General features: G+C 43.0%; 3 protein-coding genes across 3 annotated transcripts; 1 reads left to right on the top strand and 2 right to left on the bottom strand.

Annotated features, from left to right (window-relative positions):
* Positions 1-35,235: 35,235 nt before the first annotated feature.
* Mblac2 (metallo-beta-lactamase domain containing 2) lies at positions 35,236-62,888 on the bottom strand. The gene is made up of 2 exons (XM_059276311.1): positions 62,260-62,888; positions 35,236-35,777 (listed from the first exon to the last, which is right to left on the bottom strand). Exons 1-2 carry the CDS (start codon positions 62,711-62,713, stop codon positions 35,392-35,394), a joined length of 840 nt encoding a protein of 279 aa, XP_059132294.1. The 5' UTR covers positions 62,714-62,888; the 3' UTR covers positions 35,236-35,391.
* A 418-nt stretch (positions 62,889-63,306) lies between these two features.
* Polr3g (RNA polymerase III subunit G) lies at positions 63,307-96,511 on the top strand. Its single transcript, XM_059276238.1, has 8 exons — positions 63,307-63,445; positions 74,208-74,357; positions 77,135-77,264; positions 84,451-84,510; positions 87,084-87,134; positions 87,975-88,057; positions 93,166-93,315; positions 96,341-96,511. Exons 2-8 carry the CDS (start codon positions 74,241-74,243, stop codon positions 96,425-96,427), a joined length of 678 nt encoding a protein of 225 aa, XP_059132221.1. The 5' UTR covers positions 63,307-63,445; positions 74,208-74,240; the 3' UTR covers positions 96,428-96,511.
* Positions 96,512-103,708: 7,197 nt separating this feature from the next.
* On the bottom strand, positions 103,709-108,542 carry Lysmd3 (LysM domain containing 3). Its single transcript, XM_059276544.1, has 2 exons — positions 107,280-108,542; positions 103,709-104,638 (listed from the first exon to the last, which is right to left on the bottom strand). The coding sequence occupies exons 1-2, from the start codon at positions 107,532-107,534 to the stop codon at positions 103,979-103,981; spliced, it is 915 nt and encodes a 304-aa protein (XP_059132527.1). The 5' UTR covers positions 107,535-108,542; the 3' UTR covers positions 103,709-103,978.
* Between the last annotated feature and the right edge of the window lie 35,637 nt (positions 108,543-144,179).

Below are 144,179 nucleotides of genomic sequence, written 5' to 3' on the forward strand. Positions count from 1 at the left end.
AAAAGAAACCTAAAATATCTACAAGACATGTAATATATATTTTACCTGCTCAAACATAAAACAAAAAAATTATCTTTAACTGACTTGTACACACCACATATTTCATACTTGTAATGTATGTTACCTTTAAAAGTTTATTTTCAGAACAAGGGGACCAAACACCAATGAAAATGGATGGCCCTCGTGATCCAGCATCTCAAAGTGCCTCTCTGTTACAGTCTCCTCAGAATTCTGCATTCAGAACAGCTTCAAGGATGCTTGCTGAGATGATCCAGCCTCACAGAATACTGCAGTCAGTACTTGACCATAATCTTAAATTTTCTTAGGGTCCCCCAAAGATTACCAGGGGGACTACTTCAACAGGAAGCAGTCTAGAGAACTATACCCAACATTCTTCAAAACTGGGTTATGGACATTTATTATCATTTAAGCGGGGTTGGTTACAAGTTATTATTGGTAATGATCAGGGAAAAAAAAAGCTGAACAAAGGAGATTAGGTTCAGGGATCTCGTCCTAAAAAAGAAAAGGGGAATATAGAAATTATAGGATAAAAGGGTAGATTATTGAATCTACTTTAATCCAAAAATAACTATTAATCTTAAATATTTTACATTGGTATGGATTTTGGTTTATTGATACAAATTTAAAGTTAATTTTGTTATTCTGTATGTATGTTTCTACTCTTGTTTAAGGTATTGTGTTTATGTAGCTCATTTAAAAATATTATATATAATTAAGAAATACAGATTAATAGTCATCTATAATAGTCAAACTTATAGTCATGTTAGGTACATTTTTCAATATACTATTGAGAGCATGATGGTTTTCTCCACCAGAACCTTTGGTTCTGATAGGTTGACCTTCTGAACACTAGTTGTCACCTGCTGTATACTCCCATGGCCTTTTGCTACCAGCAGTTCTCAATAATATACTTAGATGGTCTTCAAACACATAAAAAACCTACAGAATATGGCATTTAATATGTTTAATATTAAAAAGCTTTTCATGACAGTGAGACAAGTCTGCTCCTGGCAGCACCAATCTACTTCAGAGAAGATGATGGGCATCAAAGAAACTCCATATGCTGTTTGTTTTCTTTATGGCAAAAGCTAGCCATTTGGGGAAAAAAAACTGCCCTTGCCTCACTTGCTGACAGTTACTGTCGAAACTGACCAGCAGGACACGAGAAAGACAACTGCCAAGCTTTGCCAAGACAAGGTAGGACAGTCCTTCAGAATTCCCTGCTTCACAGGAAAGTCTGTCAGACATGCTAGGCCTGTAGGTCAGAGCTGGATACCCCAATGTCACAGAAAAACTTTGGGTGACTGTCCAGGCAACCTGATATCCCTGTCACTAAGTAACATTTCATCCTTCTGGGGTTTTTGATAGAGTTAAAGATGAAATAGTTAAACTTATAGTTTTCCTTAGTTGTGATAGAAAGCAAATTAGGTATAAAACTTTAGACTCACCAAGATAAGATAAATAATAGAGTATTCTCTGTAATTTTGCCAAATACAAATAGACTGGATATTGTAACTGTAATTCTTACTTGATCACTGTTTTGTTGTACATAATTTTACTATGTTAAAGTTAAAACTTTCCTTTTTAATTAGACAAAGAAGAGGAAATGCTATGAAATGATCCTTCTGTACACTGTGTGAATATATGTCACTATGATTGGTTCAATAAACAAGCTGATTGGTCAATAGCTGAACAGGATAAAGTTAGGCAGGGAAGTCAAACTGAGAATGGTGGGATGAGTAAGGGTGGAGAAGGGTGGGAAGAGTTGCCAGCCAAATGCAGAGGGAGCAGGAGATGAACGTGCCATGCTAATAAAGGTGTCACCATGTGGCAGATTGTAAATAAGGAATGTCGGTTAACTTAAAATGTAAGAGCTAGTTAGTAATAAGCCTGAGCTATTGGCCAGCATTTGTAATTAATATAAGTGTTTATTTGAGAGTGGCTGCCGGACAGGAAAACTCTGCCTACACTCTTCTGACCTTCTCAGGCACAGACATACACATGGTACACATAATACATGTATGCAAAATAGTCATACACATAAAATAAATCTTCAAACTTCTTTTAAAAAGAGAAAGAAAAGTAGAGTCAAAATGCTCAGGAAGTGAGGGAAAGATCTTCTACTGAGTTAATGATAATTTTTGGCTTTCAAGGGGAGTCTGAGAACATCTCCTTCATGTATTATGTCTCTGTGCCTCCATCTGTAGGAAATTTTGTCCTTATCTCCACTCTCCATTAGAAATGAACTAGATCTATAGTAGAATACAATGATTCTCTTTAATAGAGGGAAAATGCTTATATCCATAAGAAAGTAAATAATATTATCGGTGATTTAGCTAGACTTACATATTAGAATTTTATGGATATATTCTATATATACATATATATAGTTTGTTTGTTTGTTTGTTTGTTTGTTTGTTTTTTCGAGACAGGGTTTCTCTGTGTAACAGTCCTGGCTGTCCTGGAACTCACTGAGGTCCACCTGCCTCTGCCTGTCAAGTACTGGGATTAAAGGCATGCGCCACCACTGCCCAGCTATATGCATTATTTTTAAAGGCTTGCATGTCAAGCTTCTTAGTTACAGAGTACCTCAGAAGTATTTTATAATACAAGTCAATAATAATATAATATTCAATGGAATAGCATTTTATATTCACTCTTTTTTTTTTTTTTGACAGGGTTTCTCTGTGTAGTTTTGGAGCCTGTCCTGGATCTCACTCTGTAAAACAGCCTGCCTCTCGAGTGCTGGGATTAAAGGTGTGTACCACCACCACCTGGCTTTATATTCACTCTTGTTGCAATGAAGAATTTTAAAAATGTTTGTGTATTTCTGTGTATATGAGTGCATGTGTACATGCATACATTCATGCCGTGGCACTTACATGGAGGACAAGATGTGGGGATCTGTAATTTCCTACTATTATGTAGGTCCTGGGGATTGAACTCAGGGCATCAAGTTTTGCAGCAAAGTGCCCTTACTACCTGAGCCATATTGCCAGCCCTAAGGAAGGTATTTAATAAAAATCAAAGTACCTTAACTGTGCAATTTCAGGATATATATATATATATATATATATATATATATATATATATATGTTTGTATATCATATTTTTATGTAATTGTTTTAAAATTCTGTAACTATCCATTTGACCAGTTTAATTTTTGTTTAATTTCCATCTTAGAATTTCTTCGGTTAAACATTATATTTTGTTAATATTTTCAATTGTGAAGACTTTGTATGTTCTGAATCATATCCTACTGAATTTAATAGGGAGTAAGGCCTGGAAATGAAATGAATGGTGGTCGTGTCTGAAGTACTGATTTAAGAGCTGTATTGATACTTGCTTCTACAAACATATGCTTTCACATTTAAGTCCACATTGAGGAAAATAAACCAAATTTGTGGGTGAAATAAAAATTGATTAACTGAATTTCTTCACTTAAGCCACTAGGTGGCGATATCCTCGTTTCTTTTGTAAATGCACTCGCTAAATGGCTCCTAAGGAAAAGCTGTCAAATGACTTTGGTTCGAGCTAAGAAAGAAAGCTACAGTAGAGGAATTTCAAGTACTACGAAGAGAATTTTATTGTGTTCAGGCTGTGGCACATTAACATCCTTTCTGATTGACAGAGAAGTCACTGGGGTCACTGTGATGTAAAGAAAGCCTTCTATCTCCCCAGAGCAGTGAAGCATCTGATGCCCAAGGCCTGCCAGAGACTCTCCCAAAAAGACACGGATGATCATTGCTCCCGGGTCTGTCATTTCTTTACTGCCAAATCTCACCATCTCGAAAACCTCAATCAGGACTTGGCATGGTGGGGAACGCCTGTAATTTCAGCCCTCAAGAAGATGGGCAGGGAGTTCAAAGGCAGACTGGGTGACTTGGGAAGTCCCGGTCTCACAGAAGCAAAGTTAACACACTGTAATGGAGATTTTCTCACCTTAGAAGATTTTACACGCTACGCATTTCAAAATTGCACACAAAAGCTATGAGTGCTCCTTCTATCCCAGGTCATGCCACTCATTTTTGTCTAATCTAAACTTAAACATTTGATAGCCTATTTGACTTGCTTTTGAAATGAAAAGAATTTAAATATGAAAATAAAAGTATCAAACATTGTATTGTTGAACTACAATTTTTTAATGTGTATGAGATTTTACCTGCATGTAGTCTACGCACCATGTTCGCATCTATGGCCCTCAGAGCCCAGAAAACGGCATCAGATCCCTTTGGACTAGAGTTCCAGACGATTGTGAGCTGTCGTATGGGTCCTGGTGATCGAACCCAGGTGCTCTGGGAGAGCAGCTAGTCTCTCTAGCCCTAAATTGCAATATTGTAAAAGTGAAAACAGTATGTAATCTTTATTTTCATGTGAATATAAAATGAACACAGGTGAAAGATTTTATTCACCTCATTCATTAATTAGAATCTGCTTAAAGGCACCCACCCCACCTTGCACAGGGCAGATGGCGTGGGCCACTACAAATCAATGAATGAGTGATGGAGAGAGGGAAAGACGGAAGAGGGGAATGCACCGTGGAAAGAGGCAGAACTGGAGACAAGGCAGTGATGGGTGTGGGAGAGGGCTGAGGTCGACGGTGGAACGCCTTGTTGCCCGTTGGGATACACGGGGTGGTGTGCAACAGCCTGGAGCTCATGCAGATGCAGACCAGGCCTGACCCCCCAGACACACTGCCTGGCTCTGGGCAACGACCGAGGCCCCAAGATGAGGAACGGTTCCCTTTCTGGATTGGACCTCCTCAAGGGACCACCATGGTCCTCGGTGCCACTGAGGATACGTTAGCGTCTGTGGTCCATGCCGCTGCTCCGGCTGTGATGAAGCCTGAGATCCAAAGTGGATGGTCATGGTCTGTGCCACTGACATGTGTCCTCGGATTTTTGCAGCCTTGGGAGGCCATCCTGATGTGAGTGTCCTGTGTAGCCACCTGAGGCCACATGGAGGCCTGTGATCAGTGCTGCTGCTGAGGACCATAAGTGGTCTCCGGTTTTGATACGATGGGTGCATGTTGATGTCTGGGGCCCGTTTGGGTGCATGTTGATGTCTGTGGCCCGTTTGGGTGCATGTTGATATCTGGGGCTCTTGTTACCATGCGGACATGTGTGGTCTGTACTGTAACCTGAAGCCATGTTAATATCTGTGGGCCATGTTGCCGCCAAGGGGCCATACTGATCTGGGTGGCCTGCCCTGCCACCTGAATCCATGGTGATGTCTGGACCCGTACTGCCACCGAGGGCCATGTCTGTGGTCTGTGCAGTCGCCAGAAACCATGTGGAAGCTCGTGATTCGTGCTCCCACTGATTGTAAAGAGCAAGGAAGCTACTTTTGCTGTGATATCGATGACTGAGATGCACAGCCGAGAAAAAGGGACGTGGAAGTCTTCTGTGACAACCCCACACACACACACAAAAAAAGGTGGGAGCCTAAACAGGAAGCCATTTAAGAGAACTCTTAAAACGTGTGATAAGGCTGCTGAAGTGTGGCTCTCTGCGTTTGATGGCTTCTGGCAGGGGATGTGGGAGGGGAAGGACCCGGTTCTGTTTAAGGGGCAGGACATTGAAACTTTGACCTCACTCCAGTGAGTATATAGATAACGCAAACTGGGCTTGTTCATTTTTTTTTTATTTTGTTGAGGGGGAGGTCACAAGGGGGGAAACTTCAAAAACATATACATGTAAACACAACTAAAGATGCTGAAACAACTTTACTGATGAATGCCAAACTGTTTACTATCCTACAAAGCAATCTGAGTGGAATGTGTGGCAACCTCTTCTCAAGTGTATCTCTCGTAGATAAAATTAACTGATTTGTAACACGATGTATAAATTTTGGGCAAATTAATTCCTACCCATATTGAACAGCAAAGTAGCCGTTTCTTCAAGTCCATGAGGTCAGAACTAAACAATAATCTTCTTCAGTCAGACAATCTCCAGAAAGTCTACTAAACTCGATCGCCTCTCTCTTCCCAATTTCCAAATGGAAGACAAGGTTCCTTAAAATGTTTTTTGTTGGTTTTTGTTGTTGTTGTTGTTGTTGTTTTGTTTTTTTAAATAATAGCCACCTTGCTGGGAGGAACGGCATCCCTGGAAAGAGCCTCCTTCTATTTGCTGCCAAGCTAGGTCACACCACAGGGAGGCACTGTTTGTGATCGATTTTCACCATGTGCGTGAGTAGGCTCTGTCATTAAATCGAGGATGTTGTCCTAAAGTTTGGTCACAAAACATGCTAACAGTAGATTTCCTTAACTCTGGCAGTAGCTGTCACAGAAAATACACAAGGAAATTCAAAGAAAACTAAAAATGGCTCCCTTCTGACTTGGCTTGCAATTTAAGCACAATATGGCATCACTCAATAGTCTCAAACCAGGGTGGGGGGAGTGTGGGGGTGCTCAATGTGACAATATTTGCCTAGCATATATAAGACTCGGGGGTTTTATCCCCATTTTTAGGTCAGGTCATTGAATTCAGGGGTCACAAAGAAACTTGCAGCACTACAAGGTTTCTGAGCACACAACAACAACAACAAAAAAGAAGTTCAAGATCAAATGCATAATGAACCCAAGGTGTTTCTGACAGCATAGCCTTGCACATCCATGTAGCACTGCACGCACCATCAAGCCATGCAAGCAGTGTGCCTGAAACTCCTCAGCTCAGGTTCAGGACTATTGTGATGATGAGACCAGGAGATGGAAACGGCCAGGCAGCTGAAGGTGAGGAAGACCTGAGAGCAACTGTTTTCAAAGTGTTCTGGCTGGAGACCAGGAATGCCAGAAGGGAGCTCTGGTTTCTTTCTTTTACAAATCGATTTTCAAATGTATCTATTTTTTTTTTGGTTTTTCGAGACAGGGTTTCTCTGTGTAGCTTTGCGCCTTTCCTGGAACTCACTTGGTAGTCCAGGCTGGCCTCGAACTCACAGAGATCCACCTGGCTCTGCCTCCCGAGTGCTGGGATTAAAGGCGTGAGCCACCACCGCCCGGCTATTTTTTAATTTTTAGAGACTATAATATATCATTCCTCTTTCCTCCCTCCCACCCATTCTTTCAATGACGTTGGTCTCAATCACCACTAATTTCTCTGCTCCAGCTAACCACCATCAATTGTCCCGGCAAAGCCAAGGTTTCACTTCAACGGTGCAGGCCTCTTGTTAATCTTCAGCCCCTGACCCAAACCACAGAATCTTGATTAAAAATAGCAAATACGCAATGGCCCCCAGAGTGGATAAGTAATTCTGAAATTTCCCTCTGGAACTTCACAAGTTAAACTTCAATCATCAACATTTCTCTCAACACTCCTTTCTTCCAAGCTCCCACAGAACAGCTCATCAAGCTTTGAACACTCAATAGCTTTTCTCGATCAAAGTTCCAAAGTCCTTCCACAATCCTCCCCAAACCACACAGTGAGGTCTATCACAGAAGTACCCCACTAACATGGTACTAGTTCCCTACTGTTGTGATAAACACCATGACCAAAGCAATTCGAGAGGAAAAGGTTTATTTGGTTTACACTTCCACATAGTAGTCTGTCTTAGGGTTTCTATTGCTGTGGTGATGAAACACCATGACCATGAAGGAAGTTGGGGAAGGAAGGGTTTATTTGGCCTACACTTCTACATCACTCTTCATCATTGGAGGAAGTCAGGACAGGAACTCAAACAGGGCAGGATCCTGGAAGCAGAAGCTGATGCAGAGGCAATGGAGGGATTCTGCTTATTGGCTTGTTCCTCACGGCTTGTTCAGCCTGCTTTCTTATAGAACCCAGGACCACAAACCCAGGGGTGGTACCACCCACAATGAGTTAAACCCTCCCACATCACTTACTAATTAAGAAAATTCTCTACAGGCTTGCCTATGGCCCGATCTTATGGAGACATTTTCTCAATTATGGTTCCTTCCTCTCAGATGACTATGACTTGTGTCAAGTTGACATAAAACTGTCCAGAAAATCTACCAATGAAGATAACTTGAGTTCTTCTTTTTCTATTTATATTCCTTTCATGTCCTTCTGTTGTCTTCTTCCTCTAGCTAAGACTTCCAAGTACTATATTGAATAGGCATGGGAAGAGTGGACATTCTTTCTTGTTCCTGATTTTGTAGAATTGCTTTGAGTTTCTTTCATTTAGGTTGATGTTGACTGTGCGCTTGCAGTAAATCACCTTTATTCATTTGAAGTATGTCCCTTATATCCCTAATCTCTCCACGACTTTTACCATGAAAGGATGTTGGATTTTGTCAAAGGCCATTTCTGAATCTAATGAGGTGATCATATGGGTTTTGCCTTTCAGTCTGTTTATGTGGCAAATTACATTGATTAATTTGTGTATGTTGAATCATCCATGCCTCTCTGGGATGAAGCCAACCTGATCAGAGTGAATAGTATTTTTGATGTTGTCTTAGGGTTTCCATTGCTGTGAAGAGAAACCATGACCACAGCAGCTCTTATAAAGGAAAACATTTAATTGGGGCTAGCTTACAGCTTCAGAGATTTAGTCCATTATGAACATAGTGGGAAACATGATAGCATGCAGGCAGACATAGTGGTGGAGCAGGAGCTGAGTGTTCCTCATATTGATCTCTAGGCAACAGGAAGTAAACTGTGTTCCACACTGACTGTAGCTTGAGTAAAGGAGACCTCACAGCCCACCCCCACAGTGACACACTTCCTCCAACAAGGCCACACCTACTCCAATAAGGCCAGTTTCTCTAATAGTGCCACCTCCTTTGGGGGCCAGTTTCTTTCAAACTACCACAGATACGGTCTTGAATTTAGTTTTCTAGTATTTTATTGAGAATTTTCATTTATGTTATATAAGGGATATTGATTTATAATTTTTGGTGGGCTTTTGTGTGGTTTTAATATCAGGGTAATAGTGTCTTTATTAAAAAATAAATAGGAAATGCTCTTCCAGTTTCTAGTTTGTGGAATAATTTGAGGACTATTGGCATTAATCTGTTTTTTTTTTTAAAGTAGAAGAATTCTGTGCTAAAGCCATCTGGCCCTGGGTTTGAATTATTATTATTATTATTATTATTATTATTATTATTATTAATCAGCTACAGCAGCATTCCTCTTCTTTTGGCTTGGAGATTTTTAAGTACTGCTTCTGTTTCATTAGGGATTGTGGGTCTATTTAAATTGCTTATCTGGTCTTAATTTAACTTTGGTAAGTGGTATGTATCAGGAAATTCATCCGTTCACTTTAGATTTTCCAGTTTAGTGGAGTATAGACTTTTGAAGTATGTTGTTATTCTGGATTTCCTTGTTATTTGTTCTAATGTTCCCCCTTCTCACCTCTAATTTTACTAGTTTGAATCTTCTCTCTCAGTGGTTTGGTTAATTTTGCTACGGCTTTGTCAATCTTGTTGATTTTCTCAAAGAACCAACCCTGAGTTTGATTATTTCTTCCCATCTACTCTTTTTGGGAATTATTTTGTTTGTTTATTTTCTAGAGTTTTCAGGTGTATAATTAAGCTGCTAATACAAGATCTCTCCATTTTTTTTTTTTAATGTAGGTACTTAAGTGATGTGAACTTGCCTCTGAGAACTGCTTTCAATATGTCCTATAGGTTTTGGGTATGTTGTGTGTCTAAAGAGGTTTTAATTTCCTTGTTGTTTTCTCTCTTGACTAATTTTTCATTCAGCAGTGAATTATTCAGTTTCCATGAGGCTATAGGATTTCTGTTGTTTCTATTGTTGATATCTAGCTTTAAGCCATGGTGGGTCAATAGGATGTGGATGCTATTTCAGTTTTCTTATCTGTTGGGAATTGCTTTGTGTCCTAAAATGTGCTTAATTTTGGAGAAAGTTCCATAAGCTACTGTGAAGAAAGTATCCTCTAGTGTTTGGGTACAATGCTCTGTAGATAGTAGAGGTCCATTTGATTCATGATTAGTCTTTGTCTGGATGTCATGTCTCTTGGTGAGAGTAGGGTACTGAAGTCGCCCACGATGACTGTGTGAGAGTAAATATGTGGTTTTAGCTGTAGTAGTGTTTCTTTTTATAAACCTGAGTGACCTTGTGTTTGTTGCACAAATGTTTAGAATTTGAATGTCCTCTTGGTGGATTTTTCTTTTGACAAGTTTGTGGTGTCCTTTCTTACTTCCTCTGATTAGCTTTGGTTTGAAGTCTATTTTCTCAGATATTAAAATAGCTACACCTGAGAAGCCCAGGAAGACTGCCTACAGACTTTCCCCACTCTATTACCCCAGACCCAATTCTCAGGGTCGCCCCTAGAACTGCGACAGAATACCAGCTGCATCTTCCCCTACCCCCTGTGCACGAATCCTATGGATCCACAGATCATCTTCCACTGCCCTTCCTTCCCACCTCATCACTATGTCCCAGCACCCAACCTGGGTGGACACCCCTTGCTCAACCATAGACCACACAGGCTCCAGAGGACCTCCTGGGGGTCACCCCTAGTATTGCAACAGAACACTAGGGGGAGTTTCCCCTCCCTGATGCCCATGCCAAGTGTGAATCTCTCAGACCATCTTCCCCTGACCTACCCTTCCCTCAGTCTTCAACACCAGCAGGTATTCCCCTGTGAACACACCAGCTGAGAAGACCAGTAAAACAGGCAACACTCAGCCAACACATCTCTAAAAATCCAGAGAGGAAACAGAACACTCACCCAACCAAGATGAATAAATACATAGACCTATAATCCCCCAAAACCTAGATGCCTAGATGCCAGCATAAGAACACAACCAACAGCCAGGGCAGTATGTCACCACCAGAGTCCAGCTATCCTGCCACAGCAGGTCCTGAATATTCCAACACAATTGAAACACAAGAAAAAGACCTTAAAACCAACTATATGAAGATGATAGAGGTCCTCAAAGAAGAAATGAACAAATTTCTTAAAGAAACCCAGGAAAGCCTTAAAGCTTACCAGCAATCTCAGACTGTACTCCCTCCCTGGGGCTCCAAACAGTTCTGATGCCAGAGTGGTCCTAGGTACCCCAGAGAAGACACTGTCCACTATTAGGGTCTTTGAGAAGTTCCACAAAAGACCACCAGACAGGTATGCAATCAACAAGAGCATTTAATTCTTGAGAATACAAAGTACCAGCATGCTGGGGCTGTACATCTGACACAAAGGCAAAATGGTGACCCCAAGAGAAGCTTGCAGGCTCCTTTCATACACAGCTAAAGGAATTCTAGAAGCATTTAGGTCATCCTGTCTATGATTAGCTTAAGCAAGTGGCAACCACGTTAGTAGACTTCTAATTGACTAGTGCTAGCAGGGGCTGGCTAGGGCTTCAGTTTTACCATCTTTGGGCAAGTTTAGTCAACTTCCTGGAGGTAGAGGGTAGATGATTTGTCCCAATTTGGTCATTGCCTTGAGATACTGTAGGAGATGGTCCAGGCTTGGTGCGTGCTATCTCCCTTATCCCTGGTGTTGGGGGCATTGAAGATTGATTGTCCATTGTTTGTGGTTCTTTCAGAAACTGTTTGCTTAAGTCTCAGGAAACTGAAACTGAGACCTGATCTCTGAAAGAAGACTGAGCAGCCTGTTATAGCATCTGCTCAGCTCTCTCACCCACTGCCTGCTAAAACCCTTTAAAGCCTGTCCAACCACCTCAGACTGCACATCCCCTGCATCACCCCCACCCCACCTCCATCCAGCAAAACTGTCACACATAGAACACACATAGAACCCCACACAATAATAGTGGGAGACTTTAACACCCCACTCTCACCAATGGACAGATCATCCAGACAGAAACTAAACAGAGAAATAATGGAACTAACAGAAGATATGACTCAAATAGACCTAACAAATATCTATAGAACATTTCACTCAAACAAAAGATGAACTTTCTTCTCAGCACTACATGAAACTGTCTCCAAAACTGACCCATATATTCTGCCACAAAGGAAGTCTCAACAGATAAAAAAAAAAAAAAAAAAAAAAAAAAAAAAAACTGAAATAACCCCCTGTGTCTTATCAGACCACCATGGATTAAAGCTGGATTTCAACAACAACAGAAAGTCTATAAACTCATGGAAACTGAAAAACTCTCTACTGAATTACGACTGGGTCAAGGAAGAAATAGAAATAAGTTAAAGACTTGCTAGAATTCAATGAAAATGAATGTACAACATGCCCAAACTTATGGGACACAATGAAAGCAGGGCTAAGAGGAAAGTTCATAGCTGTAGTGATATATTGTATACCCCCAATAAAGGTTGCCTGAGGATCAGAGGACAGAGCCAGCCACTAAATTAGACATAGAGGCCAGACAGGGGTGGCACACACCCATAATCCTATCACTCTGGATCAGAAATTCATCTGGATCTCTGTGAGTTCAAGGCCACACTGGAAACAGAGCCAGGCAGTGGTGTTATACACCTTTAATAGCAGTACTGGAAAGCACACATGCCTTTAATCCCAGGAAGTGACAGCAGGTGGAGAAAGGTATATAAGGCATGAGGGAACAGGAACTAAAGCAGTTCAGCTGAGAACCTTTTGGGTGAGGACTCAGAGGCTTTCAGTCTGAGGATCCATGAAAACAGGATAGGCTGAGGAGTTGGCGAGGTGAGGTTGGCTGTGGCTTGTTCTGCTTCTGTGATCTTTCAGCATTCACCCCAATATCTGGCCCCGAGTTTTTTATTATAAGAACATTTAACATTTGAACAACACAGAGCACTAAGTGCCTTCATGCAGTATTTGGAGAGACCCCCAGACAAGTGACTTAACAGCACACCTGAGAGCTCTAGAACAAACAGAAGCAAACACACCTAAGAGGAGTAGACAGCAGGAAATAATCAAACTGAGGCTGAAAACAATAAAACAGAAACAGAGAACAATACAAAGAATCAGTGATGCAAAGAGTTGGTTCTTCGAGAAAATCAACAAAATATATAAACCCTCATTCAAATTAAAAGACAGAGAGAGAATATCCAAATCAACAAAATCAGAAATGGAAAGGGGGACATAACTGTTGTTGTTTGTTTGGTACTCTTTTGGGGGGCCTGCCACCCAGGTCCCAAATAAATCACACACAGAGACTTATTTTTAATTATGAATGACCAGCCTTAGCTTGGCTTATTTCTTGCTAGCTTCCCTTAAATTAAATTATCCCATCTACCTTTTGCCTCTGGGATTTTCCTGTTCTCTTCTGTAAATTTTACTCTTATTCCGTGGCTTGCTGTGTAGCTGGGTGGCTGGCCCCTGGTGTTTTCCTTCTCTGGCTACTTCATTTGATCTTCCTCCTCTCAAATGTTTCCTGCTATATATTCTCTCTTCCTGCCAGCCCCACCAATTCTTTCTCCTCCCTTGTTATTGACTGTTCAGTTCTTTATTAGACCATCAGGTATTTTAGACAGGCATAGTAACACAGCTTCACAGAGTTAAACAAATGCAACATAAACAAAAGTAACATACCTTAAAATAATATTCTACAACACATAACAACAGAATCTGAGGAAATACAGAGACTCATTAGGTCATACTTCAAAAACCAGTACTCCATAAAATTAGGAAATCTAAAAGAAATGCACAAATTTCTTGACAGATACCACTTATCAAAGTTAAATCAAGATCAGTTAAACAATTTAAATAGACTGACAATCTCCAAGGAAATAAAGGCAGTCATTAAAAGTCTCCCGACCAAAAAAAAAAAGTTCAGGGCCAGCTGATTTTAACACAGAATTCTACCAGACTTTCAAAGAAGAGCTAATACCAACACTCTCCAAATTATTCCACAAAGCAGAAACAGAAGGAAAGTTGCCAAATTCTTTCTATGAGGCCACAGTCAACCTGATACCCGAACCACACAAAGGCTCAACAAAGAAAGAGAATTACAAACCAACTTCACTCATGAAAACTGATGAAAAATTGCCGGGCGGTGGTGGCGCACGCCTTTAATCCCAGCACTCGGGAGGCAGAGCCAGGCGGATCTCTGTGAGTTCAAGGCCAGCCTGGGCTACCAAGTGAGTTCCAGGAAAGGCGCAAAGCTACACAGAGAAACCCTGTCTCGAAAAACCAAAAAAAAAAAAAAAAAAAAACTGATGAAAAATAATCTATAAAATACTCAAAAACTGAATCCAACAACACATCAAAAAGATCATCCACCATGACTAAGTAGGTTTTATCCCAGAGATTCAGGGATGGTTCAAAATATGAAAATCTGTCAATGTAATCCACCCTATAAACAAACCGTAAGGGAAAAAAAATCCCATGATCATCTCATTAGATGCAGAAAAAAAGCCTTTGATAAAATCCAACACCCCTTCCTGATAAAAGTCCTAGAGAGATTAGGGATACAAGGAACATACCTAAACATAATAAAGGCAATTTACAGCAAGCCTATAGCCAACATCAAATATAATGGAGAGAAACTCAAAGTAATTCTGCTAAAGTCAGGATCAAGACAGGGTTGTCCACTCTCCCCATATTTATTCAATTTTACTACTTGAATTTTTAGCTATAGCACTAAGACAACTGAAGGAGACTGAGGGGATACAAATTGGAAAGGAAGAAATCAAAGTATCTTTATTTGCAAATGATATGATAGTATTCATAAGTGACCCTGACCCTTAAAATTCCACCAGGGAACTCCTACAGCTGATAAATACTTCCAGACCAGTTAATGTTGCTGGACACAAGATTAACTAAAAAAAAAAAAAAAAGAAAAGAAAAGAAAAATCAGTAGCCCTCCAATATACAAATAACAAATGGACTGAGAAAGAAATCAGGAAACAAAACCTTTCACAATTCAAATAATCCAAAATACCTTGGAGTAACTCTAACCAACCAAGCAAAAGATTTATATGATAAAAAACTTTAAGTCTTTGAAGAAATAAACTGAAGATATCAGAAGATGGCAAGAACTCCCATGCTTATACATCAGTAGGATTAATTTAGTAAAAATGGCCATCTTATCAAAAGCAATCTAAAGATTCAACTCAATCCCCATCAAACTTCCAACACAATTCTTTACAAACCTTGAAAGGACAATTCTCAACTTCAAATGGAAAAACAAAAAACCCAGGATAGCTAAAACAATCTTAAGTAACAAAAGAACTGTTGGAGGTATCACCAGCCTTAATTTCAAGTTATCCAACAGTCCTAAAGTAACAACCATTGCATAGTATTGGCATAAAAACAGACATGCTAATCAATGGAATTGAACTGAAGACCCAGACACAAATTCACACACCTATGGTCATCTGATTTTTGGATTTTTAAAAAAGCCAGAAACACACTCTGGAAAAAAGAAAGCATCTTCAATAAGTGATATTGGTCAAACTGGATGGCTGCATGTAGAAGAATGCAAATAGATCCATATCTGTCACCCTGCACAAAACTCAAGTCCAAGTGGTCAAAGACCTCAACATAAAACCAAACACACTAAACCCGATAGAAGAGAAAGTAGGAAATAGCTTTAACACTCTGTTGTAGATGTAACCAACCATCTTATTAAATAAGAAACACAGAGCCGATTCAGAGAAGAAAGCCAAGAGGTCAGAACTAAGAGCCTTATCCTTCCTGCTTCAGCCAAGAGAGCTCTCTGAAAAGGGGCCTACTTCCTGTCTGTTCATCTGTTCTGCCTTCTTATTGGTTGTAAACCCAAACACATGACTGCTTCGTCACTGCCTGTATGTACAGCCCTCCAGGTCCTCTATGGTATTGAGATTAAAGGCGTATGTCTCCAATGTTGGCTGTATCCTTGAACACACAGCGATCTACCTAGGTCTGTCTACCAAGTGCTGGGATTAAAGGCATGCGCCACCACCGCCACGTTCTTGCTATGGCTCTAATAGCTCTGACCCCCGGGCAACTTTATTTGTTAACATACAATTAAAATCACATTTCAGTACAAGTAAAATACCACCACAGGAGACAACTTTCTGAAAAGAGCATTGGTAGCACAGCCACTAGGATCAACAGTTAATAAATGGGTCCTCATGAAACTGAAAAGCTTCTGTAAGGCAAAAGACACCGTGAACTGGACAAAGAGGCAGCCTACAGAGTGGGAAAAAACTTTTACCAACTCCACATCTGATAGAGGTCTACTATCAAAAATACATAAAGAACTCAAGAAACTAGATTTAAAAACCAAATAATCCACTTATAAAGTGGGGACCAGATTAAACAGAATTGTTAACAGAGGAACCTCAAATGGCTGACAAACACTTGAAGAAATGTTCAATATACTTAGCCATCAGGGAAAGGGCTAAGGAAATAAAAACGACTCTGAGATTCCATCTTACACTTGCCAGGATGACTAAGATCAATAACACAAGTGATAGCTCATGCTGGCGAGGATGTTGAGCAAAGGCAACACTCCTCCATTGCTGGTGGGAATATAAACCTGTACAGCTACTATTGAAAGCAATATAGCAGTTCCTCACAAAATTAGGAACTGATCTACCTCAAGACCTAGCTACACCACTCTTGAGCATATACCCAAAGGGTGCTCCATCCCACTACAAGGACACTTGCTCAACTCTGTTTGTTAAGGCTTTATTCATAATATCCAGAAACTAGAAAAAAACCTAGATGGCCCTAAACTGAAGAATGGATAAAGGAAATGTGGTATATTTACACATGAGTATTACTCAGCTGTTTAAAAAAAAATGAGATCATAAAATTTGCAGACAAATGGATAGAATTAGAAAAAAATTATCCTGAGTGAGGTAACCCAGACCTAGAAAGACAAATATGATATGTATTCATTTATAAGTGAATATTAACTGTTAAGTAAAGGATAACCATACTATATATAGTACACAGACCCAGAGAACCTAGGTAAAGAAGAGGGATGTGGGACAGAGGCATGGATCTCATTGGGAAGGGGGAATAGAATAGATTCTGTGGGTGGATTGCCAGTGGATAAAAATGGGAGCAAGAGGGATGAGATTGTAGGGGGGATGGAGGGAGAGAGTGTAGGGAAAGACAGCTGGAATTGAGGGCATTTAGGGGATGGTGTGGAAACCTAGTGCTGTGGAAATTCCCAGGACTCTGTGAGGGTGACCCTAGTGAGGACTCCTAGTAATGGGGGATAAAGTGTGAACTGGCCATCTTCTGTAGCCAGGCAAAGCTTCCAATGGTGTGACTGGGTTACATTCAATTGAGTTGTTGGCCAAGGAGGTCCTGTGGAGTTCCTTAAACAACCCAGACTAATGCTAGGACAGAAATTCACCCTCTGAAAACTGATAGTGGGCCCTATTGCAAAGGACAATGTCCTCTCAGCTCATTGAAAGTAAAGAGGTCAAGTTGGTGGGGGCATGGAGCTTTCACCCTTACGTTCTAGTTTCTTTAACATGAGAAGGTATTTTGCAGGCTATAGAAAGTGAAACCTGACTATAAACCCAGCCACAAAATCCTCCACCTACAATCTATCCTGAATGATGTGCTAGGACAATGGTGGCACAGAATATATAGGAGTGGCCAAACATTGTTTGGTTTAACTTGAGGCCCATACCATCCGTGTCCTATACTGACTGGGTGGTCAGAAACTGGAGAATGGATACTCCAGAGACCTAGAATAGAACCAAACACAGCTGGCTAGAAAGGAGAGAGAGAGAGAGAGAGAGAGAGAGAGAGAGAGAGAGAGAGAGAGAGAATAAAATTAATGAAATGACTCCTAATGATATTCTGCTATACACATAGATCAGTGCCCTGTCCAGTCATCATCAGAGAGGCTTCCTCTGGCAGCATACGGGAGCTGGTGCAGAGACCCACAGCCAGACATTATATAGAGAGCCTAAATTGGAGGTTTCTCTCAGGTCCCTCCCCTCAGAGATCAGGGAACCCTGCAGAATAGGGGATGGAAGTCTTTGGGAATCAGAGAGGATGGAGAACACCAGGAGAACGTGGCCCACTGAATCAACTAGGCAGGGCTCACATGAGCTCACAGAGACAGAACTGGCAAGCAAGGGGCCTGTGTGGGTCTGCACCAGTTCCTCTGTGTTGTGTTATGGCTGTTAACTTGGAGTTCTTGTGGGACTCCTAAGAGTGGGAATGGGTGTAACTTTGACTCTTTTGCTTGCTCTTGAGACTCTTTTCCTCCTAACGGGTTGCCTTGTCCAGCCTCAATATGAAGGCTTTTGCCTTGTCTTATTTATCTTGTTTTGTCTTGTTTGGCTGTCGTCTCTTGGGACCCTGCTCTTTTCTGCAGAAGAAATGGAAGGGAAGTGGATCTGGGGGAGAATGGAGATGGGGGGAGGCTAGAAGGAGTGGAGGGAGGGCAAACAGTGTTTGGGATATATTATATAAGAGAAGAATCTACTTCTCTTTTCAGGATCTGGTCCCAGTTTTTAAAATAATTTATTTTGCTTTGTGTATGTACACGTGTGTATGTACATATGGTTCCCACAGAGGTCTGAAGAGGGCATTGGGTCCTCTGGGACTGCAGTTACAAGAGCCACCACCTAACGTGAGTGCTGAAACCCAAACTCAGGTCCTCCAGAGAGCAGCAAGCTCTCTTAATCCCTGAGCCCTCCTTCTCTCCAGGTCTGGTCCCTCCCCATCTTAATTATACTTCTTTTTTTCCCCTTTTTTCTTCTTTTTCTTTTTTCATTTTTTTCTTAAGAAAATTTTCTATTCACCCTACATACCACCCACAGATCCCACCTCCTTCCTCCTCCCACCCTCTAGCCCTCCCTCCCAAGCCACCCCACATCCCCACATCCCCACATCCTCCAAATCAAGGTCTCCCATTGGGAGTCAGAAGAGCCCAGCACACCAAGCCAAGGCAGGTCCAAGCCCCTCCCCGCTGCACCAAGGCTGTACAAGGTGCCACACCGCAGGCACCAGGCTTCCAAAAGCCTAACATGCACCAGGGATGGATCCCGATCCCCCCGCCCAGGTGTCCCCAAACAGTTTGGGCTAAACAACTGTCTCCCATATCCAGAGGACCCAGTCCAGTCCCATGGGGGCTCCACAGTCATTAGTCCACAGTTCATGGGTCTCCACTAGTGTGGCCTGTCATCTCTGCACGTCTTCCCATCATGATCTTGACATCCTCCACCTGCAGAATCCCTCTTCTCTCCCATCAACTGGGTTCCCAGAGCTTAGCCTAGTACCCAGCTACAGATCCTTGCATCTGCCTCCATCAGTCACTGGATAAAGGCTCTATGATGACAGTTAGGGTATTCACTAGACTGGTCACCAGAGTAGATCAGTCCAGGCACCCCCTCGATCAATGCTAGCAGTCCAAGGTGGGGTCATCCCTGTGGATTCCTGAGAGCTTCTCCAGCACCCTGCCTCTTCCCACTCCCATGATGTCTTCATCTGTCACAGTATCTCCTTCCCTGCTCTCCCACTCCGTCCCAGCTCCAGCTGGACCCTCCCATTTCCCTATGTTCTCACCCCCCATTCCTTGCCCTCTGCCACCCCCCTACCCCCAGCCCACTCATGCAGATCCCATTTACTTCTACTTCACTGGGCTATCCATATGTCCCTCCCAGGGTCCCTCCCTGTCAGCTAGCCTCTCCAGAGCCATGGGCTGCAGTCTGGCCATCCCTTGCCCTACATCTAGTATCCACTTATGAGTGAGTACATACTCAGTTTGTATTTCTGAGTCTGAGTTACCTCACTCAGGATATTTTCTAGTTCCACTCATTTGCCTGCAAATTTCATGATATCGTTGTTTTTTTACCGCTGAGTAGTACTCCATTGTGTACATGTGCCAAATTTTCTTTATCCATTCTTCAGTTAAGGGGCATCTAGGTTGTTTCCAGGTTCTGACTATTATGAATAATGCTCATATGAACATATTTGAGCATGTATCCTTGTGGTATGATTGAGCATTCCTTGGGTATATGCCCAAGGGTGGTATAGCTGGGTCTTGAGGAAGATTGATTCCCAATTTTCTGAGAAACCACCATACTGATTTCCAGAGTGGCTGTACAAGTTTGCATTCCCACCAACAGTGGAGGAGTGTTCCCCTTGCTCCACATCCTCTCCAACATAGGCTGTGAGAAGAATCTATTTTTAATTTAAAAAAATTAGCTATACCTGCTTGCTTCTTGGGTCCATTTGCTTGGAAATCTCTTTTCTATCCTTTTACCCTGAAGTAATGTCTATCCTTGATAGTGAGATATGTTTTTTAGATGCAGCAGAAAGTTAGACCCTGTTTTCTAGTACAATCTGTTACTCTGTCTTTTTATTGGGGGATTGAGAGAATTAATATGGTTATCAATTGACAGTTTTTATTGATTCCTGTTATTTTGTGGTTGTGCTGTATTTCCCCACCTCTTTTGATTTACTATTCTTGAATTATTTATTCCGCCGGGCGGTGGTGGCGCACGCCTTTAATCCCAGCACTCGGGAGGCAGAGCCAGGCGGATCTCTGTGAGTTCGAGGCCAGCCTGGGCTACAAAGCGAGTCCCAGAAAGGCGCAAAGCTACACAGAGAAACCCTGTCTCGAAAAACCAAAAATAAAATAAAATAAAATAGAATTATTTATTCCTTGTGTCCTTTTGGGTGTGGTTAACCTGCTCAGACTAAAGTTTTCCTTCTAGTGTTACCTGTAAAGCTGGATTGGCATAGAAATTGCTTAAATTTGGTATTAGAGTGGAATACTTTTTTTCTCCATTGATTGTGATGGGCTGTTTTGTTGAGTATGGTAGTCTGGGCTGGCATTTGTGGTCTCTCAGAGCCTGTATGACATCTGCCGAGGCCCTTCTGGCTTTCAGAGTATTCACTGAGAAGTCAGATGTTATTCTGACGGGCCTAGATTTATGTGTGACCTGGTTTTTCCCCCTCCCCCGCAATTTTTTTCATTTCCTTTATTTGTTCCATATATTTAGTGTTTTGATTGTTACTGTGGAAAATTTCTTTTCTAATCCTGTCTATTTGCTGTTCTGTATGCTTCTTGTACCTTCATGAGCATCATTTTTTTTTTTTTTAGAATGGAGAAATTTTCTTCAATGATTTTGTTAAAAAATATTTTCTGTGCCTTTATACCTACTATTCATAAGTTTTGTCTTTTCATACTGTCCCAGATTTTCTTGATATTTTATCCCTGGAGACTTTTTCTAGATTTAACACATTCTTTGCCTGAGGTATTGATTTGTATTACTTTGTCTTCAAAGCCTGAAATTCTCTCTTCCATGTGTTTGAGTCTGCTGGTGAGGCTCACTTCTGAAGTTTTTGTTTGCATCCTAAGTTTTTTATTTCAAGTTTTATTTCGGTTTGGATTCTTTTTTTTAGTAATTCTATTTATTTTTTAAATTCTATTTTCAGATCTTTTAAAGTTTTCATTACTTCTTTTTTTCCAAGCTTTATTTATTTGATTTTATGTGAATGGGTATTTTGCCTACATGCACAAATATGTGCACCACATGCATGCCTGGTCATATGGATCACCTGGAACTGAAGTTACAGACAATTGTAAGCTGCCATGTGAGTGCTGGAGATTGAATACTGGTCCGCTAAAGGAGCAGCCAGTACTCTCAATCACTGGGCCACTGCTCCAGCCCACTCTGGTTATTTTATTAAATTGTTTTATGTTTTCACAGTCTTCATTAAGGCATTCATTCATATCTGCTTTAAGGTCTGTCTTAGGGTGTCTATTGCTGTGGTAACTCTTATAAAGGAAAAGATTTAATTGAAGTGGCAGTTCACAGTTCCAGAGGTTTAGTCCATTATCATCATGGCAGGGAGCATGGCAGCAGGCAGGCAGATGTGGTGCTAGAGAAGGAGCTACTGCATCTTGATCTTGCAGGTAACAGGAAGTGATCCATTCCTGGGAGTAGCTTGAGCATATATTAAACCTCAAAGCCCGCCTCCACAGTGACACACTTCCTCCAACAAGGCCACACCTCCTAATTGTGCCACTCCTTATGAACTTATCGGGGCCAATTACATTCCAACTACCACAATATCCTTGAACACATTCACATTTGTTATTTTGAAGTCCTCTCATGCTTCAGCTAAATAGCTTTTCTCAGGACCTACTGTAATACAGGTGGTGGCTTCCGGAGGAAACATTGTCTTGACTGTTCATGTTTTTCTTTTTGCACTGGGATCTAGGCGTCTGGAGTTATGTTTGTATTGTTTCTTTGTGTACATATCTGGTCTTGTCTTTGTTGAGTGGGTGTTCTGTTCTTTTGCTGCTGTTGCCCACTCTGGATCCTAAGTAAGTGTGGTGGCTGTGGGGTTCCTGGCAGATAGTGTTTCTGCATGTCAGTAACACAAAGAATGGAGATAAGCTAGTATTAGGAAAGGCTCAGAGGGGCAGCAGGAAAGAGGAGGACCCTGAGTCTGCACCAAGAGGCAAAGTTCCCAAGGAAAGGAAGTATGTTAGGAGGAGAGGCTCCTACAGGCAGAGAGCATCTTTTTAGTTGCTAGTGTATTTTGTGTCTATCCCAATATTCTAGAGTAAATTAGCAGGTTCTCCTTTGAGAAGACACTTCCTATCTGCTTCTGGGCCAGGTCTGCATCTTCAGTCTTCATTTCCAACAGTGCAGAATGTCTGTTTTATAGATTGGCTGCCTTCAAGTCAGAATTGATTTGACAAACTCTGCTTCACTGACAAACACTATCGTTCATAATGGACTTTCATTAGTTTACTGAGTAGTGCCTGCCTCTCAATCTTAAAGAGCCCCACACAAACATCCTGCCCTGATACTTTCAAATAAATAGCATTTGTGTTCTCAGGCTCCACAGCTCCCATGTGTTTTCCCTCACCACAGGGAGTAGCGGTGGGTCCCTAGCTGCTGGTTTACCAAAGATGTACCTGTTCTGCTAGGAATGCTCACACAGGCAGGGCCAGGTGCCAAAGGAGGAGGTGGCAGCAGTGGACTAGACAGAGGCCACACACACAACTTGGAGCATCTCCTTCATTCTTTGATCAATGATTTACTTGTCCTTTCCCTTTCTTCAGTGTCTAATTTTTCTAAACAACTTTCTAGGATCTCACTATAATTATTAATACAAAGCACACTTCCAACTGTTCTTTATAAAAATTCATTACTTTATTTTATTTATTTATTTATTTATTTATTTATTTATTTATCTATTTATTTTGGTTTTTCAAGACAGGGTTTCTCTGTGTAGTTTTGGTGCCTGTCCTGGATCTTGCTCTATAGATCAGGCTGGCTTCGAACTCATGGAGATCCACCTGGCTCTGCCTCCTGAGTGTTTGGATTAAAGGCATGTGTCACCACCACCTGGCTCATTACTTTATTGTTTCATTCAATACTGGGTAGCTTGCAAGTTTTAAATCAATAGGAAATGAAATTATAGAAGATATATGTATAAATGTAAGACAATTTTTAAAAGTTTTTCTAGGAAAGTCTTATACTGGCAAGGAGTTATAATTACATCCAACTATGGCAATTGTGAACAGTTACATTATAGACAACTGAAATTTAGTATTGTTTTTCTATTAAATTATGAGTACAGCCATCAGAACAGCTTCAGTTTCTCCAACTGTAGTAAAAAAAATGTAGTAAAACTGTAGTAAAAACATTTCTTTGCGCATGAGCCTTTACTATGTATCGGTTTTTACTATATACACAAACACTGAAGTATACTGAGCTGCATAGTATCTATTGAAGCCTATTGTCACACTTACTTTTCTATTTGTTTGACCAAACACCATGGCCAAAGCAACTTGAGAAAGAAAACATTTAATTTGGGACTTGTAGTTCTAGAGAGTGAGTTCATGATCATCATGACAGAAATCAGGGCAACAGGCAGACAGGTAGTCTTGGTGCTGGGGCAGTAGCTGAGAGCTTACACCTTCATCTACAAGCAGAGGCAGAGCGAGCTAAGTGGGAAATGGTGTGGGCTTTTGAAACCTCAAAGCTGTAGCCCAGTGACACATCTCCTCTAGCAAGTCCACATCTCCTAATCCTTCTCAAACCAACTGGGGACCAAGTATTCAAACATATTAGCCTATGGGATCATTCCATTTCCTCATGCCCCATAGATCATAATTCAAAAATGCATTTAGTTCAACTTCATAAGCTCCCATTGTAAGGTTTTTATATATGTGTAGCTCCTTATTACGTCATCAGCTTGTGACTGCATCCCCAGCCTAAAAAGCAGACGTGCACTCCCACGCCTTCTCTCTCTGTACTCTCCCTCCACGCGGTCTCTCTGTCCCTGTCTCTGTCTCTCTCTGCATCTCTTTGGTGCTCTCTCTCTCTCTCCTTCTCCTAATAAAGCTCTAAAAAGTAACCATGGCTCGTGATTCCTCCACTCTCTTCCCCTGCCAGCCAAACCACGGCTGCCGCAGTATCTAGCCACAGCCAGCCACAAGCGCCGCCCTATCCCCTTTCAGTGGTGCCCTTCAGACTTGGGGGGATTCACCGAGGGTTTGCGACACTGCCCACCGCTGGTGCGATCGCCGCCCTCCAGCGACTGCAAGTGCAGTGTCCCCCACCCTGGAGCATCCACTGGACCTGCACACCACTTCTGCCGCTGCTGCTACCGCCATGTTTCTTCACCACAGTGAGTCCTCCCCTGTTCTCACGGCTGCAGTCTGACCTATATTCTTTGCAACCCCGGGGGTTGTCTTCTGTCTGTGCCGGCAACAACACATTTTTGCTCCTGACCGAGGGGGGTCAATGCTGTCTTGGTCCACCGAGTGGTCCACCTGCGGTGCACGCCTCAGCCCTTAGCTCTCCCTTGACGAAGCGGAGGGTTAACTTGAGCTGATTCATAGATCTTTCTCCTTGCCCTGGGAAAGCCTAGGATTGGAGTCTGATCCCAGTTTGTTATTTTAATTTTTTACTTTTTTCTCGGCTGCAGCCATGGTACAAAGGGGCAAATACCACTTAAATTGGTGGATACTGGTAAATCTGGCCGCATATCAGCTTAGCGGGAACTTCTGCCAGCAAATAAAAGAGTTACTTTATCCCCAAGCTTTCTGCTAAAGCTCTGAACCCTTTTCCCTCCCCATTTCTGATGTTTTCTTTTCCTTTGCCATGCGCAACCTTTTCTGTCTGACTTCCACTCTCTGGCAGTGGGTGGGCTCTGTACTGTTTTTTGGGCCGCTACTGCTGACTCTCACTTTAACGCTCCTCCCACTCACTTTCAAGCTTCCGTTGGAGAGGCACAGATGGGTCTGGAAGTGGCTAAGATCCATGCAAGTAAGTTTACAGTAGTCAGGATGGCTCTTAAGCCAGAAATCAGCTTATAGCTTCAGGCAAGTCTTCCAAAAGGATTGGTTTATTGTCTGCCCCCTGGCAGATCTTCCAAAAGCTTAAACCAACAATCATCATTTAAAAAAAAAAATTCAGGACATGGAGCAAAATCCATCTCTTGTTCTCCAGACCTCCCTGACTAAAACTTAAGCATCTGGAGAGCAAGGCTCCTGACCCTACAGGCAAAAGGGTCATCTATGGCATTTAAGGTGTGCCAGGGAAGAGATCAAAAGCCCAAAAACAAAACTGCCAAGTGCTGGCACTCGCTGACTCCCGAAAGCTGTTGGGTTCCTGTTTTAAGTGAGGAAAAAGGCCACGGGCTAGCAAATGCCCTGCCAGGCCATCAACAGCCTTGTTAAAAGTGCCGCCTAGAAAGACAAAGAGTCAGCTGACTGCCCCCAGGTGCCAAGATGCATGGAAACATCAAGCTAAGACCTCCAGCAGACCTAGGCTTGGCTACAGACTCTCAGGGAACCCAGAACGCAGCATGGGAGCAATCCATTTCTTTACTTCTGGACACCAGAGCCACTGACTCGGTCCTGGGAGTTGTGGGATGTCACCTCTCCTCATTTCCCTATTGTCGGGTAAGGAGGACAGCCTTACCCACCTCACCAGATTTAATTGCACTTTCAGAGTTACTTAACAGGAAAAGATTTACAGCTAAGATAGGAGCTCATTGTCTCACTCCAGATCCACGGCCTGTGGTTCTCATATGCACACAGACAGGGCCCTGATCTTTGCCTTGTCCCTAATTCCAAAAAATAAATTCTCATGAACCACAAGCTTTTCTCTTCCCAGTTCCCTGTTCTAACTCACTGTTCAGCTAATGGTACAGGACCACCATAGAAGCAGAGTCCAGAGATCATCAAGTAAGAAACTGTAATAGCTAAAAGGTATTTACACCCCCAGACCCAAAAGTGTCTGGGCTCTACAAAAACAGACTTTATTTTATTTTTATTTAATGCTGAATGCTGTTTATTGAAGGAGTGAAGAGGTCTTAAATACAGGTTTACAGCACAATGGGAGAACCCCAGAGTGCAGAAGTTCACTACTGATGTTTTACAATCTTGCATCTAAGCTGTTAACGCCCATTATGTAGGATACACAGACAAGGAACTTCCCTTAAGCATTTAGGAGGGTGGAACCTGGCAGGGAATTAGCATAGGGAGGATATCAAGGTCAAAGTCAGCAAGCAAGGTAACAGTTACCCAAAACAGGGCCAAGAACCTACAGATCCCCCTTTTACTAAAAAATGAGCTTCTGACTTAGGTTGCGTGGGACATCAGCAGGTCACCTTACCCGTCATGGAGACACCTGCCCAGGCCACACAGGCACTCTGTCTTAGGTTGGTGAGCGCCCCCCAGGTATTACCTGTCTCTGAATACTTATTATCATATAGGCTCAATCGTGTATGAGCTGCAGAGTTAACTGCTGCCAAAGATCTCAAAAGTGGCGCTGGGCTTGCAATCTGTGTGTTTGACACAGAAAACACCAACAGAGGCCCTAACCCACCCATAGCCAGTAGGCTAAAGGCAACTGAGCCATTCCCTTCCTTAATGAGCCTTATTGCAAATTGGAGTCTAATATAACCATCTATTACTGTTAAATGCTCTCAACAATTGGTCACCTGTCTCCTGGATGCCAAACTAGTAAAGGAAACAGGTGCCTTAAAATAATCTGTCTCCGATAAAGCTTAACATGTTCCAATCTCTCTGTCTCTCTCATTAACACTAACCAATATAAGCAGAGTACTAAACACCACATATGGTCACTAATCTCATGGCTGCTTCTTAACATATTTCAAAATTCTTCCCAAGTTCTAGAAACCAGCTTAAATTCATCTGGACAGGCCAGATCTACCTCAGATAAGTGCCAACTCCCCTGGTCTGGGAACACTCCAATAAAATAAAATAATAATGATTCTTTTCTCTCTAAGCCTTTTCTGTGTCACCAGCATCTAGTCAGAGAAAAGGTTCCCAGCCACGGCCAAGAGCGATGCACATCTCCAGAGCAATGGACGGCAGACAGCCCATCATCCCACAACACCTGTCTACCTCGGAAGATGCCCCCCCTTCCCTATTCCGCCCAAGAGCCAACTGACGTCCACCAGTCAGCTGGAAGCAGTTTTTGAGAGGAACGACACCCCTATTCCCATCTACCTGCTTTTTGTATAATAAGCAAAAGTCTGGGATGAAAGGATTCTGTATATGCACAGCTTGGCACCTTATTATGTCATCAGCTTGTGACTGCATCCCCAGCCTAAAAAGTGGCCGTGCACTCCCACGCCTTCTCTCTCTGTACTCTCCCTCCACGCGGTCTCTCTGTCCCTGTCTCTCTCTGCATCTCTTTGGTGCTCTCTCTCTCCTTCTCCTAATAAAGTTTTAAAAGGTAACCATGGCTCGTGATTCCTCCGCTCTCTTCCGCCGCCAGCCAAACCGCAGCTGCCGTGGTATCTAGCCGCAACCAGGCACGAGCGCCACTCTATACCCTTCACCCACAGTCTTTCACAGTCTCAACACTGTTTAAAAGTACCAAGTCTTTCCTGAGGCTCAAGGCAATCTCTTCATTTTAATCCCCTCTAAAATAAAAAAGCAAATTACATACTTCCTGCAGTGGGCCACAAGAATATATTATGGAGATTCAGCTGTATATTAAAGCTATACCTAGAAAACTCAGGGCAATTTTCTAGAGGAAGCTATTTAACAAGAAATATTTGGTGTTATTCAGTTTTTAATATGTCAGCTGTCTTCTGCAATGAAATTCTTGTGTGCCCATATACTACTAGGCATTATGACAAACAGTTTAGCTTCTCAGACCTGCTGCTCATCCACTAGGTAACACCCACGCACAGGCTGTGGCTGCATAGACTTGTTTCTTGTACAAATGAAGCTCAGTCCATTCCCTTCCTTCAGGCCTAGTAGCATTGCAGAGCTATTGACTCAGGACAATAGGGCTTTTTGCATAACCAGGTGTAGTAAAGACTGGAACAGGATTGCTGGAAGCAGAGCTGCCTGGCCAGGGAGAAAAGAAGGCAGAGTTTCTCAGAGATGGGGGGAGGGTTGTTGGTGTGGTGGTGTAAGGAACAAGCAAGGAAAGATGGAGGATGAAGGAACAGAGGATGAAGATGAGGTCGAAAGCATAGGAGCTTAGTTAGGTCTATGACAGGGCAGTAGGTACAGACAGGAGCCGTACATAAGAATGGAGCTGAAGCTGTATAGATAGAATTTTGTCTTAGAGAAATAAAGTAATGGATGACAGAGCATGGTGTACATAGATTCCTTTCCCTCAGATTACCCCCTGCCAGACACCGGGACCCTGGGAGGGATTTTCTCAGGGCAGGCCCTTGGGAAAATTCCGTTAACTTCCAGCATATAATGTCACAGAATACACATTCCTTTTCTAAGAGAGAGAAAAGGGGGTGTAGTGAAAAAAATGCTGGACCAAAGCAAGCCTGAAATCACATAAGGCAAACTCCAAATTGTGTAGTTCTATGTCTGACATCAAACAGCTTAGATGGCCCTGCTTTTCCAGCTTTACTGACAGCAACACACTGTTCTTTGGTTCTGTTCTGTCTGCAGCCCTCCTTGCAGACACCCCATAGCTCTGGTACCTCCAACATCTTGGGGTCTCTAATGCAGTCCAAGCATAGTGCTGAGGCAGTAGCTGAAACTTACATCCGCAAACAGAAGGCAGAGGAAGCTAACTGGGGATGGGATGGGCTGTCACAGCTGCATAAAAAGGCCTCTCAGGGACTCCCTTGCAACTCAACTGGCCTCAGTGGCTCTGCTTAACTGCAGAGAAAGACTCCACAATCCCCTCACTAGTATACCCTTTATAACTCGAAAGCCAGAACTGCTTGGCCAACGCTACCAGTTGGGAAGGAGTCTGGCCTCCTCCTTGAATTACATTTGCATAAACTTCGATCCATTGCTTTTTACAAACATTCCCCAGGTCCTTTACATTACAAGGTTAGCTGGCTGGGGTTTTGCCTGAGTGCACCACTCCATTTATTCCATTTGGCATCGGGCTTCTCCTTATAGCTTTCAGCACAAGCTTTGACTCCAACATTAGAGTCCATGGTGATCTCTTTTTCCTCAAACTGTATAGTTCGTATTTCTTTTTGCCTTGTTTGCCCTTTTTCATTGTAGAATGGCATAAAAGTAATTACTAATAACCATGCAAGAGAGTCAATATTAGGCTGTTAGTCCAAAACTTTTCAATTTAGCCACAGGCAAATTCTTAGGGCAAGGGGCAGAAAACAGACATATTCTTTGCCAAAGTATCACAAGAATGGTCTCTAACCCAGTTGCTAATAAGAGAAACCTCTTGAGCTGGGCCTCCATAGTCCACATTGTTCTCAGCACTATTGTCTTCCTACTTGGAAGTGTTCACTTACATTGTCCAACTATTTTCTTAGTCCAAAGTTCCAATATCTTCCACATTCCTCTAAAAGCAAAACAAAGCAAACAACCGTATGGTGAGGCCTGTGATAGCAACAGCCCACTTCCTGGTATTGACTTCTGTCTTAGATACTTTTCTATTGCTGTGACAAAGCACCATGGCCAAAGCAACTTATAAAAGAAAGCATTTAATTTAGAGCTCACGATTCAAGAGGGTCGAATTCCACAGTCCTTATGGGGGGTGGGGGTGGGGGCAGAGCATGGCAGCAAGCAAGTAGTCAGGCATAGTGCTGAGGCAGTAGCTGAAACTTACATCTTGATCCACAAACAGAAGGCAGAGGAAGCTAACTGGGGATGGAATGGGCTTTTAAAATCTCAAAACCCCCCTTTAAAGACTTACCTCCTTCGACATGACCACACCTCCTAATCCTTTCCAAACAGTTCCACCAACTGGGGACCAAGCATTCAAATATATGAGCCTTTGAGGGACATTGTCATCCAAAATACCACAACTATTGTTTTAAAGAAAGTATTCTAGTAATAGTGCTGCGATAGATGGATGGATGGATGGGCGGGCGGACGGAAGGACAGACGGACGGATGGACAGACAGACAGGCAGATAGATGATAGATAGATAGATAGATAGATAGATAGATAGATAGATAGATAGATAGATAGATGGGGTGAGTGGGTGGGTGGGTGGATGAATGGATGAGTGGATGGATGGATAGATGGATAGACAGATAAATGGCGAGCAAGCACTTTGGTAGTTGATATGCTAGAACCCAGGTGAGACAGACTGAAGTTAGAAAAATGAAGGCAGAAGATTGAGTCACATCATGAACATGTTAGCATTTTTAAAGGAAAGTCACAATATCTTGTGTATTTGACTCTGCATACCTGTGAGAGAATTGGGAAAATCAAGAGAGTTGTGCTGTAGACTAAATGTTTGTGTGTTCCTAAATTCATGTTGAAACATATCCCACAATATGGTGATATAGCCTTTTTTTTTTTTAGCTGATTATGAAGGTCAGGGACAACAGAGAGCCCTCTTATGTTTCTGATCCTTGAAGTCACAGCAAGAAGGCAGCAGTCTAGGAACTACAAAATGAGCCTTCCCCAGATTTGTTGGCATCTTGACTGTGGAATTTGCAGCAAAGAGTTTGACTGGAGATTTCAACCAAAAACTTTAAAAAGAATTAAACCAAAATTCAAAACTTGTCCACCAAAATTGGAGAGATGGAACGAGTAGATTTAACCAGAGCAATTTATGCCACAAAATAAAATAAAAGATGTCGAAATGTGAAGGAAAAAATAGTCCATTTGAAGACACATCATCTTATACTTATAAAGTGTATAAGGATTCACCAAGTCAGTTCCCCACAGTTTGACATCTTCGGCCCAATTCTCTTTCTCTTTGTCTTTACCATATTTTCACAATTCATCATTCTTAGTTCACTTTATAAGCCTGAAGCTTAGCTTTTTCTGTGGGACTTCATTTCTTTTCTTAATGTTTTAAGATTTACTCTATTTTAGAAGACTGGAAAGAAAGCTGGGTGGTTGGAATTACCTGTGCGTTTCTAGAGTACCTGCGTTCAGTTCTCAGCACCCACATAAGGCAGCTCACAAGTACGCCTAACTCCAGCTCCTGGGCCCTGATGACCTCTTCTGGCCTCCATGAATACCTGAGCACATGTGGTATATACATACACAGAAATAAGAAAATTTTAAAAATCATTATTTTTAATTATGCATAAATGTATGTGACTGTGTGGGTGAGTTGTCATTGTCTTAAAAGCCCTGAAGAGGGCAAGAGAGCCCTCACTCAAACTCAAGTTATAGCTGGTTATGAGCTCCCCAGCCTGGGTACTGGGAACTGAACACGGGATCTCTGGAAGAGCAGCTGGTGCTCTTAAATCACTAAGCCATCTCTCCAGCCCTCTGTTTCTTATACATGAAGGGCTTTGTATATGTAAAACTATTCACATGAAATAAAACTGTATATTAATAAGTTTTATTTAATCAGAATTTTGTTAGTTTAAATCTTGAACTCAGCTATAGAACCTAAAAACAGAATAGAAGAAAAGTTTTTCTTCCCTATGGCACCTTAACTATTTCTTATTGAATTGCAAGCACTCTTTATATGTTCTTGGGTTTTTTACTCTTTTGTGCTGTTAGAGGTTGTGAATTATTTCTTCCTCCTCCTTCTCCTTCCTCTTCTTTCCCCTCCATTATTATGACATATAATTTTAAACCACTGATGATTTTGTTGGGATTCCTTTTTCTAAATATAATGCAGCCCCTCCCTCTTCTACTGCACACATGTGTGGTTTTGGTTTACACATCTGCATTTCCAATCAACTTGGGATTCGTTTTTATGCTGGCATGAACCTTCTTCTCGCATGGGAGAACCTGTAATGGTATTGAGTCCTTTGACTGGATTCGTCATTTACGAATGAGGTGTTTGGCTTCTTCTAGGTTCTGGATTGCTTCCCCCAGACTTTACACCTTATTTGTTAGGAACTTTTGACACTTTCATTTAGTAAAACAAAATTTCACATGGTATATTCTTTCTAAGTTATTAAAAAGAAATTTGTTAATGTTATATAAAAGCACCACTTGTACACTGAAATAAATGGGCACTTTAATAGTTACCACACCAATGTTTACATACACTTATCAGAAAATTATAGGACAATTTGTGCATGTCACATTCATATTACTATCCATATAAGAACAAATACACATACCATTTATTCAACTACATCAGCATAGCACACAAGGTTTCGGCTTGTTTTAAGCTTTTCAGTTTAAAGGAGACGTTAATTAAATAAAGAAAGTGAAAGTCCACGAGCTCATTATTAACAATATAAACAAGAAAATTTTTTTGAAATGTCTAACATTTTGACAACTTTGAGTTACATTTACAATATTCTACTTCCAAAAATCATAACTCTAGGGTCACTGTCAGGGTGAAAATATATTACTGTATTTTCTAAATATGCTATTAGGATTTGATATTATTTGATTTATTCTTCACATGTGTGATGTATTGGAAAGTAAAAATATATGTGGCCAATTCTATGGATTGTGCAGGTTTAGAGAGGGCACAGTTTTCTAGCAGACATTGTTCCTAGTCCATGCTGTATGACACTGGTCAGTTACCACCAGTGCTGGAACCAGGGTACACATTTACAACCTACCATGAACACTAAATGAGCATGAATTTACTTTCATATTTTTCACATGGTAGCAATACTGAAATATCACAATCTTACATTGCAATATAATTGGAAAAACTGAAAGATTAGGGAAATCAACAAAAATATCAACCTATACTGAAAATTGCACTTTTAATAAATAGGGAGAAACATCTCATCAGGAATAAATTTTTCCTAATAAAGTTTAATGCCTACTCTATCCTGATTTTAAATAAATACTAAAATATGATAAAATAGTCAATGATTAAGGACTTTTGGCTTTATTTTGTGCTGCTGATACAAAAATAATGACTATATTTAAGGCTTATTGACTGCAGTTGCCCTGAACCAATCTCAATTCTCAGTACTGTGTCATCAGTTGAAACAGACTCACTGTCTTGAAGACCATGACAGACTTCATGATATTCCATATCTGAGCCAATCACGGCCTCCTTTCTGACTCTAAGCAAAGGTTTATGTGGTGGCATGTGACCACTCAGTTCATCTGCCTTTAAGAACATATGCATATGCAATCACATATACAATCACAAACCCATCTTATTCATGCTAAATACTTGGTACTAAGAATAAATGAGACTCCAGAAAATTAAATTTATACAGTCACAAGGAATAGGCTAATCCATCTAGCAATTCTTAAAACCTGAGGTTCATATCGTTCCCAGCTTCCCTCCAATTCTGACTCAAAAATCCCCTTTTCCAGGGCATTTCCCCGTACCCTACTTCACACCCTTTTCCTTATATCCTTTATATTTAAGCATAATTTATATTAACTTCAACTTGCCTAAATTATTTTTTGGGTTTTGTAGCCTTTAACATCCAGCTAAAATGTGTTTTTTCACTTTCAAACCTCCTGCATTGTTGAGCACAGTGCTGTGTATGTATGTGTGACTGTGTGTATGTATGTATGTGACTGTTGTGTATGTATGTGTGTGGCTGTGTGTGTATGTATGTGGTGTGTGGCTGTGTGTATGTATGTGTGTGATTGTGTGTGTATGTATGTATGTGTGTGACTGTGTGTATGTATGTGTGTGATTGTGTATATGTACGTATGTGATTATGTGTATGTATGTGTGTATATGTATGTGTGACTGTGTGTAGGTATGTGTGTGATTGTGTGTATGTATGTGTGTGGCTGTGTGTATGTACTTGTGTGGCTGTGTGTATGTATGTGTGTGGCTGTGTGTATGTACGTGTGTGGCTGTGTGCACTCACACTCGTGAATGTTTCCCTACTGAAAGAATAAAAAAAACCTGAAGAACCTGGGTGTTTGTAGGGTAAAATGTTACATAACTTAACAGAAATAAGAATTGCTGTTTTTTCCCAATATTAAAAGATCTGGTTTCCAAAAGTGGATCTGTTTGATCTAGGATATCAGTAATAAAATGTCAATAATAAAAATGTAGTGGGAAACTGTTTTAAAAACTTTTATGAAATATTCCAAAAGACTTTTTGATAAATTATTATTAAAAGCACCGAACCCAAACACTTTACCTAGTATCACTGAATAGTGGTTTAATGTTTCCTATGATGTCTGAGTACAGACTTGTTTTAATTCATGACAAAGGACGCTGAGCAGGGACAGGTGTTGTGAATCAGGATAAGAAGGCCATTTGCACTAGTCAGTAGATAATACATACATGGCAATTCATTTAAAAATTCTTCTGTGGTACGTATACATGTCATATCAATCAAAGGAATGGTTTACATTAAGATGTCATAGATATCCGGAATTGTTTTGGTACTGTAAAACATGACACAATACTGAAGTTGCTATTTAACCAGAAAAATTTTGTTTATATTAGCTATTAATACTAAAATAGGATATAATAAAAAATTATTCTCAATGTGTATATTTTCAAATTTGCCTGACAGTGTCCTTTTAAGAAATCTGACAATCTGAAGTTAGGTTACATACGTTTGAATTTCACTTTCATGACTGAAATATTACTTACACAATAACAAACAACAGACAGTAGTGTTTTACTGAAGCACTCCACAGTTTAGATTTAAAGCTTCGCAATAAGACAACAAAATTCATTGTACTGTTCGTAAGTTAAATTATATATCATGTTATGTCTTATACAAAGAATAAGAAAAAATAAAAAAGAGGCATAAAATCCAGGGTCACAAATATGGGATGTTTTAGCTGTCATCCTAATGCTAATTCATAGTGAGTTCTACTTTATTTTTAAACCCAAGAAACTTTATCTTTAAATAAGACATGGACACAGAATCGGGTGTGAAGGGCAAGCCCAGAACTCCATTTGGTTCCCCCTCGGCATCCCGGGAAGTGCACCAAGGAGGAGCATGGGCAGGTTTTGCGCTGCGGTGAGTGCATCCCTGCTGCCCAGATCACCCCCCAGCACTTCCAGAGCAAACGCTCTGGAATGAAAGCATTGCCCAGCTGGCTTCTTCCTTGGAAAAAAGAAAACCATACGACGCTAAGACAGCTACTTTTGTTCTGTTCTGTTTTAGGCTTCCTCCTTCTTAACCCTCTTTTTCTCTAATATACAATATGGTTCTATAAAAGCACTTTTTGAAATGCTCACTATTAAATAACACAAGGGAACCGAGTTAATTTACACAGTTAACACCAACAAAGGATCAGGACAGACACTAAGGGGAGGTCCTGGAGTTTGTCACACGGAGGGCCAAACTTGCCAGAGACCTCATGGCAAAAGTAGACACTTTGTGGCATATCCCAGCTTTTGAAATGTAGTTAGAAGCTAAACGAAAAAGCCTTTCAGCACCAAAGGTATTGAAGTGCCCGGGAAGCACCTTCTCCACGAGACCTGAGTCCACTAATTCTATGAGACGTTCACAAGTCCCAACATAGTCGCTTATCCTGCTGTACGGGAGCCAGTCAATCAGGGAGCCGTCATACACCACGTCGCCACTGAAGAGAACCTTCCGGTCTTTGTCATGTAAGCAAATACTGCCTCTTGAGTGACCTGGCATGTGCATAACAGTGAGCTGTCTGTCACCAAGGTTGATCACGTCCCCTACAAATAGAAACAGAAGATACCAATAAATATATCACAGTATACTTGACTTTCATCATTGGAAAAAAAAAAAAAACCAGAAGTGCATTAAATAGGTTTTGAGGAAATTGATGATGACATTAGTGCTGTGGGATGTTCTGTATGTTAAACGTGTTGCTCTGATTGGTTAATAAAACACTGATTGGCCAGTAGCCAGGCAGGAAGTATAGGCGGGACAAGGAGAGGAGAATTCTGGGAAGTGGAAGGCTGAGTCAGAGAGACACTGCCAGCTGCTGCCACGATGAGAAGCAGATGTTAAGATCCGGTATGCCACGAGCCACGTGGCAACTTATAGATTAATAGAAAGGGTTGATTTAAGATATAAGAACAGTTAACAAGAAGCCTGCTGCGGTCATACAGTTTGTAAGCAATACAAGTCTCTGTGTGTTTACTTGGTTGGGTCTAAGCAGCTGCAGGACTGGTGGGTCAGAGAGATTTGTCCTGACTGTGGGCCAGGCAGGACCAGGAAAACTCCAGCTACACATTAGCTTTACTTTCATTCCACAACGATTATGTTTCTCCATGCGGTGGGGGGCATGGGTGTGTACATGTTCATGCACGCATATGTATGTGGAGGTCAGAGGGAAATGTATCTTTATTGCTTTCACCCTTATTTTTTGAGACTGAACCTGGAGCTCATAATTAGGCAAGACTAGCTGGCCCGTGCACTCCAGGGACCCTGCTCTTTCTGCCTCCTCAGTGCCAGGGTTATAGGCACACATGATACTGGCTTATTTCACAGGTGTTGGGACCCAAACATAGGTCTCTGAGCTTCCATGGTAAGCCCTTCACTGAGTGGGCCGCTCACCAGCCCCCAGTACTTTGTTTCTTAATGCTAATTTAAGAACAGGTAGCCTTGGGGCTGGAGCAATAGCTCCATGGTTAAGAGCACTTGCTGCTTTTCCAGATGACTCAAGTTCAGTTCTCAGCACCCATGGCAGTCAGTACCAGCTACAATGAGATCCCACACCTGTGGCTTCCATGAACATCTGTACTGGCATATACCCACATGTAGACACACCTACACATAATTTTAAAAAAATAAAAATAAATCCTTAAAAAAAATGGGTGACCTCTATTTTATTTCTGTTGTTTTATAGACCAGTATTTACCAGATTAGCTTCTGCCCAAGTTACTATTATCAAATGCTACCTCTGTAGCTTATTAAAACAAAATTTAAAAAATAATTATTCTATGGTCAAATAATTTTGAGAATTCTTGCTTAAAAGAAAATTAATCATATTTCTTTTGTGTAAGCTTCATAGAGCTGTTGATATGCCAACAATATTGCAGATATACATAAACACAGCTGTATACTTTTCCAAACTCCCTGGACCATGAAGCTTCTGCTCTTCAGGAGTCAGTACCCTGGCGGCACAGGCTGGGAATGTGGTTTTAGTGAAGTGCATCACGCTTTGCCCCTTATGCTGGCCCGTGGGGTTGGGGCTTGAGGAAAAAGTGCACATGGAGATGCTCTTGGTAATGCTATTTCTGTGAACAATGAACCGTTTGATAGGTAAACGGTGCTGATGACGTAAGACGCAATACCCTGAGGAGTGAAGGCAGGATCCTAACCCCATTCCTTCTTGGTTCTCACCCAGGAACCTCACATCTTCTGTTGCTCCAATTGAACTTCTTCGGGCTTACCTGCTACCATCCCACTGCATACACTCTCAAATTCCTCACAACTATTGACTGTAAGGGGGAAATGGAGGTATACAGGAAAACGGATGTCTCACTGGGATTAAATCAAGTACTAACATATACACGCAAAAAGATTCTTACTGTAATCTCTAGTTCACATAAGCTGTAGGAAGAAAATTAATGAACTATAGCTAAAAGTTAAGAAAGGAATTAAATGGTATAAAAATCAAGACTTGACAAGCATAAAAGGAAAACAATAAAGAAATGGAAGAAGACTAAAGATAACTAGCAGGACCATGAAAAGAGCAGATCTAAAGCCAACTGTGTCTTTGCTTGTGAAGGAAAAACCCTCTCATCACGGCCAGAGGTGGATTAAAAAAGCGAGATGTACAAAGTTGCCAGGAGAGGATCTTATAAACTCAGGGACATAAACCATGAAAAAGTTATGTAAGACAAAACAGATTTTTGCCTAGGAAATAAGACCAAAGAGAAGTAGATTTTATGAGGATTAGGTCAATACACTTAAAAAAATTATATATGTATACTGACCTAAAACCAACCAGAAAAGTGCATGATGGGAAATCTGAAAATTCAGCCAGGAGAGATGTCTCCTACCTATAATCCCAGCACTTGAGAAAATGAGGCAGGAATCCTGCCGTAACTCAAGGTTACCTTGGGAAGCAGTGATTTCCAAGCTGTCCTGAGCTACAAAGTGACAGCCAGTCCAAAAAGACCAAACTAATCAATAAATAATTTTATCTGTAGAACTAAAAGTTCTTCTCTGAATAATTCATAAAACAAGAGAAAGTTAATCAGAGTACAGAAGACTAAGATAATACTTATTAATCAAGTTAATATAACTGATATATATATAAAACACTTTATATCTAGAGAGATAACATTCTTTTGACTATATATGGGATATTTATTTGTCTATAATGCTAAGACATAAATCATGCTTCAATAAATTTAAAAGGAATAAAATCATGCAATTGTATAAATAATAAAATAAAAATAATAATAAACATAAATAATCTGACAATATAATTAAAGCATTTTAGAAATAATTTATAGTACATCTTAAATAACTAAAAATAGTAATAAATTAAAAAATAGCAAAAATGAATATGGGAAATATCCACAGAAGTAACCACCATACTTTTACCCAGCTTATGAGGTAAAAAGGTAAAAATTAAGTATCCTGGGTTGAAGTAAGTTGAATGAAATCAAAACACACCAAAATTTGTGGAAACTGGTAAAGCAGTACTTGAAATTGCTTTAAATGCTTACTTTATAAAGTTTTAAGTACTGCGATCAATTTCAAAGATGCTATCCTAAGAAGGTAAGAGCAAATCGAACACTAACGTGTATTAAGAAAGAAGCAATAGCTGGCTGGGGGCTGAATTAGTCACAATGCCTGTCATAAAAGTGCGAGGACTGGAGGCCGGATCCTCAGCACCCATGCCACAAGCTGGGTATGGTTGCGTACACTGGGGACAGTGCATTGGATAAGTGGAGACAGGGAGGTTCCTGGAGTTTTCCATCCAGCCAGCCTATCAGCTGGTGAGCATCAGGTTCAGTGAGAGACCCTGTCTCAAAAGGTAAGGTGGAGATGAACTTAAGTGTTGACCTCTGGCCTCCACTCATACACATACACGTATATATCTAACACAAATACATGTAAAAACTTTTAAAAGAATGATAATGAGGAATGTAGGAAATGGGGCCAGAAGTGGTTAAACAATTAGGAGAACGCGCTGCCCTTGCAGAGGACCTGGATTAGTTTCCCAGCACGAACATGGTGGCTGTAACTTTGGTTCCAGGGGAGCTGATACCCTCTTCTGGCCTCCTCAGCATTAGGCACGTAGAGCACATCTATAAACGCAGGCAAACATTCATACACATAAAATGCAAATAAATCTTTTTTTTATAAAAGAGCATCAGAAAAATAAAATAGAAAAGAAATGTTATTACAGAAAAATCAGGAGAGACAAATTGGATTTTGAAAAATGCAACAAAATTAGTGTACCCTTAACTAGGAAAATCAAAACAAAATTGACGAGAAGACACATTGCCAAAATAAAGAATGAAAGAGGGGAAGGTCCTGAGTGTAAAGACAGTAAGAGGAAGCTGTCATCGTCGTACAACCGGATATGTGAACAGTCAGGATGAGAAAAAAAACCCTCTCTTCCAACAGGGAAAGAGGGGAAGTGCATCAGAATCACAGAAGGGGCGACGGGCAGCTGGGAAGCATGGTGAGCACAGTGGGAAGCGTGGTGAACACAGTGGGAAGTGTGGGGTGAACACAGTGGGAAGCGTGGTGAACACAGTGGGAAGTGTGTGGTGAACACAGTGGGAAGTGTGTGGTGAACACAGTGGGAAGCGTGGTGAACACAGTGGGAAGCGTGGTGAACACAGTGGGAAGTGTGTGGTGAACACAGTGGGAAGTGTGTGGTGAACACAGTGGGAAGCGTGGTGAACACAGTGGGAAGCGTGGTGAACACAGTGGGAAGTGTGTGGTGAACACAGTGGGAAGCGTGGGGTGAACACAGTGGGAAGCGTGGGGTGAACACAGTGGGAAGCGTGGTGAACACAGTGGGAAGTGTGGGGTGAACACAGTGGGAAGTGTGGGGTGAGCAGAGTGGGAAGTGTGGGGTGAACACAGTGGGAAGTGTGGGGTGAACACAGTGGGAAGCGTGGGGTGAACACAGTGGGAAGCGTGGGGTGAACACAGTGGGAAGCGTGGTGAACACAGTGGGAAGCGTGGTGAACACAGTGGGAAGTGTGGGGTGAACACAGTGGGAAGCGTGATGAACACAGTGGGAAGCGTGGTGAACACAGTGGGAAGTGTGCGGTGAACACAGTGGGAAGCGTGGTGAACACAGTGGGAAGCGTGATGAACACAGTGGGAAGCGTGGTGAACACAGTGGGAAGTGGGGTGAACACAGTGGGAAGTGTGGGGTGAACACAGTGGGAAGTGGGGTGAACACAGTGGGAAGTGGGGTGAACACAGTGGGAAGTGTGGGGTGAACACAGTGGGAAGTGGGGTGAACACAGTGGGAAGTGTGGGGTGAACACAGTGGGAAGTGGGGTGAACACAGTGGGAAGTGTGGGGTGAACACAGTGGGAAGCGTGGTGAACACAGTGGGAAGTGTGGGGTGAACACAGTGGGAAGCGTGGTGAACACAGTGGGAAGTGTGGGTGAACACAGTGGGAAGCGTGGGGTGAACACAGTGGGAAGCGTGGTGAACACAGTGGGAAGTGTGGGGTGAACACAGTGGGAAGTGTGGGGTGAACACAGTGGGAAGCATGGTGAACACAGTGGGAAGCATGGTGAACACAGTGGGAAGCGTGGGGTGAACACAGTGGGAAGTGTGGTGAACACAGTGGGAAGTGTGGGGTGAACACAGTGGGAAGTGTGTGGTGAACACAGTGGGAAGCGTGGTGAACACAGTGGGAAGTGTGGGGTGAACACAGTAGGAAGCGTGGGGTGAACACAGTGGGAAGCGTGGTGAACACAGTGGGAAGTGTGTGGTGAACACAGTGGGAAGTGTGGGGTGAGCACAGTGGGAAGCGTGGTGAGCACAGTGGGAAGTGTGGTGAACACAGTGGGAAGTGTGGGGTGAACACAGTGGGAAGTGTGGGGTGAACACAGTGGGAAGTGTGGTGAACACAGTGGGAAGCGTGGTGAACACAGTGGGAAGTGTGGTGAACACAGTGGGAAGTGTGGGGTGAACACAGTGGGAAGTGTGGTGAACACAGTGGGAAGCGTGGTGAACACAGTGGGAAGTGTGGGGTGAACACAGTGGGAAGCGTGGTGAACACAGTGGGAAGCGTGGTGAACACAGTGGGAAGTGTGGGGTGAACACAGTGGGAAGTGTGGTGAACACAGTGGGAAGCGTGGTGAGCACAGTGGGAAGCGTGGTGAACACAGTGGGAAGCGTGGTGAACACAGTGGGAAGTGTGGGGTGAACACAGTGGGAAGCGTGGTGAACACAGTGGGAAGTGTGGTGAACACAGTGGGAAGCGTGGTGAGCACAGTGGGAAGCGTGGGGTGAACACAGTGGGAAGTGTGGGGTGAACACAGTGGGAAGCGTGGTGAACACAGTGGGAAGCGTGGTGAGCACAGTGGGAAGCGTGGTGAACACAGTGGGAAGCGTGGTGAACACAGTGGGAAGCGTGGGGTGAACACAGTGGGAAGCGTGGGGTGAACACAGTGGGAAGCGTGGGGTGAACACAGTGGGAAGCGTGGTGAACACAGTGGGAAGTGTGTGGTGAACACAGTGGGAAGCGTGGGGTGAACACAGTGGGAAGTGTGGGGTGAACACAGTGGGAAGCGTGGGGTGAACACAGTGGGAAGCGTGGTGAACACAGTGGGAAGCGTGGGGTGAACACAGTGGGAAGTGTGTGGTGAACACAGTGGGAAGCGTGGGGTGAACACAGTGGGAAGCGTGGTGAACACAGTGGGAAGCGTGGTGAACACAGTGGGAAGCGTGGTGAACACAGTGGGAAGCGTGGTGAACACAGTGGGAAGCGTGGTGAACACAGTGGGAAGTGTGGTGAGCACAGTGGGAAGTGTGGTGAACACAGTGGGAAGCGTGGTGAACACAGTGGGAAGTGTGGTGAGCACAGTGGGAAGTGTGGGGTGAACACAGTGGGAAGTGTGGTGAACACAGTGGGAAGCGTGGTGAACACAGTGGGAAGTGTGGTGAACACAGTGGGAAGCGTGGTGAGCACAGTGGGAAGCGTGGTGAACACAGTGGGAAGCGTGGTGAACACAGTGGGAAGCGTGGGGTGAACACAGTGGGAAGCGTGGGGTGAACACAGTGGGAAGCGTGGGGTGAACACAGTGGGAAGCGTGGTGAACACAGTGGGAAGTGTGTGGTGAACACAGTGGGAAGCGTGGGGTGAACACAGTGGGAAGTGTGGGGTGAACACAGTGGGAAGCGTGGGGTGAACACAGTGGGAAGCGTGGTGAACACAGTGGGAAGCGTGGGGTGAACACAGTGGGAAGTGTGGGGTGAACACAGTGGGAAGCGTGGGGTGAACACAGTGGGAAGCGTGGTGAACACAGTGGGAAGCGTGGTGAACACAGTGGGAAGCGTGGTGAACACAGTGGGAAGCGTGGTGAACACAGTGGGAAGCGTGGTGAACACAGTGGGAAGTGTGGTGAGCACAGTGGGAAGTGTGGTGAACACAGTGGGAAGCGTGGTGAACACAGTGGGAAGTGTGGTGAGCACAGTGGGAAGTGTGGGGTGAACACAGTGGGAAGTGTGGTGAACACAGTGGGAAGTGTGGGGTGAACACAGTGGGAAGTGTGGGGTGAACACAGTGGGAAGTGTGGGTGAACACAGTGGGAAGCGTGGTGAACACAGTGGGAAGTGTGGGGTGAACACAGTGGGAAGCGTGGGGTGAACACAGTGGGAAGCGTGGTGAGCACAGTGGGAAGTGGGGTGAACACAGTGGGAAGCGTGGTGAACACAGTGGGAAGCGTGGTGAACACAGTGGGAAGCGTGGGGTGAACACAGTGGGAAGCATGGTGAACACAGTGGGAAGTGTGGGGTGAACACAGTGGGAAGCGTGGTGAACACAGTGGGAAGTGGGGTGAACACAGTGGGAAGCATGGTGAACACAGTGGGAAGTGTGGGGTGAACACAGTGGGAAGCGTGGTGAACACAGTGGGAAGTGTGGTGAACACAGTGGGAAGCGTGGTGAACACAGTGGGAAGTGTGGGGTGAACACAGTGGGAAGTGTGGGGTGAACACAGTGGGAAGCGTGGGGTGAACACAGTGGGAAGCGTGGGGTGAACACAGTGGGAAGCGTGGGGTGAACACAGTGGGAAGTGTGGGGTGAACACAGTGGGAAGTGTGGGTGAACACAGTGGGAAGTGTGGGGTGAACACAGTGGGAAGTGTGGGGTGAACACAGTGGGAAGCGTGGTGAACACAGTGGGAAGTGTGGTGAACACAGTGGGAAGCGTGGTGAACACAGTGGGAAGCGTGGGGTGAGCACAGTGGGAAGCGTGGGGTGAACACAGTGGGAAGTGTGGTGAACACAGTGGGAAGTGTGGGGTGAACACAGTGGGAAGCGTGGTGAACACAGTGGGAAGTGTGGTGAACACAGTGGGAAGCGTGGGGTGAACACAGTGGGAAGTGTGGGGTGAACACAGTGGGAAGCGTGGGGTGAACACAGTGGGAAGTGTGGGGTGAACACAGTGGGAAGTGTGGGGTGAACACAGTGGGAAGTGTGGTGAACACAGTGGGAAGCGTGGGGTGAACACAGTGGGAAGTGTGGGGTGAACACAGTGGGAAGTGTGGGGTGAACACAGTGGGAAGCATGGTGAACACAGTGGGAAGTGTGGGGTGAACACAGTGGGAAGTGTGGTGAACACAGTGGGAAGTGTGGTGAACACAGTGGGAAGCATGGTGAACACTGGGAAGTGTGTGGTGAACACAGTGGGAAGCGTGGGGTGAACACAGTGGGAAGCATGGTGAACACAGTGGGAAGTGTGGGGTGAACACAGTGGGAAGTGTGGTGAACACAGTGGGAAGCGTGGTGAACACAGTGGGAAGCGTGGTGAACACAGTGGGAAGTGTGGGGTGAACACAGTGGGAAGTGTGGGGTGAACACAGTGGGAAGCGTGGTGAACACAGTGGGAAGCGTGGGGTGAACACAGTGGGAAGTGTGGGGTGAACACAGTGGGAAGTGTGGGGTGAACACAGTGGGAAGCGTGGTGAACACAGTGGGAAGTGTGGTGAACACAGTGGGAAGTGTGGGGTGAACACAGTAGGAAGCGTGGGGTGAACACAGTGGGAAGCGTGGTGAACACAGTGGGAAGCGTGGGGTGAACACAGTGGGAAGTGTGGGGTGAACACAGTGGGAAGTGTGGGGTGAACACAGTGGGAAGCGTGGGGTGAACACAGTGGGAAGTGTGGTGAACACAGTGGGAAGTGTGGGGTGAACACAGTGGGAAGCGTGGGGTGAACACAGTGGGAAGTGTGGGGTGAACACAGTGGGAAGTGTGGTGAACACAGTGGGAAGCGTGGTGAACACAGTGGGAAGTGTGGGGTGAACACAGTGGGAAGTGTGGGTGAACACAGTGGGAAGTGTGGGGTGAACACAGTGGGAAGCGTGGTGAACACAGTGGGAAGCGTGGGGTGAACACAGTGGGAAGCGTGGGGTGAGCACAGTGGGAAGCGTGGGGTGAGCACAGTGGGAAGCGTGGGGTGAGCACAGTGGGAAGCGTGGTGAACACAGTGGGAAGCGTGGTGAACACAGTGGGAAGTGTGGGGTGAACACAGTGGGAAGTGTGGTGAACACAGTGGGAAGCGTGATGAACACAGTGGGAAGCGTGGGGTGAACACAGTGGGAAGCGTGGTGAACACAGTGGGAAGTGTGGGGTGAGCACAGTGGGAAGCGTGGTGAACACAGTGGGAAGTGTGGGGTGAACACAGTGGGAAGTGTGGGGTGAACACAGTGGGAAGCGTGGGGTGAACACAGTGGGAAGTGTGGTGAACACAGTGGGAAGCGTGGGGTGAACACAGTGGGAAGTGTGGTGAACACAGTGGGAAGTGTGGTGAACACAGTGGGAAGCGTGGTGAACACAGTGGGAAGCGTGGTGAACACAGTGGGAAGCGTGGTGAACACAGTGGGAAGCGTGGTGAGCACAGTGGGAAGCGTGGTGAACACAGTGGGAAGTGTGGGGTGAACACAGTGGGAAGTGTGGGGTGAACACAGTGGGAAGTGTGGTGAACACAGTGGGAAGCGTGGTGAGCACAGTGGGAAGCGTGGTGAACACAGTGGGAAGCGTGGTGAACACAGTGGGAAGTGTGGTGAACACAGTGGGAAGCGTGGTGAACACAGTGGGAAGTGTGGGGTGAACACAGTGGGAAGTGTGGGGTGAACACAGTGGGAAGCGTGGGGTGAACACAGTAGGAAGCGTGGGGTGAACACAGTGGGAAGTGTGGGGTGAACACAGTGGGAAGCGTGGTGAACACAGTGGGAAGTGTGGGGTGAACACAGTGGGAAGTGTGGGGTGAACACAGTGGGAAGTGTGGTGAACACAGTGGGAAGCGTGGGGTGAACACAGTGGGAAGTGTGGGGTGAACACAGTGGGAAGCGTGGTGAACACAGTGGGAAGTGTGGGGTGAACACAGTGGGAAGTGTGGGGTGAACACAGTGGGAAGTGTGGGGTGAACACAGTGGGAAGTGTGGGGTGAACACAGTGGGAAGCGTGGGGTGAACACAGTAGGAAGTGTGGGGTGAACACAGTGGGAAGTGTGGTGAACACAGTGGGAAGTGTGGTGAACACAGTGGGAAGCATGGTGAACACTGGGAAGTGTGTGGTGAACACAGTGGGAAGCGTGGGGTGAACACAGTGGGAAGCGTGGTGAACACAGTGGGAAGCGTGGTGAACACAGTGGGAAGCGTGGTGAACACAGTGGGAAGTGTGGGGTGAACACAGTGGGAAGTGTGGGGTGAACACAGTGGGAAGTGTGGGGTGAACACAGTGGGAAGCGTGGGGTGAACACAGTGGGAAGCGTGGTGAACACAGTGGGAAGCGTGGTGAACACAGTGGGAAGCGTGGTGAACACAGTGGGAAGCGTGGTGAACACAGTGGGAAGCGTGGTGAACACAGTGGGAAGCGTGGTGAACACAGTGGGAAGCGTGGGGTGAACACAGTGGGAAGTGTGGGGTGAACACAGTGGGAAGTGTGGTGAACACAGTGGGAAGTGTGGTGAACACAGTGGGAAGCGTGGGGTGAACACAGTGGGAAGCGTGGTGAACACAGTGGGAAGCGTGGGGTGAACACAGTGGGAAGCGTGGTGAACACAGTGGGAAGTGTGGGGTGAACACAGTGGGAAGTGTGGTGAACACAGTGGGAAGTGTGGTGAACACAGTGGGAAGCGTGGTGAACACAGTGGGAAGTGTGGGGTGAACACAGTGGGAAGCGTGGGGTGAACACAGTGGGAAGCGTGGTGAACACAGTGGGAAGTGTGGTGAACACAGTGGGAAGTGTGGGGTGAACACAGTGGGAAGCGTGGGGTGAACACAGTGGGAAGTGTGGTGAACACAGTGGGAAGTGTGGTGAACACAGTGGGAAGCATGGTGAACACAGTGGGAAGCGTGGGGTGAACACAGTGGGAAGCGTGGTGAACACAGTGGGAAGTGTGGGGTGAACACAGTGGGAAGCGTGGTGAGCACAGTGGGAAGCGTGGGGTGAACACAGTGGGAAGCGTGGTGAACACAGTGGGAAGCGTGGAGTGAACACAGTGGGAAGCGTGGGGTGAACACAGTGGGAAGCGTGGTGAACACAGTGGGAAGTGGGGTGAACACAGTGGGAAGTGTGGTGAACACAGTGGGAAGTGTGTGGTGAACACAGTGGGAAGTGTGGGGTGAACACAGTGGGAAGTGTGGGGTGAACACAGTGGGAAGTGTGGGGTGAACACAGTGGGAAGTGTGGGGTGAACACAGTGGGAAATGTGGTGAACACAGTGGGAAGTGTGGTGAACACAGTGGGAAGTGTGGGGTGAACACAGTGGGAAGCGTGGTGAACACAGTGGGAAGTGTGGGGTGAACACAGTGGGAAGCGTGGTGAACACAGTGGGAAGTGTGGGGTGAACACAGTGGGAAGTGTGGGGTGAACACAGTGGGAAGCGTGGTGAACACAGTGGGAAGCGTGGTGAACACAGTGGGAAGTGTGGGGTGAACACAGTGGGAAGTGTGGGGTGAACACAGTGGGAAGTGTGGGGTGAACACAGTGGGAAGTGTGGGGTGAACACAGTGGGAAGTGTGGGGTGAACACAGTGGGAAGTGTGGGGTGAACACAGTGGGAAGCGTGGTGAACACAGTGGGAAGCGTGGGGTGAGCACAGTGGGAAGTGTGGGGTGAACACAGTGGGAAGCGTGGGGTGAACACAGTGGGAAGTGTGGGGTGAACACAGTGGGAAGCATGGTGAACACAGTGGGAAGCGTGGGGTGAACACAGTGGGAAGTGTGGGGTGAACACAGTGGGAAGCATGGTGAACACAGTGGGAAGTGTGGGGTGAACACAGTGGGAAGTGTGGTGAACACAGTGGGAAGCGTGGGGTGAACACAGTAGGAAGCGTGGGGTGAACACAGTGGGAAGCGTGGGGTGAACACAGTGGGAAGCGTGGGGTGAACACAGTGGGAAGCGTGGGGTGAACACAGTGGGAAGCGTGGGGTGAACACAGTGGGAAGCGTGGTGAGCACAGTGGGAAGCGTGGTGAACACAGTGGGAAGTGTGGGGTGAACACAGTGGGAAGTGTGGGGTGAACACAGTGGGAAGCGTGGTGAACACAGTGGGAAGCGTGGGGTGAACACAGTAGGAAGCGTGGGGTGAACACAGTGGGAAGTGTGGGGTGAACACAGTGGGAAGCGTGGGGTGAACACAGTAGGAAGCGTGGGGTGAACACAGTGGGAAGTGTGGGGTGAACACAGTGGGAAGCGTGGGGTGAACACAGTAGGAAGCGTGGGGTGAACACAGTGGGAAGCGTGGTGAACACAGTGGGAAGCGTGGGGTGAACACAGTGGGAAGCGTGGGGTGAACACAGTGGGAAGCGTGGGGTGAACACAGTGGGAAGTGTGGGGTGAACACAGTGGGAAGCATGGTGAACACAGTGGGAAGTGTGGGGTGAACACAGTGGGAAGCGTGGTGAACACAGTGGGAAGCGTGGGGTGAACACAGTGGGAAGTGTGGGTGAACACAGTGGGAAGTGTGGGGTGAACACAGTGGGAAGCGTGGGGTGAACACAGTGGGAAGTGTGGTGAACACAGTGGGAAGCGTGGTGAACACAGTGGGAAGCGTGGTGAACACAGTGGGAAGCGTGGTGAACACAGTGGGAAGTGGGGTGAACACAGTGGGAAGTGTGGGGTGAACACAGTGGGAAGTGTGGGGTGAACACAGTGGGAAGTGTGGGGTGAACACAGTGGGAAGCATGGTGAACACAGTGGGAAGTGTGGTGAGCACAGTGGGAAGTGTGGGGTGAGCAGAGTGGGAAGCGTGGTGAACACAGTGGGAAGCGTGGTGAACACAGTGGGAAGCGTGGGGTGAACACAGTGGGAAGCGTGGTGAACACAGTGGGAAGCGTGGTGAACACAGTGGGAAGCGTGGTGAACACAGTGGGAAGCGTGGGGTGAACACAGTGGGAAGCGTGGGGTGAACACAGTGGGAAGCGTGGGGTGAGCACAGTGGGAAGCGTGGTGAACACAGTGGGAAGCGTGGTGAACACAGTGGGAAGCGTGGTGAACACAGTGGGAAGCGTGGGGTGAACACAGTGGGAAGCGTGGTGAACACAGTGGGAAGCGTGGTGAACACAGTGGGAAGCGTGGTGAACACAGTGGGAAGCGTGGTGAACACAGTGGGAAGCGTGGGGTGAACACAGTGGGAAGCGTGGTGAACACAGTGGGAAGCGTGGGGTGAACACAGTGGGAAGCGTGGTGAACACAGTGGGAAGCGTGGGGTGAACACAGTGGGAAGCGTGGTGAACACAGTGGGAAGCGTGGTGAACACAGTGGGAAGCGTGGTGAACACTTTGGGAAGCGTGCACTGGGTTTTCAAAGAAAATTAATTGTGATTAAATATGAGACACTTTCAACAAAGCAGCAGGATACAGAATTGACAAGAAAAATCACCAGGTTTTTATAAGCTAATAACATACTTATGAAGAAAGAAATCAGAAAACATACATAATTTAAAAAGTAAAATACCTAGAAATAAACCTAACGAAGTTTAAAGACTTCTATAATCAAACTAAAGGAAAAAAAACTGAAAAAGACACAAGAAAACAGAAAAAAAAAATGTCCTGTGTGAGTTTCTTTTCCTGATGCTGTAATCAAAACACCCTGACAAAAGCAAGGGAAGAAAAACAAAAGGCTTTTTGTAGCTCTCGTTCAAAGTCCAGCCTATCACAGCAGGGAACCCAGTGTAGAGATGTATGGCTGTGATTGATGTGATAAAAGTTGAACGGCCAATAGCTAGAAAAGAGGTTAGGTGGGACTTCCTGGGACAGAGAGGACACTGGGAAGGAGACACCAGGAGATGTGGAGGAAGCAGCATGGGCGGTACGGAGAGATGAGGTAACAAGCCACGTGACAGAATGTAGATTAAAATAAATGGGTTAATTTAAGTTATAAGAGCTAGTGGGACAAGCCTAAGCTAAGGCTAAGCTTTCACAATTAATAATAAGTCTCCATGTCATTATTTGGGAGCTGACTGGCAGGACAGGAAAAAGACTCACCACAGAGAGAGAAATGAATGCTGTTGCTGCTGATCAGCTATTTCTCCATCTTATACAGCCCAGCATTCCCCAGCCCAGGGAATCGTCCTGCCCACTATGAAGATGGACCTTCCCACATCAGTGAATGTAATCAAAATAATCCCCCACAGGCATGCCCAGAGGCCCATCTCCAAAGTGATACTAGATTCCGTCAAGTTCATAGCACCAATTAGAATCTCCCAAGCTTAAGGACTGCAAGAGTTGTGATGATGGTTGTGTTAGGAAGAACGACCTACAGATTTAATGTGTCACCATCAAAATACAAGTGGCATTCATCACAGAACTACAAAAACAATTCTAAAATTTATATTGAAGCGCAAAAGACTTTGACTAACCAAAGCAATGTTAAGTAGGAAGACAGCATCCCATACGTGGTTTCAAGTTACATCTCAGAACTATAGTAGCAATATCAGCATTACTGAATGGCAAAAAAATAAAAAAAATTTTAAAAAACCCAAAAAACAAAAAAACAGATATCAGATCAACGGAAGAAAGCAGAAGATCCAGACATAATAAATGCAACCGTAGCCACCTAATTTCTAACACAGTTGCCGAAAATATACATGAAAAAAAAGCCTCTTAAATGAATTATGCTGGGAAAACAGGATATTTATATGTTGTGTGACTTTTCCCAGAGAAACACGACAAAACATCTATTAGTCCTCAGATAGCAAAGACAGTGACCCAAAGAAACAATTCCATCCAAACTCAACCTGATGAACAATGAGCTTATTGAATTACTTACAGGATCATGGGTAAGTCAAGATACTCCATCACAGGAGCATGGGTAACTCAGGACACTCCATCACAGGATCATGGGCAACTTAAGACACTCCATCACAGGTAACTCAGGACACTCCATCACAGGATCATGGGCAACTTAAGACACTCCATCACAGGTAACTCAAGACACTCCACCACAGGAGCACAGGCAACTCAGGACTATCCATCACTGGAAAGTCTGACCCAGCCTGGGTGTTGCTCGCACAAGCACTGTATCAATGAGTCCCCTTCAAGTTAGCTGTCCACATCTTATAACTCTGTAGCCACCAAGACCACATGCAGCCATGTGTGTGAACTCAGGAGTGGAAGCATGTGTGATGGGCAGAATCCTAGGTTAGGGATCTGGGGACTCTCTCTCTCTTTCTAGAAGAGAGATGAATGTTCCCATCACCATCACCACAGAACTAGCAATCATTGTATTGTTTTACTTATTTCACAAAGGCTATTTTGCTCCATGGTAGCTAACGGTCATGCTACACTCAGAGAAAACAGTCATTCCCCTACACCACATTCCCAACAATGAAAAATGGGTCCCTGTCTTTTATTCTGTACAAAAATCATTCAAAATCATGGATGGGTCATTAATAGGAGACCTAGAACTCTAAAACTGCTAGAGCGAAGTACAGGAAATAATTGTACAAACTGACCAATAATACTGCATGAAATTCAACAGCATTTGTTCAAGAGAAACAGTTAGCAAAGTGGAAGAGAGAGCAAATGGTGTGGGAGCAAGTCTTGAACATGCATGTGTCACAGGATGAACATGCATGTGTCACAGGATGAACAGCGAGAACCTATAATGAACGAGGTACTGAACACCAAAGGAACAGACCTGCTTACTCAGACACTCGGGACATTTCATTCTTTCTCTGAAGAACCCTCTCTCCCTACGCCCACCGCTGAGCCTGGGAACTAACTGAAAAGGCATGAGTATCTATCTCTGCACTTCATCTCCCTGCTCCCCACAGCTGCCGGCACTTATAGCTTGCCTGACCTGCTGTTTATCTCTTGAAAAAAAAAAAAAAGGAAAAAGACAGAAAGGAAAGAAGGAAGAGAGAAAGGAAAGAAAAAGATGCTCCTTGAGCTCCCTTCTCAGCCTAGTTTTTCAATTCCTTTATCAGTAAGACTAAACCTACAAAAGGGAAATCGCGCTAAAGGACACAAGCCAACCCCCAAACAAACATATTTCTTTTCATAAAAGGAATCAAGACACAGAAACACACTCCTAACTCTCCATGACAGATACCATAATGAAACTTACTATTTCATATGGTAACTAAAACATTCAATTAAAAAGGGCAGTAAACTAGCACTGTTTGCAACTTTAAGCCTACCAAATTTCCAGCTTAGTTGAAATTGTGTATCTTTTAAAAGGCACAACTATTCAAAAGCACTACAGCGGGGAAAGTCTGAATTGATATAAGAAGGTAGGAGGGTTCAATACAACTGAGTAGCCAGTGTTGGTTCAAACTTGGAGAGTCTGACTCTAAGTAGTTTATTTTAGGCATATTTAAGCATAGCAGAATTTGGAAAAAAAAATGTATGGTGATAATGAACTCAATCCTCATGTGCACAACAAAGCTTAAGACAAAACTCTTTGTAAAGTACCAGTGACATTTTCCATAGAGATGAGTTGTATAGATTAACTAAGGGAACAGGATCGAGATAAGGGTCTGAGGAAGGATAGGTCATTGACCGAGACAAACAGCTCAAGATAAAGGTCTGGGAGGACTGATATGGCCTCTGCCACAGGGTAGTGTAAAGGCCACCAGGCAACATCCATTTCCAGCCTTCAGGGCAGAAAACAGGTTATACATCTCTTTCTTTAAGAGGCAACTCCGAGTGTTTAACATTCCTGGTTTCCCTAGTGCTTATCTATAACTACACAATAAAGAAAAAGCCAAAGCTTTTTTTCTTTGGCTTTTTTTTTTTTAAAGGTGATGCACACCTTTAATCCCAGCACAGGGAGGCAGAGGCAGGCAGATCTTTGTGAGTTCGAGGCCAGCCTGGTCTACAGAGCGAGATCCAGGAAAGGCGCAAAGCTACACAGAGAAACTCTGTCTCGAAACACCTCCCCCCACCCAAAAAAAAAGCCAAAGAACTGTGAGAAAGAGAAAGGTTGGGGATGCTATATATCAGTGGTTCTCAACCTTCCTAATACTGCAACCCTTTAATACAGTTCCTCAAGTTGTGGTGACTTCAACCATAAAATTATTTCATTGCTACTTCATAATTATAATTTTGTTATGAATTATAATATAAATATCTGATATGCAGGATACCTGATATCTGACTCCTGTGAGAGGGTCGTTCATCCCCCAAAGGAGTTGAGCCCCCTGCTATAAGGTATCAGGTGATTACACACACACATACACACACACCAAAACGAAAGAAAGGAAAAAAAAGACTATATTTCTATATACTAGAAAGAACAATCAGAAACTCATTTTTAAAAATTCAAAAGAGTACCAAAAAGAATTCTCAGGCAAGAGAAATATGTTCACAGACAGGCCTGGTGGTCCAGGGTTGCGATCCCAACCACCAGGGAAGGGGGGCTGAGGTAGAATGGCACAATGCAAAGCTGGCCTAGCTTCCTGAGTAAGGCAGCCTGTAAAATTTGGTGAGATCTTGTCTCAAAACATGAAAATGAAAATAAAAAAACAAAAGGGAGCTGGAATGTAGGTCAGTGGAAGAGAATTTGCCTCGAATGTCTGAGGTCATAGGTTCAAGCTAAAGAAACAGAGATAAATTGAAGACCCACTGTTGCATTAATACTGCCTTCTGCAACAGCTGAAACAGTCTATGGGGCCACCTGAATCTGAGAACTACTTAAAATGAGGTGCAATTTAATGAAATGAAAAATCTGTTTTCATTTCAACTTGTATTATGACAGTCACATGTGGTTTGTGGCTGCTATAATATTTAGTGCAGATTCACCACAATTTCAATGAAAGTGTCAACATGATTTGTGGAGATGGGGAAGGCAGAGTGTGTGTGTGTGTGTGTGTGTGTGTGTGTGTGTGTGTGTCTGTCTGTCCGTGTGTGTGTCTGTGTGTGTGTCTGTAGGTGGTGGGTGTCAAGAGCAAAGTACTAAAATGTCACAATAAAACCCATTTCTTTGTATGCTAATCGTAAAATTAATTTACAGAAATGAAAGAGTTAGGACATAGACATTAGATCCTTTATAACTTTCTTTCCTATCTCCAACTTGAATAGGTTTTCTAACCGATCAGTTTGTACACTTCCCAACTGCAAATAACAACAGTTCTGCCTTACAGAATACTTGGTTTAAATGATATAATGTCTGCAATTAGAGTGCTTCTCAGCACACCAGTAAATGTCAGTCATTACACCTTTACCACTGCCATCTTCCTCCTCCACCTCTCAAGCTAGATGCTTCTAGACTCAAGTTTACTTCCATGCTCTGGCCATCACTTGCTGTGTGGAGTTATGATCTTGTCAGTCTCTCTCTCTAAGAACCTTTTAATCTATAAAATAAAAATAACAGTCAAATCTATTTTATAGAGTTGTTTTGACAGGCATTATGATAGCTGCTCTTGGTTGTCAACTTGACTATAACTGGAATGAACTACAATCCAGAAATGGAGGGCACACCTGTGATCCAGACCTTGAGGCAAGAAGACAACATGTCTTTGATCTGGATCTTGTGGCTGGAAGGCATGCCTTTAATCTGGGCTACATCTTCTGTGGAAGCCTGTACAAGGACAGTGGAAGAAGGAAGGGTTCAATCTTTCTTCGCCTGCTGGTCCTCGCCTTGCTAGCACATCCTTTCCTTCACTGTCGTTGGACCTACTTCTTCAGGATTCCAGAATATACAGAAGACCAGCTGAGACACCCAACCTCGTGGACTGAATAACTACTAGATTCTTGGACTTCCCAGTCACAGCTAGCCACTGCTAGATTAGTAGGACTACAACCTGTAAGTCATTCCAATAAATTCCCTTTATACATACATACATACATACACACACACACACACACACACACACACACACACACACACACACACGAGAGAGAGAGAGAGAGAGAGAGAGAGAGAGAGAGAGAGAGAGAGAGAGAGAGAGAGAGAGATTTATTCCATAAATTCTGTGACTCTATAGAACCCTAATACATAAATGTTAAAAATGTTTTTAAAAAGAAAAAGGCCGGGCGGTGGTGGCGCACGCCTTTAATCCCAGCACTTGGGAGGCAGAGCCAGGTGGATCTCTGTGAGTTCGAGGCCAGCCTGGTCTACAGAGTGAGTTCCAGGAAAGGTGCAAAGCTACACAGAGAAACCCTGTCTCAAAAAACCAAAAAAAAAAAAAAAAAAAAAGAAAAAGAAAAGGGAATCTGACTATAAAATTAACATGAAGGCTGAAGTTGTGAGTTATTAGTAGAGTGTATGCCTATCAATTGTGAGGACTCAGGTTTAATCTACAGAACTACAGAAACAAAAAGCCCATAAAAATGCATACAGTCCAGAATAATAAAAACAATTATGAAAAAGACAAAGTGGGAAGACTTACACTACCTAATCCCAGCAAGTAAAGAAAGCAATGTGTTTCTGCCTAAATGACAGACAGTGTTATAGTCTGAATAAAAATGTCTGAAATACATCCATGTTTGAGCACTGGGTTCCCAGAGGGTGGGCCTGTTTGGCAAGTTTGTGAAACCTTTAGGTGATTCTTGATATCAGGCAATTTTGAGAATCAATGAACTAAACCAGCTGCTTTTCAAACTTTAGTGTGCACTAAAGTCCTAGGAAGGATATGTAAAACTTCTGATTCCACAGATACAGGGTGATGCATAAGAATCTGCATTTTGATGAGTTCCAGGAGGAAACCAGAGGCTTCTCAGTCCAGGACCACAGTTTCAGACGTACCATTTACAGAGCCTACTTCTTCAGTGACGCCAACACATGAAGAAGTTTGAAGTGAAGACTGTCTCTCCAGACATCTGACATCTGATGCTCTAACATCATCTTACTCACTGTATTAGTCACCGGAGTGTCCCTTAACAAGAAGGCTTCCTTTCCTTCATCACCGCGCAACATCTAAAGTCTTGGCTATTAGGTCCTAGGAATTTCAGTTTTTAACAAATTCACCCAAATGATGGTTTGGAACCACAGTCGTGCCTAATTTTTTTTCTAACAAATGATCCCAAGCAATACATAAGCACAGAGTTGAAGGCTCTGAAAGAACTTTGGTTCTGACTGTAGTCCCAGAACATCTATACTAGCTGTATCAGGCCACCCCCCACCCCCCACACACACACAAAATAAAACAAAACAAAAAACAAAAAAAGCCTCACTACTGCTTCATCATCCTGTCTGGTCCTGACTTAAACCTCAGCAATAACATTAAGATAGTGAAACATCCCCAGATTTCTCCGAATTCTATTCCTGATGTCAGAATTCTTCTTCCGGTTTAAGGTATTTTGGAGAATTAAAAACCAGCATCATTCACTGTACACTGGCAGGTCAGGGAAAGAAACCATTGTTACATTGGTTTAATGATACAAAAGTTGTGTCTTAGGGTTACTGATACTGTGATGAAACACTATGACCAAACTCAACTTGGGAAGGAAAGGGTTTATTTTGCTCACAGTCCATCATTAAAAGCAGTGAGGGTGGAAACCTGGCAGGAGCTGATGCAGAGGCCACAGAGGGGTACTCCTTATTCACTTGCTTCTCACTGCTTGCTCAGCCTGCTTTCCATAGAACCCAAAACCACCAGCCCAGGCATGAAACCACAGACCATAGGCTGGTCACTCCCCATTGATCACTAATTAAGAAAATGCCTTACAGCTTAATCTTATGGAGGCATTTTCTCCATTGAGGTTCCCTCCTCTCAGATGACTCCAGCTTGTGTCAAGGTGTCATACAACTAGCCAGTACAAGTTGAGTTGAAACCAATGATTTGACAAATGTACAGAAGAGAGTGGAGTCAGGCAGTTTTATGCTCAGAAGTACCAATGCAAGAACGGAGTCTACTCTTTAGTAATACCTAGGTGATACCCAAAATGTCTTAACAAAAAGAAGACAAAAACCCCACCAGGCATAACAGACACCGACCACGGTAAGTCCTTGGTGCTGACTAGCATTTGCTCTGCTCTACCTCGTGGCTTAAAAATGCTTCCCACATACTGAAAAGTGCCCAGGTACAGCGTTTCATAGAAACCTCTTATGAGGAACAGTCACCTATGAAACCTTCCCTCTCTTCTCTCCTCCCTCCCTCTCTCCCTATCTCTTGACTTCTCAATGCCCTTTCCCATTTTAGCATCCCCCAACTCTTTCCTAATTGAAGTTTTTAATACAAAATACATATATTTGAAATACGATGTTTAGGGCTTTAAAATGTAAGATATTTCTTTGCCCCATTCTCTATTGCCAGTATACCTTTCAAAGGTGACCATGTTAAGTAGTTTTAGCTCCTTCCGATAGTTAACTCTACAAAATACAGTTGTCTCCATGTAATGATTGTACTATGTTTTTTAAACTATCAATTTGATATACTCCAGTGATGTCATGCATATTGATTTCTACATCTTAGCTTTTCCTCCTCTGTCATTACACACATATGTATTCCCCATCTTCTCACCACACAGCCATCAGAAGAAGTGTGATCCCTCTTTGCCTGTAAATGATTGCATCAGTGCACCCACTCCACTGTCCTGACGCTTGGTTTTGATTTTCCTTTCCATTAGATTTATGTTATCGTATTAGTGCCTTCCTCTCTGTTGGCTTCTTCCTTCCTTGTGAGGGGCGTATCCCTGTGGTTTCCTAAGTAACAGGATGTGGGAATGCTTTGTGAGCACTTTACTGACAGTGGGATGAATGCAAAGTTCTAAGATGGGGACGATTACTACTCAAAAGCAAAATGTCTACGCTAATCTGGCTCTGATCCCAATATTTGACCCTTGTTGACCTGTCCGGTCCTCTTCGACCCATGTTCTGATTTCTTTACTATGTACTTGACGTGGATGTGTTTTCATCCCTGAGCTGGGACTCCTGTGGGGTCTTTCCGTCTGAATGCACATCTTATACTTGTGGGTTCCTAGATATGTTTTTGGGTTGCTTCTGCACTCACTGCTACCTCATCTGTATGTCCTGCACCAATCACCCCAGTGCTGGCCTTTCAAACTGCTCCCGACTTACCTAGTCCTCCTCGCCCCACACCCCCGTAGGTTCCATTTTATCTATCTGCTTTTTGTACCTGTATCCTCATCGTCTACACAGTGAATTGTTATGGTCTAAATTCCCGAAACTCCTTGTGGATGATGTTCTGTCATTCATCTTTAAAGCATCCTTGTTGCCTCGAGAAAAGCAAAGCTAGTAGAGAGGTAATTTCCAGACAATGTTGATGATAACTCCACCTCAATTTCCAACTTGATTTCTGCTAAATGTTAAAATATTTGATCTTGTGTAAGCATCTTTGGACAGAAACCTTGCCAGAAAGATTCTGCTTGAGATACCCATCTCTTAATGAAAAGCATCTTTCCTATCACCTTCAAAGTATTTGGTCCAGCTTTCTTTTCACATCTTCCAATGGCTTAAAACACCACACACCAATACTTTACATTATTTTTCCAGCTCCCAAAACATGAGGATTTGCCATTGACTGGGATTGGGAAACCAGGGTCATAATTTCAGTTTCTATTCAGCATAGTTGATCTCCAGCAAAAATTTTGGCTGCATGTTTAAGAGCAGAAAGGAAAATGACACTTGAAGCACATACATAGGGCCTCTGGAAGCAGGCTTAACAGTAGAGAGATTTGGCCAGCGATGGCAGATAGTCTCCATACTGGCATCTTTAGTCTTTTCTCAAGGGGTCAGATGTCCCAGATTATAATTCTCTAATTTCCTACCCCCAGGTGGGGAACTAGGAGGCTTGGCTCTCATTCCTCTGAGTATCTAGTAAGAAATGTGCACTGTACACTCTCACACACTCATTCCCTGCTGTTCGCCATGCTGAATCCCTGAGCTCAGCTGTACTGAGTACTCCCCAGTTTAAAAAAAACCCTTTATTTTCTACCCCTGGAGAATAAGCTAACTGAATGGGGGAAGGCACTCCTTTCAGAAGGGCTCTATGGTCTTAAGAACTTCTTAAATGCTTACAGCCTGTTTCACCTGTGTTAGTGGCATTACCGATGTGAAGTGAATTGGCTCTTGAGACACAACTGTTCACCCAGTTACATCTAATTTCCACCCTTACGCAGTTTAGATTTATACTTCACGTCACAGTCTCCTCATGGTCATGCTAGTTCCATGTAGGAGGCATGTAGGTCCCTGCAGGAATGTTAAATACACAGTTGTCCCTTCAAAGAGAGGGACATGTAACCTGTCTTCTGCCCAGGAGGCCGGGAACAGATGTGGTTAACAGCCTGGTGCCCTTTGTGTTATCTGTGTGGTCACAGTGGCTCCCCAGACCCTTCTCTTCGTCTTGTTGGTCTCAACCTATAGTGCCACCCGCCCCCATCATGAGCTTGTTTATCTTCAACCTGTTTCCTCTGTTAATCCCCAGAACGGATCCTTAAGGAAAATGTCACTTGTACTTTACAAGAGTTTCAATGTAGTCATTTCTTAAGCTTCATTGTGCACATGGCATTGAATTAATTATCACCAGGAAACTTTTCACCAAATTGTGTTGTGCTTAAAATGCCTAAAGTAAACTACTAGAACTTCAGACTCTGGAAGTTTGAACCAACACTGGCTACTGAGTCATGTTAAATGGAACTGCCTTATCTCTCCCAGATGGACATTCTGCTGGCCTTGGTGGTCATAGAGACACTCACAGTTCCAAGAGGTCTCAGGAGGGGTACAAATTACATGTCTGTTCATCCTGTTCTGGTAGATGCAGTTTTTGTTTTTAAGTTTGATAAATGATGTAAGTCCACCTGAAACCACTACTCTGAGGTAATTTATCTTGGTGACTTTAAGCAAACTGTTTAGATAGGGATAAGGAGGACAAAAGGAAAAAAGGAAAAATCACTTGAAATTGAATCACTGGAATATTGTGAAAAATAGACAGTGATATGTTCTCGTTAAGAGGCCTGGGCTATATCTCAGGTCTATTGTCGTCATCTTACAGAAAGATACTACTTCCCTGTTAGTACATGAATTGTTTTCTGTCAAGGCTAATGCACTAGATGAGATAGCTAACCTCTTTGACCTTCACTTAGAAGGTAGCTTTTATGTTAGAGATACAGTGCAGATTTATGCTCCTCCATGACAGCAAATCATCAATTCACTTAACGAAATGTAGTAAATGATTTTTGCCCACTTGTACTCCAACCAGAGCTGTTCTGTGACAGCTGCATGAGTGTGTGTGCAAATATATATGAATTTTTAATATAAATATCTTACATCTCCTTCCAGACATCTGGACTGTGTTAATACCCAGTTAGCAGCCCACATCCTTCAAAAGACAGGAAATTAATATTCCTGAGATGAGAGATCAGATGCTGCTCGAGAGGGGGAGGCATCCATGTCTTAATGAGAAGCAGCTTTCCACAATGCCATCCTGTCACCCTCAAAACAAGGCTCAAAGCACCACACACCAGGAGTTCACAGTACTTTTCTAGCTCCAAAAATGTCAGGATTACCACCAACTGGGATTTGGGAAAACACCAGTTATAATCCCAAGGTCTAACCAGTATAGTTGATCAAGGCAGGATATTCAGCCAGTGTAGTTGTTCCATCTCTTTGATGAAACAACAACCCTACCAGTCTTCGCCGCGCTTATGTCTCAAGCTGTGTATGTGGCTGTCTACCTGCTGGAGTAGGGCTCTCTCCTCTACCATGGGGGACCCAGGGATCAAACCCAGGTTGGCAGGCGTGGCAGGGAGTGTTTTTACCTATCGAGCCATCTCATTGGTTCCCCACCATTCGTTTACCCTTGACTTCCTATTGCTGACAATAATAAAAAGTAAACAAATAAAATACTTCTCTTTTAAACAATTTAATATATTTTAATATTAGTGTAAAATCTTTGGGTTTTTTTTTTTTTTTTTTTTTTTTTAGACCCGTTTCCTCTGGGTAGGAAGAGGGTATTTTTAATTTAAAATTCTTTGGTGGCTTTGAACTCCTGACCTCCTGCCTCAGCCTCCTAAGTGCTGAGATTATAGGCTTGTGCCACTTACCATTCAAATTATTTTCTTTTTTCTTTTTCTTTCTGTGGAACTCACTATGTAGAACAGGCTGGCCTCAAACTCACAGAGATCCGCCTGCCTCTGTTTCTCAAGTGCTGGGATTAAAGGTATGTGCTACCACACTCAGCTAATGTAAATATCTTTTAGGTTGGGTGCCAGAGTTTACTTTGACTACCCGTCAAGTGCTTGGAAATTTTACCCCTGAAACCATCATTTTTTAAGATGAAAAATAGTAATAAAAATTATCTAATGTAAATGTATATTTTAAATCCCAAACTGTCAAAGTAGGCTCCCCTCTAAAGCAGTTTTTAAAAAAGAAATCTTTAGACTTAAAACTTTAATAAAGGGACCTATTAGTTGGGTGTAAGGGAATAGAATTTCATGCTTTTTAATATCATATATTATATCCTTTGGGATAAACGCATTTCTGTAAAATATTTTATTATTTACATGTTGTTTAGCTCTTAATAAGAACCATTATAATGCAACTGGATTTTTTTTTTAACATTACAGAGAAGTGTGTAAGCAATTAAAATGATTAACACTGAAAAAGTGACTTGCATAATCTACTCACAATTATCTTATCTCATGAGTAGGATTTATGTGTGTTCTGTTTGCTCTCCTCTGCCATGCCTTGGGTCAGGCCCCAGCTTTGATCATGATTCTGTTCCATGGACTCGAGGCGAGACAATCTAATCGGCGGTCTCTGGCCTCACTTCACAAGTGTTATGTGGATAAAATTTAAAAATAAATCCTACAAATAGAATATGAAATTAATATGCCAAGTACTGTCGCTGTCACTAATTGGTCCAATTACTGCAGTTCCTGCACGGAGAGAAAGGGGGCTGGGGCCTGCTCTATTTTGCTCTGTTCTATCAATTTCATCGGACCATGAGAATGAAGTCTGATTAGCACATACTGGATCCACCGGAAACGACTCCCTTATTGATCTTTCGTAGGCCTTGCTCTCACGCAGACCAGACATTTGTCATAACCTGCTCCTCTACGTTTGTGTTCACTATCAAGCTTCTCTTTCTTCTTGTGGGACAATAATAAGGAAACAAACCCATCGGAAAGGTACAGATGGGTGAAATGATTCGAACCACGGCTCTCTAGCTTTCTAAGCCTACAGGTGGGTCTCATAGGCACTCCGAGGCGAGCACGCACCATGAAGCAGCAGTTTTCAAAGCACAGAGCATTAACACTCCGTTCACAAGGTGCCATTCCTTAAAAGCCTACTCGTTACAAAAGCTGGAGATGTTCGACCCGTGCTTGGGGAAGACAGGGAAATCTCCAGTCACAAGTCCCCGCAGTGTTACTAGTGTAGCGGACACAGAGAATTGATGGGGGTGGTGCCAGCCACACAGTTGCAGAGCGCGTCTCGGGACAGAGAAGGCTGCCAGGGCCTTGGCTCTGCACAAACCGGCGTTCACCCAGCAGAGGGTGAGACACACTGTTCCCGCGCTGTACCCCCCACAGTGCCAAGGTAGCCACGGAGGTCTGCTACATGCGGCACACGCTCCCCCAGCCCCTCCCTCAGCGACGGCGCGCGCCCGCGGGGGCCCATTACCATCCTGCAGAATGAGGGTGGGCTGCACTGCCGGCACTCGGAACTGCCTGGCCCTCCAGCCGGGGCTGGGGGCCCGCACCACCTCGCTGTCAGAGAGCCAGGTCACGGTCTCAAAGTTGTCCCCGCGAGCCAGGGCCTCGGCCTCGGCGCGGTGCACAGCCACCTGGTCGAACTGGTAGAGGCCGCCGGAGTGATCGAAGTGCACGTGGGTGGCCACGGCCAGCAGCGGCCGGCGCCCCGCATCCTCCTTCGCCCCGCAGTCCTGCAGGAGGCCGGAGGAGTAGAGGTACTCCGGGAGGCTGCGCAGCCCCAGGCCCGTGTCGATCACCACATCCTGCTCCGAGCCGCGCACCAGCCAGATGTTGGCGCGGTTGCCCGACTCGTAGAAGCGTTCTTGGATCCAGAAGATGCCATCGCCCAGAGACTTGTGGGCGTACCACTCGAGCGCGGACATGCTGCTGCGCAGGGGTGCGGCCGGGAGAGGTGGGTGTGCCTCTCACGGGCAGTCCGGGACCCGGCGCTGCCGCAGTGTGCGGCGGGCGGCGTACCTCACTCTCAGCCCCGGGAGGAGGCGCGAACGAGGGGCGGGGATGCGGAAGGGAGCGCGGATAGGACGCGGCGACGCTGCCCAGATCGCCTGCTCCCGCGCCCTCTCGTCCGGTCCGCAGAGCGCCAAGGCTGCAGCCCGGGCTGCCGCAGCTCCTGCAGCCGCAGCTCCTGCAGCCGCAGCTCCTGCAGCCGCAGCTCCTGCAGCTGCAGCACCAAGGCAGTCCCGCAGGCCGCTGCAGTGGGGCCGAGAACGCGGGGCGACGCTGCCCTGCTCCGGGGTGCCACTGCAGAGGCTGGGGGTGATGCGTGGGAAGCCCAGGACCGCCCCCACCCGGGCAGCGGGAGCAGCTCACTCGCCACCGGAGCCCAGAGCGAGGCCCAGCCAGTTGGAGGCCGACTACGGTGCCTGCCAAGGGCTAAAAAGCTCCTTGCCGGGGGTGTGGCCTCGCCGGGGGTGGGCGGGGCGCCTAGGCTGGCTGAGCCGGGTGGCGGAGCGCAGTGGCCGCGTGCAGGACCCTGCGCGCTGCGGAGAAGGTGGAACCCGCGGCTCCTTGCTGGCGCGGCTGTCCGCACCCTTGCCGGCACCCCTGCCACCTCGGCTGCACGGCGTGCCCAAACCTCGAGACTTTGTGAGCAGGTAACGAAGTTGACCCAGATCGGGCTGGAGGTGAAGAGGGTAGAAGGGAGTTGATGGGGCACGTGGAGAACGTGGTGGCCAGGCATCCGGAGCCAAAATTCATCAAACCTTTGGAGTGACTTGGGAGGTAGCCTTACCTCTCCAAAGCCTGCTGCTGCCTTCCAAACCCTTTAAAGTCTTGGTAGCCAGATAGATCTTCCAGCCTCCTCTTGGAGGTGTTCCTTCTTAGTGAGCTAGAAGGGAGTTTATGCTCTTGCGGATACTACAGAAGACTTAGCAAATCCGGAGATCCTGCTGTTCGTTCACGCACTGGTTTGGCGGCAGATTGCACTTTTGATACTGGGGAAAGGGGTTGTTAATAGGATTTTTCTTTAAACAATTCTAAATCCCCGTCATGTTTTGTACGGTTCTTTGCTCTTTGAAGAGAGCAGAGAAAGTTACCAGAGCTTAACTAATGAAGGGCGGAGCACTTTGAGGGGACAGGAAAAGTGGATAATGACTGGGTGTGGCCTTACCAGCCACCGAAATCACCCCTACTTTTAACATCGAGTCCCTATGCGCATTCCCCGAGCCCTAGCTAGCTGCATCTATTTAGGATTCAGAAATTCCCTTGAGAAGTTGACTAACCTTCAAAAATTACAGAGACTCACGGGACAGCATTATAAAGGATAATTAGGAAAATGCTTACTAATAAAGTCCTAACAGACTTTCCTGGAGGGGGAGGTGTATTCTTCCTACACTCCTAAAGTCTCTGGTGGGAGTGCGAGCAGGTTGCTGCCCCTTTGAGTATTTTGTTAATCTCATCTAAGTAGAAGTTACTCAATTGTGCAATTGGGACCATTCTTAGCACTAAATGATGTGTGACAAACAGAATACTATATTTTTTAAAAAGTCTGATTTAAGCCAGGCGGCAGTGGCACACGCCTTTAATCCCAGCACTCTGGAGGCAGAGGCAGGTGGATCTCTGTGAGTTCGAGGCCAGCCTGGTCTACAGAGCGAGCTCCAGGACGGGCTCCAAAGCTACAGAGAAACCCCGTCTCAAAACAAACAAACAAACAAACAAATCCTCAAGAATCTGAGGAAGCTATTACCTGTACACAAATACTTGTAATATAAGGCAACATGAATGCAAAAATCGGGTGCTCCGTGGGAGTGGCTGGGAGGGGCTGTGAACAGGTGCGCTGGCCTGGAAGGAGCCGTTCTCAGCCGAGAAACACGGTGCCCTGTACTGTCCGTGTTTTCCCGCAGAAGGAGCCGCCAGGTAAATGGCACAGAACCATTACTTGGCCATGAGCTCAGCAATAATTCGCCGATAATCAATTGGCTTGTGCCAGGCTACAGTCCCCAACGGTTCTCTTTTTCTGCTTTTCAGCATGGCTCTGCTTCTCATCTTTGTTAGGTTTATGCCTGGATGTTACCGAATGAGGCAGGACTTCTTCAACTGGTCTTTCTGGCCTATTTCCTGCTCTTACTCCACACCATCCACCTGTCTCTGACGGTTTCTGTGAAACATATTTTGCCTGTTTCCCTTACTTGACTGTGAACTCCGTCAGAGCAGAGGTGTTATTTTGTCCCTCTTTATTCCCAACACAGAGGGTGGTTTGGCATAGAGGGTACTCCATGAAGACTCCACGGATGATGGAAGACCCTCCCTGGGGGACACACAAGAACCACCAGTCGCTTGGTGAGAGGAGAGGCAGAAGTTAAGGCCTAAGCTCTGTTAAAAGAAGAGAATGGCACATGAGGATTGTAAAGATTTGCCTTCTATTAAAATGACTAGAGAGTGAATTGAAACCAGGAACCTGAACGTAGGGAGTCTGGTCTGTTGGGAAGGTCAGATGGGAAATGCTAAGTCCTGAGCTAAAGCAGAAGGGAAGGAAGGGAACATCAGGGGAATCAGAGCTAGTGAGCTTCTCCTGCCAGTGAGCGGAGGACACAGCCCAGTGGAGTGAGCAAGTCATTCAGAGACACTGTGGCCTGGGTTCCATTGCCTCCCCTGGCTTCCTGCAACTTGGACATTCAGTCATCTGGTTAACCGTGTAAGGCAGTGTATGAGGGGAGGACAGCACCTTTACATCACAGTCATAACTCAGGACAGTTTAGACCTAGGAGGAACTGCAGGGATTGGCTCAGGCTCTTCCAGGAGATTGTATTTGGAGTTGATGAGGATAGACTTGCGTCTCTTGAACAACGCTTGTTTTCAGACCTCTTGGAACAGTTTCTGAATGGAAGAGGCAGTGCTGCTTTGTTGATGTTGTATTTTAAAATTCAGATTTTGGGGGCCTGGAGAGATGGCTTGGCAGTGAAGAGCTCGTGCTACTCTTGTAGAGGACCTGCGTTCAGTTGCTAGCTCCCACACCAAGTGGCTCACAGCCACCAGTAAAGAGAACCTGAGTTCCGTTGCTAGCTCCCACACCAAGTGGCTCACAGCCACCAGTAACTCCAGCAGACCTCCACAGACACCTACAATCATGTACACATACTCACACACATTTCAAATAAAATCTTAAAATTCAGAACCTTTTGCAGTTACTAACGTCCCTCGTTGATCTACATCTCTGGGATTAAAAAGGTTGTCAATTAGTTTAGACGTGTGCTTCCAGACGTAAAATAAATAGGACATTGAAAGGATTTCCTGAGGCCTAGTCTATTCCTGCCTTTGATAGGAACTGATTGAGACTATCAAATAACCTTTTAGAGCTGTTTAACTCTTCTATAAAATGGAAGATTTAATCTGCTGTGATTCTTAGTTTGGCCAGGGAGCTGAGTGAGACCTTGGAGAGAGAGAGATCACTTATAGTAAATACAGATGCCAAAATATTTGAAATGAATGGACGTTTTGAAGGAAGAATTGGGTGACTAATGTTTTAGTGCTCTTTGCTCAGTACCTGTCAAAATGCTCAATGCTAGTTGAGTAAATTACTCAGTTAAATTGGGCCGTTCTAAACAGATTTGGATAACAGGGAAATAGAGAAAACAAAATGTCTTTATTCAAGAAGTTTGGAAGCTGGGCCTGACCTCTTGTCTACTTTAGATGCTGAAGCAGAAAGATTATGAATTCAAGGCTTGCCTGGGCTGTAGAAAGGTCTCAAGTCCAGTGTGCCTCAAAAATTAAATATGTAAATCAATAAAAATTAGAAGGCTAGGGCTGAAGATTTGTAGCTAGAGTTTTCCTGCCCGGCCCACAGTCAGGACAAATCTCTGACACCCGCCAGTCCCACAGCCACTCAGACCCAACCAAGTAAACACAGAGACTTATATTTCTTACAAACTGTATGGCCGTGGCAGGCTTCTTGCTAACTGTTCTTATATCTTAAATTAATCCATTTCTATAAATCTATACCTTGCCATGTGGTTCGTGGCTTACCAGCATCTTCACATGCTGTTTGTCATTGTGGCAGCTGGCAGTGTCTCTGACTCAGCCTTCCACTTCCCAGCTTTATTCTCCTCCTTGTCCCGCCTATACTTCCTGCCTGTCCACTGGCCAATCAGTGATTTATTTATTGACCAATCAGCAACACACTTGACATACAGACCATCCCACAGCAATGATTAGTGGATGGTTGCCAGTTCATGAAAGCCCTGAGTTCAATCCCTGGTATCAGAGCAACACTTTCCCCTGAAAAACTTTGACAGGTTGGAAAAAAAAAAAAGGATCAATGTATTGGATAAACCAAGTAAAGGATTTAAGTGACTCATTATGCCTAGGTGTCACTTGTGAACTTAGTTCCTGGTTACAGGGGAAGAAGTGAATTAACAGCCCAAGTATTCTGTGTATGGGAGCTGTACCATGTCTGGATCAACAAACTGAAGAGAACAGTATGTAGGATGTCTAGTAATGAAGGTGTTTCAAGAGCTAGGATTGGATTTTCCTCAGGTCACATTTTTGTTTTGTTTTTTGAGACAGGGTTACTCTGTAGTTTTGGTGCCTGTCCTGGATCTCACTCTGTAGCCCAGGCTGGCCTTGAACTCACAAAGATCTGCCTAGCTCTGCCTCCCAAGTGCTGGGATTAAAGGTGTAAGGCGTGAGCCGCCGCCGCTGCCTGGCAGCAGGTCACATTTACTGCTATCAATTTATGCCCAGTGACTGCAAGATAAAATAGGAAGTTGGAGGCTGCAAAGTGTATTTCTTGGGGGATATTCTATTCAACTGTGTTAGCTGAGATACTCTCTCAGAGTGAATTTTCCAAACTTGTTTCCAGGGCCCAACTCCAAAGATATTGGCTTATTAGGTTTGAGAACCAATTATTCCCCAGGATTCAATATGATTTACATGTCTCTCAGTTAATTCCTGTTATCAGACAAGTTTGGCAAACTTAATCTTAATTAAAGATTAAGAATGACTCTTAACCTTTAATTAGTAACAGATCCTAGACTGGAATGTAGGACATTCTTGGCCATGCCTGTTGGCCCTGGGGCTGCTTCATAGAGTAAAGGTGTGACCCTCTTACTCAGCAGTTGTCATACTTGAAATACCAGCTTTTTGTCGACTCAGCATGTTTCAGTGAATCAGCAATTGGAATGAGGCCATTTGGATATTTTACCTCTTTTTTTATGGTAGACAGATGGAATGAACTTCAATATTAAGATGAATTTCATGAGTGGACTTTGTTTTTAAGGTAACTTGTATATGAGAAGAGTTAATTCCCAAAAGTAGAACTCCAACCAGCAAAATAGAAAAATGATGAAAATATATGTATCATTCAAGTCTGCAGCCCTGTAAAAAAAAAAGTATATCACCATTTTGTAATCTATAATGGAAGAAAGATCTAGACAATTTGGTGAAACTGATTAGCATCCTATACTAAGCAAGACAGACCAATAGTAACTAACTCAGGAACCATCCTGACTGCCACCAAGAGAGAGATTAAATGTACTCTGTTGTGATACAATGAGAAAAAGTGTATTTCTTAAACATCCTGGTGGGAAAGTCAGTCCGAAGTCTGAGAAAGCCTCTAGTCTACCTGTTCATTGGACATAGTGGTCAGAGGAGTGCATTAACGACTTATGTATGTGATCTTTCACACCAGAACATGGGAGGCTGTTGCTAATTTTGAGTTGTGCTCAGCTGCAGAGGTGTCTCTGGGAACGTGTGGTAGAAAGACCGTAGGCCCTGCTCAAGACCAGCTACATCAGAACATCAGTGTTTGCTTGTACCTTCATGTTCTGATGATGAGCGCTCTACAGGACAGCGACCTAGTCTTTCCCATAAATAAATGGTAAGGAAAACAGAACAGAGGAAGCTTTACAGTTGGGAAGAAATGTAAGAGACACATCATTCCAACTGCCATGTGAAGTTTTTGTCGGGACAAAAGAACTATAAACTCACTTAGGTGGTGAGGAAGTTTGGGTGCTGACTACATAAAAGATGATAATAAAGGACTAACAATTTTGCATGTGATATTATGTGGGTTTAAAATTTTTAATTAGCTCACAAATTGGCACGTTACCTTATAGTATTTTTATACATACTTAGTTTTGGTTGGTCGTTCAAGCCCCTCTCCTGCTCGCCACCCCCAAACTCATCACCCCCTCTCCTCCCCCTCCCAGTATTCCGCGTGTGTTCTTCCATCTCATCCTCTCCCTTAAGGCTCCCTTCTTCCCTCGTGGGACCCTGTCCAGTTTTCTGACCTGACTACTTACTGTCACATAAATACACATACATCGAAAATCAGAAGCCATGATCTGCACATGAGAGTTAGACAGTATTGATCTTTTCAATCCTGGGCTGCCTCAGTTAATAGACGCATTTTCCAGTGCTATACATTTCCCTCAAATTTTATAATTTTATTTCTCTTTGTGGCTGAATATATTTCCATTGTGCGTATGTACTGCATTTTCATTATCCAATGTGGATGGACAGCAGGCTCTTGATGGACATTTGGGCTAATTCTGTGTTCTTGCTACTGTGAATAGACATGGCATAAGTATGGATGTGCAAGTGTCTCTGTGATAGTTCTTTGGGTGTGTGTCTAGCAGGCTGTAACTGGTGCATACCATAGTTCTTTTGAGAGATCTCCATACTGATTTCCACAGTGGTTTCGTTGTATTGGGTTTTTTTTTCTCTAGTTCTCAGAGAATATATGTAATGAAGAGTTTTGAATAACCTGAGTCACAGGACTGGGAGAGCATAAAAAAGGAATTAGTCATATATTGATAACTATTGAAGCGGGATGGTCGGTAGGTACATGGGAGTCAATTGATCTGTCTGCCCTGCTGGTGTGTATGTACATAGTACCGGAAAAGTCAGTTGAAGTAAAAAGACCACAGTTGTGCTTTGCAATGCCGGTAACAGGATTATATAATCATTTCTTAATGTTCAGGCGCTCATGTAGGAAAATGTCAAGTATGTAGATGGCAGATGTATAATGATGAATTTACAAAGTGTATAATGTACAATTGTTACTGAAAGTGTTTTTGGCATCAGCCATTACAGTCAGTCAAAGGCTGTGCTGATTGAGTGATTCACAGAAGAGAGGAAACAGTATCTCACCACTGATTGGATTTTTCTGTGTGTAGCTAGAGCCCTAGACATATGAGATCATTAACATTGACAGCCACAGAGCCTCGAAAAGTGCAGTAATATGGTACTGCTTATTCCCTGTAAATGAACTCACAGGTTGATCTACAGCGTCCTGTGTTGTAGATGTGTGACAGTTCACAGTCATTTCATTAACACTGTTTAAAAACAAAAGTCACTGAGGATAATTAATAAAATTTCAGGCCTCAGAGGTGGGCCTTGTGGACATGCTTAGCCATGTTTTGACTGAACTACTAAAGGATCCTCTCAGTAGTCTCAACGTGTGTTCTGTATGATAGTCATCTAGAAAGATTTTCAGACCACTCTTACCTAATCCCCATGCCAAGTAATCTTGATTGATGGTTTCAGTGACTGACAACCTTTCCCATGCATCAGAACTACCCAGAGTCCTTCTTAGAATACAAACTCCAAACCGCAGCCTCCCCCTAGAGGTGTGATTACCTCCCTCTCACCTCCCTCTTGTTCCTCTCCTTCTGGCTCTTCTCTCCCTCCCTTTTCTTTGTCTTCCTAGGACCCCACAGTTTTCGGTTTCAACAGTTACCTAAAGGAGGCCGCGGTCTACGGCACTGCTCAGAAACTGTTGCTCTGGATTTCTCAGCTACCCAAGTCCTTAGAAAGTGACTGCTAGGGTTGAAAATTGTGTTTATGTTGGCTCCATGATGAAGGAAGCTTAGATTTCCAGGCTTTTGGACCAGGTTATCCTATTATATATAATCAGAATATACAAAGAAGTAGCTAGTCCCTTGTTTATTTTTGGAGGCCTTCCCTTATCATTAATATCACAAAACCAAGAGGACTGACATTAATAGTCTTTGCCGCCTGACAAGAGACCTGGTTTGAAGTCGGCATCTGTGTGAGATACTATTGCGTTACTATTGCGTTAGGCAGGCAGAAGTGAAAGTTCCTCCGTTCTTCTGCGGTTAAGAGGTCAAATCACTCCCCCGGCACCCAGGGTTAAATGCTAGTCACTGTTATATCAGCAGTAAGACAGTGGCAGGAATATACATTTTCATAGTCACCACCGCTGAACATGGAATTCCACAGAAAGAGCCACCCCAGTTCTCATGCTGTAGGGCAGGGTCCCCTAAACTTCTCCCGCTCATTGACCCCTGTTTACCTGAGAAATTTTACACAACCCCAGGTGTAGAGGTGTGTAAACATATGTACACATATTATAACTTACTGGAAATCATAAATTCATACAACCCCAGGTATATAGGTATGTAAACATATGTATACATATTACACAGTTACTGGTAATCATAAATTCATTTTGAAACACTTACTTGGCATACATATATTTTTACCATTCATTAAGAATGAAACAAATAGCCGGGCGGTGGTGGCGCACGCCTTTAATCCCAACACTTGGGAGGCAGAGGCAGGCGGATCTCTGTGAGTTCGAGGCCACCCTGGGCTACCAAGTGAGTCCCAGGAAAGGCGCAAAGCTACACAGAGAAACCCTGTCTCGAAAAACCAAAAAAAAAAAAAAAAAAAAAAAGAATGAAACAAATATGACTTACTATAAATTGGGTGTGGTTGCGTGAAGAACTAAATTTTGCTGAGTATTTGATATTGCAGGACGTAAAGCATCTTCAGAGATTTTCAGAGTTTTCCTGTAGTTTAATTTTATAATCAGTGCTTAAGAACTGTTTTACACATGGAAAACAAACTGGCAGAAATGTTTTAGAGCCTTTTCTGAAATTATTGGAAATTCTGTCTTAATCCCAAGCCTAGACCCATTAAACAAGGTTTTTTTTGTTTGTTTGTTTGGTTGGTTGGTTGGTTGATTGGTTGGGTTTTTTTTTTTTTTTTTTTTTTTTGGTTTATCGAGACAGGGTTTCTCTGTATAGCTTTGCACCTTTCCTGGATCTCACTCTGTAGACCAGGCTGGCCTCGAACTCACAGAGATCCGCCTGGCTCTGCCTCCCAAGTGCTGGGATTACAGGCGTGCGCCACCACCGCCCGGCTGAACAAGTTTTTATGAAACTCAAGTCAGCAGTTCAAAGATCAGTTTTTAAAATCAAACTTCATAGCAATGCCATCTACTGTTTTTTGATGCATGCTGAAGAATGACTCGGAAAAAAGTAGAAGTCTTTGTAAAATATTGAAAGTATTTGTCTTTATAGAAGTAGAAAAGCAAAAGACTCACTGCAGTTTATAACACACAGTAGTTCTGAGTCTGAGCCGAGGTGTCCCAGGCAGTGACTGACTGCATTGTGTGGTGGGAGGGCCTGCAGGATGCCCAGCGTGTGGTTTTCCTTCAGTGTGGTGATAGTTTGCTTGTACTCTAACAAACAGAATTTGCCTGAAGGCCAGAGGACAGAGCCGCCACTAGATTAAACACAGAGGTCAGACAGTGGTGGCACACACCTTTAATCCTGTCACTCATCTCATGCCTTTGCTCCTTGTATTTGGGAGGCACTCGCCATTAATCCCAGCACTAAGAAGGTTGAGACAGGAAATGATATGGCTGGGTGGAGAAAGGTATATAAGGCGGGAGGAGACAGGAACACAAGCCCTTTTGGCTGAGGACTCCGGCGTTCAGTCTGAGGATTCATGGAGACAGGATCTTCCCTTTTGGCTGAGGAGTTGGCGAGGTGAGAAGTGGCTGTGGCTTGTTTCCTCTGATCTTTCAGCATTGACCCCAATACCTGGCTCCAGGTTTTTATGGTAAGACTAATTAGGACTTGTGCCACACTTCAGTAACAAGGCTGCAGTGATAACCCTGCAGGCGAGGGCTCATTACATACTACGTTTTTAATAAATTTTTGGTTGTTCATTCAGAAATCTTTTATTATTGCCAAGTTTTTTGGACACCCACAGTTCTACAATCCCATACAAGATCATAACCCACAGTTTAAGAGTCTGGCCTTTGCATGGTAGTGGTACATGTCTCTCACCTCAGTGCTGGGGAATGGAGAAAAGTAGATCATTGAGACTTATAGACTAGCCAGTCTCAAGCTCAGGTTCTGTGAAAGATCTTGTTTCAAATAAGGTAGAGAAGCAGTTAAGTGAGATGTCCAGTGGTGATGTCAACCTCCTTCTCCACACATGCCTTCTTAGGAGAATGCAACACGCACACACACACACACACACACACACACACACACACACACACTCCTTCTCTTCCTCCTCCTCCTCTTTATCTGAGATCCTGTTATCAAGCCATAGAGAGGGGGGGAATTCTGTCAGTTGGCTGAGTATTTCAGGCAGCATCTCAAAGAAGACAGAGTCAGCTCTGTCCTGAGGACCTGGGTGAAGGAGTGCCTTTCATCTTCATCTCTACATAGTGATGGCATGTTAACAGTTTACTGTCTTGATCACATTTCTTTTTAATTAAATTTTTTTTCATACAATATACTCTAATGACACTTTCTTCTCCTCCAGCTCCTGCTAGATCCTCTCCACACACCCAACTCCACGCCCTTTCTTTCTCTCTCTCTCTCTCTCTTTTTCGAGACAGGGTTTCACTACGCAGTCCTTGCTGTCTTGGATCTCACTCTGTAGACCAGGCTGGCCTGGAACTCACAGGGATCTGCCTGACTCTGCCTCCCAAGTGCTGGGATTAAAGACGCACTGGCCTGGCTCTCTCTCTCTCTCTCTCTTTAAAGAAAACAAAAACAAGAAGCACACACACAAAACCCTTCACAAAAACAGAAACCAAATATGCAAGCAAAAACCAGTTAAACACATTCCACAAAGCAATATGAAACAAATATTCTTTAAAAAAAAATATATTACCATTGAGTTCATTTAGTGTTGTCCAGCTACTCCTGGGCATGGAGCCCAGGAGTATTTGTTGGTAATGTATCTAGTGAGACTCCATTGGAGAAAACTAATTTTTCCTTTGCAAGCATGTATCAAATGTATTGTGTCAACGAGTTCCTGGTTAGGCTCCCCCCCCCCCCCCCATCTACTTGGTTTCTTTGTTACGAGTGAAGCTTGTGTCTTCTTCCCTCTCTCCGTGCTGGGACCCTGTCTAGTTTGAACCTGTGCAGGCCCTGTGTGTGCTGCTACAGTCTCTCTGAGTTCATATTTTCATCAGTCCTGTTGTGCCTGAAAAACACTTTTTCCTTGGAGTCATCCATCCCCGTGGGCTCTTCTGGTCTTTCTGCTTACTCTTCTATATAAAGGCTGGAGTCTTACATTTTGCTTTAAAATGCTTGTTTTCTCTGGTGTGTGATTCAGGAAGTCTTACCGTTTAACCCTGTCTTCCAGGGATTGTCCACACTCCTGCTGCAGTCGGTTCCGATGGCTGGTAATAAAGGAAGAGGACGTTCTACCTACACCTTTAATATTGAGGCTGTCGGCTTCAGCCGCGGGGATAAGTTGCCTGATGTTGTGCTGAAGCCCCCGCCGCTGTTCCCTGTAAGTTGCTGACAGCTCAGTTTTCATAATGTATTTCTGCGTGGTTTCGGGGTTTGGGGCTTGAATACGTGGTTCTATCATGATATCCTCATGTCTAAGAATAAAAGACCATGTGGCCTCTACCTTGTTCTCAAACAACTGGTTATTTTCAGAATCTGCCTGAATTTTCAGACTGATTTCTTAAAATACAGAGAACAGAACTATATATACCTTTCTACAAACAAGTACTGTGTGAACTAAGAATTATTTGAAATCCTTGTGTCTTCTACTGATGTTATTAATGTACTCTAATTACCAAAATAATATTTTAAGTAGCTTTATGATGTCCCCTGATGTACCCAGTGATTTTCTTCATATTTTATATTTATAGAAAATAGTTTTGCTCCTTATACCACTTTTGTCTCATTCAAGTTTATTGCTGTTGATTAATTGTTTTATCTCAGTCACTTCGGATTTTGTTAATTTTTCAGAACAGAAACATTTCTGCTACATTAGGGATTGCTTCTAAACTTATGGACATAAAGCTGATGTTTCAATTGAAAACAGTAGCTTACGTTTCCGGATGGGTATATGCTGCTGCTCAAAGCTGATCATGGATGCAAGGTCCTCTGAATTAATTCCCTGCATTCACCGTTGCTATTTCAGATGGAGAAGTCCTTTGTTGAAGGACTTGTGGCCGTAGAGAACCCTGGACAGACGAATCCTTGTTCTAGACACTCACATAAAGAAATTGTACTTTTTTTAAAAATTATATATTTTGGATGTTTTGAGAATTTTGTGCAGGAATACTGTACTTAAATAATTTTCACTCCTCCAACTCCTCTCATGTCCTCCTCACTCCCTCTCAAACGCACGACCTTTTTTATAATTATTGTTATTACATATGTACACTTTATATGTGCAGTAATGTGTATATAAAATGTATACCCCCACACACAGCCTACTGGGTCTGTTTAGTGTTGCTCGTGTGTACATGTGTTGGGCCTGAATGTGAGACATTAGACAACGTCGCGGGGGACTTGTTTTTGGAGAAAACCTTTCCCCTCTCTGCAGCAATTGGTTGACTGTAGCTCTTTATCTAGAGCCGGGGGCGGGGCTTTGGAATTCCCCCTCCACCTGGGCACGTTACTGCTGTTGTCATTATGCAGATCTGTTGTGACAGCCATACTTGTGATTTCAGGGATCAACTTCTATGTGTGCAGAAGACACTGTCTCACTTCAGGTGTTCAGCTCTTCTGCCCCTGGCATCGTTCCACGCTTTTGTGATGGCCTCTGAGGCTGGGTGTAGGGGTTGTGTTCTTGATGTACCAAAAGGGCACCCCACCGTCTCTTATGCTGCATTTTGACCAGTTGTGGGTCTTTGTAAGCACCTCTGTGGGCTGCAGAAAGAAGCTTCTGTGTGTGAGGAGAGCTACATTTACCTGTGGGTATAAGGATAATTGTAATTAGAATACAGTTAGGAATTGTATTTGTCTAGGGAACTGGTAGTAGTAGGTTTTCCCTGGGGTCTAGAACCTCTTCAGCCATGAGTAGCTGGCTGGGTTTGCAGTATCAGGGATGAATCTCCTTCTATTGAGTGGGCCTTACATCCAGGTGGACAGCTGTTGACTACCCCCAAGTTAAAAGTGCCACGATTGCACTCTGGGGATACTCTGCCACTGGGCCAGTCATTGTTGCTCATAGACTCCAGCTCCACAGGAGCAAACCCACAGGGAGGGGGCTTCCAGGTGGTGTCTTCAGCACCTTAAAGCTCTGGGAGGCAGTGGCTATTCCCTGTGGGAGGCAGTGAGGGGCAGTGGCGATAGCCTGTGGGAGGCAGTGAGGGGCAGTGGCGATAGCCTGTGGGAGGCAGTGAAGGGCAGTGGCTATAGCCTGTGGGAGGCAGTGAGGGGCAGTGGCAATAGCCTGTATTGTTTTTGGAGTGTCTTGGACACCCTGACCAGTGACTCAACCCACACATGACACTGGAATTTTTTTAGGCTAGTGCTCTTGTGGGGAGCATTATTATCCTGCATACTGTAACTCTGTTTAAACTATATATATGAACACACATATATACAAGCTTATAAATAATGTTCCCTATGGCTTTTGTACACATCCTTGGTGTGATTTATCTCTCCTTCCTCCCTCTCCCTCTGTAGTACCTTCCTTCTCCTACCTACATCCTCAGGATGTAAGTTCTGTTGCCTAGTACACAGTAGTTGTTCAAGAAATAGTTTTGAATGCCTAAGTAGATTCAGAACCCACCTTTGGAAATATACTGTATCTGTACCCTCTCCAACCATATGCATCTTTACCATGTATGCTGGGAGCCCACTTCCTAATGAATATACACATATGATCATATATTCATACAGCACATGCATATAAATATTGTATGTGTGGAATCTTTTTCCTACCTCTAAAATGAGAGTAAAGAAGGAAATGGGCTAAAAAGTTAGATTATAGAAGTTCAACATCTTTATTATTTTATGTCCTTTAAAATTTTTAGACACAGTTTTACATTGCAGCCTGTGCTGTCCTGGAACTCACTCTATAGCCCAGGATGGCCCTGAGTTAGAAGCCTTGAGTTGGGAGCCATAGCCTCCCAAGTGCTGAGATTACAGGAGTAGGCAACCTTACCTGTCTGGAAGCTCAGTAGCTTTTGAGTTGATTGTCAAGTTTGGTACTCATGAGGCATAGTCTTTCCATAAAAGCATCATTGTCTAGAATGTGGATAAAAGAAATACCCAAATTCTCAATTTATTTAAACAGACTTTGTCTCTTAATGTAACTAGGACACAGATTACAAGCCAGTGCCCCTGAAAACAGGAGAAGATGAGGATTACATGCTGGCCTTGAAGCAGGAGCTGAGAGAGACAGTGAAGCGAATGCCTTATTTTATTGAGACCCCTGAAGAGAAACAAGGTGTGTATTGGGCTCTTTGTGAGGCAGCTTGGTGCTAACAGATGAAGCAGAGTATGCAACCAGCTTGAGAAAATTACTTATCAGAAATGTCAAAAGGACAAACATTCATATTTTATTGTATCTCTTCTGTGAGTTTCTCTTTGCAAACTTACTCATAATACTTTGTATCTTCTCTTTATAATGCAATAATATATTAGTCTTTTAAAATATTCTTAGTAGTCTTAGAAAATATAACCTTATGGTCATGTTATTCCATTATGTGGATAAAACACTAATTATCATAATTTCCTGCTGATGAATAGAGTGCTTTTTCCATTTTTTTTTCTTAGCCATGCAGTGCTGTGATTATTGCCACTGTACATAACCTTTTACTGGATGCCCTGATTGCTGACAGTTTAGGCTAAAAAACATCAAAAACCCTGATTTTCAGTTTATCGCTTATATTCTGATGACATAAAATATAAAGTATGTGTTCATTCTTGATGTTGAGGCAGAGGAAGAATTACACTTTGAGAAGGCTTGGCCGTCCCCGGTTGGAAGGGGTTTTAAAGGAAGTGAGCCTCTCATGAGCAGTTCTTAAGTACAATAAAAATGTATTGATTGTTAGAGAGATCAATAACATCTTTGAGTTCTTAAAACAGCATCATTAAAACATGAGAAATTCGTATAGTATCAGCTCATGCCATTAGTATTAAAGCTGTTCTTTTTTTTTCTTTCTAAGAGACATACATTGGCTGCGTCAAAAAGGAAGTGTATAGATGATGTTATTACATGTGTTTATAACAAGCATGTTGGACAGGTTTAATCTTGATGACTTATCTGCTTGAGCTTATATAATGGTTTGATTAATTTTACCTCAATAATAGAGGGTTTTTTTTTTTTTTTACTTTCTTGATTCTGTTGCATATTTTTGTCTGGCTTTAAAAATAAAATAAAATTTTATATATTTTTTAAAAAGAACTAATAAATACCTATTTTTATTTTAAAAATCAACCATACATGGTATACTTTAATCCTATTAAAATCTGATTTTTCTTTAGATAGGAGACTTGTTGAGCTAATGGAATGTGTTTATTAAAATGCATGTCTAACTGAAAAGTATCAGCTCATTCAAGCAGTTACGTGAGTGTTTTAGGTAGGGTCATTGTTTTAGTTACTATTCTATTCCTGTGAGGAGACACACCAGGAGCAAGGCAACTTTTATGAGAAAACATTTAATTTTGGGGGTTTGCTTACAGATTCAGAGAGTTAGGTCATGATCAGTATGGTGGCAGGCAGACGTGGTGCTGGAGCAGTAGCTGAGAGTTCACATCTGATCCGCAAGTTGCAGGCAGAGGGAGAGCTGGAGTGGGCTTTTGAAACCTCAGATCCCACCCCCAGTGACACACCTCCTCCTCCAGCTAGGCCACAACTCCTCATCCTTTGCAGAGTTCCACTAACTGGAGACCGAGCCTTCAAACACGTGGGCCTATCACTCAAACTACCACAGTCATTAGGAACAGGTTATTAGTCTGTGGGAGTAAATGGTTTGAATCAGGATCAAGGGAGTACTTTGTCCTTAGTAACTATGTAATAAAATATAAAAAGATATGTGCTTACTTGCTTAATCTCATATGAAAATTCTTATATGTAGGATTTTCCAAACTGATAGAAGTAAAAACTCTTCACATCATCCTATCCGTTCCTCTTTCCTGATGTATGTTTTAAAAAGCACTGTGGTTCAAATACAGTTTTAAATAAGGTGCATGCATTCATATGTATGTGTAGGAACACACACAGCACAGCAGCCTCCTCTCTATTCATGGGTAATATGTTCCAGGACATACCCACAAAGGATGCCTGAACCACAGATAGTACCTAACCCTGTGTACCAGCACTGTGGTACTGTCGTTGATAACTGACCTGTGACATAGGCATGCTGGACAAAGGCATGAGTCATACAGCATACTGTGCATCTGTAGACAGGCTTTTCTTTCCCACCCGCCAGTTCCCAAATAGCCGATGTGGAGATTTAATATTAATTATAAATGCCCAGCCAATAGCTCAGGTTTATTACTATTTAGCTCTTATAATTTAAGTTAACCCATTTCTGTTATCTACATTCTGCCACATGGCGTTACCTCTCTTTCATCTTGTCGTGTGTCCCCCCACCTCCCCCGTTTCCTCTCTGTCTCCTCTGACTCTGCCCTTCTTCCCAGTGCCCAAGTCTGGTTTTCCAGCATAACCTTATACTGTCTAGCTATTGGCCAGTCTGCTTTTTTATTAAACCAATCACAGCGTAATTTACACAGTATACAGGTTTATCCCACAGCATGCATCTCTTAGTTTTCCTTTTATGTCAACCAAACTATTACATCAGAGATTATTTTTGTGCATTTTGTTATGTTTGTTTGTTTGAAATAGGGTCTCACTATGTATCTCTGATATCCTTGGAACTTACTGTGTTGACCAAGATGGCCTCAAACCCACAGAACTCTACCTACCTCTCCCTTCCAAGTTCTGGAATTAAAGATATGCACCACCATATCTGACTTACATCAGTTTTTAAGAAAATATGAAATGTTTGCAGAAACGTTCATCTTTTTATTTTAACACTCATTGAATAACATTGAGAATTCAAAATTTTGCTTTCTCTTTGTAATGCCAAAGGAAGAAAAGTCACATAGGAAGATGTTTTACAACATCTTTTTCTTTTGTAATTGTTGTAAAACAACTAATTGTTGTTTTACAACAATTAGTCATGAATCAGAATAAATAAATAAATGCACAGAGGGGTGGAAGCTTCTTGCCCCCTGATGGTAGGCAAAGTGTATGATCAAAGTGACTGAGTCCCCAGATGACAAGACCTTGGGTGGATTGTCTCAGATATAAAAATCAATGAATATACAAATTTAATTCTTAGGAATTAAAAAGAAAGTATGCCTTCCTTATGCAGTAAATCTTTGAGAAGGATATCATCAGAAAATTTATAATAATTTGATACCTTGTTTGCTAAAATACATGTGACCTTGTTTTTTCTTTTTGATATTTATGCACTGAAATTTATCCTCTGATTTGTAAATGGAGAAATACTGAAACCAAACCAAAGACAGAGACAGTGAGCAAACAGAAGTAGATTATATAGAATTTTAAAAATTACTGGTCACTCATGCTTGTCATTTTATGTAAAAAAAAAGAAAAACAGGAGACAATAAAGCCATTCCTATTCAGCAAAAGTGTGAGCCATCAAAGTTTTGTTTTGTTTTATTTTGTTGGTTTTTTGAGACAGGATTCTTTGTGCAATAGTCCTTGCTGTCCTGGAACTCACTCTGTAGACCAGGCTAGCCTCAAACTCAGAGATCCACCTGCCTCTGCCTCCCGAGTGTTGGGATTAAAGGCGTGCACCACCACCGCCTGGCTGCCAGTTTTTTATTTTATTTTATTTTATTTTATTTTATTTTATTTTATTTTATTTTATTTTATTCATTTACTTGTCTTAGGTTTTACAAACTAAAGAACAAACTCTGGGTCTTGCATATGCTGGGCAAGTGTCATACCCCTAAGCTGCGTCCCCGGCCTCATGAAGTTTTTTTTTTTTTTTAAATACTGAATTTTAATTATGGAAGTATAAGAGCTAAAAATACAGGTGATGATTTTGCAGAATCTATCAGAAATCCATCTGGAATCATTTAGATGATGTAAACATGAGAAAAGAACCACAGGCAATACATTTAAACTCATTAAAATATGTGTTTGAATTCTGAAGTCATGAGAAAGGACCAAGCTACACAGTTGTCACCCAGAGTCAGTGAGCTCCTATGAGCCCAGGTTAGTTGTTTCTGTGGGTTCTCTTGTAATGACTTTGACACCCCCACCCCCCACCCCATCCCCCGGCTCATAAACTTTTTCCTACCTCTCTTCAACTGGACTCCAAGAGCTCTTTGGCCCAGTGCTTGGCTGTGGACTCTGCATCTGTTTCCATCAGTTACTGGATAAAGGCTCTATGATGACAGAGTAGTCACCAATCTGATTACAGGAGATGGCCAGTTCAGGCACCCTCTCTGCTATTGCTAGGAGTCTTAGCTGGGGTCTCATTGTAGATTTGTGGGAGTTTCCCTTGCACTAGGTTTCTGCCAGACCCCAAAATGCCCCCCATATCAAGACATCTCTTTCAGTACTCCCCTACTTCATCTACTCCTCAACCAGATCCCCACTTGCCCCAATTCTACCCAGGAGATCTCTTCTATTTCCCCTTCCTAAGGAAATCTATGAGTCCCCATCCCTGCTTAGGCCCTCATTGCTACCTAGCTTCTCTGGGACTATAGATTGTAGCATGGTTATCCTTTACTGTACAGCTAATATCTGTTTATGAATGAGTACGTACCATGTTTGTCTTTCTGGGTCTGGGTTACTTCACTCAGGATGATTTGCCTTCAAATTTTCTGATGTCATTGTTTTTAACTGCTGAGTAATACTCCATTGTGTAAATAAATGTACCACATTTTCTTTATCCATTTTTTGGTTGTGGGGCATCTAGGTTGTTTCCAGATTCTGGCTATTATGAATAAAGCTGCTATGAACGTAGTTGAGTAATGTGCTTGTGGTATGATTGAGCATCCTTTGGGTATATACTCAAGAGTGGTACAGCTGGGTCTTGAGGTAGATTGATTCCCAATTTCCTGAGAAACTACCATACCAATTTCCAAAGTGGCTGTACAAGTTTGCACTCCCACCAGCGATTGAAGAGTGTTCCCCTTGTTCTACATCCTCTCCAATATCAGTGTTTTTGATCTTTTTTTTTTTTTTTTTTTTCTGGTTTTTCGAGACAAGGTTTCTCTGTGTAGCTTTGCGCCTTTCCTAGAACTCACTTGGTAGTCCAGGCTGGCCTCGAACTCACAGAGATCCACCTGGCTCTGCCTCCCAAGTTCTGGGATTAAAGGCGTGCGCCACCACCGCCCAGCAGTGTTTTTGATCTTAGCCATTCTGACTGGTGTAAGATGGTATCTTAGAGTTGTGTTAATTTGCATTTCCCCTGATGGCTAAGGATGTTGAACATTTCTTTAAATGTATCTCAGCCATTTGAGATTCTTCTACTGAGACTTCTGTTTAGATCTGTACCCCATTTTTTAATTGGATTGTTTAGATTAAATTTTTCTACGATATATTTTGATTATGTTTTCTTCTTCCCCAACTCCTCCCAGCTCCTCCCTACTTCTCTACCTTCCCAAGTTTGTTCTTTCTCTTTCTCCCTCTCATACCCCCTCCACAACCAAGAAACCAAACCAATCCAAAACAAAAAAAAGACAAGAAACAAACAAAAAACTCCCACAAAGACACAAAAAGAAAAATCATAACAGATGAAAGATCACTAAGACCGAAATGTTAAAACCAAACTGTAAGCACACAAAAGTACCAATGAGTCCATTTTGTTTTGGCGAACTACTCCTGGGCGTGGGCCTGCCTTGGAGTGTGGTTGATACACCTAGTGAGACTCCACAGGAGAAAACTCTCCCTTTGCCGGTGGGTAGCAATTACAAACATTTTCTTGGTTAGGGCTGGGATCCTGTGTCTACTTTTCACTCTTGGGCTGGAACCCCATGTGTCTTGAACCTGTGTAGACCCTGTGTGTGCTGCCTCAGTCTCTGTGAGTTCGTATGTACATCAGTCCTGTTCTGTCTGGAAGATATTGTTTGCTCGGAGTCATCCGTCACCTCTGGTTCTTCCAATTGTCCTGCCTCCTTTTCCTTATCTTTATCTGAGACTGAGGGGAGGAGTTTGCCAAAGACATCAGGACTGAATGCTCCACTGTGTGGTGTGTGTGTGTGTGTGTGTGTGTGTGTGTGTGTGTGTGTGTGTGTCTGTGTCTGTCTGTGTGTGTGTGTGTGTGTGTCTGTCTGTGTCTGTGTGTGTGTGTGTGTGTCTGTCTGTCTGTCTGTGTGTGTGTGTGTCTGTCTGTCTGTCTCTGTGTGTGTCTGTCTGTCTGTCTGTCTGTCTGTGTGTGTGTGTCTGTCTGTCTGTCTCTGTGTGTGTGTGTGTGTGTGTGTGTCTGTCTGTCTGTCTTTCTCTGTGTGTGTGTGTGTGTGTGTGTGTGTGTGTCTCCCATTTGTACATTGTCCAGTTATGGGTCTCTGCTAATTTATTGACTTCAAGAAGAGCCTCTCTGGCCGGGTGGTGGTGGTGCACGCCTTTAATCCCAGCACTCAGGAGGCAGAGGCAGGTGGATCTCTGTGAGTTCGAGGCCAGCCTGGTCTACAAAGCAAGTTCCAGGAAAGGCACAAAGCTACACAAAGAAACCCTGTCTCAAAAAACCAAAAAAAAAAAAAAGAATTGCCTCTCTGATGGTGGCGGAGTGCGGCACTGATCTATGGGTGTAGCAGTATGTCATTACGCGTCATTCGATTGCTATCTGAGCCCCTTTCACGGTGAGCCATGCTTTCAAATGTCTGTGCTTTGGTTCTGTTTTCCGAGTTGTGTTGCTTGTGGGAAGGGCAAAGGTTTTATCAGGGTTGCCTGGCAAAGCTGACAAACTAGAAGCAAGACACAGCCATGGCTCTGCTGATCCTGGCGCGTTCAGGTGCTATCTGTATGTAGCGTGCACGCATCACCACATCTGTAGAGCTTTCAGTGGTTTGTAGAAGGCTTACAGCTGACACACTGTATTCCCCAAACAGGTAACCTGTCACCACACTCAGCTTCCCTCCCTCTGTTCTTCTTCCCAGTTGTGAAAAGTTGCCCGTTGAGGAACCTCACAAACTGATTATGTGTATATGAACTGCTAGAGGTGAGCCATCAGCCCTCCGGTCCACTAAGGTATCGATATACCACAGTTAGACTGAGTTAAAAGATCAGAGGCTGGAGGCTAGTTGCACAAGAACATGGAAAACCCTGAGTAGATCTCTCTACCTTAGTGTGGAGGTGGCTTCCTGACTCTGAACCTTTGGGATGTCCTCACAGGCTAGGCGGGCTGTCTCATTCTGAGACAGGTTCAAGGCTGGTGTTTCTGTTAGCCCACCCTTGCTCTTGCTGTATTTGAAACAGTGTTACTCCGACTGAGCTGGTCAACGTTGGTTCCGTTACATACGTTGTACACAAATGTAGGAAATATATGAGAATAAAAGACGTTATCTAGGGATTAAGTTATTTTAAAGAATGGCTTATGTTCCTATGTTTCTGATGAGTGCTTTTTTTTTTCTTTTTCCCTCCCTAGATGATATTGAAAGGTATAGTAAAAGATATATGAAGATATACAAAGAAGAATGGATACCAGGTACTGTAAAGCAGGCCATGTTAAAATACTTTCTTAAAAGCTTCATCTTAGTTTTATTTATGTATGTGTTCATGTGTGTCTATGCCCTGTTTGTGAGGGTGCCATGAGGCCAGAAGAAGGAGTGAGATCCCCTGGAGCTGGTGTCACTGGAGTCATGGGTGGTTGTGAGCTCCCTGGTGTGGCTTGAAACTGAACTTTTGATGGGAAGCAAGTGCTCTTAACCTCTGAGCCATCTCTCCAGCCCCTTAAAGTACTTCTTAAAGACCACCTTCTCCGTCACATACCACAAAAAATATATTAGGTTCTTAGGTGTTTTCTTTGTTTAAACTATAGGAAAGTAGAGTCTTCTTTTCCTTCCTGTAATTAATTAGTAATGAAAATAATTTGGAAACTAAGAAAAGATTTTTATACTGTAACAACAATGTCTTGGGCCTGGCAGTGGTGGCACACGCCTTTGATCCCAGCACTCGGGAGGCAGAGGCAGGCGGATCTCCATGAGTTCAAGGCCAGCCTGGTCTACAGAGTGAGTTCCAGGAAAGGCACCAAAGCTACACAGAGGAACCCTGTCTCGGGAAAAAACAAAAAAAGTCTTGAAGTGTGTTTTGTAGTTGATATATATATATATATATATATATATATATATATATATATATACACACACACACACATATACATATATATGTATATATGTGTTATACATATGAAATACATGCTATATATGTAGTATACATACACTCATTATATATATAATATATATATATTTCTTGTTTGTTTGATGAGACACTATTTAACCTATATAATCCATGCCAGCCTAGAACTCCTGATCCTCCTGCCTCAGCTTCCTGAGTGCTCTGACTGTAGTGCTCTGCTGCTACACCAGGCCATTCTTTTAGATTTTAGGCTTTTGCTCTGTTTTGTTGACAGGGTCTTGTGTATCCTAGGCTGACCTTTGACCCTTCTGTGTCCACCACTGGCCTGCTTTATCACACTCAGTCCTATGTGGTGCTGGATGTTGAATTTAGGGTTTCTCCATGGTATGTGAATACTCTTATCAACTGAGGTGCATCCCCAGCCCTGGATTTGAGACTTTCTAAGGAGAAAGTAAATGCCCAACTTGAAGGATATTTTAAACAAGCTCGTGAGTCTTTCTGTTGTTCGAGGAGACATAGGCAGTAAGTTTTAGCTGCTCACATACTGTTTTAATGGAAACATACCCGACGGCTTGTATTAGCATTCAGAAGTATTACAATCGACAGGACGGCTTTAGAGGAAGCATCACCCAACCAGTTTATTTTGTAAACGGAAACGGAATAACCATCAGGTCTCTTGGAAGCGGCGCTGTCCGTCAGCCTGTCATCCTTTTGTACCTCTGACAGCCATGTTCATAGAAACTGCCCTCGGAAAATGTGCAGATGTCATCAACTACATCATCACTTTCCCAGGGTGGAGGAGCGCCTGCTTTTCCTGGTTGATCTTAAGCTGTGGGATGAGGCTGCAGCCCTCTCCCAAGTCGTTCTATTTGCATGCTTTCTCGTGATCTAAGTACTTTGAAACTAAAATATATCCAAAGCAGAGTTTATCACTGCGGGTAAAATGATGAACGTTTGCACAAATAACACTGGCATTCCTTTATTAGCAGCCAATATCTTTAAATCTTTTTTGAATATTTCAAATTTTTTAACTTATGTGTTTGTGTTGTGTGCACATGTGTATGTGTGTGTGTGTTTACACCACATGTGTATAGGTGCCTTAGGAGGCCAGAAGAGGGCATCAGATCTCCTAGAGCTGGAGTTACATGTGGCTGTAGCCCTCTAGCATGGGAGCTGGAGACTAAACTCAGGTCCTCTGGAAAAACAGGAAGTGCTCTCACCACCGAGCCATCTCTCTGGCCCCTTTCAATCTGTATTTACATAGTTTCAGTTTTATATTATCTGTATTATTAAAAACTAAAAATGGGGGTAAGGATTTTAGAATGCTTGCCTAGCATATATGAGGCCCTATGAGACCCCAAGTTCAATTCCTAGAACCCTCCACAAATTAAAAGAAAGTAAATAATTCAAGGAATTGTTTAGTTAATGCAACTGAAAGTCATTTATTGGAGAGAATTTACATAATCACAACTACTAATACTTTTAATTGAAATTTTTCAAACAATTATTGAAATTATTTTATGTTATGTATATTGGGTTTGATTACATCCCTTAACTTTTGAAAAAAATTGTTACATAATATATAGCAACAGACAACTTACAAAATACAAAGTAGCCAAATAATATTTAACAGAAACGGTTGTCATCTTGATCTTGACATCCATAAGGAATTTCCAGAAGACTTCTTTCCACGACACTGTATTGCAACATTTCTCTTTTATTGCAGTTTGATGAGCTCTCTTTCTTTATAGGAGACACTGTGTTACTGTGCGTCCTTTCTGTGTTTGTTAGGTTCCAGGCTCTACAATCAGACACTAAGAGATGTTGCAGTCTTTGCATGAGCCGCTGCCATTGTGTCCTGAATTAGGTCCAGAGCCACCAAGGAAACTAAGACTTTTCTACTCTTTCTTTTTGTACACACAGACTGGAGAAGACTTCCAAGAGAGATAATGCCAAGGAAAAAGCGCAAAAAAGGTACGTTGACCAACTCGACTGTCGTCTGGGGTGGAAGCGATTACTGTTGAAACTCTGTCAATGCAGAAGTCAGCCTGAAGTTATCCTCAGTATTGTAGAATCTTTTTCCTGAATAATGTCTGGCATTTGCATTATTTTACTGGAGCTTGGTTGCTATTGACGTTTTGAACCTTCTATTTTCTTGAATTAATCTCATTGACAGTTTGATTTCGCCAAAGAACTGTGACCATTCCTCTTCATCATGAAAAAAAAAATTTATAGTTTATAAAAATTTGTTGGTACTGGCAGATTCTTCATATGAAATAATCCTCTATTCCCTGCTGTTTTAGAATAACCCGAAAATGAAATATTTTGCTTAGAGTAAACCAATTACAGGTCCTAAAGCTGTTGAAACGTTTCCTTTCGCGTATGCGAGGTGGCAAGTAAAGCATTTTGATCTTCCCTGTGAAGACAGGTCTCCTGCCCATCGAGCACAAGCTCTGTTCGTTCCACAGCTGCTAGGCACTGCCTCGGTTACGTGGACTCCCCTGAGGCGTGATGGAGAAGCCCTGGCAGGACCTCTACTTGTTATTCTGGCACTTCAGTCTGACATCACCTTAGAGCAGATTTTCTCTCTAATGATATTAATTGTGAGACTGATGTTTCAGTACTTGGTTAACATATACCTGGTTGTAGTCGTTAAAAGTATCGTGTGAAGTGATTATATTTGTTTCCAGCTCGGTGAGGTGTGGTGATTTTGTGGGAGGAGCTTAATTTACGAAATAACGTGGGTGCCTGGTAGGAGGAGAGCTCGGGGGACCCGGCTGTTCCTCCGGTTAACAGCTGGTTGTTTCGTTGCAGTGGATCCGAAATCCAAAACGGCCAAAGCTGCAGACAGAGGTCCTTCACTCACTAATTCTGCAGATGTGTTGAAAAAAATTGAGGTAAGATTATAATTACAAACATGAACTGGAAAAATATCAAAGGCTACCGAATTCCCCTCAAGTGCCCACCTTGAGGAGACTTCTATCAGAGTCCAGAACAGATGCACAATGACTAAGGATTCTAATCTGAGGGATATAAAATGAACCTTAAGCACACTGAGTTCTTTAGTCCATTCACTTTATTCTTCTAAGTCAAGTCTATCCACACAGTTTCTCTTCTGTTCTCATTCTTAGCTCCTCTTGGTCCCTCTTGCTCTCAGTCCCTTCTGCTGTTCTCTCATGTCTATCTAGTTCTTTCCATCTCCGTCCTCATCTTTGTTCTTCTCCATCAATCCTCCCAGTGCTGTGAGGGAACCAGTATATATACTCACACAGTAATTCTTTGGTAAAGCAATGCGAGGCTTGAAGTTTTCAGGGTCATAGAGAGAGGTGATAAGGATCAACACTTAAAGCAATAAATGTCAGCTTCCAATTACAACCCAAAAGGGGAGTGACTGAAGGGGAGTTCTCTGGTAGGGTCAACTAAAGACTAAAATCAATTAGGGAATCTAGGAATATCATCTGACTGAGGAGGAATTAAAACTTAGTTTGCACAAGAAAGAAGCTTGGCACCTATCACCTGCCCAGCCTTGACAATCTCCTTGGGTCAGTGGGAAGTAATTACCTTAACTCAGTAACTAGGAAGTGGCTAAAACATCATCCCAGGAACGTGAGCAGTAAATCTCTTAAGTTAGGGTGTTATGTAAATAACCCAGGGTGAAGGTAAGGAGTTTAGGATTTAATTGTTAGTGGTTCTTTTTCTCTATCTGTGGGTGTGATGAGCTAATGTTTATCTATGTGCAGTTTTGTCCTTGGAAAAAGGTATCTTTGCTGAAATACTTTTGTCTGGAGAATGGCCCTGACCAGATTTATGTTAATAAAAATAAACACAGCTGGGGACAGTTATCCAATTACCCCAAATGTATAGGGAAAGTTGTGCCCAAGATTGAGATGCAATCGTGAGATTATATGTACGCATAACATGGAAATGCATGGTAAATGGGGAGAATCATAGCTGTTATTGCAAAAGAAGTTTACGATAGAGACAGCCAGTTCATTCAAAAGGCAGTAATTCCATAACGCCTTGTGTGATGCTTTCCTCTAACAGAACCCTTAGTTCCAATAGGTTGACCTTCTGAACTCTAGTTGTCACTGCTGTATACTCCATGGACTTTTGCTACCAGTGGCTCTCAATAAAAGGCCATACTTCTTCCTTTACCTTTCAGCCTTCTCTCTTTAATAATGGGGAGTCGGCAGAGGAGAGGCCAGTTAGGTGTAGAGGAGCGCTCCCTCTGTGGTGGAGCACACATGGGCACTTGTCTTACTGTCTCTCCTGTGCTGCCTTTTCTTTTCTTCTTCCTTTTTAAGCACCACCCACAATCCCAGGCCTTCTTTTTACTGTATCCTTAACTGCCCTTGTATTCCAGTGGGGCGTGGGGGAGGGCAGAGATCCATGAACCACTGGCATAATGAAATGGAATTCTTTAGAAAAGTCCTCTTTCTCCCTTAGTCGATGTACATGTTCTGCCCCCCTCCCCCCAGTGCTTTGCAGTAGATAGAGAAGACTCTATTGAGGCAAAGCTGGTATTCTGTGGAACTTATTTTTCTAGCATTAAGCAAAGTAACCAAAATTTAGGTTAGTATCTTAAAAATATGTTCTCTCATTCTTGCCCATACTCTTTATTGTTGTTAACTCCAAAAGTACGCATTTCTTATATATCCTTTCAGAAATACTTTATGTGTCTGAGTGTTTTGGCTGCATGTATATATGTGTATCACATGAGTGCCTGGTGTCTGTGGACATCAGAAGCAGGGTTAAGATCCCCTGGGACCGGAGTTATGAAACCTGGGTCCTCTGCTAGATAGAACGACGGGGCTCTTAAATGCTGAGCCAAGTACCCAGCCTGAGTTCCCCCTTTTAGTAACAAAGATAGTGTGTCACACTTCTGCATTTCCATTTTATTACTTAGTAAAATGTCATGAACGTGGTTCCATAGCCAACTGTACAGAGCTCCCTCATTCCTTCTTTGCAGCCCTGTTAGAATGAACCATAGTTGTTTAATAACTTCGTTAATCCTCTACTGAGAATACTGTTTCTTCTAATGTTTTGCTATTATAAGTAATGCTGTGACTTTATAATAAGTGTGTCCTTTCACATGAGTAGTTTTAGAGGTAGAGCTGTTGGGCCAATTATTTTATGTATTGTATAAACAGTTGATGATCACCGCATTGATATCCATATACCGTGTACTCCCTTGTATTTGCATTGATGATGGTGGTAATTACAGCGACACTTACTGAGGACTTGTACAGGCCAGGCAATTTGATGAGCTCTTTATGAACACTCTGTCCTGAAGAGCATGTACGTGGCAGACAGGTAGGTTGTCTGATTCCTTACAGGAGAAACTCAGCGGTTTCACGTATGCTCCTGCCGACCTCTTTGGCACATCGACTGGGTGGAAAGCTGCTAGTTTTACTGTTTTAGTTTTGTACAGTAGTTGAGCTAGATGATAATATGTCTAAAATATAAAATCTGGAAGATCAATGACGGAATAGTAATGACTGTCAGGTTAAATGAGGTGGAATTTATGGACCACAAACCCTGCCTGCCCGTAACGTTTGGAGTTCTGTAAGATGCACGTAAAGTGCTGCAGTGTTTTTTGGCTGTGGTTTCTCCTCAGGACAAACTGCTTCCTTGTTGCTTACATTTATCACCTTTTCCAGAACATTCTAAACAGAGAGATCTTAGTGTGTTTACAGTTGTAACAGAGCAATGGTTGTTTCTGGTTGTCACCAATAAAAGCAGCGTCACATTTTATTATTACAGCATCTCTGGATGGAGGTAGCAAGCAGCATGAGTCTCAAGTCTTACATGCAATCCTGTGGCAGCAAAGTGAGACACACGCCTTATTTCTGCATCACACCAGGGAGGCTCCTTGCGTACATGGTGTCTGAGCTAGAAGACCTGTTCTGGGTCTGCATCTTAACTGTTTTCAAGAGATCTATGTTATATCGATCCTTTTCTCCTTAAACCTATAGAGTAAGCCTAAGTAATAAAATCTCACAGAAGAGAAAACGGAGGCTACTAAGTGGGAGCTGTTAGCTTGTTGAAAAAAAATGACGTAATGACTCAGTATGTGTCCTTGACCATAGTAAAAGTCAGATACCTCTTCTAACTCAGTTCGCTGAAGTACTTTATGTGTTTGACTTGGGTGTATGTGATAAAGATAAAGATGAGGCTCTTTGCTTAAAGCTGTTTGATTTGGCAGCAATGGAAATGCAGATTCTCTGGTCCTTACAGCACATTGAATGATGCTGTACTTTCAAAAATATAGGTTTGTTTTTGTTTTTATAAAACAATTTTGTTTCTAATTGTAAAATAATTAGTGGCCTTTTTTTTCAGACAACAGAATATACTTTTCACAAAGTAAAATAAATAGAGCATTCCACCTCCATTATGATTGAATTTAGCTGTAGGCTTTGTTACTTATGATCTAGTTAAAATAGGACAGACACAATACCATATATTAATTAATATTAGTATAGCATCATATGTGTATGTGTGTTTCTCAGATGTTTCAAAGGGTTGGTGAAAATTTTGTTCACTTGGAATTTTCCAAGAAGACTGCCAGTTGGGAAACTGTACACTTGATATCATTGTAATAACTGCCAAGGCAATACAAGGTTTGTTATCAGAGTAAACCATCCTGTGAGTGTGGTCGTCTTGGTTTTAATTTGTTCTGCCTGAGTGAAGTGAATTGCCGGCAAGATAGCTTGAAATTTATTTTAAAATGGAGAGTTATGAGCTTGAGAGATGGCTCGGTAGATAAAGCATTTCCTGTGCAGGCATGACTTGAGCTCCAGGCATGCACGTGCAAGCCGGGTGGGCCTGGCAGCTACCTGTGGTCCCAGCGCCTGGGAGACAGAGAAGGGATCCCTAAGGCAAGCAGAGGGCTGGCACAACTAGCCAGAACCTGTTTCAATCAATTAAATGGAGTGGACTGAGGAAGATATCCAATGTCAGTTTCCAGTCTCCACAGGCATGTCCACACACATGAACACATTAATATGCCCACGTGCATTCACACACACATAGACATTCAAAATTAATTCATTTAAATTGGGTCTGTTCAGTGTGGTCTTTTCTTTGCCTTTGCCTTTCTTCATTTCAAATTGGAATTAAAAGAAATTTTAAAGTAAGTATTTAGGGAGTTAAAGAAGAGCTAAGTTGTAGTTTCTCTGTATGTAAAATATGTCTTCTGTTCATGAATAATCGACGAAGTCTTAGTGATGGGGTGTCCTACACATCAATTTATTAATTACTCTTCTAATTACTGTGTTAAGACCAATCAGAAATTAGCTCTTGTGAAGCCTTAATTATGATGCAAAATGATTATTGGGCCCGTCTCACAGGAACCCTGTGAAATTCTGTCCCTTATGTAAAGTGAGGGTTGTCCAACTTAGTGAACTGATAGTGACGGTAACAAAAGTGGGTCACCTTCGTCGGGTGAAAAAAATGGCGGTACTGGGGCATTTATAAAGTTAGAATTGTGAGGTGGCAGCTTGGTGACTTTTCAAGAACCATCCGGCAGTCCAGGCTTCCCAACTCCATTTCTCTTCCTTATTTCTAGAATTGCTCATAATGGCTGGTGTCTTCAGTGACGTGTGTTTTAATCCCTCTTTCACAACCTTCCAGATGTATCCTGAAGCAGAAATTCTTGGGCATGGGAAGTAATGAAAGACAAAGGAGATGGGAAGGGGATAGACTAAATCATGTACACGTTTTAGGAGGAGGGAGGATAGGAATCATGACAAGAAAGCATTGTGGATTAGAATTCCAACCCTAGGTCAGCAGGGCCCAGTGATTAAGGAACAAAGGTGAAGAGTGGGCAGGGCCGTGACAGCGTGGTGGCCCACCTGTCCCTGAGCACACTCAGTTTCCGAGGCGGGAGGCTGGCGGGCATGTCCGTTGACCTAAAATGACCCATAACTCTTCTCTTTGGGCTGCTGGGTGTGTTATATGTGAGAATAGTCGTTCCCATGGGAATTAATGGGTCTCACTTCACCAGGAATTAGAACAGCGAGGGGACGGTGAGAGATCGGATGAAGAAATTGAAGAGAAGGAAGGGAGCAAAGAGAAAAACAAAGATGGCGATGGAGAAGACAACGACGACGATGACGCAGAGCAAGAGGAGTACGATGAAGAGGAACAAGAGGAGGTAACAGTCTGAGGACCGTAAGAGAGCTGCTAACCAACCTCAGAGATTATCTACGTCTGTGATGTCAGTCAGCGAACAAAACCGTGCCCGTAATCCTAGCAACTCAAGAATGAGGCAGGAGGGGTTTGGGGAGCTGGGGCTGCATGGTAAGACCCTGTCACCAAAACAGAAACCCGTCCTTACCACCGGCATTGGCTGCTCGATGTATAAGGATAATAATACCAAATTCAAACCGGGAGATAAAAGTAACTCGAGTGACAGTTTTTGCAGGTCAGGACTCAAGAAAGCTGGTGAGAACAGTGCCGTTCATACTACCAACATAAACGTGTAAGGGAGCAGTTGAGGTTCTAAAGGGCTTAGGCACACACGTCTAGAAGGAAATCCCTGCAGGGCCATCATGTCTCAAATTCCCAAGTTCCCGTGGACAGACGCAGGGTGACGGCTGCCCGAGTGTTGGTAAACTTGGTTGCTTCGCTTCATTTTTAGATACAGGGCGTCTCGTTTTTCTTCTCTTCGTTTTTAGATACGGGGCGTCTCGTTTTTCTTCTGTTTCTTGCCCCTTTTTGTGCTGTCCGTCATTCTCTTCTTTCTGCTCTTTGGAGTATTAGCGTTCTTCAGGACTCTGTATGTAATGTACTGAATCTCTCCAGTTGCTGGCGTCCTTGCCCATGGTCACTTCACATCAACTGGCTCCTTTTTCTTTGTCGCTTAGCATACAGTGATTTTTACTTTGAAGTGTATGCTTGATTTCTGCTTGACCACGAGACTACGAGGATAAGAGATAACTCTCCCCTCATGGAGATTATTCTACAGAGGAGACAAACAAGAAAGGCAATAGTTATAATACAGTGAATAATTCTGTGGTGTAGAACAGGATGCTATAAAGCACAAACCAGGCACGTGCTCCTAATTTCAGTATTTGGGAGATGGAGTCGGGAGGATCAGGAGTTTAAGGTCAGCCTGAACCCCTGTGTCCCACAACAAAGTAAGATAACTTGTAAGATCTAGAGATCACTCAGGCCGTTGGTCTCAGTAGGCTCTCCAAACATGCCTGCATCAAGATTGCTAACATCTCAGTGTGAACATTTGAGTCACTAAACATACTTAGAATAAGTACTCATGTCTAAAAGACAAGTGCTACTTGCTTGATTGGGAATGCCAGGGTGGGTTTCTCTTCCTTGCTTTGTGTGTGAGTTCATTTGATTATATTTCCTTACACACAGGGAGCCAAGGCCTGGTTTACTAGGTGGCTTCATTTGCATGCTCTGCCAGTGAGCCCACCCCTGGTACCAAGGCCTCAGGCCTCAGCTTGGTTTCTGGACATTTTTGGAATTCTTGGTATCAGAAGCTAGGACAACTTCATGGCGCTACAAAGGGATAGACTTGCAGAATTTAGGGAAGACAAAGTATTTATTATAAAATACACAAATATACATATACATTCTAGATGTTTAAAAAGAAAACCTATAAGATGAAGCTGGGATTCAGAAAGCTTTCTTTTGAGATTGCCATCTGTTTCCACTGTAAATAGTAAAGATGTGGAGATTTTGGGTAGGGTCAGGATTGAGAGAGGGTCTCACTGTATATGTAGCCCAGGCTGGCCTTGGAGTCTGCAGCTCTTCCCTTGAGTCCTCTCAGGGATTACAGGTATGAGCCACCGTCCTCCTTCACGGCATAGCTAATCTTCCAGTGATTTTTTTTCCGTATGTACAGCAGATCCCTGCCTGTCCATCATTGTCCTCCATCCCCCAGTCTACCCTGGGTCATAGTAAGACAAGCCCTTAGCACTGCCCTGTTCATTTAGTCCCTATGTGTCTCAGTGTGGACACAAACCTAAGGGCTCTTTAGCATCACAGAATCATTGCACTCCATATGATCCAGTATCTAACCACGTTTAAATTTTCTTGATAAAAATCTTTATTACAATCCATATAGAACCCACACACTGCAACTGGCTGAGACGTCTTCATCTGTGTTCAAATGGATTTGTGAAGTTTTGATAGAAGGCACACATATCTTTTGACTCATTTCCCGCCACGGTAGCCTTACTTGGCTACAACTGAAACATTGCCAGAAGCTGAGAGGAATGTAGAAGAATGTAATGTGGTTTCCCGTAGGTTGAGGTTGGAAGGAGATTGTATTTTGATAGGAAATGAAAGTCCCTCTGTTGTTGCCTTGCACTGGTTCTGATGCAATGTCAAGGCTATTGACCACCAAGAAACCTATTTTCCATTGGTGGAATAAACGATCAGTGTTTCAGCTCCTAAAAGCCTGAATCGCTCCACCAAGGAGTGCTGCCCTGGACAGTCCTGCTGGGACTGTGCTGCCCGGGACAGTCCTGCTGGGATGCTGCTGCCCCAGAGAGTCCTGCTGTGGGATGCTGCTGCCCGGGACAGTCCTGCTGGGACTGTGCTGCCCGGGACAGTCCTGCTGGGATGCTGCTGCCCCGGACAGTCATGCTGGGATGGTGCTGCCCCAGACAGTCGTGCTGGGATGCTGCTGCCCCGGACAGTCCTGCTGGGACGGTGCTGCCCCAGACAGTCCTTCTGGGATGCTGCTGCCCCGGACAGTCCTGCTGGGACAGTCCTGCTGGGACGGTGCTGCCCCAGACAGTCCTTCTGGGATGCTGCTGCCCCGGACAGTCGTGCTGGGATGGTGCTGCCCCAGACAGTCCTTCTGGGATGCTGCTGCCCCGGACAGTCCTTCTGGGACAGTCCTGCTGGGACGGTGCTGCCCCCAGACAGTCCTGCTGCAATGGAAGCCTGGCCCTCTCTGTTCTCTTGGCTGGTTTGCACCTGAGCACTGTGAAAATGGTACTTAAAGAGAGAGGCAGAAGTAGAAAAGTGAGAAAACTGCTTTTTAAAAGGAGAGCACTCACAAGCAAAGGCTTCCTATTCAAGTCTTCTCTGTTTTCTTTTCTCACTTCAATTTGGTATTTATAAATTAAAGGGATGTTATTTTTGTATTGTATTCTTAAATGTGGCTAATTCACTTTATTGACTAAGGAATATATCTTTTCTCTTAGGAAAATGACTACATTAACTCCTACTTCGAAGATGGAGATGATTTTGGTGCAGACAGTGATGATAACATGGATGAAGCGACCTACTAGCCATGGACTTTCTCTCTCTCTTGTTCATACAGCTTCAAGCATTTGGATCAGCTTACTTTATTTCTGATAAGGATTAAGTCCATATTTTTGTTGGTCAGTGTTTCATTTGACAAAGTCTTACCAAGCTCTTCAGAAGCACTTTGCGTTTACACACGAGACCTTACCCCAGCACCTCTGCCACCTCTCTGAATATGTAGTGGAGTTGCGGGGTTCTTTGGTCTTTATTTGGACTTGAACGTGCCTGAAGAGTTTTAGCATCACAGTGTGTTCATACTTGAAAAAGATCACTCTTGCTTACCTGCTGGCCTTTGGTAAAGCTGTTACTAGTCATGGTGGATTTCTATTGATACTGCACGTGGAGCACTTTAAAAACAAACTGGAAAATGATTTCTCTTACCTGGTATGTTCTATATTTATCACGCTGTGACTGCATAGACTCACCTGAGTTCTTAACAAGTGCAGACTCAGGGGATGAGGGCTGGGTGGTAGGAAACACGTCCAAATAGTGATAGTGATGAAATAACTTTCAGTTTACATCTCAGCCAAAACAGAAGCTTTCACATGGATGGAAGGCTGTAAAATGCTTGGCTTTGGGATCACTCCATGCCTTACAGTGTGTGAACTAATGATTCCACTGTATGAAGTTGGACATCTTCAGTTTGTTGGGTTTATGGAAAAAAATAACTGAGACATACTGTTGAATTCTCTGCTTTATGTAAGTGGAAATAAGTCCTGGTTGTATAAACTTCATGATAAAATGATGTTTGTGAGTATGGTGAACGGCGGTGCCCTCGGTTATATTCCACAAGATTCAGAAACTGCAAGTCAATAATAGAATCATGGGAAATGAACTCAGGTCATTTTGAAATTACAATTGATTCTTTTTAACTTACAGGGTGACTCCCTTGCAGTTTTTTGGGTTTTTTGTGTAGTTTTTTTGTTTTTTGTTTTTTTTGAGACAGGGTTTCTCTGTGTAACAGTCCTGGCTGTCCTTGAACACACTTTGTGGACCAGGCTGGCCTTGAACTCACAGAGATAGATCCACCTTCCGAGTGCTGGGATTAAAGGCGTGCGCCACCACCGCCCAACTCCCCTGCAGTTTTATATTTTGCAGGAGAAAATATCCAGAACCCTTCAACCTCTAAGGACTTTTAACATGCCAAAGATTTAAGGAAATGCATATTATACATTTCAAAACTAATATATTTAAAATTATCTGCTTAAAGGGGAAGAACCCGTTCTCCCCTTTGGGGAGACTTGTCCCTTCCTACCTTCTGACCCGGAAACTGGAACCCTGCTGTTTCTCTCAGGATCCAGATAACCTTGAAGTTGAGCTTGAGTTTGTGTGCCTTAGTTTCTCCACTTGTAAAGTTTCCTATAAGAATTCTTTAAACACTAACCAGAATTTACAAATATGCCATCTTTTACCTTACAGAAACAATCACGTCTTAAATCTGATTTTTATCCTGTAAACAACTGTACTGTGGACTGTTAAGTTATAATTCGATTTTCTGATCTTGTATCTGTGTTAGAAACTTTAGTTAATTTGTACGGTCTGGAGAGATTCCAACGTTCCTTTCTCAGGAGAAGGACCACTTTCAATGGCAATACTTCTTCAAATACTTCCAGATGGGTGTGATGGCCCATGTCTTGTCTGCATAGTGCTGTGCTGAACACATGTGACTTACATCGGTTCTAAGTGGAAACATGAAAGGTCTTTAAAACTCCAGTGTGTTGGGAAACTTGCATGAAGTTTTTAGTAGTGATGGCAAATGCTGTTATTTGTTAATAACAGGTACTTTATTCCCTTACACTGGGCACCAGAGCCAAACATGTAGTTCACAGATGCTCTGTTTGATAGTTGTTTCCTTCCTTCATTACACATCTACAGATAACTGTTCAAATCAGGGAGATGCATTGACAGTAACTCCTCCCTAGTGTCCGGCTCGTCTTCACAGCTGTGTTCCTGCCAAGGGGCGGGAAGCCCTGTGAGACAGGACTTACTCTGGGTACCTGGCATCTCCTTCGAGGATGTCCATCTCCCTTTGAAAGATCAGTTTACAACTTTAAACATACTAATTTCAGGTTGCTTGACTGGCATAAATGGTTTTCTTGGCTTAAGCTCTGAGACTGTGAAATTACTTTATAGAGATAACTTCTTAATAGTTAAAGTACTTCCTAGGACTGGACTGGTTGGTTAAAATATCTTTAACATTATCTTAACAAATAAAACTAGTTGCTACAATGCTGATTTTTCTGTATCTGTTTACACATATAAAGTTTAAAAAATAAAATTTTGGCCTTAATACTAAGATGGTTTACAGTGAACATTTGTTTGGTAAAGAAAACTAGTTAATTCTGATTTTTCTCTGCTAAAGAAACATCATTTATTTAGCAGGGATGGTTGTTGAACAAACCCCCACCACATTCAACAAAAGAAAACTCTTGCCTTGAATTTGGCAGGGAGCATGTGCTCACTGTTCTCTTAAACAGTGTTACTGGAAGATGCCAAAGCATCAGAGGATTGCTGGCCATCTTTCCATCCACACCGAGTGACAAGTGTCAGAGGAATTGTAAGCACAACTTCAAGGTCAAGTCGCTTTAAAATTGAAAGGCAGCTGGGTGGTGGTGGCGCACGCCTTTAATCCCGGCACTCAGGAGGCAGAGGCAGGTGGATCTATGTGAGTTCAAGGCCAGCCTGGTCTACATATGTATGTATGTATACTTTGCATATGTGGTGTTCACGTAAGTGTTCGCATGTGTTTGCAGACCAAAGGCTAGGTAGTCTTCCTCTATTACTCTTCATTTGGAGGGGTCAGCAATCCGCACTAAATTGTCTGGCCAGCAAGCCTAAGGGATCTTGTCTCGCTCGGCCAGCAAGCCCAAGGGATCTTGTCTCGGCCTCCCCTGCACCAGGTCACAGGTGTGCCTTCTTACTCAAGTGCTGGGAATCTCAGCTCAGGCCCCACGCCTGTGCAGCAAGCACTTTCCTGACTGAGCCATCTCCTGAGTCCCAAAGATTTATATCTTGAAAAGCATTTTTGTTTTTTAAAAAAAATTATAATTTACATATAGAGCATCTCATGAGACTGACTCAGCTCTATAAACATGGCCTGGACTTACCAAGTCTTATTTACCAGGAACACAATTCTCCATCGCCATTTATCTAACACTGTTGTTTTGTGTTCTACAAATAGTCCAGTGGACTTTGACTCTAACAAGTGAGAGATCTGAACGCATAAATGTGTGGCAATTTGAGTTTACACCCAGCTGTCAACTCCACTAACTACACCAAAGATTTGCCGTGGCAGGACATGTCCATTAGTGAAATATTGGCACAAACATCATGGAAATAACCAACCACTTTCTAGTTAAGATTTAAGCCCTGTTCCATTAGATGAAACTCACACTTGGTATCACTTTTATGCCAAAAACCTACTGTGAAGACATGTCAGAGGTCCTAAGGGAGAACCTACTATTACGCTTGTAAATAGGTAGAATATTAAACTGACTCCTAATGACTCTCAAATCTCATCTGAGAAATCTATTTGCAGTAAATGATGATTAACTGGCCAAGGGGCAGATACTAAGAGACTGCATTGCACACACACCCCTAAAGATCACTGAGGAAGTGTAGCATGAATCCTAATTTGTCTTAGTAATAAAATCCCAGAGTCAGCTACAGGGGTATATGCTGAAAGATCAGAGAGACAAAAGAGCAAGCCACAGCCACCACCTCGCCAACTCCTCAGCTGGGCAGAGGGAGGAACAGAAGGTGGGAGGAGGCAGGAACTCACTCTTTCAGGCTGAGTTGGCAAGGTGGTGGTGGCTGTGGCTTGCTCTTTTGTCTCTGATCTTTCAGCCCTTACACCATAGCTGACTCCAGGCTTTCATTTTTAAGACCAATTAGGACTCGTGCTACAAGTAAGAGAAGGTGGACAGAGTCCAGCAGCCAGAGACAGTAGGTGTCGACTTGGAAACATCTGGACAGAGTGTAGCTACAGGTGTGAGCTACTGGGACAGCATGTACAAGACGAGTGCAGGTTCCAGCCAGACCAAACCCCAGCACGGCAAGGGAAGTTGACCACACAATCTTACCTCTAGCCATGAAGCAAATGGTCAATGATAGCAGCCCAGAGGAAAGTTAGTTTCTGTCAGAATGTATCTCATTGGTAAGTCAACCACTGGTCTTAATGTGTGTGTGTATGTGTATTAAAGGACACAAAGTTGGGTGCATAGGGAAGAGGTGGATCTGGGAAGAGTTAGGAGTGTGTGTGAATATGAACAAAACACATACAAAACTTGAAACTCTTCAAGAACTAATGTGAAAAAAAATGTATTTCAAGTAGCTTGAAAGAAAATTAAATGTTTGCTTTATTCTATTACATTCAACAACTTCCATTTTCAAATTAATAAAATAGAAACTTTATTAATATTTTTGCATATCCTTAAAATATGAAAAACAAGGCAAAAAGTTTAAAAACCAGTTTTATAGATGTACATGCTAACAATGGTTTAATACATTTGCAATTATATAAAATACATTATACAAAAGATTTATAGCTTTTGCATACATAAAATGAATTAAATAAAGCATCATATATTTCTATGATCTAACAGTGCAATATGCACATACTTAGAAAAAAATACTGATTTCCTGAGCAACAATGTTGTAATTCAAAATCAGAAAGAGTCCCATGATAATGCAGTGTTTAAATAACCCTAATTCTAACACGCTGAGACTGGATCTCCACTTCTATTTCTAACAACAGCCTGCATCTTTCCAGTGAGATAATGTTACATCTCACCACCAAAAAGCTTAGTCCAGAAAAAAGCTTTTAACAACCAAACTCCACTGGAAAGGAAAACTTGAGAATGTATGCTCCTTCCTAATCCATAACATGGCCAGCAGACCATAACTTTGCTTCGTTGAGAGGACAGTGATGATATTTAAGTAGGTATCCATTGGTTCAAAACAAACTCAACCACATCTAACTAGTCTTCAACAAGTCAAGAATGTGGCCTAATATCAGGTTTTTCTTTACTTGCAATTCCAAATTTTTAAGTGAACTAGTATCAATGACTATGACCCACTTCTGTTACGTTTATAACTGCATACACACAAGTACACACACAAAAATTAAAGCCTCAAAGCAAATTCAAGTAAGGGCTTGAACATGATCCATAGTATCAAACAATGACAGTTGTGCTTGTGTTGTCTAGAATACAATGAAGTTGCCAAAACTTTGCATACATTTGCAAATGCATATTTAATATAGTTTCAAAAATCTATGAAATGCTAAATTTTTTTTAAAAATGAAAGCATAATCCTACATATAGAATTATATTTGATTAGTAACTCTAAAATACATAGGGAAAGGAAATTGTGTGGTTGTTTCCTAAGGATGTGTGTTGTATTTCCTTCAAAGAGGATGCTCAAGACAGAAGTGATTTTAACCAGCAGGTGTACCTTCTCCTTTAAACTTGTTATCAAACCCTTGATTACAATTCCAAATAAAACCAGAAAAAAAAAAATCACCAACTCTCTAAGTTTGTTTGATGTAAACAAAATCCTTCAAAGGTTATGTCGCCTGTACTGCCCTCAAGTCTTCATTTTCTACCCTAAAATTTGACTTTTTTCAGCAGGCTTAATAAATATTATGTAAACTGGCTGTGTTAACACTGAGCATATTTACAGATCATGCTCATTTCAAAATGCACATGGCTGTTAAAACAATTAAAAATTATTTTAACTAAGATATACGAAGGGAATTGATTCACTACAACTTTCCTATTATTAAATACTTTAAAGGTAATTTTCTAAACTTCTCTGATATATGTAAGGGCTTTAATAAAATGACTGACTTCTGTGTCTTTTTGTAGTGCTTTTTCTTCTCAAAGTATATAAACCCCAAATATAATAAATGTGTATTAATAATTCCTTGTATCAGGATTAGAATTTGATATACAAAATGCTTAAAAAGCTGAAACATTGATTTAGGAATAATGTCCAGAAAGAGGTGATATATTTTAAGGTGTGCAGTTTATTATACAGAAAACATGCAATCCCAATTCTACCACCTGTACTGATATTTTAAAAACACATATCTAAAATTAAACACTGAAATCAGTATACAAATGCTTCTTATCCAAACTGGTTGTCTCACAGTAGACTTAGAAAATGTCACTATTAAGCCCTTTTGACGAATTCACACTTTGGCCTGTGTTTCTCAGTTTGATAGTGCATATTACGTGCATTTGGATCATCTAAACAGGACATTTCTTTTGAAAAGCAGAGGTCAAGGGGCCACCAAATACAGCAATCTGTGTACTGCTAACGTCCAAGTCCTGTTCACTCATTTTTTTCTCTGCAAGACATGAGAGGCAGATACTACAAATCTGCTACTCCATGTTTACTTGTGTTTACAAGAGAAGACAAAGTTACACAGTCTGTGGAATGACAGCCTATGGAAGGAAATCTGACAATGTTTCAACTTCAATTGTAAAGTAACATTGTAAGGCAGGAAGTGTAATTAAGGCATGTTACTATTTGTAACAGCAGTGATTAGTCACAGTATGTAAAGAGGAATTTGCTAAATATACTTTTCTGAATAACACTTCATCAAAGTGCTACAAAGTACTTCCAATTATCAGATACAAGTTTGTTGTTTTTTTTTTTAAATGATAAGTGAAAGTGAGGCTGGAGGGCTCCTCATAAAGCATTCCTTTTTTATGGACTAGGTCTTGACCTATTTCAGTGTCCTTGTGGTCAAATGGTAAGTTTCCAACCCTAAGACATTATTTTGGGGTCTTAAAATATTTAATCTATTTGTTAGCCTCTAATACAGAAGTTATAAATTATGTTTCCACATCTGTTTCTACATTTGCTTTCATAGCACGTGTTAAAACATGTTTTTAAAGTTTCAAAATTGAAACCAGGCGATGGTGGTGCAAGACTTAATCCCAGCACTCAGGAGACAGAGCCAGGCAGATCACTCAGGAGACAGAGCCAGCCTGGTCTACAGAGTGAGATCCAGGCCAGGCACCAAAACTACACAGAGAAACCCTGTCTCAAAAGACAAAAAACAGTTTCAAAATTGAGTGTTAAGTACTTGGTATCATAATTTTAGAATCAAAACTAATATTTTGGTGGTATGGTAGCTAATTTCCTTTAGCTGTTAAGCATTTGAAAAACTTGACATGAACAACCTTAAATTAAAAAATAATTAAAAAAAAATAAAATTAAAACACAACTAATCCTGAATAAGAAAAATGACAGCATTTTGCAAGTTAGAAACGTATGTCTTGGACATACATTTAAATTAATTTCTGCTTTAAGAGCTGATACAGCAGATGTATTCTGACCAGTCTCAATATAAAGAAGCACATGTGTGTGTTACAGACAATCCGTTTGTAAAAGGCTTAGGGTTCCTGGCAAGGTGAAAACAGCATCGTCGATGTCCCTAGATGCTGACTTCGAAGCAGCTGTTGGCTATCTGTGAACCGCCATATCCATAGGCACACATGCTCAACACTGATCAGAGCTCACTGCTACGTTCTGTGTCGAGCAGCAGGTGATTGCGGATCTTGCCTATATAGGTTGTGGTCATCTTGACTAACATGTATTCCTTTTGTGGGACCAATTCCATTTTCCATTTCTCTGTGCTGAGATGGAGGTGTGAGTCCTGGACGCAAATGTGAAGAGCCCACTGTTGAATGGTGACTAACATCCACTTTAGCTAAAATTTCATAATAGAGCAAATAAAACACTGGTGTGATTATACCCACTATCAGCATTATCACCACAGCTGTCCACCAACCAATTCCCCAGTCTGCTCCGTAGTACGGGTCCTTTCTGTGAGTGCTTCTGCCATCCGGTTCGAAGCGGCTCTGCTGTGCTGTTAAGGCAGACACCACCTCGTTCAGGTTCTCCCTCTGGGTGTCTGTGCACTTCACTATCTGCTCTATGTCTCGATCCACTTCTTCCAGGAAACTGCCGGCTGACTCAGTGGAAGGCAGACAGGCCCCGGGGGCCACAGCTTCCCGCTCTGGAGCACATGCGACGGGTGGAGGATGCAAACCTTGTCTTCCTTTCAGAGGATGAAGAGTTTCAGTCAAAGAACTAAACTTTTTAACTGGAATTTTGATAGACCTAAGGGCAAAAAAATCTTGATCACTGATGAGATTGTTAACTCTTTTGATATCTGCTACCTGCAAAAAAAGAAAAAAATGCAACATTCAACTGAATTCTAAAACTACACAAAACCTTCATCCATTCACTTACTTTGGAGGGAAAATAGTTGAATTTCCTTCTTACTCTTAGTACTGGCACCACACCCAGATTTTAAATTTCCTGGTATATGAGAATTCTAAGCACTAAATTTATCCAGTGTTAGGAAATCTCCACAACTGTGTATTGTTACCTGGATCACAGTAACTCCAGTTAATACTCAAGATATTTTGTTCTTCTACTTTGTACATCATACAAATTTACCATGGGTAATGTATGTTGGCAAGCAATTTGTGAATAAACAATGACTGGTACTAATGAAATTGGAGTTTCAGCACATTAACTTACCAGTTAAAAGGACGATACGTTAGCAAAACTAAAATGCCATCAACACTACAATACACCGTGATTCTAGTTATCTCTCAGTAGGAAAAAGCTGCACCAGATATATATAATAAAGACATCTGTTTACCACTAGTTAGCAGTGTGCACACAGATTTTAGACACAGTGGCTTTTAGTGCCTGAGATGTGAATGATGTTCAACAGAGGTGAAGACAGATGTCTGAAACTCAAATGAGAGGATGTGAGACCTGGACAGAGTCACTAGAAAATGTTCTGAGGGAAAACAGAGGAGAGTGCCCTGCACAATACCAACATTTGAGGGATACATAAGAGAACTGAGAAGAGTGGTCAGGAAGGCAGGATCACAGGGTGGTCGAGAACACATCTGTGAAGCACAACTGCCGCTTTCTAGCTGTGTGTTTGAGGGTGACCAGCCTTCAGCTCCTCCATTTCCATACCTGTAAAATGTAGAGTGACACTCCCTGCCTTGGAAGGCTGGTGTGAATACCAATGGGTTCAAATAGATCAAGAGTACTTGAGTAGCGATCTACACTGTCACACGATGTCAGCTTTTACTGAGTATTACGTAGCAGGAGACTCAAGTCTTCAGTGTCAGTCAAGACGAGCGTTTACCAGGGAGCAGTGAACAGAATCAGATTAGCATCTGTACTTGGACAAATTCTCTTGTATTTTTGGATGACTGGGTAGAGAACTATAGACTAAGTAGGAGGTGAGAGACTAGAGGACTTGCTGCCTGTCTACTTTAGCCCATTTTGTCTTAAATCAAGTGAAGACTCGGGGCAAACCCCAACACGTGACCTCCCTCACTCCATTTTAATTTCTCTTGCTTTACTAAGAACTGCTAGGGACTCTGAATCGGCATCTAAGACTCTGGGCTACTTCTCTAAATATACCGAATAATGTTTTCTGGGTTATGCTAACTTGGACACATTTAGGATTTCAGCCCCAGATCTTTCATTCCCCTCATCACTGTTTGTAACAAGCATATTTTCAATATAGCAATAATGACTGACGGCATAAGCAACGGTAAGTTCATTTGTAAGCTAATGTTTCTCTGCAGGCTGAGTGTACGTTCGTCACCAGAGAGCACCAGGAGCAACCCACTCTCCCCACATGGCCAGTGACTTCTCTGCTGTGTAAGTCATCAGCTGTCAGCATCCCTGTGTCCGTCCTTAGCAACTCCACAGGAAAAATCAAGTGCCCATCTCTCTACCTCATCAAAAATATGCCAATAAAAAACATCATTAATCTTTAAATCTAAAGCTATAATTTATTTGGACATACTATGAATAGCTGGATTACTCTGTCCTGAAAAAAATATAACATAAGACCTCATGGCCAAAAAATTTGGTTTTTTTAAATCCAATTTAAACATACATACATACATACTACATACATATATACATTGACATAGCAAATGTATAAAAATGTGCTTCCTTACTGTAGAGTAGTATGACAAGTCACCAGTAAAGGGATTTCAAGTATAAAAATATTTTATATTATGAAAAATTCTAGATGAAAACATTAAACAAGGATAGCGAAGAATGACATAGAATTTCACTTTATTAAAAAGAGCTCTTGCCGGATAGTGGTGGCACACGCCTTTAATCCCAGCAGAGGCAGGTGGATCTCTGTGAGTTCAAGGCCAGCCTGGTTCCAGGACAGGCTCCAAAGCTACACAAAGAAACCTTGTCTTGAAAAAAATGAACAAACAAAAAAAGAGCTCTCATGTTATCTGTTAAAACTGAAACAGGGCTGTAGGCGGCTGAGGGGTTAAATGCATGTGCTACTCTTGCACAGGACCTGGGTTTGGTTTCCGGTACCCCTCTGAGCAGCTCCAGGGGAGCCAATACCCTCTTCTAGCTGCCAATAAAGTAAGTCTTTAAGGATATAAAGGATATCCAAGATACGAAAAATGCAAGATGCAGAATAATTCACAGTCTCGGCCAATTAAAAAATACAACAATCCTTTATCAGTCCCTAAATACTTATCTATATAGATAATTACAAGCACAAAAAGAAGGTAAAGAAACACACAATCGTGACAGACAATTAGCAGAAATTCAAGCAGTCACTTAAAATGTTAAAAAGGTCATGTCCACAGGCATGAAAGACCTCTGTGCAAAGAAAAAAAAAGTGAGGAAAAAGAAAAGGAAGGAAGTTGAGAAGACAAGAATGACTTCAATTCTGGTTGGGCTCATGAACAAATCATCTATTCTGAACTCCATTATGCAAAACTAAATTAAATTAACTCTTACCGTACAACAGTACTGAAGGGCTACTGCATTCAGAGTGTCTCCTTCCTGTATGTCTTTTGTTAGCAGAATGATGTCATCAAGCCTGTCTCTCGATGTACTTCTTCGAACCTTCTCCCTTCCTCTGGACCGAAGTTCATATACTTCAGCATCTTCTTCCAACAGGTCACTGTCTGTACAATTTCCAAAGGTATGTAGCTGGCCGCTGGCCTGAGTTCCTGGGAGGGAGACAGTTCGATTTTGGTTCCTCCCTGCCATGATGTTATAATCTGGAAGAAGAGAAGACAAGACCTTGGAATGTCACGAACCCATTTCATTATTTACATGCATCTTACAGTCTAAATACTAATCTTTCAAATAATCATTGTTTTTAGTTGCGTGGTAAACTGAGGTTCAAGTTCTCTAACTGTGGCAGTGTATCCAACAAGCTGACAGGGGAGACAGCATGGAAAGGGTCAGCTAACACAAGGCTTACACGCTCCACTCAGGACTCTTGTTCACCGAGACACTTCTACACAATCCCAGGTTTACAGGTATATACCACAGGCGTACAATACAAACATTTACAGACAATAATCAAGAGGAATTTCATTTTAAAACCATTACTTGGTACACATGTAATCTTGCCATTTGCTAAAGACAAAAGTCGACCTGAATACTGAGATGTTCTTGTGCTTGTTCCTTTCTCTATCCAAATTCAATCGGCCTTGTGCCCCTGAGATGGCTCAGTGGTTACTGGTGCTTGCTGCCAAGCCTGACCACCTAAATTCATCTCTGACCCACGAGACCCACACGGTAGAAGGAAAGAACCAATGTCCACAAATTGTCCTCTGACCTCCAAATCCATGATATAAAAAAATTACATGAAACAATCAATCTTGGCTGAATTTTTGGTACTGTACAACACAGACAATTTTCAACATTTTTCAGAGTTGATCAATGAAATGATTTAGAGTTGTCAATGCTTAGAATGCTATTTCACTCAAATGTGAGCACAAAATGCCAGATATTTATGGCCATTTCAGAAATTGTTCAAAATCTCAAGCCAAATTCATTTAACACTTTCTCATAAAACCCGTCAACAACTCTAACAGAAAACCTTTTTTTATTAATTAATTTATTTATGGAATATGTGCTGTCATGAGTAGATGTCAGAGGACAACTCCTTCCACCATGTGGGTTCTCTCCTTCCACCATGTGGGTTCTCTCCTTCCACCATGTGGGTTCTGGGGATCGATCTCAGTTCACCAGGGGTGGCAGCAAGGACCTTTATACACTAAGTCACTTTGCCGGTCCTCTAAAAGCAATTTTTTCAACCAAACATCGTAATAAAATACTATCCAAAAATATATTAATTTGATACCTATATGCTGAGACATGAAGTAGAAAATGTGAAACATCCTTGTTTTATAATGGAAGCATTCTGTTTCCATAGAGTGGGGAACTTTTTCCTGAGAGCTGTTGGTCAGTATCATGTGATCTGATGGCATACAAAGTGCGCATGTGCAGAACCCGCTGCAGTGACTGAGCTCAGGGCGGAGCACTGCCAGGAATACCTCAGATACCTGATTGGCTGATTCTCAATGATTTTTGGTTATTCTGCTCTCAGAACCCCTTTACTCTTGTCAGATTTTTCATAACCCCACATTCAGATGTGGTTGAGACCCTGTTTTAAGAAGCTGTGATGTCTGGGTATGGTGACACACACCTTTCATCCCAGCAATGGGAAAGCAAAGACAAGTAGATATCTCCATGAATCCAAGGCCACGCTGGCCTATCTACTCAATGAGATTCCGTGTCAAATTAAAAAAACAAAATAAGCAGTGAGTCAATGAACCACATATCACAAACAGATGGGGTAACCATATTCAAAACTAGAAAAATTACTGTTCTTCTTATGTCAAACCATTAAGTTCTTATTCCATTACTATGAAGAAAATTATAAAGTTCTGTTTAATTTCTTAAGAATTTTCAACTGTTTACAACTTGTAGCTCTGAAGGAATCAAAACATGTGTTTTATAGACACATACAATACTCCTATGAACTCAAACTTTTCTTGTTCTGCATTTGATTTTACATGGGATTAAATATCTCTGCACTTCTAACTCACTGGATCACATTAAATTCAGAATTTATATGTATTACATACAGTTTAAGCTCTGGACCACGTTAAATTCAGAATTTATATTTATTACAGTACAGTCTATACTCACGGTTATAGGTCACAAGTTTGCTCCTGAACAGGGATGTTTCTTTGAAAGCTCTTATTTTAACTTAAAGTTTTCATTAAACTCAATTTATACCCCATAAAAACTGAATGGATTCTAGGCATTTATATTCACTTACACTTTAAAAAAAAAAGTCAACTGAGAATGGGCTAAGTAAGAAGTATTCATCAATGAATATATCTCCTTTACTTCCAAAGTCACTATCAGCATGCCTGCATCAATTTGGTCCAACTCTCATTAAAAAGGAACAAGCACAAGATCCTAAAGAACGAATTTCACATACAGTAGTTTGGCCTCAATTTAATCATCCATGTGAGCGAGGATAGACATAATAAGACAGGCTTTCACAGACAAAAACAAAACAAAAAACAAACAAAAAAACCTTTCAAACTTCAATGTATCTCAGACTTGAAGCATCCATTCCTGAATATAGTACCATTCCCTTAAGATCCGGAAGACAAGAGGAGCTAGGCACAGGGATGGGTGTGACTGTTTTGCCTGTTAGTTTTCTTTGTCAATTAGACAGAAACTAGAGTCATCTGAGAAAAGGAAACTTCAGTTGAGAAAATGCCTCATGAGACTGGCCTGGAGGTAAATCTGTGGGGCATTTTCTGGGCTAATGACAGATGTGGGAGGGCCCAGTCTACTGTGGGTAGTGCCATCCTTGGGCAGGTGGTCCTAAGATGGTTAAGAAAGCAGGCTGAGGAAGCTACGGAAATTAAGTCAGTAAAGAGCGTTCTTCCGCAAACTGCCTTAGCTTCCCTCAATGATGGACTGTGATGGGGATGTGTAGGCCAAAGACACTCCTCCCCAGGTTGCTTTTGTTCATGGTCTTTATCACAGTAACTGAAATCAAACCAGGTCAATTATAATGAATTCCTGTAAAACAGCAAAATCTAACGTTAACTACACGATCGTGTTATCTCGGTGAAGATCAGATCTTGCAGCAAGCATAGAAAAGGAATGCCCAGGAGAGGAAGAAACCATTAAAATGTTATGTCATGGAATCCTAGAATGCAAAATGAAGTCTAGAAGGATGTATTCCTGTTTTGGAGTCTATAGATGAGAAACAAGTTAAAAAAAAAAAAAAAAAAGAAAAAGAAACGAAGTGGAGGTGGGGGCGGGAAGAAACAACAAAAACAACTGATTCCAAATTTATAGATGACAAAAGATTACAGTCTCTGTGGAAACATACCTGAGTTTCAAAAGATTTCAATTAATTAAATCGAGCCCTTAACATCCAGTTTCTGGGCTTGCTTTACAGCAACACTGTATTGCTTTAAAAATTCAAAGGTCTCTATCTAGATACTTATTAACTAATAGCTCTATACATTACTCACTTGATTCAATTGCTCCCCCCGTGCTACATTATTTATTGCCCAAAACTAACACCCCTAATTTGACAGCCCCAAACTAAAGAAAGCCCACACTTCACATCTCAGTAAGGCCTGTTTCTCCAAGGACAAGTTTTGTTTACACTTCTCCAGGTCTTTTCTTTAAAAAGTAACAACAACAACAATCCCACATCTTTAATCTAGAGAATAGTGTCTGTCAGTCTTGTGGAATCAATCAGAAGCAAGCTATCTACAAACGTGTATTATTACCTGGGGAAAAACCTGTTTCGTGTTCTCAAAAACCATCTATGATCAGAAAAGATTCCACATAGAGCAATGTATACATAGGTAGTTTTGAGACAAACTTTACTGACATCAATCTTTTTCCTCACGATAGGTTCCCAGCTAGGAATCGAAAGCTCGCATCTTCACGTACTAACTCTCTTCCTCTAAAATGAAAGGGAAGCTGAATAAACAATCTGGACATTCATATCTGACTAACCAAGAATCGGCTGTGCTGGTGTGTAATCCAAGGGCCAAGCTACACTTTGCCCCAGGCTGATAATAACATGATCAAACAACTAAAGATTAGAAAGTACAGAGTTTCGAGTCATCAGGCTCGGTTCTCTTCACCTCTCTAAATTCTCTATGGAATCTGGCTTCGTAGAACTAGAACAAGTTGCATGCTGACAAACGGCCTGAAAGTGATCATCAACGGATACAGGGAGCATGTTTTCATCCGCTCAGCCTATAACCGAAAGCGACCTCGCAAACCCTTAGGTACGACATGGTAACTGCTACTGGGTGTTGGGTCTTGACCTTAGGCAGGGCGCGACAGACGACTCCTAGGGGACAACCCAGTTCAGCACTCGGGACAGAATCACCCCGGTCCTATCCACCAGGGCCAATTCTAAACCAAAGCGACGACTACAAAACTTCCTCCCTGTCCATTGCACTCCTTTATTTTTATTTTTCCTTTCCCTCCGGGCGTCCCCTGCACGGATTATTACATCTCTTGATTTGTAAGTCGCAGCATCGGCCTGGGACGCTAAGGCGGGGAAAGGGCTGCCCCGGAACCGAGAGGCGAGGGTCCTTCCCGAGCCGGGGGAGCGCCCCGCGGTGACCCCGGCCGCCGTCGCCCCGCCCCCAGCCGCCGTCACCTGTCCTCTAGCAGGGGCGCGGCGCCACGGTCCCGTCCGCCACCACGGCCGCGGCCCCGGGGAAGCTCATGACCGACGCCGGGTTCTCGGCTGTCCCGGGCGCGCTCCTGCCGCCGTCGCCGCCGTCGCCGCCGTCCCCGCCTTCCGGACCGACAGCCGCCGCCACGTCCGCAAACCTGCGCTGCGTCATCGCGTAGAGTGGGCGGAGGTGCGAGGGCGCGGGCGGGGGCGGGGAGCCCGGGACCCGGGCGGCCAACCGCAGGCCCACGCTAGCGCGCAGGCGCGCCGACGCCGCTGGGGGCGGGGCCTGGATTCGGCCCCGCCTCCGGCCCCGCCCCCTCCGGGGGCTCCTAGCCGATTTGGATCACGGCACTCTGCGGATCGGGCGAGCCCAGCCCACCACCCGAGCAGAGAAAGACAGACGGAGGGGGCAGGATGAGGGGCCCACGACTAGCCGCTGTGCATTTCTTCTCGCTCGCTCGGTATCTGGAATTTTCTTCCCGATGGGGCAGAAGAAAGCACAAGCACAGGGTTAACCTTCCTGTTTTAGAAAATCCAACTGTGAGCCCATCGCCCATCGGGCAGCAAGACAGGCGGAGCGCTGGGCGGGGAGCAGTCTTGGGTCCGCAGCTGAGCGGCCTGAGCCGTCTAGACCCAAGCCAGGGAAGGGTCTGACCTGGAGCTACTCACTGAATGGGACAAAGTTGTCAACAACTTGTAACTAACCTATCGGGACTTGAAAACTAACAGGACGTCACTGGTAGTCACTGTTGCCCTATCTGATGTCAGTGACGTAAGAACCCCATGTCTTCCGACTTAATTTTTATCACAAATTTACTGAAGGGGTAGATGAAATGTTTGTATCTATGCAAATGACTGTACGGCATTTTAATGGTGTGTCTGGTATTTTGTGTTGACTACAGACACTGCACTTCGTCTGAGAGTACTTACCCATTTAAGTCCACGTTGCTTGAACGCCGGATGTACCGCACTTCTCTTTACAGTCTGAATAGCTATTCCTTATGAAGCCTTTGGGACGGCGTTCCAAACCCTTTTCAAAGGGTTTTTTGTTTGTTTGTTTGGTTGGTCGGTCGGTTTTCTGGGTAGTGTCTCTGCAAGGGTTGGGGATTTTACTTACATTGCAATAAGCGCCTTTTATTTGAAGGGATGGGCACTGTGCACTGTGCTGAACAATGCTACAAAGACCTCTAAGCAAAGAAAACCGAAAAGAAAAAGAAACACACAAAAAGTTTGCAGGAGCTGTTCTGTGCCCTGTTGCCCTTGTGACACCGCTTGTCTGTAACCATTTATCACGGAGACATTTTCTCATCAGGAGACAAAGGGTATATTCGTCCGTGATGTGTAGGGCTTCAGCTGTTCCGCCCTCATGAATGTTAATGGAATGAAACCTTCTTTCTGCACGTAGGTTACTTTTCTTATTTTAATGTCAATAGGCCACGGAATCCTTGGAGAGTCTGTGCGATGGAATGAATTCCAAGCATTTCTTCAGGACCTGTTCACTTCGAAGAGACATTCTACAAATATCTGCAAAGCTTTTAAACAATTATTTACATCTAACAAAAATTGAATAATTTGTTTACAAAAAGGCCACGATGTATACATTTTATTATTAGACTCTACAAAAGAAGCAGTTAGCCATGAATTTTGGCTGAGTTCCAAAAAGCTGGCCAGTAGGAACAAGTATTTGTCTTTAGAAAAAGGATGTTCTCAGCAATCCACAAGACCAAAAGGATTCTTTGTTTTTTCAGATCTCATCTGATATGTTTTCCATTAAAATGCTGTAGTTGAAAGTACATTTGTTTCTAGGAATTTGTATTTTTGTAACTAACATTAATGTTGAGCCAGAGTAAATCTTGTGTGGCATAGAGTATAAATTGATACAACCAATGAGGAGGGCCATTTATTATTATGAATTAAAATTAAAAATGGAATTGGCTGGGCTGCAACTTTATTAAGTATTTACCTTAATTCATTTATAGATACAATTGAATAAAATTTGACAGATAAGTTCAGGAATGTTTACTACATACAGTAATGGCTAAGAGGAAAAAAAAATCAAAGTGTTCATCATTGCTAACGGATAACTTAGGTTCATTCATCATTGCTAACTGGATAACTTAGGTTCATTGAAGCACTGTAATATTTGTTCAAAAGATTTAAGTTCATCTTTATTTACAGATTTTTCATTAATTTGTCTATAAACACTAGGTTAAGGAGTGTATACAAGAAATGTATTTCAGTCATTGCAGATCCAGTTCCTTTTTTACAAAGACAAAACACTGGGCATGAGGACATGCCTTTGGAGCCCAACACCCAAATAAAAATCCAAGCACGCCTTTAATCCCAGCCTTCTGGAGGCAGAGGCAGGCGGATCTCTGTGAGTTCAAGGCCAGCCTGGTCTACAGAGCAAGTTCTAGGACAACCAAGGTTACATAAAGAAACCCTGTCTTAAAAAACAAACAAACAAACAAACAGGCTGGGTGGTGGTGGCACACACCTTTAATCCCAGCACTCAGGAGGCAGAGCCAGGCAGATCTCTGTGAGTTCGAGGTCAGCCTGGTCTACAGATCGAGATCCAGGACAGGCACCAAAACTACACAGAGAAACCCTGTCTCGAAAAGCCAAAAAACAAAAAACGAAAACATAAAAAAAGACGATGGTGGTGCACGCCTTTAATCGCAGCATTTGGGAGGCAGGCAGAGGCAGGTGGATCCTAGTGAGTTCAAGGCCAGGCTGGTGTACATTTTCGAGTTCCAGTTACACAGAGAAACCTTGTCTGGGGAAAAAAAAGTCCAGGCATGGTTGTGTGTATGCCTGTAATGCCAGTGCCAGGGGTGGGGGTGGGGAGTAGAGGCAGGAGGACCACTGGGGCTTGTTAGCCTCCAGTCTAGCTCCAAGTTCAGGAAAACCCTGTCTGAAAGGAATAGGCAAAATGACAGAATAGGACACCCATCAGTTACGGTTTCTATTGTTTCGACCAAACACCATGACCAAAAAGCAAGTTGGGGAGGAAAGGGTTTTTTTGCCTTATACTTCGCTATCACTGTTCATCACAGAAGGAAGTCAGGACAGGAACTCAAACCCCACAGTGGACTGGGCCCTCCCCCACCAATCACTAGGACAGTGTGTTACAGGCCTGCCTACAACCTGTCCTTATGGAGGCATTTTCTTGATTGAGGTCCCCTCCTCTCAGATGACTTCAGCTTGTGGAGCATATATGACTACAAGCATGTAGAAAGATCTCCAAAATACATTTTAATGTTTAAAAAGTAAGTTGTCATGTAGGAGATACAACGCATTGTCTATTGGGATACAATTTAAATGTACCTCTCCCACTTTATTATCAATAAAATACTAAGAGCAGACACGTTTTATTTTTTAGTAACTGGTCATGCTCCCCCAGAGCCGGCTGTGCCGGTCTGAACCATTCTTAAGTTGTTTGGAACTTTGTATCCAAGTGAACCAAATCAGTTCCTTTAGAAATCAAAGCCTTGTGGAGGCTTAGGCTTTCCTTCTTTTCACATTTCTTCCAGATCCCCTAGGGCTGGTTTCTTTCAGCTCTGTGTTGCCTCTCTCTGCTACTTTCTATACCTTTTCAGAAGCAAAACTGGAAAGCACTGTTGTACATTAAAGAAATGCAGAAATGAATTTCAAATTGGATTATGGAGTGAATTTTCAAAAACCCTCATGTCTAATCCTCAAACAGTTTATGTACAGCAAACATTACTGCTTCTCTTCTTTAGACATCCTGAAGGTAGAAAATAAGCCACGGCTTGCTTTAGATCTGTTGTGCTGATGTAATAGACTCCTTACTCACTGCTCACCCTGTAGTTTAAAACACCGTGATTAGTATAATCACAGTTTTGTTACATGTGCATGAAAGAAGAGTCAAATGTATCGTGGGAATGTAGGGATGCTTATAAATGCTTATAAGTTATTTAAGGGAGGTTAAATATGACCCAAAATAACTATCTCCAATGTCTCCAGCTATCCAGATTTTATTAGATAAAAGCTAGTCTCCCAAATACTATTCTTAAATTCTTTAGTTAGGTAGACAGTACAGATAGACAGGAATAGTTATATGCTTGTAATTAAGTAGGCTACCTAGTAAAACCTTGTTTCTAATGGTCTTTATAGGAACTGTGGTCACATAGGCAAATCATCATATATGAATGCTCCTATATCCTGCAGCCTACTCATGTGTGTGCCTACCCTTCCCAAAATTTAGCTAAAATGGTCAGAGAGAATTCAGTTAAATAGCCAGGTGTGGTGGTACATGCCTTCAGAATCCCATTGAACCTAGCTCATCAGCTCAGAAGTGCAGAGCTAGTGGAAAGAGAATGCAGAGGTGCACATCTAGCTAGATGCCTTTAATCCTTTGATCCCAACACTCAGGAGGCAGAGACAGGAGGATCTCTGAGTTGGAGGTAGTCTGGTCTACAAAGTGAGTTCCAAGACAGCCAGGGCTACAAAGAGAGACCTTGTCTCGAAAAACCAAAATAATCATAATAACAATAACAAAAATAATAATAAAACAAAACAAACCAGGAAACAACAGCTTATTCTAGCCTAAACCTGTCCAGCTTGACACTACTTCTGCTGACAGTCCTTATTAACAATAGCTGAAAATTCAAGGCAAAAATTCCAAAGCAAAGTTGAAAGTTTCCATGCCCATATTAAGAATTATGGGGCTGGCAGTACAGATGTAGACAAAATTCTAAACAGTCTTAAGAAACACAGAGATGAATACAGAGTTAAAGCCAAAAAGATCAGAGCAAGAGCCACCTAGCTTTAGCTTACCATCAGCAGTAGCTTCCCCCGAGTGAGAGACCTTCTAATGTCTGACTTGTGTTTTTATTGCTTTCTTGTTCTGCTTCCTCATTGGCTCTAAGCCCAGCCACATGACTTCCTCATCACTGCCTGTCTATACAGACCTCCTGGTCTCTATGGTTGGTACTGGGATTAAAGGTTCATGTCACCACGCTTGGCTGTGTCATTGACCACACAGAGACTCTGCCTGCCATGTGATTGGATTAAGGGTGTGGGCTACCACCGCCTGACTGCTGTCCCTGGCTCGCTATGACCTCTGATCTCCAGGCAAACTTTATTTATTAACATACAAATAAAATCACATTTTGGCACAATTAAAATATTACCACATACAGGCCTAAAATCTCAGCTACATGTGGAATTGAGGCAGAGGGATTAAAGTTCAAGGCTATCCTGGGATGGGGGTGGGGCTTAGGATGGATCAAGGACAAGCTGAGAAATTTAAAGAAGATTCTCCCCAAAAATATTAAAAATGAGCTGGGTATGGCTGGATATACACTTCAGTAGTGAATAGCCTGGCTAGTATGTGTGAGACCCTAAATTCTATGCCCAGTACCAGAAAAAGGAAAGAGAGGAGGAGAAGGACATCATCATCATGAGAGCTGTTGGAGGAACAAGAATGCCAGCTCTGGAGTGGTTTGCCCATGAGAAAAGCCAAGGAGCTAGGTTCAGTGGGATGTGAAGGCAGGCTTTTGCTCTGATCAAGGTGAGAGACAATGGAAAGGTTATGCTGAGAGGAGCCGGTAGGACTAAGGTAGAAACAGAGATCATCAAGTAGACTATCGCAGTGACACAGAGGAACACCAAATATCACATTGATTTGGATGAAAAACACTTGGCTTAATACTTTTTTCAAAGCCTCCTGTTTCACGAGGGTATTTAATCTCGGTTCTTATTATATCTTTAGAAATTCTTTCTTCCAAACGTTGATAGTGATTCTGAACTTGGGTTTTCTTTTTGCTAGTAATTCTAAAACAAGACAGATTACCACTGGAGTAAGTGTTGGCTTTAGACCAGCTTTTCCTCTCCCTTCCCACCATGTTTTCTATTGCTTACATTAAAACTTGAGCTGAAATTCTCCTGGCTTCCCAAACTTTAATCCTATCTGGCTTCTAAATCCCCTCAGAGTTATTTGAAGCAAAGCATGCCTACTGACTTCAAAGAGCATTTCACACTTAGATTTACTCAGTCGGGTGTAACAGGAACAGGGAAACTTCCCTCCTTCCCAGTCCGAATAGTGTGTTTGGAAGTGCTGTAGGGAAGAAACACAGACACTCATTTGTTGTTCTTGTTTTGGAAAGGACGTACTTTCTTTTAGAGCGTTTTTATTTGTAAATCTTATTTAAAGGGAGAGTAGATTTGTGTTAAGCGAAATTTGATTCATGTTCTTGTTATTACTCTGTCCTTCGGACCATAGGCAGATTTGGTTTAGCATAATACAAATGAGCATTTGGTTTACACAGATTAATAAATCCTGTCTTTAAATCATGTCTCCAAAAGATAAAACTTTTACTACACCAGTTTGCTAGAAAAGTGCCCTCTGGTATTATTCTTGGTTTGTTGGAATGAGAGAATGTACTATCATGATAAAGAATGATTCTTTGTGTAAAAATATTGTTTGACAGGCAAACAATAAATCAATAAAAATCAATGCACAATCTGTTCCAGTAAAATAGATAAACTAACGGTTTATTTTCTTGTTTTGTTTTTGCAAGAGAATGGTGAGAATTCAAAAAAGAATTTTTGGTATGTTTTCCCCCCAGCTATTTCATTATATATTCCATGAACCACATTCAACTTCCTCTCAATATCTGCCTTAATTAAAATTAAAGTTATGGTGTCATTTAAAAAAAGAATGTCAGACTTGTGCATGTTGTATGTGAGTAACAAGAGCACCCAGATGCATTGCTCAGAGAAAATGTCGGCAAGGAAATGTTAAGAATGGCAACATCAGCCTGTGGTGGTGGCACACACCTTTAATCCCAGCACTTGGGAAGCAGAGACAGGTGAATCTCTTTGAGTTCAAGGCCAGCCTGGTCTACAGAGCAAGTTCCAGGACAGCCAGGGCTGCTATAATTTAAGAACAGTAGGCGAGAGAGAGATTCACACCATGCGACAGAGCTCAAGTGGAGGGTTTATTGGAAGGTCGTGGAGACCTCCTCTGAAAGAGAGATGGCGGAAAAGGGAACAGGAGGCAGACGGAGCATGTCTCTTAAAGCGGGGCATAGCCATGCATGCACGGAGACTACAGTAGCAGCCATGAGCCGGCCAGCATAGCTGCCTGAATACTGCCGAGCTGATGAGCGCCTGGGCACATGGGATGATCTCAGTGGTTGTAGCTGAGGACCGTGGGGGACAGGCCAGTGTAATGCCTGAATGCTAACAAGGGCAACACAGAAACCCTGTTTTCGAAAAACCAAAACCAATCAAACGAAGAATGGCAACATCATCCTCTTCTAGTATTCATGAATTAAAGCAATCTGTGCAAAGTACTGTAATAGCCTTAACAACTGTTGTCCAAGTGTGATCTGCATATTCCTACCAATCCCCAACATTCCTGCACTGATCCTCCATTGTGGTAGTCTCTTTTTCTGAAAATAACTTGCCTTTGAAGTGACTAAACTTTTTATTTATTTTTGCAAGTGAAGTTAATAATATGACCTGAGATCATTTATAACTATGTACATAACCTGCTGTCCTGCTGTGTACTCAGCCTGTTTATGTTTAACCTACCTTTAAGAGAACTATGTAACCAACCTTTCTATGCCTTGGATTTCCCATGCAATTAGCTTTTGCAACCCAAGATAAACGCATAAGTTTAAAATTAAACTATGTAGTCCTCCATGCCTTTGACCCAGAATAATGTACGTGTGTTGTGGTAACCATATGCTGGAAGTAGCCAACAGGTTGAGAGCAACTTTAAAAAAAACGAGTATCTCATAAACGCTGGAAGCAACTTATGGATATATGTTGATGACATCTGTGTGCAGTTTTGAGAGCTGTTCAGTGAAGTCATTTCCTCCCTTGTAAAATGCTGTTAAAGATCTATGGAAACATATCCCTCATTCCTTTCCTATACATGCTTCATGTGATGTCCAATAACTACAGAGCAAAGCCCTTTCTTCGGACAGGCAACACAGACAGGCAAGAGGGGCAGATCAGACACTGTGATAGACAACAGACGACACAAACTACGCAGACAACCACAAACCACAGACCGATGCACAGGAGGAGAACAGGAGAATTCAAATTTGGGCTCACTCTTGGTCTGAACTACTACAAGAGCAAGTCTATTCATTCCTTAATGAAACATTGGCACTCTCAAGTGCTTTCACAGTTCTTTACAAGACTTGGCAGGCTACCCCACCTTAGTATTACTCACTTTCATAGTTAATCCTTAGGGTAAATCAAGGTGGATTAACCAAAGTACATTAGTGTTCACTGCCCTCTCCACTCCTTCTTTTTCCTCAATAAAAAATAAATAAGGGATCTCTGGATATACCTCAGTGGTAGAGTGCTGGCCTAGCATGCTTGAGGTCCTGGGATTAATCTCTAGTGCCACTAGACTAAAAAACAAAAATATAAATGAAAAAAGCTTTTAAAATGTTGATGTTCACTTCTAATGTTCCTTGATTAAGCAGTTAAAAAAAAAAATCTACTGAGGGTTTGAAAGGTGACTCAGCAGTTAAAAACACCTTCACTCTTGCAGAGGACCAGTTTGGTCCTGAGGCTCACAACCTCTTGTAACTTCAGCTCCCAGGAATCCAGTACCCTTTTCTGTCTTCCAAGGGCACCTGCACACATACACATATACACAACACACAGTATATAAATTTTAAAAATAAGATAAATCTTTTCAAAGTATCTATTAAATCTCAACCTTAGAGTATGTGGCTTTTCATTCTTCCCGATGAAACTGGAAATATCCACAAAGCCCTTCAGTTTTGTATCGAAGTATAGTGGTCATCAGGATGAGAAGCTCTGGTACCAGTTCATATCAAAACTGAGCAACCCTTTTTCATCAGAAATCATTATTTTTAGTAGAAAATACTGTAGACGGAAGTTTCTGTCCCACCAGCAACTCCAAATACCTAGCAGTTGCTTCCCAAATTACCACACAAAAGCTTCTATTAATTATAAATGCTCAGTCAATAGCTCAGGCTGTTACTAGCTAACTTATACATTTAAATTAACCCATATTTCTATTTATGCTTTGCCACATGGTGGTACATTTATTAGCATGCATGTTCATCTCCTGCTCCCTCTGTTTCTGGCTGTGACCCCTGACTCTGCCCTTCTCCTTCCCATCATCCTTAGCTTGGTCGCCCCAACTATACTTCAATCGCATTTTATTAAAGCAATTCAAGTGACAAATCTTTACAGTGTACAAGAGGATAATTCAATAGTAAAGTGTAACAAAGAAACACTGAGGGAGTACACCAATTGGTTGTGCCCAAAAGCCCTAAAAATATGCATACACGTAATATTATATGGACTGAACAGGTAATATTTAGGTGGTATGTATGTATGTATGTATATACATGCAACAACAATTAGTGAGAAAAGAGGCCATGAAATTTCAGGGAGAACAAGAGTGGTGTTTGGAGGTAGGGAAGGAAAGGGATGGGAGTAATGTAATTATATTATAATATCAAAAAATAAAATAAAATTTATATAAAGAAACTGAGGGTATTATCTGTATTTCGGGGGGGGGGATTTTGTTTGTTTGTTTGTTTGTTGAAACAGGATTTCTTTGTACATCCCTGACTGTCCTGGAACTTGCTCTGTAGACCAGGCTGGCCTCAAACTCAGAGATGGGGTGAATTTTTTTTTAACATTTACAAAATAAGTCATTTACTTCAGGAGAAATATGACAATACTTACTAACATTAATAGAATTCAAATTCTTAAGCCAAACTTGTATTTTAGAAAATTTTTATTGTCTGTGAAGTTGGTAGGCTCTCAAAACTAAAATAATTTTGTGAGGAGATTGACATTGGTAACAGGAGAGCGATATTTGAAAAATATAGAAAATCTGTCAACATGTGGGAATCTGTACAACTTCAGTGACCCAATAATTTCCAAATAAATAATTCATTGATACTACAAAATCATCCACAGATTAAAAAATCCAATCCAGGTGAAAGGTTAAGGTATTTCAGTATTGTAGTGGTTTGAATGAGAATGGCCCCAATAGACACAGATGTTTGGATATTTGGTCCCTGTTGGTTGAACTGTTTGGGAAGGATTAGGAGGTGTGACCTTGTTAGAGGAAGTGAGTCACTGGGGGTGGGCTTTGAGGTTTCACAGGTTGTCATCCATAGTGTGTTCTCTGCCCATCCCTTACAGATCCAGATTGGAGATCTTAGCTGTTCCTACCATCATTCATTTACTCTGACATCATGGACTCTAACCCTCTGGAAACATGGGCCAAATTAAATGCTTTCTTCAATAAGTTGCCTTGGTCATGGTGATTTGTCACAGTAATAGAAAGGAAACTAAGACGAATGTGACTAAGCAAAACAACCTTACTGATGTGGTTTCAGGTGCTACATTGTAATTGGCCTTTACGAAGTTACCATCTATTGAGTGTGAGCATAGTATCAAAGAAGAAGATACAAAATTATATGGAAAACCTGTAACATTTCTTTCCGTATTCCAATTATAAATTCACATGAAGCCAGATTCATTTTGTGTGTTTGAGTCAAAATAAGAGGACAGAATAATACAAAGCAAATCTAATAACATAATTATCAATAAAGCATATAAGTGGCGGATTAACACAGAGAAATCACTGGAATTTCTTTACACTAATTGAAGGATTTGTAAGATGCATTGAGAAAGCAACTCCATTGGCAATAGCATCAAAATAATCAAATGCTTAGAAACATGGTCAGTTCAAGACTTGTACAGTGAAACTCTATACAGTAATGCTGAAGGAAATTAGACAATTTCTAAATAACTGGAAAGACATAGTAGGTTGACCAAGACTTAAGATCACTAGCAGGTATTGCTTTTGAAAGGTATAGATTCAATATGATCCTTATTAAAAATCTCAATGGCATTTTTTGTTATTTTTTAAAATGGATCACTTTTTCTATTTGACAATTTCATATATGGACTGTATTCTGATTACTCTCCCCCACACCCTTCATATCTCCTTCCCATCCCTATGAATTGTCCCATACCCATCATCCCTACTTGCCACTTGCCAAGAATTATGACTTTTGGTTTTGTCTTATGACCTATTTTTTTTTTATTGGAACCATCTGTGAGACCTTTGGACTGGGGTTATTGGTGAGTATACACCTGAAAGCAATGATTTGTCCAACCCTGAATCTATCAGTAACAAACAATTCAGCAATAATTTTTTAAAATTTGCATCTATTAATTATATGTAAAAAATGGATTTCACTGACATTACCATATATGCATATAATATGTTTTGATCATATGTATTCTCTAATACTCTTTTTGTCCCTCTGTAACTCCTGCTGTTTCCCTTCCTCTTCACACCCTTCTGCCTCGTGTGTGTGTGTGTGTGTGTGTATGTGTGTGTGTGTGTGTGTATGATGGATGAATTCTTTACAGGAGAAGCGTGGCCTGTGGCTACCCCACTGAAGGAAACGTCTGTCTCTCAGTAGCTATCAGCCTGTAGATCCTCAGGGAGGGGTGAGGCCTCATGAGCCCCTTCCCCTGACTGACATCCCATCGAGGAAGGGAATGTCGATAAGCCGAGCCTTGTGCAGACTTGTGCATGTATTCACAGCTACTGAGAGTTCAAGGACGTATCAGCCACATTATTCCCAGAAGACGGCTTTCACCACACTCCACTCCTTCCTCTGATGCTCAAGTTCTTTTCCTGCTTTTCCCAGGATGTCCTCTGAATATTGGTAATCAGTTTTTGAGAGAAAAAGCAGGTGACCTGATGTTGAGGGCTAGATAGGAGGACCAGAAAGTGATTGTCATATTGGGGTGCTGGCAATATTGTAAACTAGAGAGCAGAGACGGTTGGACAGTGTTATGAATGTAGTTCATCTCATTAATGTTTTATTGATTCTTGGTGGACTTCAGATCATGTATCCTGATTCTATTTATCCCTGATAAGTATTATGAAATATCCTCCAGTAGTGAGTAACTCCACCGATGTAATAAGCCAGATCAAACCACATTAATAGTCCAAATTTAATGAGCCAAGCATCCCCGGGTGATCTCAAGGGAAGAGAAGAAACCATGAGGTTGCTCCCAAGGAGGGGGCCTTAAATATCCTGTAGGCATGGTATTTGAGCAGCTCCAGGGGAGGAGCCAACCCATGGGCTTTCTCAGGGGTGAGTCTGGGATGGGAAGAGTGGGCTAGAACAGAGAGTTCTGGCATCCCAAACTTTTCGGGTATATATGGGTGCTGGTTCAAGTCTGGCTATTTTCTGCTGGAAGGGGATGGTGTAGGGAGGGGGAGTCAGGAGTTGGTGGGCTCATGCTCAGTGGGAGGTATGGGTGAAGAAGCATCCAGTTAACTGCCATCCCGGAGACCTCAAGTATCTGTTCCTTGAGGAAGGGGAGAAAAGCAAGTTGCTAGGAGAAAACATAGATTATTCATATTGGCCCTATGAACAGGGCTAGCCATGGGAAGAGTGAAGACGGCCAGAAAGAATGGAAGAAAGATGTGCCCACTTATCCTGGATAGGTGCCCGCTTGAGTCTGGGAGGTGACACCAGCACTGATGTCCCAGGAGCTTGGGGGATGGCATGCCAAATCAGGGGATGATATGTACAGTAGCAGTTCTCTTTTCCAGGAACATGCAGGTGTCTGTAAGACAGCTGGAACAGATTTACAATGTGGTGTCATAGCAAAAAGCTTCTATGCAGTCCTAAAACCTGGGACCAGTAAAATCCACAGAAATATAAGAACTTCTGAAAGCTGTTTGTAGTCAGTGCTCTGTCAGTTTATCAAAAACTGCATTTATCAATGCTAAAACTCTGACCCTCTGAAGTTACATCTAAGGCCTGTTTATCTTTTACTGTGAAGCCAGTGAACAAGGCAAACCTGTCCGTATTTTCAACAGGAAACTTAACTAATGAAGTAATGGACTATCAAGGTGGGTGTAGCCTTGGGGTTTGGGGAAGGAGCTGTTAAACAGGTAAAGCTATCAGTACCCTAGTCATCAAATGCCATGAGATCTGAGAAGGTTAAATATCACCAGAGAAAGTGGAAGTAAGACAGCTTTCCAGTTACCTAGGCAACTATCCCATAGTTGTCCGTGGTCCTTGGAGACAGAGTCTTCAGTACCAGTCTTCAGCTCCAAGCACAGAAGGTCTGACAGACTTCCCAGCAGGATAGGAATTTGGGGAGAGTGACCTACCTCGTCTTGGCAAAGTGGGGAAAACTTCCCCAGTGTCCTGCTTGTTCACAGTCTGGACAGGGTCTTGGCCCTCCGTGGCTGGCTTTGCTACATTTAAAACAGAAGTTCTTTCATGTTCCTTGGAGGAGGTACAGGATGCTGCCAGGAACTGTCATGTCTCTATCATGAGAAGCTTTTTTATTAAAATGCCATATTCTCAGATCCCTGAAGTGGATCAGGGATCATTATTTGTTAGGTATATCTGAACTAGACAGACGTTGTTTAGGCTTAACTCTAAGAACATATATGTATAGGCTAAATCTGGATATATAGTTTACCCAATTAGCTACAGCTTACCAATGTTAGTAAAAGCAAGACAATTAAAAGGAATATCTCAGTAATTATAATCGTTGGGAAGCAAAACCAAGTTTTAACATTGTAAACAATTTGGTGTTTTTAAAATCAATAATAAAGGGAATACAAAATCTGGCTGCCAGCAAGATATATCCCTGCACATGAACTCATGGAGCATAGCCCCAATACCTCAGTAAACCAGCAGTGTTTTAAATCCTATCTTATATAAACCTTGTTTTTAAGACAGGACAGAAATTATCATATAAAATATATACTGGAGACCTAACATCTCCTTGGTGGGGTTACTCCATGTGGTCACGTTTATTTAAGATGGTGCTGAAATCATATGACCCCCTCTTCTCCATCCTTAGTCAAAGTGGTGGCTGCCCATGTGTTGTACTTAATTAAGATGGTGGCAGACCATGTGTTATTTCCCAGAACAATTCCAATTTGGAATTACAAGTTTTAAGTTAACATTTTTCCATAGATTTTTTTTTTTCCGAGACAGGGTTTCTCTGTCCTACAACTCACTCTGTAGCCCAGGCTGACCTTGAACTCACAGAGATCTGCCTGGCTCTGCCTCCCGAGTGCTGGGATTAAAGGCATGCGCCACCACCGACTGGCTTGTCATAGATTTTTTTTAAACCATCTCCAATATTTAGCTGTTTATTTTAATAAGGTAGAACAGCCTAAAATATGAATGGCCAGCAAGCCCAGAGGCAAGTTCTGAGTCCAGGCAGCTAGTTGTAATAGTAACAGCTGAGCTGCTACTAGCTCACACAGAACATATAAACCCAGGCTTTCCAAACCAGTCAGAAACAAGCCTTCAGGGGCCACATGTATTTATACACAAGACTACATACAGGCGCAGACCCATCCATCCATACAAAGTAGACAGGAAGTTTTTAACAAAGAAAAACGAAACTCTCCATGGGAAACCAGGAGAGATGCCAGGCATTGTCAGCCATGGTGCCAGGCTCCCAATGGCCTTGCCTCATGCACCAGAGCTCACAGGAGAAGGTGCTGCGGAGTGTGTGTCGGGGGAGTGACAGAGTACCAGCAGGCTGCCTGGTTGAGTGAGCTGGCACAGCAAGTGGAGGAAAAAGATTTTTAGGAAAGAAGAAGGGGTAGCAGAGTTTATTGAAGGAGAATGGATTTGTGAAGGGCGGAGCAGGCAGGTAGAATTTTAGCATGGGGGGAGAGCAGGACAGGAAAGAGGGACCCCATGGTGGGGGCAGTGGCAGTGGAGGCCAGAGGCAGGGAGGGAGGGGCAAGAGCCATGTGGAGAAGACACTTTGTATGGTGGGAGAGCAGGCGGAAGCAGGGAGTGGCGGAGGGGAAAGGACAGCCCAGAGCCCAAAGAAGTCCTGGGTGAATTTGGATAAATTTTGTAAAAGCCACCCGGAGGGTGATCTGGCTTAGACCACCAGCTGCCCATTTCACAAGCCTGCGCTGAACCCAAGCTCTAAAGCAGTGCGTCTGCTGTGAAGGCTTTTGGGTCGTGTGGGTAGAGGAAGACCCAAAGCCTGAATGTCCTGGCGTCCCAGGGATCCAGACAGGATCGGATTGATCCTGGTGTGGCTGCATCTTGGAAGGGTACTCCCAAATCAGGAGGTGTCCTCGACCCCTAAAGGCAGTGACTTGGAATGGGCAACGTATGGGGCAAAAGCTGATCCAATCCGGTGGCTGGCGAGCAAGTTTAAGGAGAGGAGTGATTTTCCCACGGGGCTAGGGGGGGGGCTGACAAGGGAAAAGCTCAGCTCCTCCCCGGCCAACGCACCAGACGAAAGACTTCCATCCACCAATACAATAAATCAGATCGGGCCAAATTAATAAGACCAGGTTTAATCTGAGCAAAGCAAGTCCTGAGTGACTCTCAGGGAAAGGGAGCAGGAGAGAAACAACATGGCAGGGCTAGAGACCGTGTCTTAAATACCCTGTAGGCGTGGTCTTGAGCATCTTGGGGAGGAGCCAATCCTTGGGGGGGGGCTTTCTGAAGGGCAGGGTCTGGAACGGGAGGAGTGGGGATGGAGCAGAGATTTCCAACAATCCCCACCCCCAGTCCCCTTGCTTTTGCCCTCTGCCTTTGCAACCTCCCCCACCAAAACAAAATTTAAAAGTAACCCCCCCCCAAGAAAAGCAAAAAACACACCCAAACTCCCCAAAACCAGACCAACAACAACAACAAACAAGCGAACAAACGAAAATCCTGGCACGGAAGCTGTAGTGTGGCTCAGTTTACCCTTTAGTCCATACATCTTCACTTGTTAAGTGTTCATTGCCATGAGTCACTGGTCCGATTCGAGGCCCCTGGCTTCTGCTGCACCCTCCACACTGGGCTCCTCTTGGATATCCTGTTGCTGCCTTGTGTCCTGGAGATCCTGCAGCTTTGGGTCTGCAGGTCTGGCCCCTTCATATGCTCCAGCAGATCAGAGATGAGGTGGGTGTTGGGGTGGGCCACCTCCTAGTCCTGGTTCTGGGCCTGGGTGGTAGCTGGGTTGGTCGGTCAGCCTGTCAGCTTTCCCTCATTGTCCCCACCCCACTGAGCTCTCCAGCCCTGCCCCAGCTAGCTCACCGAATGTAGCAGGCCGTGAGGAACTGGGCCAGTTCTCCAGCTCTCACACCCTCAGGTCCAGCTCACCCACACACACCACCAGGGCCAGCTCTACTGTTTCGCTCAGACAAGGTGCAGGGCCTGCTCTCAGGGGGCAGGGCCAGCTCTTCCATTCTCACACCCCAGGTCAGCTCTCCTGCCTGTCACAGGTGGCAAGGGCTGGGGGAAGGATGTATTTCCCTTGTCTTTGCCATCCTATTACATATCAGGGAGGAGGCAGGGGCAGCTCTCCTGCTCTCATGCCCACAGGCCCAGCTCACCTGTACCCCAGCCAACAGGGTCAGCTTTAGTGTGCTGCCCAGGTGAGATGCCCTGCCCACTCCCATGTGCTGCAGCTGGTGAGGGGCAGGGCCAGTTCTTCCATTCTCGTGACCTGGGGCCAACTCTGCCCCTGCTAGAGCTGGCAGTGGGTGAGAGGAGGTAGGGCATTTTTTTCCTCATCCATGCTGCCACATGGCAGATGAGAGGGGGTAGTCAGTCCTTCTGCTCTCGTGCCCCCGGCCTGCTAACCTGTACCTCCACCAATGGGGTCAGCGCTATATTGCTACCCAGGCGAGATGAAGGGCCTGCTGTCCCTAGTGTTGCTGGTGTGTGTGTGTGTGTGTGGGGGGGGGGGACAGGGCCAATTCTCCCACTCTCATGACCTCGGGGCCAGCTCTCCCACCGCCACAGCAGCAAGGGGCAGGGAAGGTCATATCTTCCTCACCCCCTCCACCATACGGCAGATGTAGGGTGGGGCCAGATCTATCACCCGCGTTCTTGTGCTGTGCCGGCATCAACGGGGTCAACTCTACGACGCTGTCCGGGCTAGGTGCCAGGCCCGCTCTTCTGAGTGCTGTAGCTGGTAAGGGTCAGGATCAGCCCTCCCACTCTCATGACCATGGTCCAGCTTTTCCTGATACCACATTACCCCCAAGTGCCCGCCTTGAGGAGATTTCTATCAGGGTCCAGAACAGAAGCTACAAGTGGCTACGGATTCTAATCTGAGGGATATAAAATGAATCCAAGTACACTGAGTTCTTTAGTCCATTCACTTTATTCCTTTAGGTCAATTCTATCTACACAGTTTCAGTACTGTCCTTATATACAGCTCCTCTCTGTGCCCAGTTTTCCTGTCCTCATAGTTTTAGTAAGCTCCTGTGCTTTTGACCTGATCTTCCCCCTCTGTCCCTTTGTCCTCCATCTCTCCTTCCTAGCTCCTTTCTCCTGACTCTCTGAAAACTCTACCCAAGACCTGCTTTACCCTCTATTGAACCTTGGTCTTCCTCTCTTCTCTCTGGCCCTGTAGTTCTGTGTCTCTGTAATTCTGCTCCTGTCCTTAATGCACCTGGTTATGCAAAAAGCCCCATTGTCCTCAGTTGATCTCTCTGCCATGCCCCTAGCCTGATGGAAGGGGATGGTCTGAGCTTCATTTGCACAAGAAAACAAAGCTATGCATCTAGGAGCCTGCTTGTCTCCTAGGCTCAGCAGGGAGGGAGTTAGTACCTAGTGGAACAGTGTCTGAGAAGCTTAGTTGTTTGCCAAAATGGTTTGGAAGTATTTGGGCACACAGGAATTTCATAGCAGTGAAAGGATATACTTTGCCCTGGTTTGGTCGGCAGCGGAAGAGTCACGAGCCATGGTTACCAGAGTTAGAATGGGCTTTATTAGAGAGAAGAGGGGATAGGACAGGAGAAGCCAGGCCTGGCAGAGAGCAGAGAGGAAATAGAATAAAGCCAGAGATTTCATGATCACGGTAGTACGAAGTTGCCAGCAACACCCTGATGACATAGGATGTTATACCTGGAAGAGTGAGAACAGAATATTAACAAGCAGAAGACAGCTAAAATATTAAAAACTGTATAACATCAAATATTCCATGATAAATGGCTTGCCTTTTGACAGACCCTTGGCTGGTAAAAGTATAGCTTTAATACACAGCTGAATCTCTATAATATATTCTTGTGGCCCACAAGATCCTGCTTGCAGTAGAGAGCAAGAGGCAAGGGGGTATCTCCCCCTCGCCCATGCCACTGTGTGACTGATTGTGAGGCTATCTCTCCCACTCTCGAATATTCAAGGCCAGTTCACCTGCACCCCGTCAGCAGGGACAGTTCTACTGTGCTGCCCTGGTGTGGGGGACCCCCCCCCACTTTTTTCTCCAGGGTACTCTGAAGTAGGCAGAAGTGAGAAATATTTAGATAGAAATATAGAGGAGAGAGACAGACAGAAACACAGGCTAGCCTCAGGAGGACTTGGGTCAAAATCCACCAGCCCCTTCTGTCTCTGCTAAAGGGCTTTTAAAGGAATGCCAAAGGGTGGAGCAAAAGACCTCCCCCTGTTGTGTCCAGATCGTGACCCCCAGAGAGACCACCAAAGACGAGCATGCCAGAATGCAAAAGCAAGGTTTAATTTCGGGATATCCAAATGCAATACAAGCCTAGGCAGGGACTTCATCCAATACATCCAACGCAGTGGAGGCTGGAGGAAGTGCCCGCCTGTTTGCAAGCTCAGTTTTTAAAGGGAAAAATCACAAGGTTACATCATTTAGGGGTGCTAGTATGGGTACAATTCTGATTGGCTCGCTTCTAGGGGCTTTCTAGAAATCATGGCTTAATCTTACTTCTAAGGGAGTGGTTGCCCACCACCATTTCTCATTGGCTGCCCTCAGGTGGGGGCATTTCTTTGGTCAGTTACCCTGGAAACCAGGGAGAGGACATTCCATAGTCTGGCAGGCATTATCTCGTGACTACGTTGTGACTCTGTACTTTTACACTTCCTGGTATCTGGAATCTGGACTGACTTGTTTCAGTAACTATTGGCCTATTCCTAGAAGAAGAAATTTTAGGCCTTAGTTTTTGGGTGAAAGCATTTTGGTCTTATTTCTAAGATGGCTCATTTTGGTCTCACACCCCCAGCACAGCCTAGTGCAGACCCTTGCAAACACCTGGTGACCATGCATCCCCTTTGTCACCCTGCTGTGTAAAGCAAGCTCAGATCTCATGAGGAAACCTCTGTGGACCCCAACACCACCGTGGGGAGGTGCTGGGCATTGCACTCCTGAGGGGTGCAGTTGGTGAGGGGAAGGGCCAACTCGGGGCAGTCCTGCTGTCACTGCTTTCAGTGGTAACAGGGGTCAGGGACATCAACACAGACTGCAGCTGTGGCAGGGCCACGGACCCAGACATGGCCCCTGGCAGCAGTCCAGCCAGGATGACACTAGATTTAACTTCACAGGCTCCATCTTAGGGAAAGGGCCACCATCTTAGACTGCCTGCTGTACTCAGTTCCAGGAAGAATCTCAAGAACATGCCATGACAACTTGAACAGATACAGGGCAGTAAAGTTTAACAGGATCCAGATACTCCTGCAGACCTCCTGTCTGTGATTTATGGCCCTTGGGGATATCTAGATAATCCTGCTCAGCAAATCATGGTTCCCCACCAAAAAGTCTAAACTAATGGTTTCAAAATGTGGGTTCACGCCCAAAGTCTGGACCAATAGTTTCAAAAAATCACCTTTCCCCATAACTCCTTCTAAGCAATCCCCAGTTGCCAATTCCCAGCTTGTGATTTTTCCCTATAAAAACTCCCTACTAGTGGGCCCATGGCTGCCGAATCTTCCTTTATCTGCTGCATCGGGGCATAGTTTGGAAGCCCAGGTGCGAATCTGACAATAAAAAGACCCTTGTGTGCTTGAATCGGAAACCGGCCCTTGGTGGTCTCTGGGGGTTCTACGACACCATGGGCCGGGATGGAAGCACGGGTCACTTAGATAGTCATGAACCCCCACATGGCCCCAGGTGTGGGTCCAAATCCCAGGCATCCTCACTGCCTTAAATGATGGCAGGAGCCTTAGACATCAGCACAGGTCCTGTCTGTGGCAGGGCAGTGGACCCACACATGGCCCCGACCACAGCTTAGGCCCTTACGACATACTGGCCCCAGGTAGTAGCACATGTTACTCAGGACTGTATGGGCCCAGCAGCAGCACAGCTCTTGGGTATCAAGAAGCCCACAGATGGAGGGCCAGTTTGTGGGAATCAGTGTGGCCTTTGTGGCAACATGGATCACAGACATCGGCACAGACTCAGGCTTTGGTAAGACCACAGACCCAGACATGGTCCTTGGCAACATCCCTGGCTCAGATGTCATCGTGGCCCTAGTTGGCATTGCAGATCACCCAGATTGGCATGGCCCAATTAGCAGAATGGCCCCCAAATGCCATCATGTCCTCAGGTGGCAACTCAGACCACAGGTATTCATTCAGCCTTCAACAGTGACAGGAGCCACTGACATCGACACAGACCTTGGCTGAGGTAGTCACAGTCTACTTCTGCAGTTTGGAACTGGATGACACCCCATGGCCTTGGGTGGCATTACAGGCCACAGAGGTCTGTATGGCCCACACAGAAGCTTGACCCTCTAAGACCAACATGATCTCACGTGTCTGCCTAGACTGTCGGCCTCTGCATGGCCCTCGGTGACAACAGGAGTCATGGACCTCAACTCAGAGCCCAGCCACAGCAGGGCTGTGGAACCAGACATAGCTCTAGCAGCAGTCTGGGCAGGATGTCACCATGGTCCTGGGTGGTAGCATAGGAATCCAGGATTGGTATAACCCCTGTAGGGACATATCCCTTGGACATCAACTTGGTCGCAGGTAGTGGCCTGGACTCCAGGTGTCCACAGGGCTCTTGATGGTGAAGGGAGCCACAGACATCAACACAGACCTCCCCACAGCTGCATCGGAGTCACCAACCAAGTCATGGACCTTGGCAGACGCCCAGACCTAGACATCTGGCCCTGGGTGGCAAGTAGAGCATCTACCCCAGCGGTCCCTCACTGCCTTCACCTCTTCAGATCAGCCTCTCTCCAATTTTGCCATCCTGTACTCACTCACCATAATTGTGACCAATTGTCTGGTGCCTGGCAGGCTCATATATGGTGATACTTTATTTGTGCTGAAATGTGATTTTATTTGTAAATAAAGTTGCCTGGGGATCATCTATAAGTAAGCCATTTAGCAAAAGTCCAGTGTGGTGGTACATACTCTTTTTTTTTTTTTTTTTTGGTTTTTCGAGACAGGGTTTCTCTGTGTAGCTTTGCGCCTTTCCTGGAACTCACTTGGTAGCCCAGGCTGGCCTCGAACTCACAGAGATCCACCTGGCTCTGCCTCCCGAGTGCTGGGATTAAAGGCATGCGCCACCACTGCCCGGCCTGGTACATACTCTTAATCCAATCACATGGCAGGCAGAGTCTCTGTGTAGTCAAGGACACAGCCAAGCATGGTGACACAAGCCTTTAATCCCAGTACCAACCGTAGAGACCTGGAGGTCTGTATAGACAGGCAGTGACAAAGAAATCATGTGGTTGGGTTTAGAGCTAATGAGAAGGCAGAACAGAAAGGCAATAAAAAAAACAGTCACACAGGAAGAAGGTCCCTCTCACTCAGGGGAAGGACAGCAGTAAGTGGTAAGCTAAAGGGAGTCATGGCTCTTCCTCTGATCTCTTAGGCTTTAACTCTGTATTTGGCTCTCTGTTCCTTATTTACTAAGACCATTTACAATTTCATCTACATTTGGCACCCATGTGGCAAGAATTCATTAAAAACCATTGGTGGCCTCTTACAGGCCAGGGGTTAAAGGCTCCGGCTCAGCCAGAGTTTACAGGCCCCATATTGGTTGTAGTATTAAGGCAACTCCACATAGTTAAAAAGGAGGTTTATTTTGTGGGGTAACTTACAAGTAAAGGGGTAGGTTACAGGGTCCGGGAAAGGTATAGGGCAGTCCAGTGGTGTTCTCTGGAAAACTCTGCTCAGTGTACCTCCAGCGTCCAGGATCCAGGAACCAAGAGAGCTGGCACATCCGGATCTCGGGTCTTAAGGGCTCCTGTCTCAGCCCCGCCTTGTAGGCATGACAGTTACCAAAGCCTCAATGGGGGTAGTACTTGTAGGTCAAAGCTGGAACAGCTACCTACTACATCTCCCTCTTTTGTCTAAATAAGAAGATTTTAACCTAATACAAGACTATATACAATAGGAATGATTATCAACTATTGCCCAGGAGTAATAAGGGATAATGACCTAGATAAGATGGAACTACAACCAACACAAACAATATCAAACAAGAGACACATACTAAAATCCAGAGAAGTCTGGAGCATAGGTAAATGACATGTTACAAAGATCATTCCAAAAGGTGTCCTATGCTAAAGAACCTAAACCTAATATTTAATGTTTTATCTAAGATTTTATATATATATATAAAGTTGTAACTATAACTGCTAGTCTTCAATCCCATCAAAGACCTGAGAAGGAATATAACGATACCTGAGAAATGGAAGATGGATGCAAGCAACTTTTGAGAGTCTTGCAAGAGTAAACAGCTGGCAGCCTGGACAGTCACCTAATGTTTCTCAGCATTGTTGGTGCATTCAAATTGGCTATAGGCCTAGAGTATCTGACAGACCATTTTCAGAAGCAGGAATTCTGAAGGACCATCTTACCCTCTCTTGGCAGAGTTCAGAAGTCATTTTTCCTTGTGTCCCACTTGTCCAGAAGGACAGCACTCGTATTGTCAGTAGTTGAGGCAAGGGCAGTTCTTTGCCCAGTATGCCATTTTGTGCCAAGAAGACAAACTTCCAAATGGAAATGTCTTAGAAGCCCAACGTTCTCTTGGGATTAAATTGGTGCTGCCAGGAGCAATTGTGTCTCACGACACCAGAATTCTAAATTATTTAAATGCCATACTCTCTAGGTCTATGAAGTGTTTGAAGATTACCTGTCCATCCGACCTATGTATCTGTAAATCTGGATAACCTAACTAACGTAACTATAGAGATGACAAGCATAGGTGACTATAAATCTATAAGTCTTATCTACCTAAATAAACTAAGGACTAAGGCTCATGTAAACAAGGTAAACAGTCTATAAGCAAATGTATGGTAAAGAACGATGACTTCAAAATTGTGACAATACACAAGATATTTATAACAGTGGTAGGAATGTGTAGTGTGATATGCAATATGACAATAATCCTAAATATATATTAATATACAAAATATCCTAAACAGAGGTAGAACATACATACAGTATGACAGATAAAAATTTACATTTTTATCAATATACAAAATATTTCAAATAAGAGTAGAAATATATGTACATTACAACAAATATAGTTCTGTGCTGTGGGATGTTCTGTATGGCAAATGTGTTGCTAATTAGTCAATAAATAAAACACTGATTGGCCATTGGCTAGGCAGGAAGTGTAGGCGGGACAAGGAGGAGAATAAAGAAAACTATAGCTACAGTTCTGTATTTGTATCAATATACAAATTATCTTAAACAGGAATATAAAAATACACTGGCCAAACCGGACCTAGCAGTCGGCTGCATGTGGTCAGAGCTGTACTTGACTGTAGCTGCAGCTGGAGCTGCTTGCGGCCAAATCGCCAACTCATGTGGTCAGAGCTTAAGGAAGTCGGAGTTCAGGCCCAAATCACCTCAAGTGGGAGCACGTGGCACATAGCTTTTTTTTCTTCTCTTGGTAGATAGTAGGCTTGCTCTCTCTCTCTCTCTCTCTCTCTCTCTCTCTCTCTCTCTCTCTCTGCAACCAGCTAGGTAGCTGTTTTGAAATTCCCTCGGATTTCTACAGTTCTATGCAGACTTGGTAAGTCAATTAACATATCAGATATCTTAAGAGGAAAAACTACTTAAAAGAGAAAAATTTTTCCATATTAAAAAAAATGGGTAATATCTGTAAAACAGAAGGAAATTGGTCTTTGTTTGATAAAACATTAGGCAGTCTGAAAATGGAACAATTACATGAGAAGATTAATGCTGATGGGATGGATTTCTACATTACACCAATTATGCATATTATTAGTTTACTTATCCTTATTTTACAATTTAAAAAGATAGTCAATTTAAGTGCCAGGATAATAGCTTTAGAAAAGCCTATTAAAATGAATTATAGAAAAATTCAGACTCAGACAGAAGAATTTAAGAATGAAATTATTTCAGGATTGGATTATTAGGTTACAGAAAGAAAGCCTATTTTCTTTTTTTTTTTTTTTTTTTTTTTTTTTGGTTTTTCGAGACAGGGTTTCTCTGTGTAGCTTTGCACCTTTCCTGGAACTCACTTGGTAGCCCAGGCTGGCCTCGAACTCACAGAGATCCGCCTGGCTCTGCCTCCCGAGTGCTGGGATTAAAGGCGTGCGCCACCACCGCCCGGCGAAAGCCTATTTTCAAACAATCAAACTTAATTTATCCGGTAACCGTACAGCAGCTACCTGATCAAGTGCATGTACAAACAAATTGGACTCAGGCTGAAATGTTAGATTTAAGAAGGTTTAAGGAAGGGGTTGGGGATTTAGCTCAGTGGTAGAGTGCTTGCCTAGTAAACATAAGGCCCTAGGTTCGGCCCTCAGTTCCAGAAAACAAAACAACAGAACAAAACCAAACAAAATCAAACAAAACCAACCCCAACCCCAACCCACAACCCACAACCACAACCACAATCACAACCCCCAACAACACCCAACCCCCAACAACACCCAACCCCCAACAACACCCAACACCCAACAACACCCAACACCCAACAAAACCCAAGACAAAACAAAACCCAAACCCAAACAAAACCAAACCCAAAAACAAACCAAACCAAGCCCAAAACCAAACCAAACCCAAAACCAAACCAAACCAAACCCAAAACTAAAGCAAACCAAACCCAAAACCAAACCAAATAAAACAAACCCAAAACCAAACCAAACCCAAAACCAAACAAACCCAAAATCAAACAAACCCAAACCCAAAACCCAAACCCAAAACAAACCCAAACCCAAACCCAAACCCAAAACAAACCTAAACCCAAACCAAACCCAAACCCAAAACAAAACCAAACCCAAAACAAAACAAAACATAACGAAGGAGGCAATAGTCTCTTATGGCATGCATTCCCCATTTGTAAAGCAAATGTTAAACTCATGGTCAACTTGTAATAGGATTATCCCTCAAAACTGGAAAGAACTTGTAGCCGCTGTCCTGGAACCTGGAGCACAGCTGCAGTGGCGCATGTGGTACAGAGATGAGGCTAAGACCATAGAAAGTCAATGGAGGGCTAGAGGTGTGGAAATTTTCCAGGATCAGCTTCTTGGAGAAGGCTAATATGCTGAAATACAAAGGCAATGTTTATATGATAACCAAACCCTAATTCTATGTCGCATGGCAGCCATGAATGCATGGGACAGAATTGAGGAAGCAGGAAAGAAAATTGAGTCATTTACAAAGGTTATACAGGGCCCGAAGGAATCCTTCACAGGTTTCTTAAGACTGTCTTCAGCAGTAAATAGAATGGTCCCAAATTCAGAAGCTAGCCAGATAATAATCGAATCTTTGGCTTTTGAGAATGTGAATGCAGCATGCAAGAGAATAATCAGGCTGTTAAAGGCAAGATCTGCACCCTTGGAGGACTGGATCAGAGACACAATTAATGTTGAGTCTCATGGCCATGATGATATGTGGAAAGCAGAAGAAATTTCAAGAGGTTGAAGGAATGTCAGATGTTTTGGATGTGGAAAGCAAGGTCATTTGAAAAGGAACTGTAAACAGGGCATTCCTAGAAACAATGTTTCTTCAAGGAACAATGGCAACAGAATTCCCCTTCCTTCTGGAGTATGTAGAAGGTGTGGTTAGGGTAAACATTGGACCAACCAATGTAGATCAACAAGGGACAGACAAGGTAATCCTTTGCCTTGGTCTTCAGGAAACTCCCAGAGGGGCCTCAGGCAGGCCCCCACAGCAAATCCAGTTCAGACCTTCCCTGCCATCATAGAAGAAATCCCTACTCAGAGCAATTAAATAACCAAATGCCTATTGGAATAAACCAGGCTGCTTGGGGTAATAGAACAGCTGAGGCAGAGAAAATAGAAAATTCAGAAGAAACCATAAAGAAAATTTTTTTGGCAAACTTCTATAAATGAACAAAGACCAAAATTAATAATAAGAATAAATGATGTTTTGTTATCTGGCTTAGTAGACACAGGTGCTGACGTGGCCATAATTGCACCAGAATTTTGGCATCCAACTTGGCCTCTGCAGGAGGTAAATATTCAACTGTTAGGGATTGGAACATTATCTCAAGTGAAACAGAGTGCAAGATGGCTCAAATGTATAGGTCCAGAAGGACAGAGAGGAAAATTAAAGCCATATGTGGCTAACATAGCTATGAATTTATGGGGACAAGATCTGTTACAACAATGGAATACTCAGATTAACATCCCTCCAACCTCAGAAACAAATCATAAACTAACATATGTTTCTGAGAGAAATATTGGAAGGCATCATTCTAATAAGTGGTCACCAGTCATCCAGATTGTACAAGAACAGGGCACAATAACTGATGATCTTCCAAAGACACCAACAGCTCTACCTTTAAAATGCTTAACAGACAAGGCTGTATGGGTTCAGCAATGGCCTTTAACAACAGAGAAACTCCAGGCTTTAGAAGAGCTGGTAGAAGAACAGTTAAATGCTCAGCATATTAAAGAATCAACCAGCCCTTGGAATTCTCCTGTATTTGTTATTAAAATGAAATATGGTAAATGGAGAATGGTAACAGACCTTAGAGCAATTAACAAAGTAATTCAGCCAATGGGCTCTCTACAATCTGGAATTCCTTTGCCTACTCTGTTACCTAAAGGATGGCCTCTTATAGTTATCATTTAAAAGACTGTTTCTTTTCAATACTCTTACAAGAAAAAGACAGAAAGATTTGCCATCACAGTGCCTACTTACAATAATTCTCAACCGATTAAGAGATATCATTGGAGGGTTCTCCCACAGGGAATGTTGACTAGCCCAACTCTGTGCTGATATTTTGTACAACAGCCATTGGAAGTGATACGTAAAAAAATTTCCTAAATCTATAATTTATCATTATATGGATGATATTTTACTAGCTGACTCAAATGCAGATACTTTAGAAAGAATGTTTGAAGAAGTAAAGAAAAATTTGCCTTGTTGGGGATTACAAATTGCTCCTGAAAAGATACAAAGAGGAGATTCTATTGATTATTTAGGATATAAAATAGAGCTACAAAAAATTAGACCCCAAAAGGTACAAATTAGGAGAGATCAATTACAGACTCTTTGTGACTTTCAAAGTTTATTTGGAGACATTTCTCATCTATGGACTATTGTTGGGGTAAAAAATTATAAACTGAGTAATTTTTTCAAAACTTTAGAAGGTGACAAGGACTTAAATAGTCCAAGAGAATTATCACCTTAAGCTGAGAAAGAATTGGCCGTGGTAGAAAAGAAAGTACTAGAAGGACATGTGGATCATGTTTATCTAAAGCTGGATTGCATTTTGGTTATTTTACCCTCTAGGCATTCTCCTACAGGAATTTTAATGCAGATGAAAGATATTATATTTAGCAGAAGTCCGGCATGGTGGCACATGCCCTTAATCTGATCACATGGCAAACAGAGTCTCTGTGTAGTCAAGGACACAGCCAAGCATGGTGACACAAGCCTTTAATCCCAGTACCAACCATAGAGACCTGGAGGTCTGTATAGACAGGTAGTGATGAGGAAATCATGTGGTTGCGTTTAGAGCCAATGAGAAGGTAGAACAGAAAGGCAATAAAATAACAGTCACACAGGAGAAGGTCTCTCTCACTCAGGGGAAGGACGGCAGTGAGTGGTAAGCTAAAGGGAGTCGTGGCTCTTGCTCTTATCTCTAAACTCTGTATTTGGCTCTGTGTTTCTTATTTACTAAGACCATTTAGAATTTTATCTACACTCATAGATAAAATTCTTTCTACCCCAAGTCTAGAGACCTGATGTGGAGTTGTACTCACCCTCCAGAGTCTGCCAGGCCTCTCAACACCAAGTGATTCTAAATTTTCACATTTTAAAATGGGTGACTTTTGGGTGGTATGTACTTTATTATAATAAAAAATAAATATAGGTATTTCTATAACAGATGTCTGAGAGATTTGTAAAATGACAAATGATGTCACTGATTTCACTAAATATTTTTGTCTCAACAGTGCATTTTCATAAAAATACAAAATTTTTATTTCTATGAACTGGGTACTTCAATTAGTAAATATGTATTTTTAAACACATTTAGCTGTAAGTTTTATGACTACACATATTGGTGGCTAGCTGTTAGTCATGACTTTGGGTTTTAGAAAAGCAACTGCATCTTAAGGAAGGACCTTGACAGTTACTGGGTTGCTCTGGAAAGAGTCTCTCCAGTGTTATCAAGCCAAGGCACTATGAAGGTCATCAGGTTTAGAAGGCTTTCTGACAATATTAGTCAGTGCTGAATACAAATGTTGCTGCACAAAGTATAATTAGGACATCGTTCTCCCAATCGTATTAGTGAGTAAAAGCTAAGTAAGCTGAGGGTGTGCTAAGGACTGAAGAGGATAGAATTAGGACAAAAGAAAACCAGAGGACGGTGGTTTAAATAGAAATGTCTCCCACACGCTCAGCTCTTTTACCACGTGGTCCCATTTGGGGGTGATGTTTGGGAAGGTTATGGACAGAGGGGCTTGCTGGAGGACACACATCATTGCTGGTGGGCTTTCATATTTGGTCAGAGGAGCTTCTCTCTGAAGTGTGCAGTGATGTCTGTGGAGACTCACCCGGTCAGGGTTGAGTGACGGTCGAATGCTCAGCCATAGATGAGACATCTGTTTCACCCCGTCCAGAGCTCAGGAGGTGTGGTAGAAGAGGAAGGGGGAAAATGTAGGAGATGGAGGAAGGAGTGGAGTGTGAGGAAGAATAACTTCATCTCTGTCCCTCCTGGAGGCTTACAATCTGGAAGAAGTTCAAGTAAGCAAGGAAGTAATTCTTGGAGTTTAATTGGGAGGTGAAGGTTTGCTCTGTACTGTTTGAGAAATGGGCAAAGCGTGTTCATGATTGAAAATGACTGTGGGGAGCCAAGCAGTGGTGGCATACACCGTTAATCCCAGCACCAGGGAGGCAGCGGCAGGTGGATCTCTGAATTTGAGGCCAGCCTGGTCTACAGAGTGAGTTCCAGGACAATCAGGGCTACACGGAGAAACCCTGTTTTGAAAAACATAAATAAATAAATAAATAAATAAATAAATAAATAAATAAATAAATAAAATGAATGTGGGGAAAGAAAAAAAGAGGGAGCTGAGCGTGGTAGTCCACACTTTAGACCAGCACTCAGGAGGCAGAGGCAAGGGGATCTTTCTAGGCCAGTCTGGTGCACATAGTGAATTCTGGGATAGTCAGGGCTACATAGAAAGACCTTGTATCAAAAAAACAAAACAAAACAAAACCCCAAAAAACCAAAATCCAAAAAACCAAAACCAAACAAACAATAACAACAACCAAAAGAAAATGAATGTGAGGGACTGGAGCCAGAGCTTAGCAGTTGACAGTGCTTGTTGCTTCTGCAAGGAAGTGGGTTCAGTTCCCAGTGCTTATGACGGCTCCCAAACATCTGTACCTCCTGTCCCAAAGGATTCATTGCCCTCTTCCAACCTCTGTGGGCCCTATGCCTGTGGAGCACACACATATATGTAGGTAAAACAATTCATACACATAAATACATCTTATTTTTTTAAAAGAAAATGAATGTGAAGCATGGGAATCTCCCAAGATCTCATGTTATCATAAACGACAGTGATTCAGTCAGTCGGTTGGTAAGAAAGAACAGACTAAGTTAATGTAATAAACTGACTACTTAGGTATTGAGCAGCACTTTCTTAGGTTAGTCTTACACTGAATGCAAGTAAGAAACTTCCTCTGTAACTTCCAGAACGCCTCTAACCCTTGACTCCAATTTAGGAAGCTCTAGGGATCATTCTATTCCTGGGAGATTGTCCGGAGCTAAGTGCTATGTGGCTGTGCACGTGCACGCTCGTGTGTGTGTGTGTGTGTGTGTGTGTGTGTGTGTGTGTGTGTGTGTGTTAGATGACAGCCTGGAACCTCTTCAGTATTGCTGCCCAAATTCTCTCCTTGTAATAGGAGGCAACCACAGTTATCTCTCTGTGTGCGTAGGCCAGTCGTTTGGATATCAACACTGTTTGCGGCTGCTGAGCTCTGGAATAGAAATAATGCTTGTCTATCATTTGCCCCACCCACAACACTATCTTTAAACTTGGTTGTACAGGAAACAGTGGCAAAATTGTTTTCCATTCCAGATCAGTCCATTCAGCCTGTCTTCCCATTCCAACCTTCTTCTCCCTCTTCCACAGTTTCTATGATTAGCTAGCTTCTAATGGTTTGTTTTTGCTTTTTATTCACAGCACCGGCCTTTTTCCTTGAACCCCAGAGGAGACAAGAGGTTTCCGATTAGAGGCAGATGATCTGGCACAGATCAGATGTGCCCCGGTTCTTACCGGCACCCGCTTCATTCAGTTCTGTTCCAGTGGCCTCCCATCATCTCCCTCCGACCCTCACCTCTCACTATAGCCACAAAACCTGCCTTGGTGCTCCAAAGTACGAAAAACAGGGAGCCTGGCACTGCATCCGAATCACCATTTTGAGAAGCACAGTTGATCTTCTTCTTCCCATGTGCAGGAGTATTCTTCTACCATTATTTTAAGTAAACAGAGGCTCCCTGTAAAGATTATCATGCTTGCTAAGTTTAGTTTCAGGCAAGAGCTGGGCATTTGAGTATGTGCAACTATAAAAGTTTCCTTTAATTAGTGGAATGCAGAGATATTAACTGATTCATGTGTTTTATTGAATAATTTAAATAAAATAAGATAAATAAAATAATTTAAATCAAGTATATATACTGTGACAGGGTTTCTCTGTATAGCTCTGGCTGTCCTGAAACTTGCTCTGTAGACCAGGCTGGTCTTGAACTCACAGAGACCCACCTGCCTCTGCCTCCTGGGATTAAAAACGTGTGCCACCACTGCCAGGTACTGAGTGATGATGAAAATGAGTAAACCGTCATTTTAAATTAGTAAGAAAATGAAGCATTAGTTTGAACCATATGGAATTATTATTTAGCAATTTTGACGTTTTGTGATTACTTATCATTGGAAAATATAAGTTTCAAGGCTGGGCTTAATGCTGTTTTAAAGGTTTTAAAGTCTTTATTACCTTAGTATTTTCTTACTAAGGAATTCTTTTTAATTTTAAGTTTTTCTTTCCCATGGTTTCAGTTACTTCACACTTGCCAGTAGAGGGCGTTGAATGCCTTGTGAGCTCACTGAAAAATATAAAAAAAACCCCAAAATCCACAAATGCATCTGGTTATATACAGTTTCCCTCTCCTGCTCTCCACTTGGACAATTCAACTTGACGCTGCGTAATTCCGTTCTCTTTTCTTTTGTTCTATATGCTGGCAGAACCACCACACAAAGATGAATACTTTCAGCACCTTTCAAGTCTGTCAAAGCGGCAGCTTTCCCGTTCCAGCCCACGGGTACCTCATTTGGCAGTGGACAAAGGGACGCAGAGTCTGCTCGTAATTAGTTTTGTTTGGGAAAGAGTTTCTTCCGAGCTAGTGGCCACCCGTGATTTTATAATTATCAGAAGTTAGCTAGCTCAGCACTTCTTGCAGCAAATATTCACAACTCACTTTCTCGCTTTTGGAAGAAAGGTATAAGAGGGAAGGGAAAAGAAAATACCGAAGAGTATTAGGGAGCTCTGGTTTGTCTGAGACTACTTGCTCTGGGATTGCGGCGAGCAAGCCTGGGCTGAGCTTGTCTGCATGGCACTGTTCCCGGGACAGTCGTAATCCTCTTTTTCCTTTCTCAGAACTTTACAAAGAAGGTCACTTAAATAACGAACTTCTCTTTTCAAAAAAAAAAAAAAAAAAAAAAAAAGGCAAATCTAGTGTGTGTTTCCTGATGGAATCCAACTTCTAACACCTGCAGACAACACAACAGAACTCTGGGGAGCACTCTTTTCATGAGTTTCAATATGAATTGAAAGCTGGAACACCCCCAACTCAGCTCCGTGTTACATGAACCAGGTACCCACATGTAAGACACGAACTGTACAAGACTCTGCATGATGCCTACACCCTTCCTCCTTTCT

Source organism: Peromyscus eremicus, chromosome 11, assembly GCF_949786415.1.
Source record: "Peromyscus eremicus chromosome 11, PerEre_H2_v1, whole genome shotgun sequence".
NCBI lineage: Eukaryota > Metazoa > Chordata > Mammalia > Rodentia > Cricetidae > Peromyscus > Peromyscus eremicus.

What these genes read in the sequence shown, in the direction of transcription:
- Polr3g (XM_059276238.1), top strand. Translation starts at nt 74,241, where the DNA reads ATGGCTGGTAATAAAGGAAGAGGACGTTCTACCTACACCTTTAATATT. An exon ending in AGCCCCCGCCGCTGTTCCCT is followed by an intron (nt 74,358 to 77,134) that starts GTAAGTTGCTGA and finishes TAATGTAACTAG; the next exon opens with GACACAGATTACAAGCCAGT. An exon ending in ATGTGTTGAAAAAAATTGAG is followed by an intron (nt 88,058 to 93,165) that starts GTAAGATTATAA and finishes TCACTTCACCAG; the next exon opens with GAATTAGAACAGCGAGGGGA.
- Mblac2 (XM_059276311.1), bottom strand. Translation starts at nt 62,713, where the DNA reads ATGTCCGCGCTCGAGTGGTACGCCCACAAGTCTCTGGGCGATGGCATC. An exon ending in CACCCTCATTCTGCAGGATG is followed by an intron (nt 35,778 to 62,259) that starts GTAATGGGCCCC and finishes TTCTATTTGTAG; the next exon opens with GGGACGTGATCAACCTTGGT.
- Lysmd3 (XM_059276544.1), bottom strand. Translation starts at nt 107,534, where the DNA reads ATGGCAGGGAGGAACCAAAATCGAACTGTCTCCCTCCCAGGAACTCAG. An exon ending in CCCTTCAGTACTGTTGTACG is followed by an intron (nt 104,639 to 107,279) that starts GTAAGAGTTAAT and finishes CTTTTTTTGCAG; the next exon opens with GTAGCAGATATCAAAAGAGT.